Here is a 144179-nt window from a genome sequence, read left to right on the forward strand (position 1 = left end):
TCACGGCCGATACAATAGCAAGAGCCTCTTTGTCAAGTTGGCTATAGTTCCGTTCAGCCTTCGATAATGTCCGCGAAAAGTACGCAATGGGAGCTTCATGCCCGTTTGGTAACACGTGACTCAAAATGGCTCCAACCCCAAATGGTGATGCGTCACATGTAATATTTAATGGCAAAGTCTCGTTGTACTGCATTAGAACAGCATCGGATGTTAATAAGTCTTTCACTTTTTGAAAAGAGCGTTCTTCTCGATGTCCCCAGACCCAGGTGGCTTTCTTGTCGAGAAGTCTATGTAGGGGCTCAGCTACGGTCACCTTCTGGGACAAGAAGATGTTGTAAAAGTTAATGAGTCCCAGGAAAGCCTGGAGATCAGTCTTATTTTTAGGTCTTGGGGCGTTCTTGATTGCCCTGAGTTTGTTTTCGGTAGGGTGAATACCTTGTTTATCGAGGAGGTATCCGAGAAACTCTACCCTTTCAGTGCATAGTTGACATTTATTTTTTTTAACCTTGAGACCGGCGTCCTTAAATCTATGTAAAACCAATCTGAGACACCTTTCAAGCTCTTCTCTATTTGGGGCAGCAATTAATACGCCATCGAAGTACGGTACAACCCTTTTTATTCCCTGTAAAAGTCTCTCCATTAGACTCTGAAATATCCCGGGGGCTACACTTACTCCGAACTGGAGTCTGTTGCATTTAAAGGCACCTCGGTGTGTAACGATAGTCTGTGCCTCTACAGTTTCCGCAACAACAGGTAGTTGTTGATACGCTTGCGCTAAGTCCAACTTTGCGAAGATCTTCCCGCCGCCCAGGGAGTGGAGAAGATGTTGAACCACCGGCACCGGATAAGCGCTCTGTTGGAGTGCGTGGTTCAGGGTGGCGCGGTAGTCTCCACAAATTCTAATCGACCCATCCGGTTTGATGGGGGTTACGATTGGAGTTTCCCAACGGGCATGGTCAATAGGCTCCAACACCCCTTGGGCTATTAACTTATCAAGTTGCTCGTCAATCTTGGGTTTAAGGGCGAACGGCACCCGACGAGGCTTAAGGCGGATAGGGGCTACTTCTGGATTGAGGCTAAAGGATATAGGGGTCCCCTTGTACTTGCCTAAGTTGTCCGAAAACACGTCGTGGAATTCCTGGACGATGCTCTCTTCCCAATCGTCGCTTCTGGCCCGGTGAATGCCGGCCACCTCGATCCCGAGTGGACCGAACCATTGTAGGCCTAGTAAACTGGGCCAGTCACCATCGACGACAGTTAATGGGAGTGACACGGCACGATTTTTAAAAGATACTTGGACTTGACTCACTCCGACGACTGGGATCATGTTCCTTTGGTAATCTCTGAGGATGATTTTCTGTGTCCTGAGGTCTTGACGACGGATGGCAGGGATCAGCTGTTTAAGGGTCTTCCAGGAAACCATCGGGAGGGACGATCCAGAGTCGACTTCCATCAGGCACGGTTGGTTCTCGATGGCAACTTTCACTCGGATCTTTTGTTTGTCTAATGACGAAGCGTGGCCGATAATAATAGTCTGGTGTGCCTCTTCTCGTCTTGCTGGAAGAGCAGATGTTTTGCTGCTGTAGGCATGGTTGTTCCATTGGTTATTCAAACGATCCCGATTTGCAGGGAGGTTCCCTGTGGTTTGGCGGAGGTTGTTCTCCTTTCTGTTCGTGTTGGATTCCCTCTTACTTCTGCAGACCCGTGCGATGTGGCCTCTCTTCCCACAGGAACAGCAGATTGCGTCGAGGAATTTGCAACCGGATCGCGGGTGGTTTCCCCCACAACCCGCACATGGGCGCTGAAATTTTAGAGTTTGTTGATCTCGTTCGGCCTGAAGTCTGTTAACCTCTTCATCATCACTCTCGGACTGGGACTCGAGGTCCTTATGGTGCGCTGTTGCTGAGTGTCTTTCTCGTTGAGGCGAGGCTTCACGGGCGAATTGACGGAGCGGTGCGTTGATGGGCGCATTCGAGCGGCTGACTTCTTGGTTGCCTCTGCTGCAGTAGCGTCTGCAATGGCATCTGCAAGACCAATGTCCCCCTTTGCCATGATCTTGCTCTGTACTGTGTGGTCATCTAATCCCAGAACTATGCGGTCTCGCATAGCTTCTTCTAGGTCTGAAAAACCACAGAGGCCTCCCAGGTTTCTAAGGTCAGCGATGAAGTCTGCAATACTTTCACCCTTCCGCTGATCCCGTTGATAAAATTCGTGTCTCCGGACCAACGTTGGTACAGCGGGGGCATAGTGAGCTCGTAGGATAGGTTCGAGGTTGTCCCAATCCATTGATTTCACCTCAGCCAGTTTTCGCGAGCGCTTTCGCCATCTTAAAAACGGCCGGTCCACAATGGGTCAAGAACACCGCCCGCTTCTTTGCGGGTGTAGCATCTTTCAAATTGTTGGTTTCTAGAAACATTTGAAACCGATCCATATATGACTCCCAGTCTTCCTTTTCCGGGTCAAAAGGAGCGGGTGGTATAGCGCCACCTGACATCCTGCCGATGTAGATGCGCTCTCAGCCACGTGCTTCAGTTGGTGCTCTGTAGGGTTTAGTCAGCTCTATTGTCTCCGTATCCCACCCTCGTCGCCAGTGTTATGTTTGAGGCATGGGTTTAATGAACGGAGACCAGACTGTAAACCGTGAACTTCAGCTCTTTATTCACAAGCATAACAGAGACAAAAAAACCCCGGCTAGCAGTCACTCTTTTATAGAGTAAGCTGCTATCCGGATAACCAATGGATAGCGTTATAGCGTTTGAATCTTGGCGCGGCCCGCCAACAGCCAATCAGATTGCTCGGAATGAACCAATCATAACTTGCCATTATATGGGCCAATAGGAAGTGCAGGATTACGATCCTGCTATGTAAATGAATCTTTATTAAACACATTTCTTTAGTTCATAACACTTTCCAGTTATCTTAGCCAGTTAATTATTGGAAAGCCTTTTCGCCTGCATGATGCCACACGCTTCCACCAACCATTCTGGATGGCAAATATAAATATCACTGCCTGAAACGTTCCATCCCCATGATTCTGGAGAGATGGAAACTTCTGGATACATCCTTCTCTACTTTTTTTATAGAGACATTTGAATAAAATTTATTTTATCAATAATTAATAGGTATCCTGAGCGTTCTGATACCATTTTCTTCATTGGCTCCTTAAAGAATAATAGGTTGTAGTCACAGTGCACATAACTAGATTCTTCACAATAGCACAGTAGCATTCATCAAAACCTGATGAATAATTCCATTATAGCTATTTTACACAATTAATGCACTAAGTCTTTTGATATTATCACCTTGTTGCATTTTAATATCTACTGACTACAGGCCTTAACAATTTAAGGAGTAATATTAAAATGAAGTATTGCAGGGTAATTCTGCTGACTGCCAGGGGTTTGATCCTCACTGGCTCAAGGTTGACTCAGCCTTCCATCCTTCCAGGTGGTAAATTGAGGGCCCAAATTGTTGGGGGCAATATTCAGACTCTGTAAATTTCTTAGAGAGGGCTGTAAAGTACTATGAAGTCTAAATGCTATAAGTCTAAATGCTACTGCTATTATATTATAGCTTATGCTGTGTTCTTGTTTACATGCAATTAGATAGACAGCTAGATAGCTAGATAGCTAGATAGCTAGATAGCTAGATAGCTAGATAGCTAGATAGCTAGATAGCTAGATAGCTAGATAGCTAGATAGATAGATAGATAGATAGATAGATAGATAGATAGATAGATAGATAGATAGATAGATAGATTAGAACTATGCTGCCTTCGGCCTAACCTAAGTGTAGTAGATAAAATTATCCATTATAATATCCTACCCATCAATGACTACTTCAGTTTCTACCTCAACAATACCCGAGCACATAATAGGTACAAACTCAGGGTAAACCACACAAAACTAGATTGTAGGAAATACGACTTCAGCAACAGAATGGTCAATGCCTGGAATACTCTACCTGACTCTGTGGTTTCTTCCACTAACTACAAAGACTTTAACGTCAGACTGTCTTTTGTTTACCTCACCCTATTCATAAGAGGTCTGTAAGGGACATGCATAAACACACCAACATGCCTATGGTCCTTGTCTTAATGTTTCCTTTTATTATTTGTATATATTTCATGTATTAATAATCATGTTTATACTTACACATATATATTCTTAAGTTTTCGCGGGTATTTATATGTATGGTATTCAGCTTTGTTCGGTTATTTTCCCATGTCATTATAGTTGTGCTTTTAAAGTTGTAGCAACGTTTCAGCAGAATCTCATCTGCCATCATCAGGCTTCTGTATTGTGTTCGTCTGTGAGTCAGACTTTCACAGCCGTTTCTGTTTTAAATTTGGTGCTAGCCTACTGCTGTGCCAGAATGGTTTTTTCTTCATCCTGATTGGTTGGGAGTCTTGGTCTGTGTTTATTGGTCTTGAAGTTTGCTGTGTTCTGCTTGATTGGTGTTTCTAATATCTTCTGTCTGATTTGTGGCTTTTTTTTGTCTTGATTGGCTGGCAACATTGTGTTTCCTGTATTGGAGGCTTTTAGTGTGACTTGGCTCCGAGTAAACAGATGGCTATTATTTATTAGGAAGCTAGGTTTCATCTGAGTGCCTGGTTGGGTTGTGTTTGAGTTGGAGGTATCAGCGGGGGGTCTGTTTGTACCCAGGTGTTTGCCTGGCTTGTGGTATGGTGATTTTTTTGTTTGTGAGTGCAGGCTTCCAAATGATTGATAGTCTGGTGGAATCATCTCTTCTTTCAATCATTTGGAAGCCTGCACTCACAAACAAAAAAAATCTCCACACCACTAGCCAGGCAAACACCTGGGCACAAACAGATCCCCCCGATACCTCCAGCTCAAACACACCCCAACCAGGCACCCAGATGAAACCTAGCTCCTAATAAATAATAGCCGTCCATTTACTCGGAGCCAAGCTGCACTAAAGGCCTCCAATAAAGGAACACAATGTTGCCAGCCAATCAAGACACAAAAAGAGCCTCAAAACAGACAGAAGATATTAGAAACACTAATCAAGCAGAACACAGCAAACTCCAAGACCAATAAACACAGACCAAGACTCCCAACCAATCAGGATGAAGAAAACCATTCTGGCACAGCAATAGGCTAGCCCCAAATTTAAAACTGAAACCACTGTAAAGTCTGACACAGATGAACACAATACAGAAGCCTGATGATGGCAGATGAGATTCTGCCAAACGTTGCTACAACTTTAAAAGCACAACTACAATGACGTGGGAAAATACCCGAACATTCATCATCTTCAGGCTTAGTGTCTTCGGCTTTGTGCTTCTCGGAGTAATGTGAGCTTGCAGCTGCTTCTTCCACATTACTCCGAGAAGCACAAAGCAAAGACAATATATATATATATATATATATATATATATATATATATATATATATATATATATATATATATATATATATATATATTCAAATGCATGCTTGACTAAATAAATAATGGATAGATAGATAGAAAGCCAAATTATAATTTTAACATAGATTTATTAATTATTATTTTATTCTAGAATTTTTAATTCTTTGAATATTTTTAATTGGACTGATCTTTGACTGTAATAAACACTTGATTTGACTTGACTTGATGTGTGCAGCTGTCAAACACTCAACCACTGTTATGACATTGAAATGAACACAATCAAGAATCAAGCTTTGCAGTTGTGCACAAAAGTTGTCGATATTCACAGAAGCTACAAATTTATAAATGAATCAGAGGTGGTATTCAGCAGGTTGTGAGCAGTTCTGGAGAACCAGTAGCGGATATTTTGAGTAGTTCAGAGAACCGGCAAATCCACCTCTGACTGGAGATTTTACAGTATCCTTTTCCTGCTATGCCCACAAAGTCACGCCCGCAGAACCTGTAGTAAAAAAATATGAATCCCACCACTGACATGAATGCAGTTATCTTCTTTGTCTATATCTCATATGTAGGCAAGATAAAATGAAGGATTAGATCTGTATCTTTATGGAGAAATAGCAGAATGAAAATTTCTCACCAAAGCAGTCAGTGAGTCTAGACAGCTATGCATTTTGTTGTTGTTTTTCCTCCCCTCTCTTTGCAGCAGGTTCATTGCCTCAAGGTTTGTTATTGGCTCGGTTAAGTAAATTCCAAGCTTTTGGACCTCTGTATCTGTGCCATAATGCCAAAAATGAAACTTAATTACTGAGAACCATGATCTGAATAGGAAAAGAAAACAACAGTAGGAAAACAGCCTGTAGTTATACTCATGACCTGCAGATTCACTGTTAATGTCCCTTCTTTGCATATTTAGTCCCTAAAGATTTTATCTACTGCAAGCTTCTTTACAGGCCTCAAAGAAACATGGCCTTTTCCTGTCAAATTTCCAATGCTGTATTATGCATTGGAACAAAGGGGTTCAAAATCATGCATTGGTGTGGATGTATGTGTGTATGAACCAGTTTGCTTACTCTTTTATGACAGAATACATATGGCCATGTTCAGAAAGCACAAAGTTATTGCTTTTCTGTTTGTGCTGAAACAAATGAATGAATTACATTTGTTAGTTTAGTTAGTTGCCACTTGAAGTTAACTCCTGGTGGTGGTATGGTTATATTCATGTTCCTTATTTTGCTTGTCTTAATGTTAAGAAAAATCTTCCAAGGACATTGGCCAAGGCGCTTCACAGACTGGATGTGAGAATTGCTTAAGTATAAAGTACTATGACTAGGATGAAGCAAGAAACAATTTAGGTACCAGATCAGGTTGAGACTAGATTAGTAATTTTAGTACAATTAAGATGAAGTTATTTATTCCTCCTTTGGGTTAATTTCTACATTTCTTTTTCTTGACTTTGGTGTTGTCTTTCTCCAGCTTGCTCAGTGACAGAATGAAAAATTAACATTGCTACATTGAGAAACTCCAGTTCTCAATATTATTCTCATACCAAGACAAGTAAAGATTGAAGTGTAGAAAGTTAGCATCCACCCCTCTCCTACAAGAATGAAATATTTTGAGAAATATTAAAAAGGCAGAATATTATATTTCCCTGGATGAGAACCTTTTTAGAAGGAGAAAGCATCCCCCACCTTTCTTGATAGCCCTCAGCAGATGTCAGCACTTATTGAAAGAAGCTGAGTATCTAGGTAGTTCTATGCATAGGTAAAATACTGCAGGCAAATACTGCAGGCAGAAATCCATTCAAGACAGGATATTTTGAAACAAAGGCAGAGTGATAGGATTAGTCTTCACTCAAGATTCAAACCAGGACAAAGCCATTAAGCCATAATAGGAATTGCCCAATACCCTTTCAGAACACAAGCACCTTCATTGCATCATCTCAGTTGCACCACCCTCAGCAAACTTCAACCAAACCTAGCTCAGACAAACTCCTAGGATTTGTACATGGTCCCATGGGAATCTGACAACATCCAATAGAATAGATGTTCTTGCACAGGAACAGGAAATTCAAATACAAAGCCCACAAGAAGAATACATTTAGCCAGATTTCTCCAGAATGTAGAATTGAATACAAACTGTCATTCTGACAGAAAAATTCACCAATAATTTACAACTCAAATGGAACTTCTACTAAGTCCCCTATATGTCTCTATAACCAGATATTTAGGGGAGGTGGGGACTGGAATTGTGAAAAATGAAGGGCCTTACAACAGTGCTACTTGGTATATTCCACATTTTCCACTATGCACCAAATATAGTCTTATTTGTCATACTCCACTTAATATCAAGGATGCAGCTATAGAGGTGGTCAATAGTATTAAGTATCTGGGAGTGCAGATAACTAGCAATCTGAATTGGTCTCTCCAAATGTCATCCTTAGTGAAGTGTGCAAACCAGTGTCCGCATTTCCTGCCTCGGATGAGGAGAGCACATCTTTCTCCTTCTGTCCTGGCCACTTTTTACAGATGCACAATTGAGAGCGTTTTAACAAAACTGTTTGGTTTGGTGGCTGCAGTGCCTCAGAAGATCCATACAGAGAGTAGTAAGGACAGCTGAGAAAATTATAGGGTGCTTGCTTTGTGTTATTCAGAATGCTGTTTATAAGTAGTATGTGCTTAGAACTTAAAGCATTGTTGGAGACCCCACATGCTCACTTTATAGTCTGTTTCTGTTGTTCCCCTCTGGAAGGAGATTTCGAAGTATTTCTAGCAGGACTATCAGATTCTATAACAGCCTTTTCACTATGCCATCCATCCAATAAACTTGCAAGATTTGTTTCTCTCACCATGTACATGTATACATCAAATTAGACTGTGTTGTTCCACTGTCACATAACAATTTAGTACTTATTTATTGTGTCATGTTTATGTAGTGTATGTGGTGACCCTCTGAAAGCTGTATGCAACAAAATTTCATTTTAAATGTATGTCGATTAGTATATATTCAAAGCGACAAGAAAGTTATTCTAAGTTCTAAGTCTGTCTACTTCAGGTAATTAGCAAAAACTGAAATATTTTGCAGATGATTATCATCAAAGATATCAATGTAAATAAATTCTACAAGATTTCATTATGTTTATTTCATTATAACTATGTTTTGTTGTATTCCACTATTTTTTTTACTCTGATCTCTTTTTATGTGGCAATAGTGAGCAAAGTCATACAATTTCTTTAGCTCAATGCACAAAATTACCTTATGCTTGATGAACAATTTGCAAAACTAATACGATCGCTTATTTAGTTTTTCTCACTTTTCTCTACCTGATATTCAGCAAAATCATTGGTATCTAACTGATGGTTGATGTTTCCCATCTGTATTTATGAAAAATCCCGTAAAACTGCCTTAGGCAATCAGCTAAATAGTTGTGTCTGATGAACGGCATAAGCTGGTCTTATTATCTTCAACACCATGGGTGGTGAAAAATATGACCAGCACCATCAGTTCAAAGGTAGATTTCATCAGTTGCACTCAGTTTATCAGTTAAGCACAGCTTCACCAAACAGTGAGATAAATATTCCATATCCTACTATCACTATGAAAACATTTAAATTAGACTCTGTTCTTATTGCTTAAAGAATTAATGGCAGCAACTTGTCCACTTATTTCTTTAACCCGAGATGAATAGTCCCTTCATACCTTCGCTTCTTGGTCACTGAAAGACAAATACTTACAGAAATACTTTGTGTGCAATTTGGATCTGAAATTCTTTCTTTGCTTTTTTTTAGATGTGATTTTCCAAGATCAATCCATTTCAAATGGTAAGATTATCATCACCGTTTTTTTTCAAATTATCAAGGTTAAAGGAGACGTGAAGTTTAACTCCTATAAATAAAGTGGGAAGGATCTGTGCAAATGTGTAAAGCAGAAACTGCCTCATAGACTAACAGGACTATTATCTTCACGAGCATCATTAGCATCAGCAACATCTGAAATCTGAAAATACCTGGCATTAGTGAAAATTGAATGTTATATTTGAAATAAATATCCAATAGATAACAATCATTGGTGGACTATGGCAATGCTCTCTAGATGAGGCTACCTTTAAAGACCACCCAGAAGCAGCAATTGTTCCAAAAGATATGAACAGTTATGGGTGGAACATTTTGCAAGGGGCTCTGGCTTCCTGTAGGCTTCCAGATACAATTCAATGTGCTGGTTATTATTCATGTATTAAATTTACATGGCCACCCAAATCAGATACAATGACTCCAAGTAGCTTACAAAATTAAAAATTCACATTAATCAATAAACTCTCCATTACTACAAAGCCCTACAAAGCATGGTAAAATATATTGTGAGACCACCAGACGGATTATTTTTGCCCATTCCATACGCTCTTCCAGGATGAGCCACATGTTGTAGGTCTCCTTTTTGAGACAGTGTCTTCTGATAGAAACTAGGAGGCATGCCTCTTCTGTGGCAAACCTACCCTTTGATCTTCCCACCAACATTTGGATGCTGGGATCCTGCCAGCTTTAACAATCTGTATAATTTTTCCCCAGGAATTGGACAGAACTGTGATGACCCAGGGTGGGAATACAAAATAAACACAGTCACAAAAACCCGGTGAAGCACCTTTTATTCCTTCACTTTGCTTCCAAACTCCAAATATCCTTGACAGAAGATAAAAAAAACCTCCCACACAAACAGTTACAAGAAGGAGGGAAAAAACAACACAAACCAGGCAAGATATGGGCTGGAGGATGTCCACAGATAACAGAACACACATTGGGAAGGATGCCAAACTCAGAGAGGAACCATAAACTAGAGATATTTCCATGCTTTGTTTCCAGTGTTCGCCCGAATGCATGTCCGTCCTCTTATTCAGTTGTCACAGGTGCAGCCCATGAAGAGGATCAAGGTCCTCTCCTCCCAAGTAGATCACGTCTCTCCCTTATCCTCTCCTCCCTGGGGATGGGCCTGGGTCCTCCTCTGACTGCCCAGCTGGCCTCTGCCCTTCCCCAGTCTCCTCCACAACCTCCTGAGCCACACTACCAATCCCTGTCGGCTGTTCCTCTTCTCCCTCAGAGTCAGTCTCCACCAGGGGCATGACAAGAACAATAGATGCACCTGCCTTCTGGAAGGTAGGTTGTATGTTTGCTGTAGCCTGGGTGCATCTTGTTTGATAGTTGTGGGTTTCATTTCTTTTGATGTTAAGTTTTTTTTTTAACTTGTATTCATTGTTTTCTGTTTGGTTTTTGCTTGATGTACTGTGTCTGGACACAGTGTTTTAAGATAATGTTTCATTTTATAGAAAATATGCTCTATTTTTCCTGAAAGCCTAGATTTCTGTGGATTTAGCCCAACATTTGCTATATATCTCTGTAATAATTTTCGATTGCACTTTATTTTCAATAATCAGTTTTGCAAATTCATCTAACAATGTTGAGATGGAGATAACTGAAAATACATCTGTGTATTTTTTGTGACTATTGATGACTATAGCCTTATGGAAACAGGTTTTCCTGCAATGCAAATATTTATGTACATACATACCCATTCCTGAATAATGCACAGTTGCTTAAAACTCTGCTTTCAACCCCCAAATTTACAATTTTTTTTAATGCTTTTCCTTATCAATGTATTTTGGTACTATAATATTTCTTACAATTGTGGAGGGGAAATCACAAAACCAAAAAAAAAAAAAAAACCCACCAATTGCTGGTTGACCATATTGTCAACACTACACTTAGAGTTTTACAGAGTTCCTACTGTTACCAAGAGAAAACAGATATTTTAGTTGCATTGTTTGATGTTAGCCTTTTTCATATAAGGGATAAAAAATTGAATAAGCATGAATCAAAAGAATATTTAACTGTTCTGCTTAGGCTGAAGGATGTATTAGAGAGGAGAAGGAAGCCAGTCTTAAGCAATGGACCAGATGTTGTTTGATTATAACCACAAAGGCTTTACTTTACTATCAGAACCAAGTAGCAAAACATATGAACCAATTAATCCAGAAACTGAATTGCCTAGTCCACTGGATGGTATCAAATCTATTACAACTGACAGTCTCCCTGCCAGCCATGGCCCAAGACCCTGGGTTGTTGATTACCAGCTACAATCATGATTCTCCAGCAACAAATACCTGTCTCCTTATTTGAGAAATACAATTAGAATCCAAGGAGATTTAGTGCTTCCTTCATTCAGTATGGTCTCCTTGAGATAAATTTACTATCCCCATCAACATATCTAGAATTTATAATTAGCCTAAGGATTGAGGAAGCTATAAAATGGATAGCTTTTCTTCTGATTCAAATCGCCTGGATTTGGAGAATCAAATACCGTAAGTGTTATGGCATGCTTGAAAGGTTTTAGGATCCAGTTAACAAGTTCTGTATCAACCATGAAAAATCCATTGGCTATAACAGGGTATGTGTGCAATGTAAGAGTGGGCTATTTCAACTATTAGTTCACAATATGACCTGGGAAAAAAGGAGGCTTAATTTAGCTAGGGGCTTTCAGATAAAAAATGGGTTGAGTCATTAGTCTAAATATACCAAATAAGATGAATTAAGGTCTACTTAGATAGCAATGAAGGGATCAATGAATTATTATGGGCAGGATACAGAAGGGAAAACAAGATGTTCTCTTTAATTATCCCCCTACCCTCCTCTGCATTAAATACTTCACAAGTTGAACTCATGCAGCTGGAAATCAGCAGAGTGCAAATGTCTGTCTACAAAAGGTTAGAGTATCACACAGAAAGCCCATGTCTCTATTGTGGAGACACCATGGCTCCTTCACACAGGAGTGTCCTATTAAAATCCCTCTTTGAAAGCCTGTACAAGCCTCTACAAAGTGAAGGCTTTTAGAAAAGGGAAGCAATTCTCAAGCAGATGCTCTAACTACTCCATATCACTTCTTCACTTGGGGAAGTGAAGCAATCCCTGTTTCCAAAGGCTCAGAATCTGCAACAATCAAAAATTCACTGTATTCTAAACATGTGAAACTTTGAATTAACTTTTAGTTAATTTCTGCTACCCTATAGATTTAGGCTTGAACTAGAAAAAGTCTGTCAAACTCCAATGGGCCGGATACATCACACTGGCCACATCCACACCAAGTTTAGTGAAGGTGGCAGGAAAGTCCTGATACATCACATGACACCACTGTGACAATGTGAGTTTGACACCCCTGCACTAGAAGATAGCCTCTCAAGAAGTTTTTATGTATTTCATGCTGCCATTATCACTTTGCCAAGTTTCAGGCTAGTAGGCCTTCTGGTCTGTTGCATCTTCTCCCTATGGAGGCCTTGAAGGATAGTATCTTTGGGGTTTTTAACTGACCGACTATGTGTTACTGAGTCCTGGTGGAACAGTGGTTAGAAGGTGAATTCTGCCCACAACCAGGAGTTCAAACCTGACCAGCCCAAGGTTGACTCAGCCTTCCATCCTTCCAAGAATGGTGGAGGCAATATGTTGACATTGTAAGCCACTCAGAGTGCTATAAAGTACTCTGGAGCGGTAGATAAGTCTAAGTGCTATTGCTATCAACGGTTAGATGCAATTCTGGTGGTAATGGATTTGTTTTCTAATATAGCACACTTCATTTCTTATCATGGTCTCCCTTACACATTAAATATCTTGCTCTTCATTCAATAGATATTCTGTAATCACAATTTGTCAGATCAGTTGACTTCTGACTATAATCCACAATTCACAACAATTTTTTGAAAATTCTATTTCAGTTATTATATATGAAGCTTTGCCTGTCCTTTGTTGTCATCCAATTGAAATGCCTCATTTATTACAATGTGAATTATAAGTAAGATGATAGGTCTTGCCTTTTACCCATGTGTTCACCTATAATAATTTCGCTTGGGCCTCCACTTATTTTGCGACTATTTTAAGTAACTTACTATAACCAGCTATGCTTGCTGCAAAAACCTCCCTTCTCCCCCCTCTTTCAGATGCCTCTCATTTTCACTAGGAACTTCAGGCAACTCAGTGCCTCTTCAAAGATCAACTAGATCATGCTGAGGCATAACGGTTATCATTAGGAAGGCTCCTCCAATTACTGCTGGAGATCTCATCTGGCTTTCTATTTGTTATCTCTCTTCTATATGACCTTCTAAGAAGTTTGCTGTGTTTCTTGAACTCTTCCCTGTGACAGCACTGATCAATTCTGTGACATTTTAGCTGAAGTCTCTGGCAACATTAAAAAATGTGCCCTATTTTTCAACATTTCCTCCTGGTCCTAGAACCTCCTTGCCCCTTGTACACCTTTACACCCAACATCTCAATAAGGATGGGGGGGGGGGGGTGATAATTCAAAATACACAGTGTTTTAGAATCATGAGATAGAAGAGGACTCTTGGAAGATCTACATGGTTTTGAAACATGTTTGGAGATAAAAATTAACATACACATACTACAACTTCTTCAGTATACCCTCACATACCTAGATGCTCACAGTTCTGCTTCTGAGTGAAGGAGGACAATTGCATGTCTAATAAAATACAAAGACTTTCCACTCAATGCAAAGAAAAATTTCAAAATGGGCATGGTTCCTGATCATGTAGAGAAGGAAAATTACCTCTTCAATTGCCCTTAGGTGGGAGGGGGAAGAATAAAAACTTCTGAAATGGAGGCAATTCCTTATGGAAAAAAAATCAGTGTCTGTAGAAAAACAAAAAAGTAATGCCGATGAAAACAGCATGGTGGTATTATTATGCAACCTTTTCTTGGCCTGTTACAATCCCAACATGGGCAGACTTTGCTCCATTTCAATGCTGCTTTCTTCATTTTGAGGAAAGCAGGGAGATTCTGTGGGTACTGCTAGAAAATGGATATGGAAACAGTCTTTAGGACAAGAGGAGCCAAGTAGAATTTTGAAATGGAGTAAATGCATGATGAAGCTGAAATGAGATGGAAGCGGGCAAGACAAACCCCAAAAACAGACAGAAGGAAAGAAAGAGGTTTCAAGACTTAGAAATGGAGTTTTGAAGACTCTTTCTTCTATTCTTAGAAATAGAAGAAAAATGAAGAATGAGATAGGCTGAAGTGGATGAAGTTTCCATGCTAGAGATGGACAAAATGTCTATGAATGTACAGAAACCACTGGTTTGCGCCAAATGCCTGTAATTTGGAAGGATGAAGTAACTGTAATTTGAATTTTCTTCCTGTCAGCTGTGGGATAAGTTACTGGTACTCTAGCCAATGACATGATGGTTTGGGAAATATGGAATGTGACATAGCAAAAATTTCCCACACCAGAAATGGCTAAAACAAAGTAGAAAATGAGCCTCTTAGTAAGGCCTCTAATTTAAAAAATATCTATCAGGGAATATTTTGTCAGAATTACTTTCATCTTCACATAGTTGTAAGGTTAGGATAAATGAATGAGATTAAAATACATATGCAAATATTAGATTTTTAACTTGAAGTTCAAATATTTTTATCAGCAAAATAATAATTAACATAACTTCTATTCACCGATAGTGACCAGAGTTACTGTATTTTCAAAAAATAAACCCAAAGCCCTTATTTTTGTTTCATTTCTATTAAAGTTTTTGTCCTCTTGCTACTCCCTTCCGCCTCCTCATGCAGAAATGCATATGACTGATATAAGGAAATATTTTCAGGATATATATCCAAAAGGTCCCACCCTTGTCATCTGCTTATTTTGGTTATTTTCATCTTTTTTTTCTTTACTGGTTCAAGTTCAGCTTTAAATATAAACTGCTAACTTGGATTCAGAAAGAATACATTCTAATATAATTTGGTTGCTTTGCCAATGTGGATACTCTATATCAGGGGTGGGCAAACTTTTTGGCTCGGGGGCCTCATTGACTTAAAATTTGACAGACGGGCCGCCACCTGGTGTCGAAATGCCTGTCATTACAAGTCAAAATCAAATGAATGCAATCATTCAATCATTCACATCAAACCTTAATTCTGTACCAATCTTCGGCGGGCCGGATTAAAAAGACCAACGGGCCGGATGTGGCCCGCGGGCCGTAGTTTGCCCACCCCTGCTCTATATACATCATCATTTGAAATGCCATTGACAGATTTATATTCTGTGTCGAGTGATTCCAAATTCTGATAGTTCTAGAACTTCATAGAATAGAATAGAATAGAATAGAATAGAATAGAATAGAATAGAATAGAATAGAATAGAATATTTATTGGCCAAGTGTGATTGGACACACAAGGAATTTGTCTTGGTATAAATACTCTCAGTATACATAAAGAAAAGGTACATTCATTAAGAATCAAGAATCATAACGTACAACACTTAATGATAGTCATAGGGTACAATCAACAATCAAATCATACTAGGAAACAGTCAAGTGGGAGGGGATGGGTGATAAGGAGTGGTGAGAAGATTAACAGTAATAGTAGCGTACACTTTGTAAATAGTTGAACAGTGTTAAGGGAATTATTTGTTTAGTAGAGTGATAGCTTTTGGGAAAAAACTGTTCTTGTGTCTAGTTGTTCTGGTGTGCAGTGCTCTATAGTGTCATTTTGAGGGAAGGAGTTGAAACAGTTTATGTCTGGGATGTGAGGGATCTGTAAATATTTTCACAGCCCTCTTTTTGACTCGTGCAGTATACAGGTCCTCAATTGAAGGCAGGTGGGTAGTAATTGTTACGAACTAAGTTAACGCGTTCATTAACAACCCTAATAGTTTTACTTCAACAGCAGGCTCGTAATCCTGCACTTCTGATTGGCCCACGAATAGTGAGTCGTGATTGGTCGTTTCTGGCTGATCTGATTGGCTGACAGGGGGTCGACTCTGATTGGACGTTTTTAGAGCGGTAAACTCAAATCATTGGTTGTTTATAAAAGAGCTGCTGCTGCCCAAGTATTTTGCTCTGTTCTGAAGTCACTAATAAAGAGTTGAAGTCACAGATCGATGCCTCGTCTCCGTTCCTTGTGCCCATGCTCAGGACATAACACTGGCGACGAGGGTGGGATGCGGAGACGATAGAGCTGACTGAGCACGCATCGAGTATTACAGAGCACGTGGCTGAAAGCGCAAGCAACAAACGGCTGGATGGCCAGCGGCGCCATACCACCCACTCCATTTGACCCGGCAAACAAAGACTGGGACTCGTATATGGACCGGTTCCAGATGTTCCTGGAGACCAACAGTCTGAAAGATGCTACACCTGGCAAGAAACGAGCGGTATTCCTGACCCATTGCGGGCCCGCCGTTTTTAAAATGGCTAAGGCGCTTGCAAAACCTGCGGAGGTGAAGACAATGGATTGGGATACCCGCGCCAATCCTCCGGGCCCATTATGCACCCGCGGTGCCAACACTTATCCGAAGACACGAATTTTACCAGAGGGACCAACGGAAAAACGAGAGCGTTGGAGACTTCATCGCGGACCTCCGAAACCTGGGAGGCCTCTGTGGTTTTGCAAACCTCGAGGAAGCCATGAGAGACCGAATAGTTCTGGGATTAGATGACCACACGGCGCAGAGCAAGATCATGGCAAAAGGAGACATCAGCCTCACAGATGTCATCGCTGACGCTACTGCAGCAGAAGCAACCAGGAAGTCAGCCGCTCGAATGCGCCGAGCGAACACACCGCATCGCCAACTCGACAGGGACAGTACGCCTTCCTCTGAGAGGCACACTACTACCGCCCATCATGAAGACCTCGAATCCTCGTCAGAAAGCGAGGAGGAGGAGGTCAACCGACTCCGGTCCGAACGCGACCAACGAGACCAACGGAACCAAAGACCGCCGCGCCAATGCGCTGGTTGCGGGGCAAACCACCCGTGATCAGACTGCAAATTCCTCGACGCACTCTGCCGTTCCTGTGGGAAGAGAGGCCACATCGCAAAGGTCTGCAGAAGCAAGCGAGGGTCCAGTCCAATCAGGAGGGAGAATAATCTCCTCCAAGCTACAGGCAACCCACCGGCAAATCGGGACCGCCTGAACCACCAATGGGACAACCACTACTACAGAAATCGAGCACCTGCCACTTCAACTAGACGAGAAGAGGCACACCAAACCATCATTATCGGCCATGCTTCGTCCCTGGATGCAAAGAAGATCTCAGTAAGGGTCGCTATTGAGAATCGACCTTGCGTGATGGAAGTCGACTCGGGGTCGTCCCTATCGATGGTTTCCTGGAAAACCCTCAAACAGCTGATCCCTGCCATCCATCGTCAGGACCTCAGCACTCAAAAAATCATACTAAAGGACTACCAAGGAAACAGAATTCCAGTTGTCGGCTCCAGCCACGTCCGAGTATCCTTCAAAGACCACACTACATCGCTACCTCTGACCGTCGTCGATTGTGACCGGCCCAGTTTGCTAAGGTTACAGTGGTTCGCCCCACTCGGAATTGAACTAGCTGGCATCCACCAAACCGGAAGCAATGACTGGGAGGAGGCCCTTGTCCAGGAATTCCAGGACATTTTCACAGAGAAGCTAGGCAAGTACAAGGGGACCCCTATATCATTTAATCTCAGCCCCGATGTAGCTCCCATTCGCCTTAAGCCTCGTCGGGTGCCCTTTGCACTCAAGCCAAAGATTGACGAGCAACTGGTCAAATTAATAGCCCAGGGTGTGTTGGAACCGATTGACCACGCCCGATGGGAGACCCCAATAGTAACACCCATAAAGCCAGATGGATCGTTAAGAATTTGAGGGGATTACCGGGCCACCCTAAATCATGCGCTTCAGCAGAGCACTTACCCGGTACCTGTGGTTCAACACCTTCTTCACTCCCTGGGTGGTGGAAAAATATTTGCGAAATTGGACCTAGCTCAGGCATACCAACAGCTACCCGTAGATGCGAAGACTGCAGAAGCCCAGACTATAGTCACTCACAGAGGTGCCTTTAAGTGCAATAGACTCCAATTCGGAGTAAGCGTGGCACCGGGCATCTTTCAAAGTCTGATGGAGAGACTATTACAAGGCATAAAAGGGGTCGTGCCCTATTTTGATGACGTCTTAATAGCTACTACCCCTACTAGAGAAGTATTAGAAAAACGACTCAGAATGGTTCTCCAAAAATTTAAAGACGCTGGCCTGAAAGTAAAAAAAGACAAGTGTCAACTTTGTACAGAGAGGGTGGAGTTCCTTGGATACCTTCTTGACAGACAGGGAATCCACCCCACCGAAAAAAAATTAACTGCAATCAAAAACGCACCAAGACCTAGAAATAAGACAGACCTCCAAGCCTTCCTGGGACTCATTAACTTTTATAACATCTTCTTGCCCCAGAAGGCGACTGTAGCTGAGCCCCTACACAGGCTACTCGACAAGAAGGCTTCCTGGGTCTGGGAACATCGGGAAGAATGAGCATTCCAACAAGTAAAAGACCTCTTAACCTCAGATGCTGTATTAATGCAGTATAACGAGACTTTGCCTTTAACTGTCACCTGCGACGCCTCACCGTTTGGAGTGGGAGCCATCTTGAGCCACGTCCTGCCAAACGGCAATGAGGCACCTATTGTGTTTTTCTCAAGGACCTTATCAAAGACTGAAAGAAACTATAGCCAACTCGATAAAGAGGCTCTCGCTATTGTGTCTGCCATTAAGCATTTCCATGAGTATGTATATGGAAGACCATTTACTATAATTACCGATCACAAACCATTGCTTGGCATTTTAGCGGGAGACAAACCAACTCCCCACATTTTATCGCCAAGAATGACACGTTGGTCAGAGTTTCTAGCCGCATACGATTATCAACTGCAACACCGCCCGGGGAAAGCCATTCCCCACGCTGACGCTTTGAGTCGTTCCCCGCTACCTGAACCCATTGACGATCCAGCTCCAACCCTAACTGCACTCCAAATTGAGACTCTTCCCTCACCACCGCTGACTGCACGAGACATCGCCACAGAAACAAAACGGGATCCTGTATTGGCACGAGTCCTCAGCTGGGTAGAACGAGGTTGGCCTGACAATGAGTTCAATGACACCTTTGCGCCTTTCAAACATCGGCAAACAGAACTATTCTCTCAAAAGAGCTGCATTTTGTGGGGAGACAGAGTCGTCATCCCAGAGAAGCTACAACATAAAGTTTTAAAACTATTGCACGATGGTCATCCAGGCATCATGCGAATGAAGGCACTGGCAAGAAGCTACGTGTGGTGGCCAGGTATAGATAAGCAGATAGAAGCCTGGGTGGCCACATGTAGCAAGTGCTAGGAAATTCGCGCTGCCCTACCAAAAGCAACTCCAACTGAGTGGGAAGCACCTCGCGGTCACTGGTCCCGCATCCACATCGATTTTGCGGGACCCACAAAAGGGCACACTTTTCTTATAACAGTGGATGCCTATTCCAATTGGCTCGAGGTCCACAAAATGAAGAGCACCACTACAGAAGCAGTCATTAAAAAATTGAATAAATTATTTGCTACGCACGGATTGCCGGACGTTTTAGTCTCAGATAACGGCCCCCAGTTCATTGCCCTGGCATTTGAACAGTATCTAGCAGACAGGGGCATCCGCCACGCTTTAACATCGCAGGCTCACCCTGCGACCAACGGTAGGGCTGAGCGAATGGTTCAATTCGTGAAAAAGACCTTACACAAAATGGAACATGGGGACATTGACGACAAGATAACCAGAATGCTTCTCCTCCAGCACATCACCCCACACAGCACCACAAACAGAACTCTGGCCAAACTCCTGATGGGCTGGAAACTTTGCTCACACCTTGATCGCCTACACCCTACCTACACGCCAGAAAAGCCTTTGGGATCCAGCAGCAAGTGTCGTGCGTTCAAGGTAGGCAACTTAGTATTTGCAAAAAACTTCTCAGGCGACCCACTATGGGTCCCTGCTACCATAACTCAACTCACTGGGCCCAGATCCTACCGATTGCAAACCGATGATGGAAAATTATGGAAGCGCCACATAGACCAGCTTCGCTCCAGACTGGCACCTACGTCCATCTCGTCCCCTGAATCTCCAACTGGGGGGGGGAAGGGACACCGAGGAGGCCGAAGAAGAAAGAGCAGACGACCTAACATTTGGAACTCAGCAGCCTACACAAACAACCATGGGACTCACCTCCAGAAGAAGAACCGAACCGGGTGATTGCCTCACCAAGTAGCAGCACCACGATGCAAGTGAATCCAAGGAACCCCGATGACAGCATTGGCGAGAGCGGTGAGGACAGCCCCGAGCCACACAATGGAGCAGCGGGACCGTCTTCGCCATCCAGCCCAGCAAGCAGCCCACCGGAATCAGAGAAACCGGTGGAACAGCGCAGGTCAAACAGACAGGTGAAGCGACCTGCTTACTTGCGAGAATACGTCACCACACCCCTAAGACGGAACCTAGGGGGGAGGGGTGTTACGAACTAAGTTAACGTGTTCATTAACAACCCTAATAGTTTTACTTCAACAGCAGGCTCGTAATCCAGCACTTCTGATTGGCCCGCGAATAGCGAGTCGTGATTGGTCGTTTCTGGCTGATCTGATTGGCTGACAGCGGGTCGACTCTGATTGGATGTTTTTAGAGCGGTAAACTCAAATCATTGGTTGTTTTGACAGCAGCCAGCTCTATAAAAGAGCTGCTGCTGCCCAAGTATTTTGCTCTTTCTGAAGTCACTAATAAAGAGTTGAAGTCACAGATCGATGCCTCGTCTCCGTTCCTTGTGCCCATGCTCAGAACATAACAGTAATTGTTTTTTCTGCAGTCCTAATTATCCTCTGAAGTCTGTGTCTGTCCTGTTGGGTTGCAGAACCAAACCAGACAGTTATAGAGGTGCATCTCTTCAACGAAATTTCTCTGTGGGAACCAGGGGATTATTCATTCTATCGGTTACCAGTGTGCATAGTATGGAAACTAGGAATGTTTTACACATATAGTTGAATGAACTAATTGCCTTTAACGTTTCTGCAGTGATTGACTTCCTCATCTTACAAAACCCTTGAGAACACTAAAAAAGAAAAGAAACCTTGCGGCACATTTGATTTTATTTTTAATTAAACCTTTTCAGTTTTAAAATGTTTGCTTTTGTAATGGCATTATTTAATTTACTTCTATGTTATTGCAGTTTTCTTGGCCAATAAGTTACAAATGCAGTTAAATCTCTTCAGCTGGCTTTATGTTGGCTGATTAAGAGGGACCAACAGAGTTAATATATTTTGTTTGCTGAGACTCAACATGTCTCTTGCACCTCCATAAATTTCTGTTTAAAAAGGCAGCACAATTACCCTGGAGAAGTTTAAACTGAAAGCACTTTACTTTTAAGATAACAAGCTTACAGTTTACAAAAGTTGATGTCTTTTTAAATGAGGTGCTTTTGAAAAGTATCATGGGATATTCATTTCCTGATCCTGCCTTTCTGTCACCAAACAGGCAATTAGGCTGCTTTCTCCCACCACCATTCCTGATCCTGCCTTTCTGCCACCAAGATGGCGGCGTGTTCACATGCAGTGGCCCCGAGCTCCCGGTATTAGTGTGTGGTGTTTGGAATGATGTGTGTATCAATGTGTGTGCACAGTGTAGAGCAAGGAGCAAAATTTGCCTACACACAGGTAGAGCTGCTAAATATCGGGCTCGCAAGTCAATCCAGGATTACCAGCTATTTTCAGCAGTCCCACAACATACTGAACTGCATAGCGAAGCTTCCAGGATCTCCATGGATTATTGTCGGGTCGGGGAAGTGCTGACAAAAGTGAAAGCAAAAGAAGCGGAAACAAAAGCACGGCTGTAGAGCTGGTCTGTTGGCTCAGCTCTGAAAGCAGCCCCATAGACCAGAACTGCCAAGTGTCTTTTTGAGCAATGCCAGATCCCTCATCTACAAAATTGATGAATTAGAGCTGCACATGGCAGCTAGCAGGCTTCTCCGCGAAAGCTGTGTGATGACCAAGCTACACCTAGCAATATCTAATGCAGCATTTATCTCTCTGATAGAAATGGCGACTCCAGTAAGAGCAAGGGAGGACGACTCTGTATCTATATACCCAGTGACTGGTGTGTTAACAGTAGAGTAGTTTATACATATTGCTCTCCAGATGTGGAACTGATGACAGACCCATCTAGGCCATTTTGTCTGCCTAGAGAAATCACTGTGATAATTATTATAGCTGTTTATATTCCACCTGATGCTAATGTCAACGCGGCACTTTCTAAACTATGAAGTCATCTCCAGGCAGCAGCATACTCACCCAGAGGGTGCTGTTGTCATGGCTGGGGACTTCAATCAAGCCTGTTTAAAGACAGTTCTCCCTAAGTTTTTGCAGTATGTGCAATTTTCCACCAGACAGAAGAACACTTTAGATTGTGTGTACTCTAATCTGAAACAGGCATATAGAGTAATCCCCCTCCCTCACCTGGGTATATCCGACCATCTTTCATTTCTGTCATGCTTGAAGTATGTCCCTCTTAGGAAAAGAACTCAGCCAGTCATGAAAATGGTTAAAATCTGTCCAGAGGGTGCTCTCAGTCAGCTGCAGGCCCGTTTTGAAACCACTGAGTGGAATGTATTTCAACATCAAGACATGCATGAATACACTGATGCCATACTCTCTTACATCAAAGTGTGCACTGACAGTGTAACAATGGACAAGTGCATCAGAGTCTATGGGAATTGTAAACCCTGGATGACTGCCGAGATACGGACACTTCTGAGAGAACGGGATTCTACCTTTAAGACAGGGGACAGGGATATAGAAAGAGAGGCCAGGGCAAGAAGAGGCATTAAGATGGCAAAACAACAATATAAATATAAGGTGGAGAACCACCTAGCAGATAATAACCTTAAGCAAGTGTGGCTTAAGCAAGTGCAACACGAGGAACACGGTCAATGCTGACGCCTCATTGGTAGAGGAGTTGAACATCTTATTTGCCTGCTACAAGTTGAAAAGACCAGACCCCATAGCCTCTGCTTGCCAGCCTTCTGATTCCCAGCCACTCACCTTATATGAACATCAAGTGAGAGCTGCACTGAAGGCTGTGAATCTCAGTAAAGCTGCAGGTCCAGATGAGGTGCTGGAGATAGTGGTAAAGACTTGTGCCAATCAATTAGCAGGGGTCCTGACAAAGATCTTTAACATCTCCCTGCAAACAACCTGAAAAACAGCCACTGTTGTCCCAGTCCCCAAGAAAACTGCCTAAATGACTACAGACCTATTGTTTTAACATCAATAGTGATGAAATGCTTTGAAAGACTGGTTCTCCAACACCTTAGGACATGCCTCCACCAGTCTTGGACAAACATCAGTTTATCTACAGGGGGAACAGGTCGACAGATGACGCCATAGCTACTGCCTTACATTCTGTAGCGAGCCATCTGGAGAAACCCGGAAACTATGCCAGGATGCGTTTCACTGACTACAGCTCAGCCTTCAATACTATCCTGCTGAGCATCCTTATCAAAAAGCTGACAGACTTGGATTTTCCCTCTTCCATCTGCAACTGGATCAAAGACTTTCTGAGGGACCGACCACAAACAGTGAGGGCTGGTTCTGTCACATCCACCTCCCTGAAGCTTAGCTCCCCACAGGGCTGTGTGCTCAGTCCCTACCTGTACTGTATACACATAATTGTGTATTGTCTGACCCATCCACTGTGATTATTAAGTTCGCAGATGATACTACCGTATTGGGTCTCACTACAGATGGAGACAAAACAGCATACTGGGGTGGGGAGGTTCAAAAATTATCCTCATGGTGCTTAGAAAACAGCCTGCGCCTAAACACCAGCAAGACAAATGAGATGGTGTTAGACTTCCAGAAGAAGAGAGAGGAACTCATCCCACTTTACATCAAGGGGGGCTGTGCTGAGACAGTTTCCTCCTTTAAATTCCCAGGAGTCTACCTCAGTGAAGATCTTACCTGGAAAATCAACACAACCCAGGTGGCCAGAAAAGTCCAACAGAGACTCCATTTCCTTAGAGTCTTGCAAAAGAATAAAATGGAACAATGACTGATGACCTCCTTTTACTGGTCCACAATAGAAAGCATCCTCACATATTGCATTACGATGTGGTATGCTGGCTTGGGCAGCCACAGATAAAAAGACATTACAGAGGGTGGTGAGCACAGCACAAAATATCATGGGCTTTTCCCTGATACCACTAGATGACATTGTTAGGACTTGCTGCCTTAGAAGAGTGAAGAAAATTCTCAGGGATGACTCACATCCCGGTCAGCACTTATTTACTTTCCTTCCATTGGGTAGGAGATATAGAAGCATAGCCAGCCACACCAACAGGCTGAAGAATAGTTTCTACCCGTGGGCTGTCAGACTTCTGAATGGAAAATAACTTCATGTCAACATAGTATGACAGACTTGCGGAGCTGGCACATTGTGCAACAAGATCACATAGTGTAACAAGATTGGGACTGGGTTAGGGACTTCTGTCCTCACTGTGAGTTGTGTTGGGGGTGTGTGTGCACGAAGGTAGGCTCAGCCAATCTCAATGTACACATGTTGTACTCTGAAATAAAGGTAATAATAATAATTTCCTGAACAGAATAGCTAATTGAAAATGGCCATATAATTATAGCTGGAATATCTGCTGCTCTGGTGATCTGGCTTTCAACATCTGACATCATTGTTTTTATATGAATTGACAACATAAAGTTACACTCATCAATTTGTAGCTCATATCTATTCAGCCTTTTAAAAAGAAGACGCAATAACCTATACTAATACAAAAGACTGGTCTTTGAATAACTTAAGTATCTTGGCATACCTCAGTTCCTACTCCAAAGCATTCCAATCATATTGCTTCATCCAAAAAGATCAGTAACTGGTTTATGAGGAGGCCAGTTAATCATCATAGAGACACTAACAAGAGGGTGTGGACCTATTGTGAATCCAAGGCGTTAGCCAAGAAGCAAAGAAATACTTGAAGCATATCCAATAAAACTGGAAAAGATCATCAGCATGAAAAGTTTCTGATTTGAATAGTATGTCATCCTGGAAAGCTAAGTTTTATATTTATATATAACTCCTACAACAGATGCATATTCTCAGTTGAAATTTCGTGTTTTAAAACTTTCTTACCATCATTTTATGCAGTATGGACATGCATGTGTTCAAAACTGGCAAAAATATAGGCAAGCGATCCTGATTATTCTACTGCATGTGAGCAAATAGTATATATGAAGAAGAGAATTTTGGAAGAGCCACAAAATTGTGTATGTGTGATCTGCTACTTTTTTTTCTAGACATTACATGTATGGATTCCAATGCAAATTATGAGACACTTATTCAGATGGCGTATTTGACATTTGGTGCTATTTTATTTCCAAGAAACAATAAGAAACACATATTTTAAGCCAATTGAGCATATTAAAATGTATATTTTCCCCCTGATTTAACATTATGGATTAATGAGAACATTTTGAATCACATTTAAATTATCCACAGATTTTATGGCAACTTATTTTTGATAGGGTTTTGATTAAAGGCATAATGTAAAAGTCAGAGGTTTTTTCTTCTATTTCTCACACCATAATTTATCTTTTTGGCTTCCTTTGACTTCTTCTCTCTTCTAAGATTATAGATTTTTATTATAATCATAATTCTCATAACAGATAAGACTCTCTCCAGTATATCTTTATTAATCCTAGTTAGGATAACGTTTTGCAAGCAGACAAGGAAAGAGTTTTATAAAAAGAGATAGAAGACAGTTGCAGCCCAGCCCAGCAGGGACAGAGATGGAGACACAGTAGGAAATGATTAACAAAGGACTCTTAAGTTAAAAGTTACCTTATAAGTGAATGTTATAATAATATACATTACTTAACATTTCTTCATCCTTCTTTGAACAGGTAAGTGCTTCTGTTAACATTTCTCTCTTCATCCATTATGTAAATCTCTCTTTGTAATTTTCAAATTATTTTATATAGGCCAAATGAATAAAATTTGAGTCTTCAAGTAGCTCTTGGAATCAAAGGGTGGCAGATATTAGAATTTAACTGCATTGTCTACAAAAGCAAAGCCTAATCGAACCTCGAGACTTTTTGTCAGCTCCATAGACCATAAAAACCTTTAAACCAATATTCTACAACCTTTTAGTCTAAACATTTTTGTGAGCTCATATTCAATGAGTAGATACAACAAACTGTATCAGTTACAGTCTAAACCAGGGGTGGGATTCAAATTTTTAACAACTGGTTCTGTGGGCGTGGCTTAGTTGGTGGACATGGCTTGGTCATGTTATTGGCTGGGTGTGGCCAATCAATATCACTCACATCGAGGCACGCATCTCCTTGCCTGGCCTCTCATGACTGTGGGGATGCTGCAACAGTCATAAGTGTGAAAAATGGTCATAAGTCACTTTTTTCAATGCCATTGTAACTTTGAATGATCACTTCACACAGCAAAGGAGGGGGGGGAAAGTCCAGAGACATTCCTGAGACAGGAAGTCTAGTCCTGCCAAGAATGTAATAAGGGTTAACAGAGAGGCAGTTTCTGCAGGCAACACCAGAATGTTTCCTTCCTGCCTTCCTTACAGGATTAGGCCAGTAATTTCTTCTAACAATCGGTTCTCCGAACTGCTTAGAATGTTAACAACTGGTTCTAGGTGCGAACTGGTAGAATCCCACCCCTGGTCTAAACCTGTGTATTAATCAATATACACTATTTCTTGTAACATAGTCACCCCAAATATATAATCTATTGCACAAATTTTCTGAATGTATATAAAGTAACAGTGGATAGCAATGGATTTAACCTTGATAGAGTCCACTTGGATGATCAGTGATATTCTGATATATTTTTTTAAAAAAAATCACATTCTATCAATTAATTAATTTACCATAATTAGAATTCACCAAATTCCAAAGTGACTAGGGAACTTACACTACAAATAATTGATCTAATTTATAACAATCATAGAAAATCCTCACACTATCGATACTTGTCAGATGTTAGAGTATGTGTAGATTCTTCAAATATTATATATGTTACATAAATCACCTGAATAATTGTAGATATAAAGTGGCAAATACTGATGTAAATAAAATAAGGTTTAAGTATTAGTATTTTATACTATTCTGAGATAAGCACTAGAATGTCAGTTGTTGACATTATTCACATTATATTTTATATCTTTTCAACTCTGTTTTTTTAACAGATGGAAACATTTTTGGGGGGATAAACAGATGACAGGGATACAAGATAGAGCTTATGAGGTACACCAATTGTAGCTATGAAGGTGCTTTCAGATACTAGACTCAGTTATCTGAGGGGACTTACCTTCTTCTATAATAATTTGTCCATCTGATCAGATTCAGTAGAATTAATTTCCTCTAAGTCCTAAACTTAAATGATTGTTTACATTTACATTTTTTTTACATTTACATTTTATTTGATTTGTCAATCGCTTACAAGATACAGGTATAAGAATAAATATAGTTTTGAATGCATGAGATAGATACTTATAAGAAAAATAAAAAACAATAGGACATGGACAGTAGGCACGATTTGTGCACTTATGCACCAATGCGCTTATTGTCATCTGATAGGACTTCAGAAATAGGAATTTTACTGGCCTCTTATACTAGAATTCCCAGTATATGCAAATCTTGTTTACTCTTTCTTCTAGGCTTCCAAAAGCAGTCAAGTTCTGGTTATTTTCTCTGGGACAAGAGGAGGTAATTTTGTGATTTCTAGTTGAAGTCCAGCAGCACATGACTGTGTAGTTTCTAGTTTATAATGTTTATTTGTTTTTGTTTCTATGGAGGGATAATTCATTATTCTGTGGAGGCTGTATTTTATTATTTGATGAGTGTAATGATTTTAATTGTTAGACATCCAACGTTTTCAGAAATGGGCAGTGTACAAATAGCTAAAATAAAACTAAATAAAGAAAAATAATAACCAATTTCATATACCGTTTTCTGCATGAACAAGTTCATTTATCCCCCCTGTTATTCTTCCTCCATTGACTAATAACAAATTAACAAAGACATTTAGGAATACAGTGAATCATGTAATTACAGAATTGAAAGAGACCCTTGGAGATTTGTAGTCCCAATTGGTTGCTGATGCAAGAAATTTGCTACTGCAGGTTTATCAATAGGTGATTATCAGCTTTTGTTTAAGAACTTCTAATGAAAGAGAATCTCCACCTTTTGCAACGGTCTAACTCTACAGTAAATAAATAAAAGTAGTTTGATTGCATAATAGAAACACTATGTTAATTAAATAATTCCAGGAAGTATGAAACCTGTTTGATCTAGACTAATCATGTTAGGCATAACATGCTCTAATCTGCACCACAAGCAAAGATTGTAGATACTGTTACATGTTAATACCTAAACTAATCTCTTTTTATTGAAGGATAATATTCCTGGGGATTTTACTTAATTCATTACTTAGTTCATTAATTTATTCTGTCTTCTCTAGGGCATAGCAATAAATGTAATTGACTCCCATCCTCTCATTCCAATGGGAACTATTAAATATTAAATGGGATGGGTTTTGCAACTGAAGTTATTTCCATTTTGGAACTATGTCAAAACAAACTAATCATTAAAGAATTGAATACCAAAAACAGCAACTGCTGAAGGGGATCCAAATGGTATTACTACCGAGAATCCTATTTCAGTAATAGATCAGGACAAATCCTTACTTGACTTTTAAGTCAGGCAGATTTCATAATTTTGGAATTGTAATCAATTTGTTAACTTCCTATGTTCTAGAGTTTAGCCAATCAGTGAAGATTAGCATTTGCCTCCTAGTATCTCCAAATGATAATTATACCTAAGAATTATGTGTGTTGAATATACTGTATCTAAAGGAGACTGGGCTGGAGGAATTAAATGTAACAATATGGAAGTTCCTGGATGAATGTACTGAACTGAGAATGCTTTCATACCAATTTTTTTTTTTAAAGCCCTGATCTCTCTATCAACATTACTAGAGATGAGAGCTGATTTATTTCCAGTGCAATTGAATCTTGGTTCAAATTAATTTAGGATTGTTTGTTTGTTTTCTGAGATTGTAGCTCCTTTTCCCTACTAGAGGGTCTTATCTCGTATCTGCTAACTTGAACACTTTGCAACTCCTTTTCAGTAACCTGAAGATGTATGGGTAAAATTCCAAGTATTTTAATTTTAATTGGCTAGAGAGAAGTTCCCTGAAGATGGGTCCAGCACAAGTACAAAACTCGGAATACGGGGGACTTCCGGTTTGTCGGCTTCGCGAGCGGCAGGGATTTGCGAAGCTGCGCGATCCCTGCCGCGCTAGCCGTTTTGGGGCTCCGACCCAGCCGGGTGCGGAGCTAGGCTGCCCTGCAGGGGCAGCTGAAGGTAGGGGATCCGGAGAAGGGTTTGGGGTGCTGCAGACCCCCTCCTGGCCGGCAGAACCCCCTTTTCCCAGGACGGTGCAGCGGCGGAACCGTAATGGCCGCCACAAAGAAGCTGGCAGCCGGGTAAGAATGCGCAGGAGGAAGTGGAGAAAGTGATTGAGAGGAGAAAGTTTTTCTTGGCTCCTAGGACTCTAAGACATATTTAATAAAATTCCTGAAAAGTATGACTTTCTGAATAATACCTGCCAGAAGAGGAAAAAAGCGGCTGCTTGAAGGTGCTGAAAGGATAGCTTTCCCTCTTTTCCTACGGAATAAATAACTGGATATTAAGAAACCTATTTTTAGGTGGAAATTGGTTTTAAGCGATGAGTGGGAAGAGAGAGGATTAAAAGAAAATATTTGTATGCTAAGATTTGTTGGAGCAGATGCCTTAAGGATTTGAAGACTAGAATATATTGTAACAAGACTTTAAACAGATTTGGACTTTCTTTCTCTTTGATTGATATCACCCCAGAAGGAGAAAGTGAGAACTCTGCCTTGGTTTGGACTGATTGATAACTTTGGGACTGTTTTATCTTTTTATTTTCTTTTGAATATTCTGGTTGTTGTAAGAAGAAAGAAGGAGAAAAGAAAAGAAAAGATTTATAATGGCTCTTTCTGTTGAGGAACTAAGAAATGGTGTGGAAGAAGCTTTCCTTTTCTTAGAAATGGCGCTTACTAATTATCAACAAAAATTACAACAGATGAAGACAGCAGAGGAACAAGAAAGAAAGGAAGGAGCCATCTTTAATGAATCTCAGAATTTGATCCAGAAAAAAGAAGAGAGAAAGAAAAGAAAAGAAGAGAAAAGAAGAAAACTAAAGGATTTAAGGACTTAAGATCTAAAAAAAACATTTAAGAAAGGGAAAAATAAAGTGCAAAACCAATATGATGATTGTAAACAAAGGGGAAAAGAAATACGACAGAGAAGGGAAGCCGGTAAGGCAGAGGCTAGAAGAAGGGGGGTAGAAAGGTTTGTTGGGAAAAGAAAGAAAGGGAAAAGGTGGAGAAAAGCTACAACGTTTTGAAATTAAATGGAAAAAAGGAATTTTTTTATGGATAATGGATAAAGTATAATTTTTTTTTTTTTAAAAAAAAGATTTTGCAAGGTACATAAGATGAGATGGTAGTATTGCAATGGTTTAAGAGTTGATAAGAGATTAAAATGTTAAAATGTTTAAAAATGATTGGTTTTAAAACTTAATAATAGGAGGGGTTTAGAATATTGTTTTAATTAAAGAGTTTAATAAAATTATGGTATTGATGTTATTATGAAATTTTTATTATAGTATTTCTTTTTAATATTTGGATTTATTCTCTAATTATGCACTTAATTGTGTTGGATGTATTAGTTAGATAGAATGTACCAAGCAAAATCTGATTGGGTATTAGATATTATTTTAAAGATTAATTTGATTAACTTAGGGGGAGATAGAAAGGCATCATACTCTGATTAATGATTTCAGGAGAAACTGATTTTCTTTTTTTTCATAAGGGATGAGACAAAGGGATGATAAAAAATGGACAAAAGATACAAATATAATGATTTAAACTAAGATGATTAATTAAGGTAGAATTAAGAAGCGTGAAATATGTGGAGAAGTTAATATAGAAGGCTTAGAATGGTAAATAAAATAAGTAATGATATGTAAGATGAGCATGAATATAATTGAAGTCCATGAAGAGAGAGACACCTGGGTCCAAGTTACTTTCCAAAAGATATTTTTTTATGTTTTGTGTGTTGTGTGTATATGTCTTTTTGGGGGGAGAATTGGTAAAAACTTGTAGAAATATAGAATGAGAATAATGGTAACTAAGTCAGAAAGAAACAGATGAAATAATAATAATGATATTGAATAAGAGTAAAGAGAAGTAAAGAGAAATTGAATAAGAGGTTTTGGTATATTATATGGAAATGGTTTAAAACAGAATCATAATTTATCTGACTTGTTAAATTTACAAGGGAAAAAGGTTTAAACATGTAATGAATAATGATAATTTGTGTGTTTTAAAAATTAATAAAACTTGTTTTAAAAAAAAAAAAAAAACTCGGAATACGATATCTCTGATCCTGGTGACCAATCAAGATTGGACCTGCAACATTATCTTGAGACACATATATTTGCCTTCTTTCATATTTTAATTGTGTCTCTCTTTTTAGGAGCAGACAGCCTAACTACTAATTTTCTCCATCCACCCCTTGTTCAGTGAAATCAAGACTAAAAGGATTTTTGTTCCTTTGGGATTGCAGCAATTCAAATTTAGCTCTTGTTCTTAATATTTCAAAGCATTATAAATAAAAATAATCATGGGTCATCTTCAATTTACTTGTCAGGATTTGGGGAATGAAACCAGTAAAAATATCAAATCGTTTGCATTTTCAGAGTTTACAAAGAAGAGCAAAAAGAGACATTCTTAGGATGTGAATTTTCTAACTTAATACTGTAGACCCATAAAAATCTGGCTTTGATCTTTTTTGCAGGGCAGAAGCAAATTACAAGTTCCATAGTCCTTGCTATAGTTGGAACAAGAATTTTGTCATTAATCAATGTGATAGCAAACTGTAATTTCATGTGACCACATCACTTAATACAACAATTCCAGAAATCCCATTGCTGTCATTAAGTGAGAATCATGGGTTGTTAAACAAGGACCTCCTTGCAATTTCCTGTTGGCTTCCAGCAACCAAAGACAGTATGGGAGCTGGCAGGAAATTGTAATTCCCACGCAGCTCACAAGAAGTGAGTGATTGATAAACAAGGACTATTTTCTGAACGTAAGACAAATTTGAAAAGACTGAAAGAGGTACTGCTTGTTTACATTGTAGTAGACCTTTAATGGAACAATAGTTGAAAATTGCAAAGAACCAACCATAAATATGGAATTTTGAGCCCTATTACTTGTTGGCAGAATATTATTAATTGGTTATCTTAATTATCAAGAAAATACTATCTCTTGAACTTGCTTTGAATTTACAGCCTTTAAGAAGTACAGCAGATAAATGTAGGATTTTTGTAGTAAAATGTGCCTTAAAATTTGGAATACTAACAATAGTACTTGGAAAAGTGGTTTATATTAAATGAGTAAAATAAATACCTGGTTTCTTGGTAACTTGAGAGATCAAAATTGAATAAAAGTATGCAATATTCTAAAAGCTGTAAAAAGACAGTAATTTTATTTTAGAATATATGTCTTATAGTACATTCCTGTTTTGTTTAGTTTTAATGCATGGGCATTCTTTAAAGCAAGTTCCAATCCAGTAATAGCCATTCTAACCCAATGATCTAGTATGACTGTAAAGATCAAATAATGCCAAGACTAGTAATAGATCATCTTCATTCACTGATATAATGCACATGTTAAAAATGAGCACCATGTGTTGACCAAACATTATATTCAAGTCTTAACCTCATTTATTTACAACACCAATTTCTGTTCAAACATGAGAACAGAACTCTGCCTTTCTTGTTTTCATGGTTGAGTTGTGTAGCATACAAACATTTCAAACTTTTGATAATTGAATTGAATTAGAAGGATCTCTTCACAAATGCTCAACAAGACTGCTTATGTAAAGAAATTGGCACTATTTTACATAAATACACAGAAAAATATTTTAAGTAATATTTTAAAATACCATGTTATAAATATTCTGTAGATTTTCATAGTGTTAAACTGGGTTACAACTAACAAATCACCACATTGTTTTTGTCTAGAAATGTATTTAACCATGCTGCATTTTAGTGGTTAGCTAACCCCCATGGTATCTTCAAGATTTTCCCAGAGATAACAGATTTAATTTCATTGGCCATATGACTCATAAACAAATCAGATAAAGGAACTATTTAATTTTTACCATAATTGAATTAAACTAGGAAATGTGTTGACCAATATATCATGAAAATATATTATCATTTATTTTTTAAAAAACACCATTTGGTTTAAAATATTTGCAAGAAAATCTTACCTGAACGCAATAGAAACATGTTTATTTATTCATTTAAAAATATTTATAGATTATCCAGATGCAAAAGAATTCTAGGCAAGGTAAATGAATGTCAAAAGCAAAAAATAAACATTGCAATTCATTAAAGTAATGAATACATTATTGAATACCTCACAGGCAATCAATAAATAAATCTGTGCCAAATATATGTTTTAACCATCATGCTAAACGCCTATCCAGAGGGGATTATCTATACTTCAGGAAGAAGATTATATTATAGAATGGCAGCTGCTTCTGAATAGACCTATTACTTACCCCACACCTCCTGGCCCCAAAATATAAAAATATACATTCTTGTCACAGGCAGTTGATTACAATTTATACAGTATGTGCAGCAGAGACATCACCCTGCCAACAAAAGTGTGTATAATCAAGGCTATGGTTTTCCTCGTTGCAATGTATGGTTGTGAAAATTGGACCATAAGGAAGGCTAAGCCCCAAAGAATTGAGGCCTTTGAACTATGGTGCTGGAGAAGGCTCCTGAGAGTCCTTTGGCCACCTAATGAGAAGAAAGGACTCACTGGAGAAGAGCCTAATGCTGGTAATGATTGAGGGCAAAAGAAGGAGACGGCAGAGAATGAGGTGGCTGGATGGAGTCACAGAAGCAGTCAGTGTGAGCTTAAATGGACTCTGGGGGATGGTAGAGGACAGGAAGGCAATGTCTATAGGGTCACGATGGGTCAGACACAACTTCATGCCTAATAACAATAACAGAATATGCATTCTGTTATTCTTAGCTTAATATCTTTTATTTGTTTATTTATTTATTTATTATATTTTTATGCTTCTTTTATTCTTTTTATGAATATCTCAAAAAAGCCAACATATCTAATGCTCCTTCCTCTTCCTATGTGCTCCATAATAACCATGTGAGGTAAGCTGGGCTGAGTGAGTGATTGACCCAAAGTCAGTCTTCTATTATATTTGCTCTTATACCTATAAATTCTTGCAAATTCACATATTTTGTGTGGGACACATATCAGATATTATCTGTCTTATTGAACTATAGAGAGCAACAGACAGAAGTATTCTACTGCTAATGCAAAAGGATAAGAAACAATGGGGAAAGATTCAAAAAGTTAATTGGTACTAGAACAAATAAGGGAATGGCAAGAATTTGAGAGGAGCAAATGGACGGGATGGGTGAATCTACATTATAATAGGATAACTGGGAAATCAAATGTATACTAGACAATAAAAAGCCTGATAAATCATTCATCTGCTTGTGTCTACAGTAGCATTCTTCAACCTTGGCATGTTTAAGATGTGTGGATTTCAACTCTCAGAATTCACCTACCAGCCAACTACACTGGAATTAGAATTCTTATGTAGTATGTTTTTCACATCTGGTTGGAGACAGACAATTTTCAACCAGAATGGGAAACTGTCTCCTTCAACATATGAATAAACAACCACATCATACCTAGATGGTGAAAGATCTTCATTTGTTCAGAAGTGCAGTTTATTAAATTTGAAGCTCATAGATTCTATACCCTACAGCAGTGATAGTGAACCTTTTTGTTGTGGTGTGCTGAAAGCACGCGTATGCTGGCACTCAAAATGCAATGCGCCCCCATGCATTTTGGCACTTCCGGTATTTCCGGAAGGCACATTTTTGGCCTCGTGAGGCTGCAAAGGCTTCCTCGAGCCTCAAGAAGGGTGAAAATGGTCTCCCCCAGGCTCCAGAGGCCCTCTGGAGGCTGAAAACAGGCACTTCCGTTATATCCGGAAGGCCTGTTTTTTGGCCTCCCAAGGCTGCAGAGGCTTCTCTCAAACCTCCGGGAGGGAGAAAATGCCCTCAAACAGGCCAAAAATCAGCTGGGAGGCACACGCATGTGCACTGCAGGTAAAGGGTGGGGGGGTTGCACATGCATGCACAGAGGGGAGGTGCATTGCATTGCATGGTCTTAGGGTCATGTCATCACCTTTTGCGACCTTTTGACAAGTAAAATCAGAGAAAGCACATGCATGCTTTCTTGAGGCTTGAGGGAAGATTCTGCAGCCTTGGGAGGCTGAAAACAGGCCCATTTTGGCACTTCCGGTATTTCCAGAAGACCTGTTTTTCGGCCTCCCAAGGCTTTCCTCGAGCCTCTGGGAGGGCAAAAACAGCCTCAAATGGGCCGAAAATCAGTTGGGAGGCATGCACATGCGCAGTGCTGGTAAGTTTGGCTGGGGCTCGCGTGCCCGCATTAATGGCTCTGCATGCTACCTATGGCATGCGTGCCATAGGTTCGCCATCACAGCCGTAAAGCCCCTAAAAGTTTATAGATAAAGAAGAATGATTTAACATTTGCCTTTTGGGGGGGGGTATGTGGAAAGAAACATTACAATTATAGGTAGTCCTTGACCTACAGCCCCTTTTTTAGTGACCATTTGAAATTACAGCAACACTGAAAAAGTGGGTTGTGATATTTTTCACACCCATGTGACACTTTTCACATTTACAGCATCACCATAGTCATGTGATCAAAATTCAGATGCTCGGCAACTGGCTCATATTTATGACAGTTGCATGGTCTTGGGGTCATGTCATCACCTTTTGCGACCTTTTGACAAGTAAAGTCAGAGAAAGCCTGATTCACTTAACAGCCATGTTACTAATTTAACAACTGTAGTGATTCCCTTAACAACTATGGCAAGAAAAGTTGCAAAATGGGATAAAACTCACTTAGCTACAGAAATGTGGCCATAAGTCAAGGACTGTAACTTGTAATTATTATATTGTATTATATTGCATTGCATTACATTAATATTATTAGGCTATATCCATGATGGCGAACCTATGGCACACGTGCCACAGGTGCCATGCAGAGCAATTTGTGCCAGCACACGAGCTGCAGGCAAACTTACCTCACTGTGCATGTGCGCGCCTCACAGCTGATTTTCGGCCAGTTTGAGGCCTTTTTCAGCCTCCCAAAGGCTTGAGGAAGGCTTCTGCAGGCTTCTACAAGCTTCGTAAGCTGAAATCTAGTCCCATTTCATCACTACCAGTTTTTTCAGAAAAACAGGAAGTGACGAAACAGGGCTAGATTTCGGCCTACAAAGCTTGTAGAAGCCTGCAGAAGCCTTCCTCAAGCCTTTGGTAGGCCGAAAAAAGCTGCAAACCAGCCGAAAATCAGCTGTGAGTCGCAGTGCAGGTAAGTGGGCAGTGGGGTGGGGTGAGGGGAGGAGATTGCACGTGCATGCGTAGGGGACATGGGGGAGGTGCATTGCCTTCTGGGTGATGGCATGCAAGTGAGAGAGTGCAAGCGCACACGCAATTTTTGGCACAGGAACCAAAAAAGGTTAGCCACCACTGGGCTATATCCTAATAGTAGGGACTTCAGAAATTGATACTTGCACACTTTAAAGAACGACAATTCCTTTTAAACCATAGGAACAGTCCTTCAATACACCAGTGGACTACTGTTCTGAAATACTTAAACAATGAGTAGAAAACCTGATTGCCTTTTTCTAAATTTCTGTCTAGCTTCATGACAACAGTCTTGCATTTAGAATATGGAGTTTTGCTATCGTTACCTCTTGCTAGAAAAGTTGCAGTAATGAAATTGTTATCATACAGGTGTTAACCGCACACAGATCCTGTCCCCCCCCCTCCAAAAAAAGTGACATCGTTCCTCAAAAAGAAAAGGCAAAAATATATATAAAAGAGAGAAAAGTACTTCTGGGTAGGTGTTCAGAGAAGGCAACTTATTAAACATGCACAATCCCTATTAAAGCACAATTGCCTGCATGTAGAGCATACATTCTTACTAGTTAAACATTGTTAACAAGCCTAGAGTGAGCACATGCAGAGCTAGGAGATATATCCAACTGAGTAGATCAGTTTATATATTTTAATCCTTCTTAAAGCACGTTTATCTTCTGAAAGACTCATTCATTCTTTCTTCTTTCAAATGATTTAGTAACCAAAGACCCTACACACCACTATGCTTAAAAGGGAACTCTCATTTTTATTTCTAACAAGTTCTTCAGCAGATTGGAACATTATTTAAATATAATTTGCATTTGAACTTAACCATTTTGATAATGAACACATCTGGGATAAAATTTCAAACCTTAAGAAGTAGGAAAGCCACGATCTTCATGGCTAGAAAGAAGCATTTGTATGCCTTCTTATAAACTGCAGCCCTAAAAGGTCTATTAATCATTTATTTTATTTTATTTATTTATTTATTTGATTTGCCAATTGTTTACAAGATAGTAAGTATAAGTGTATACATAGTTGTGGATACATGAAATGGGTACATATAAGAAAAATAAAAGAATAAGAGAAACAATAGGACAGGGACGGTAGGCACGTTGGTGCGCTTATGCACGCCCCCTACAGACCTCTTAGGAAAGGGGTGAGGTCAATAGTAGACAGTCTAAGGTTGAAGTTTTTTGGGGTTTGGGGAAGAGACTACAGAGTCGGGTAGAGTATTCCAGACATTGACCACTCTATTGCTGAAGTCGTATTTCCTGCAATCAAGTTTGGTGCGGTTTACTTTGAGTTTGTATCTATTGTGTGCTCTTGTGTTGTTATGGTTGAAGCTGAAGTATTCATTGACGGGTAGGACATTGCAATGTATGATTTTATATACCATGCTTAAGTCAGACCGAAGACGGCGTAATTCAAGGTTTTCTAGTTCAAGAATTTCAAGTCTGGTGGTATAAGGTATTCTATAACGAGTAGAAGAGTGGAGAACTCTTCTTGTGAAATATTTCTGGACTTTCTCAATTGTGCTAATATCAGATACGTAATGAGGGTTCCAGACTGATGAACTGTATTCGAGTATTGGTCTAGCAAATGTTTTGTATGCTCTGGTTAGTAGTGTGATATTACCAGAGAAAAAGCTACGTAGGATTAGGTTAACAACTCTTAATGCCTTTTTGGCTATGTAGTTGCAGTGGGCTCTAGCACTTAGATCATTAGAGGTGAGTATTCCAAGGTCCTTTACAGAGCTTGAGTCATCAACAAGTTCTTGACTATTCAGCTTGTATTTTATTTTCTGATTTTTTTGCCAATATGTAAGACAGAGCATTTATTTGTTGAGATTTGAAGTTGCCATTTGTTTGACCATTCAGATACATAGTCAAGATCTTTTTGTAGGGTAGCAGTATTGTCTGTGGTATTGAACAGCTTTACATCATCAGCGAAGAGGACGCAATTGCTCTTAATATGATCACAGAGGTCGTTTATGTAGAGTATGAAGAGAGTTGGTCCTAGAACACTGCCCTGAGGGACACCACTATTGACAGGTACTGGATTTGATAGGACGCCCGATTTTGACCATTTGTTGTCTGTTTGACAGGAATGCTTCTATCCAGTTATTCAGTTGTCCAGAGATACCATAGGATTTTATTTTTAGGAGTAGTTTGTCGTGTACCACTGAATCAAAGGCTTTACAGAAGTCTATGTAGATTGCGTCTATTGCTTTGCCCTGGTCGAGTTGTGTCGTCCATATGTTTTTGCAGTGTAAGACTTGCAGATTACAGGATAGGTTTTTTTTGAAACCAAATTGTTTATTGGAGAGTAGGTTGTTTGTCTCTAAGTGGAGCATGATGGATTGGTTAATAATTGATTCCATGACTTTACAGGTGACGCAGCATAAGGAGATTGGCCTGTAATTTTCAACTAGGCTTGGGTCTCCCTTTTGAAGATGGGGATGACTGTGGCTTGTGACCATAGGTTAGGCAAGGAGCTGGTCCTGAAAGATTTTTCAAAGATTATGCTTAGAGGTTTGGCTATGGCAGTGGATAGCTTTCTTAAGAAGTAGGCACATATTCCATCCGGTCCAATAGATAGAGATGGTTTTAGGTTGCGTAGTGCTTTTTCAACATTGTCTTCTGTGAAATCGATATGTATTAGATCATTGTTGTTATCTGTGGTACGGCTAGGAAATACTGGGCATGATCCATTGCTGTTTACAAATACTGAGCCAAAGAATGTGTTAAAGATGTTGGCTTTTATGGTGTCATCGTTGCAGTCTTTACCATCAGGTCCTATCAAGGGAGGGATGGACCTTGAGTCTTTTAGTTTGTTGTTTACAAAATTGTAAAAAGCACGGGTGGAATTGGTGCTTAGAAGGTTTTCCTCTTGTTTAATGTGATAATTGGTGCATTCAGTCTTTATCTGGTGGCATAAATTTTTGTATCGGTTTTTGAAATTGGCAACGTGACCAGATTTGTTTTTCCGCCAGAGTGATCTCTTTTTGGATTGAAGTTTCCTTATTGATATGGGTAATCTGCTATTTTGTTTTGTTTTGGGAGTTGTTGTTGGAACATATAGTTTGATGACTCTTTTGACTTCAAGTAAAAATATGTTGTAATGGTCTTCAACAGTATTGCATCCAGTGAATAGAGATTGCCAATCAAGGGATGAGAGATCGTTGTCTATAAGATCATAGTTGCCTTTTTTGAAGTTACACTTGGGGATTACATCATTGTGGTGATTTTTGTGTGGACGTATGTTGAGACAAAAGTCAATCATATTGTGGTCACTACTGGAAAAGGGTTCTTTAGTTTGTATTCCGTAAATTAAATTCAAACTGTTGCAGAAGATGAGACCGAGGCAGTTGTTTAGTCTAGTGTTGTTGGTAACTAGTTGTTCCAGTCCCAGATTTGTAGTAGCATTATAGAAGGTTGTGTGTATGATTTCAGTTGTACAGTCATTTAGGGTCCAGTCAATATGAGGTAGATTGAAATCACCAAGAAGGCAGGATGCAGCCCATGTTAGTAATGTATTTAGCTTGTTTACATGTTCGATGTCATAATCAGGTGCTCTGTAACATAGTAAGAATCGAATTGTGATATTTAAGGATAGTTCACAGATGATGGTTTCAGGAAGAGCAAGCTCCTGGGTAACTTGGATATTTTTTAGATGTAAGGATTTTTTATAGAATATAGCAACACCACCTCCTCGACGATTTTCACGATCTGATCGGTAAACATGATAGTCTCTTGCTGTGGTAATGGAGTCAGGGAGAGATGCATTGAGCCATGTTTCACAGACAAATATAATGTCGAAGTTAGCCATATTTAGGAGGATGAGAAATTCAGGTATTTTATTCACGAGGCTTCTTGCATTGAGTAGTTTGCATTTAAGGCCGGCAGTAGTTGGAATTGAGGTAGTTGGGGGCGTGCGTGCCTAGTCTTGTGTGATAGTGGATCGGTTGAGGTAGGGTTGTGGTTGAGGGTAAAAGCTGAGTATTGGGTTGCGTGGCTTACTTTTGATACAGTCAGCATGGTAGTCAATGTACAGGTCCTTCTCTCCATTGTCTAGACGGTTTTTGAGTTCGATGCGGAGTACACGGGAGCGGGCACGTTGCTGTATGGTTAGGTCAGGGCGGCAACGGAGGTTCTTATGGTTGGTGTTGGTTTTGGCGAGTGAGTTTATAGTATAAATGAATTTACGTTTGCTTGATTCATTTTTGCAAATGACCCTGCACAAGCGTGGGGCCACAGAGCCGTCTCTATTTTTGAGCTCTCGGTCGATGCGGAAATGTCAAGTATTTCATCAGCGGAGATGGTTGATGTTTGATAATCTCTGATGATGTTTCGGACAGTTGTGATGTCATCATTGACATTGATGTCTTCTAGACCAAATAAGATGGCGTTTGGACGTTTCCGTTCACGCTCAACGGCTTCTCTGATGAGGATTGGGATATCAATATTTGTCTGGGTTGTGTTTATTTGTGGATTGGGTTTTGGATTGGATTGTGGTTGTTGGGTAGAGATGTGGTTTGTAGCTATTGGATGTTCAGGTTTTTTGCGTTGTGTCTTTTTTTTTCAAGGTTGGATATTCTTTCTTTTACGGCGTCCAGGGATGCTACTATGGTGTTGAGGGATGTTTTAATGGTTTCGATGGTAGGGGATGTTTCAATGGATTCAAGGTATCAACTCTTTCAGACAGATCCAGTTTGGGTATGCATGATTTGCAGAAATATGGAAACTCATTGGATGATTTTAGGTATTGAATCATTTGCTCAGGTAATCCCAAGCAGTCATGATGAGCGTATTCTTTACACAGAGAACATTTGATGGAGTTTTCATTATCGTTTAGATTTTTGTAGCATTTAAGGCATGTGCAGGAGTCTTGTGGTTCATTGGTGGGGATTATCTTCTCTTTAGGTTGTGGATAGGCGACGATTTTCTTTTAGGCATGGTAGGGTTGTTAAAAATAGTACGTTGATTGAATTAATTAAAGGAACAATTTTGGGTAATCTATATAGCCAATATTATATCAAACAATCAATTGCAGTAATCTCTCAAGTCAGATAATATTCCTGAGCAACAATCAGCCTGATCAATTAATTACTCTAATTACTAATCAATTAATTACACTAATCATTAATCACACTGTTGATTTAAATTCACTAAATCAATGATTTTGCTATTCAATTAAATTACGTGAATTTTGATCTTTTAAACTAGTTAGTAATCACACTATTTGCACTAAACAGTCTAATCACACTAATCAATTAAAAACAATAAATCAATTAAACCATTAATAAAATATTTTATAGAAATTGATTATCTAATCGTTGATATAGGTGATGAGGTAGAAAAGTTGTAAGTTTTGAGGTAATGAGGTAGTATTAAGAGTCTGCAAGGAACGGGTTAATTGTTTTACTAGTAGCTGTATGAGAGGAATTTATCGCTCTTTGAATATCAGATCGCTATTACTCCGTAAACAGGAAGTTGTAACACAATGCTCCAAGGGTTTTTATCCGAGTGAAGGAAAGATTGAACAGCTCACAGGAAACCAAAAGAGGGAAGAGGGAAATGGGGCCGCCCGTTTATCTCTAATTACTTTAGTCCAGGCTTCTTCAGCTTTCACGTGGGCTGATATTGTTTTGAAAGGCCAGCAATCCGCCAAACGTTTACTCTAAACTAGTTCTATTCGAGTCCAAGTCCCGAGAGCGCGAAGCAAGAGGCCCCGTCGGGCTATCTAGGCGAAGTTCGCCTGATGCCGCTGTTTCTCTCACCGTCTTCCTGCCCCGCCGATCACGGGCGCCGCCATCTTCCCATCTTTGTATGGATACAATGTAACCTTCATCTCTTGTCGGGTGCGAGGACTCGGCGGGAAGACGCCGGACTCCCCGGTCCAGAGCATTCGCGCCCGCCGCCGGGCTGCTTCGGGTGGCCGAGAGGGGCAAGAGCCCGCCGCGGCCGTTCCGCTCCCCGGAGCTGGTCGGGCGCCGAAGACTGGAGCGCGTCGGCCGGGCGGCTGCCTAATCTTCAGGCGAGATTCAAATATTTATGTTTTTGCGGTGATCTCTCCCGCGCTTGGAAAGCGGGATCGCCGTCCGGCTCTGGCTTGGCTTAGCCGCTTCTTGAAGCCGGAGTGTGGAAGGAAAACCAGCCTCGGGTTTTTGGTTTTTTTCCCCCTTCACCCCGGTCTTTTTTTCCCCCTTCACCCACTTCCTTCAAGCACTGATGACTTCGCCCGGCGGGAATCCCATGTCAGCTAATTTCATGTAGCCTGTCTGAAGAAAGAGTTACAGCAGCAGAATATTCCTATTTTTCCAGCTTAGACTTTTTCTGTCCTGTTTCCGAATTTATTTTGAAGGAGAAAAAGATGTTTCCATGGACTGGTGGCCAGTTGCAATATTTAGAATGGGTGACAGAGACCAAGAAGTAAACTAGAAAAGGGAGGACCTGGTGTACAATTTGTGGTCCTCAGGATGTTGTTGAATGATTTCCCTCAGCATCCCACATTATTGTGGAGCATCACAAATTGTGTACTTATCGCCTATATCAGGTGTTAAACTCGATTTCATTGAGGGCGTTTCAGGGTTGTGATTGACCTTGGAGTGCTGGGGATGGGCGTGCCCAGCTCAATGTCACTCATCAAGGCTCTGTTTTGGCTGTAATGACCTCCTGCAAGCACCTGCCATTGAAAACAGAGCTGGGAAGGCCATGCGTGGCTGGCCCAGGCTCTATTTTCTCTGGCAGAGGGCTGCAGGAGGCTGTTGCAGCTGAAAATGGACCTGGGAGGGCTGTGTATAGTCTCCCCGAGCTTTATTTTTGTTGGCAGAAGGCTGCAGGAAGCTGTCACGGCTGAAAACGGAGCCTGGGTGGGCTGCACATGGCTCTCCTGAGCTCCATTTTCACTAGCAGGGGCACTGTGGGTCAGTTCTTCGCTGTTTCCAGGGCTGGCCCGTGGGCCAGATCTGTCCCCCAGGCCTTGAGTTTGACACCCATGTCCTACATGATGCCATGACAAAGTAAAGAAGGATGGTAGTAGTGAATTACCTGAAATATCGGCATTTCTGCTTGTGGAATAGAAATAATAGTTGAGGTTTGCTTTCAAAGGCACCATTAGGTATCAAGGACTGGATGACAGATTCCTTTTATTTGAAAATAAAAGATCTGAGATTAAAAAAAAAACTATTGATGGAGAGAGTTTACAAGCCACTTTGCTATAACCTATTTGTAAGCCACCTATCATTATGCATACCACTTTGAGCCTTTCTTGTTGTTAATAAGCAGTTTAGAAATATACCAAAAAAGTAAGCAACAATTTCATTTTTTTGAATTTTTATCAACAGCATTATAGAGATGCTTTGGCATTTGCCAATTTGCCTACTGAGATAGAGCAAAGCAAAGCATCCTTAATTTTATAAGAAGTAATAAGTGTTAATATTAAAGTAATAAGATTCATTATAAACTCAAACTCTTTACTTAGAATTTTGCCTGCAAACTGAAAAAAGAAAGAAAGCAATTAAAAATGGAAGTGGTAGGGCAATGGTGGCTAATCTTTTTGGGCTCCTGTGCCGAAAATTGCACACATGCTTGCACGTGCTCGCTCACATACCAACATCCAGAAGGCAATGCATGTGGGGGGCAAGCCCCCACGCACGACCTTCCCATCTGCATGTCTCAGTGCATGTGTGCGCGATCCCCCCACGAGTGTTGTGGTTCATCAACAGCAAATGCAGACAGCAGAGGTCTCAGAGAGTGAGCCTGCGTGTGATGCAGGGATGGGCCAGGATCATCAGGGAGTGGAATGCTGCCTTTGGAGATTGTGGAGGCTGGCAGCAGTGATGAAGAGGTCCCCGAGGAGCCTGTGCCCAGGGCGTGTGCACACAGGGCTGCTTGAAGGAAAGAGCAGCTGCAGCAGCATGGGCGACTCAGGAGTAAGGCTGCAAGGTAATGGCCCCCTCCCTTAAGAGATAAAAGCCAGCTGAGAAACCAAAGTTCTTTGCAGGAAGCAAAGAAGTTTTTGCACTCAAGCCTTGTGGACTTTCGGAGTATCTTGGTTAGTGTTTGGAAACTCTTTGTGTTTGAAATATTTCTTAGTAACTTTATCTAGTGTTCTTGGCAGCCTTCCACAACCTTGGCAAGGTTCGTTCTTATCAGAGACAATTAGTTTGCAACAGCTTTTTAACTGTGAAGGAATGGAATTCATAAAGAATCCTTAAAAGGTTTTGCTGTTATCACTGTTTCGTGTTTGTTTCCTTGGAACAAGATTTGGGTCAGAACAGTGAGCACTGTGCATCTCTGCACATGCGCACATGTCTCCCATGCACTCCCACATCCACGCATGTGCACCAAATATCTGACAATCAGCTGTTGGATGGGCAGCATGCGCGCATGCTCAATGGGGGCTCTTCCAGGCAACCTTTTGCGTGCCGGAAGAAGTGGCACTGCGTACCACTTCTGGCATGCATGCCATAGATTCTCCATCACAGAAGATAAAGGGACTTGGAAAGTAACCTAAGTTTTGTTAAGACAAATTGGTCATCGTGGCTATTTATGAAAGTCCCCACAACTTGCTATCACAATTTCAGATGTTCTACATCACCCAGGAAAAGTTATTTATTCTTGTGCTATAAATTTTTATAAGTAGATTTTTGTGAATAACTTCTTCCACTGCCCTATTGCCATACATACATTTTTCCCCAGATGATGGTAAACAAACTTCTGCATGCTTCAAATGCCTTGAGGCCAATTCAGCCGGCCTCCTTCCTTTCTTAATGTCCAAATGAATTTTTATCTCACATCCACCTTTGAAGAATGTAGTTATCTGTGTTGAAGTCCTGAGTAAGCAGAAAACTGTAAGGGTGTATAATTTCTTACCATCCAGCCAAGCTATACAAGGTTGCCAAGTTCAGTACTGTAATGAAGGAAATTAGGAAAATAATTAAGCTATGAAGAAGGAAGAAATAACATGGAAATTGCTTATCACATACCAAACAAAAAATCTGTATATCCACTGGAGAGGAGTAGTTTTCTATCTCTTACGAAGAGCTCAGCCCCATGTAGTATTGCTTGATGCTCAGGTTCAAGGAGAGATAAATAGCAAATAAGTAATTTAGCCCAAATACTATTCAGGTTTCCCAACTTAGTGCTCTTTAGATGTGCTTCAAATCTTGGGATTCCTTGGTTGGGAATCATCTAATGGCATGTTTTCTAATTAACAAATGTTATTAAAAGTCAGTACAGGTCACAAAAAATTATGGTGTCCAATTCCTTCGTTTTATGTTTTGTTATCTAAGATTAACGTGGCTCTTTTCCTATGAAGTCTACTGATCTGGAAATGCACACCTTAATACTTGGGAGAGATGGAATTTTCTTTTTTTTCCCCTTGTGTAATAGTGTTAGCATGACAAATTGGGTAAGAGACGCTATCCTTCAATAGGCACATATTATCAGAATAACAGAAGAGTTGAGGAGTTCTGGTTTGCAGCGCTTCGGGGCAGGCTGGAATCCGCGATCGTGCGCGGTTTTTGCCTGCGCTTGCCGCTGGAGTGCCCTGAGCCATCTGGCTTCAGGGCTAAGCCACCTCCGTAGAACCTCCGTAGCATCTGGCAGGGTCGAGAGGATTGCACCTCTCCTCCCTAGCCGGCTAAACCCCCCTTTCCGAAGGCGGTATGAGCGGTGGTCAGAAATGGCCGCCACAAAGAAGCGCTCAGCCGGGAAAGAAAGTGCAGGAGGAAGTCAGGAAGTGAAAGTTTTTTGGCTGACCGGGGCAAAGTAACAACGAAGATACCCTGGAACTTAAAATTTGCAAAAGATACATCGTTCCCAGAGACTTACAAGCGGTGAATGAAAGTTAAAAGGGAAAGTTCCTTTTTTTCACTCTCCTTCCTAACGTTGACAGCGAACAGTAAGAAATCAGAAAAACCCGCTTTGGATTAATAGGTAACTAAACTGGATAACTAAATGTCAAAGGGATAATAAGGATTTCTGAACATTTAAAAAAAATTTTTTTGCTGTAAGTGGGAAGGGGAGGGGAAAAGAATTGGAGCAGGATTTGGAAGTAAGGAGGAGATTGCCCAGAAGTTTAAAGAATCATTAAATACTAACAAGACTTCTAAAAGATACATTTTAACTGGAATTTCTGTAACTAAACTGTAACCCCAGAAAGAGAAAGTGAAGAAAGAAGAAAGTGCTAAAAGAAATAGCTTATTTGGACTGTTTGGTGACTTTGGGACTTTTGGAAATTATCTTTGAAGGACTAAAAACACTTGGGTGGTTGTTTTGAAAAAAAATTCTCCTTTTTTACAATGGCATCACTTGTGGATGAACTGAAAATTAAATTCAAAAAATACAAAGAAGAGGAACAAGAAGGGAAGGGCTCTTTTGGCTCTCTTTTTCAATTCTTAGAAATGGCAATTTGCACTTATGAGAAACTGACTGCGCAACAAGATGATTGGGATAAAGAAGAAGCCATCTTTGATGAACAAGTAACTTTACTTGGGGAAGAAAGGGAAAAGGAGGAAAAGAAAAGGGAGACTTTAAGATTTAAAAATACAACAACCAAAAAAGAGAAAAATAAGATGAAAAGTGGATATAATGTTAGAAAACAACAGAAAGGGGGAATACAGAAGAGGGAAAGGGATGTGGAGAGACAAGGGGGTAAAAAGGGCAGGGAGAAGAAGAAGCCAGGGAGGAAGGAAGGGATGAGAAGCTTCAATGGTGTGGAGCAAGATGTAAAGAAACAAGATTCATTTAGAGATAATGGGTAAAAACTTAATTGAGGGGATTCTGCAAAGGTACATAAGATTGTATTGTTATATTTGTACTTAGAAATAATGTTAGAAAATTGGAAACAACATGTGATTAAAAAGTGGGATAAAATATTCAGTGTAACTTAGTGAAATTTTTGTGAATAAAAGGAAGGCAATGAAATAAATGAGAAAATTGAAGTAGGAAGGAATGGGAACATTTTAATGATACAATGTTTTTAAAATATAAGTGATGTGAAGTGGGGGGGAAATAATTATGGAAAGTTTATAAGTGTTCCCATAAAAGCATGATATTCAATTGAAAAGTAATGTGTAAAATGTTTAAGATTCAAATGAATATTAATATTAATGATAGATTTGAATTGCTATGGATTGTTGTTTTAAATATATTACATATTTATATATTTTTTTCTTTAAAATATAATGTGTAACTTTAGAATGTACTAAGCAGAATCCAAATGGAAGTTATGTACTATACTAAGTGTTATAAATTTAGAGGAAAGAGATAAAGGTGTCATACTCCAATTAGTGTACAGGAGAAATTTTGTTTAAAGAGAAAAGATAAATAGATAGCTGGAAACAGAACAGACAAAGAATAATAAGCATAATGATCTGAACTGAGATGAGATAAATAAAATAAATCTAAGTAAGTTAAAAGACGGGAGAAGCTATACAGAGAATGTAAAATGGTAATAAGATATGGAATGATATATAAAATGAATATGAATTTGAATTTGTGTCTGTATGAAGAGATGTAACCCGGGACTAAGCAGTTTCAGAAAAGATGTTTTATGTTTTTTATGTTTTATGTTTTGATTGTTTGTGTATTGTCTTTGAAAATCAATAAAATTTGTTGTTTTTTTTTTAAAAAAAAAGAATAACAGAAGAGTTGGAAGCGATCTTGAGGTTTTCTAGTCCAACCTCCTGCTCAAGCAGGAAACCCTATACTATTTTTGACTATTTTTGACAAATGGTCATCCAATCTCTTTTTTAAAGTCTCCAGTGTTGGGGTACCCACAACTTCTGGAAGCAAGATATTCCACTGTTTTCACTGTCAGGAAATTTCTCCTTAGTTCTAGGTTCTTTTCTCCTTGATTAGTTTTCATCAGAAGTGGGATTCAGCGGGTTCTGACCAGTTCTGGAGAACCGGTAGCGGAAATTTTGAGTGGTTCGGAGAACTGGCAAATACCACCTCTGACTGGAGATTTTACAGTCTCCTTCCCCTGCCACGGCCACCAAGCCATGCCCACAGAACCGGTAGTAACAAAATTTGAATCCCACCACTGGTTTTCATTCATTGCTTCTTGCCCTGCCTTCAGATGCTTTGAACAGGTGGACTCCCTCTTCTTTGTGGCAGCCCCTTAAATACTGGAACTGCTATCATGTCACCCCCTAGTGTCATGATGGTGAACCTATGGCACGCGTGCCAGAAGAGCACATGAGCCCTCGCCCAGAGCAGGTGTACTGCATATGCTGCAGCCCGCTCAACAGCTGATTGTTGGGTATCTGGTGCACATGTGCAGGGGGAGGGGCAGGGAAGATGCACATGGTTGAGCAGAGATGCATGGCATGCACATGCACGAGGTGTGCAGTGTACACATGCACAGTGATGCACAGCACACACAGGGGGTCATGCACACATGTGCAGAGACGTGCAGCATGGGGGGTTCATAAGCACATGTGCAGAGACAGCAACATGTGAGGGGGTCTTGCATGCATGCGCAGGGGGCTTGGGGGGGGGGGGAGCCCAAAAAGGTTAGCTGCCACTGCCCTAGTCCTTCTTTTCATTAAACTAGATACACCCAGTTCTTCTCTGCACTCTTTCTCAACATGCAACAAAAATGTTTATATCATGGCAACAAAACATGATCCAAATTTCACTTATGATAATATTTCCTGGTAAGCTATGTTCCCCACTCACATACAAATACCCATTGTGTCTCAGGGGCTCAAGCAATTTCTTGTGGTTTTATTTTATTCTGAAGATGACAGTGGCTTCTGGAAAGTAAGAAATATGTTAGAAGTTTATAATCCACAGTGCTACATTTAAATAAAATATATTTGCAGTATAATAGAGGACCTCCATACTTATGGGAAACCAAGGTGGAATAGTGGTCAAGATGTTAGGTTAGTACTGAAATACCCAGGCTCTCATCGACTGTAGCCATTGAAGCTGCCTTGGTGATTTTGAACCAGTTATACTCCTGCAAACGGATCGACCTCATAGGGTTGTTTTGTGGAAAATAGAAAGAAGGAACATTATGTGCACTGCCTTGAGCTCCTTACTGAAAAGTACAAATGTAATACACAAATAAACAGAGATCTCTTTGTAAATAGCTTCCTTTAGCTCCCAGCCAACATATTCAATATTGAACGAAATAGTGTTTTTATTTCCTTAGAACTCCCAATAAATTCCTACTACCTCCTTACTTAACAGGACTTAAGAATCCATACTAAAGGGAAAGAGTATGTGTAGTATAAATATCTAGACCCTTCTTATGTGACTACTTGAATACAGGTATGTCACCCTGCAGAGATTTCAAAGAACCACATTCCAAATAAACAAGCCTAGGATCATTTAAAACTAAAGTTTATTATACTTTTACCAATGACCCAGTTTAATAATCTTTAACATTTATCAGTACCATTATAAATGTCTTTTATTTAAATTTTGCTTGCTTTTATTATACTTGTTTTAGAACTGGAAGAATAAGGAAACAATTTTTTATTCCTTAAGTATTATGGTTTGATTTTTGTAGCCATTGGCAAAAACATAATTGAAATCTGTGTGATGGTGTTGGGGCTTCGTATAACATAGTTCATGCTGTTATTCTGTATAAATCTGTCTTGAAACAAATTTCCTCTTCTGGCAGCTGAACTGTTTACTCCTCCCTCAGGAGAGAAAATGTCTTTCCTTGGCCTCCAGGTCGGATCTTTGCCAGGTTAATAGATGTGTTTAAATTGTGATAAATAAAAAAAAACTACTTGAAGAATTTTAACTCAGGGAATTATATCCTGAGGGAATTTTGACTGAGAAAACTATGCTCTTTTGTATCAAGATATAGAGATCTTGAATATGATTAGAACACTGTGATTTAATCCAAAAGGATGTGGTAATTCAGCAAGTATTCAGTAGGGAATTGTGTTTGGATCCCAAATAGAAATAAAAGGCCAATGCCCTTTATTTCAAAACATTAAAAAAAAACGTGGATTAGATCATGGAAAGATTTAGATTGATGAGATTACATATTGAAGCAATATAACAACAACAACAATAAATAGCCAAGATATCACAGTGGAGTTTGGATTGGACAAATGTGCCACGCTCACTGTCAAACAAAGAAAAATAATGAAAACTGAAAGAATCAAAATGCTCCATGAAAATAACATTAAGAGTCTGGATGAAGATGATTACTACAAATACCTGGTATTCTTCAAGATGACAACATCAAGAATACTATTAAGTTAAGTCAAGAAAAAGATTAGAGGTGACTACACCAAGAGAGACCTTAAAGTCCAAACTCAATGGAGAAAATACCATCAAGGAAATCAACACCTGGGCAATTCAGTCATTAGATACACAGCAGGAATAGTGGACTGGACTCATGCAGAACTAAAAGTAATGGATAGGAAGACCAGAAAAATAATGACAATGAATCATGTTCTTCAGCCTCGTAGTGATATTGACAGACTCTACCTACCAAGGCAAATATGTGGGTGTGGCATGTTGCAAGTACATCAGATGGTTGAAGAAAATAATATCTGAAGGACAATGAAGAATATGCACTAAAGTTAGTATGCCATGAAGGTTTACTGACTACTGGAGAAACCAAACTGGCTTACAAGAAACACCAAATGAAGAACAGAATGGAAGCATGGAAAGACAAAGCACTACATAGCCAGTACATTAAAAGAATAGCAGGGAAAGAAGATAATAACAAGACTTAGCACTTCCTAAGATCAGGAAAGTTAAAGAAAGAGACTGAGGGACTAATTCTAATTGCACAAGACCAAGCTTTAAGGATAAATGCATACAAAGTCAGAACTGAGAAGACAGCAACAGATAGTAAATGTCATCTATGCAAAGAAACTGAAGAAACAATGGGCCATCTGGTAAGCTGCTGCAAGAAGATCGCACAGATGACTACAAGCAGCAGCATGACAATATAGCAACAACCGTGCTTTGGAAGATCTGCAAGAAATATCATTTGCCTGCAAGCAAGAACTGGTGGGATCATAAAATAGAGAAAGTCATAGAAAATGAAAAAGTTAAATTCTTCTGGGACTTCAGAATCCAGACAGACAGGCACCTGCCACATAACACTACAGACTTAGTAGTAGTCAATAAGAAAGACAAAAAAAAAATTGGATAGTGGATGTGGTCATGCCTGGAGACAGCAGAATAAAAGAGAAAGAACGAGAGAAGACAACAAAATACAAAGACTTACAAATAGAAATAGAACGATTGTGGCAAGGCAAGCAAAATTGATACCAATAGTAATAGGCTCCTTGGGTGCAATTCCAAAACAACTGGAGCATCAACTTGAACACTATTGGCCTTGCCATATTCTCCATCAATAAATTGCAGAAGGCAACTTTATACGGAACAGTTTCCATCCTGCGACAATGTCTGTAACATCATCAAATATCCAGATTTGCCTTTCCCAGTTCCTCGATAAGGATTTGATAGACAAAAATTGTGAAACCAAGTCTCAACATCTGAGTGACTGTGCGATGATCAGTAATAACAACAACAATATATAATATATAAATATATGAAAATTTCCACCATACAGTGATTGTGGCCCAGCCACTCTCTCTTAGTGTGACTCATCTCTCACAAGGTTGTCGTCATGGGAAAAATAGAAGGAGGAAGGTATGTTAGATATGTTTGCTGCCTTGAGTTATTTGTAAAATAATAAAGATGTGATGCAAACAAACAAACAAATAAATAATCAAACTGTCTCAGAGATCAGTCCAATACACATTTGGATATGGCTGTTTTAAAAGCCTGGAAACAGAATAAGAGCTAGTTATATACACTGCTCAAAAAAATTAAGGGAACACAAAAATAAGACAACCTAGATCTGAATGAATGAAATATTCTTATTAAATACTTTGTTCATTACATAGTTGAATGTGCTGACAACAAAATCACACAAAAATTATCAATGGAAATCAAATGTAGCAACCCATGGAGTCCTGGATTTGGAGTTACACTCAAAATTAAAGTGGAAAAAAACACTACAGGCTGATCCAACTTTGATGTAATATCCTGAAGACAAGTCAAAATGAGGCTCAGTAGTGTGTGTGGCCTCCACCTGCCTGTATGACCTCCCTACAATGCCTGGGCATGCTCCTGATGAGGTGGTGGATGGTCTCCTGGAGGGATCTCCTCCCACACCTGGACTAAAGCATCCCCCAACTCCTGGACAGTCTGTGGTGCAACATGACGTTGGTGGATGGAGCAAGACATGATGTCCCAGATGTGCTCAATTGGATTCAGGTCTGGGGAACGGGTGGGCCAGTCCATAGCATCAATGCCTTCATCTTGCAGGAACTCCTGACATACTCCAGCCACATGAGGTCTAGCATTGTCTTGCATTAGGAGGAACCCAGGGCCAACCGCACCAGCATATGGTCTCACAAGGGGTCTGAGGATCTCATCTCGGTACCTAATGGCAGTCAGGCTACCTCTGGCGAGAATATGGAGGGCTGTGTGGCCCCCTAAAGAAATGCCATCCCATACCATTACTGACCCACTGCCAAACCGGTCATGCCGGAGGATGTTGCAGGCAGCAGAACATTCTCCACGGTGTCTCCAGACCCTGTCACATCTGTCACATGTGCTCAGTGTGAACCTGCTTTCATCTGTGTAGAGCACAGGGTGCCAGTGGTGAATTTGCCAATCTTGGTGTTCTCTGGAAAATGCCAAACGTCCTGCACGGTGTTGGGCTGTAAGCACAACCTCCACCTGTGGACGTTGGGCCTCATACCACCCTCATGGAGTCTGTTTCTGACTGTTTGAGCAGCAACATGCACATTTGTGGCCCACTGGATGTCATTTTGCAGGGCTCTGGCAGTGCTCCTCCTGTCCCTCTTTGCACAAAGGCAGAGGTAGCAGTCCTGATGCTGGGTTGTTGCCCTCCTACAGCCTCCTCCATGTCTCCTGATGTACTGGCCTGTCTCCTGGTAGCGCCTCCATGCTCTGGACACTACGCTGACAGACACAGCAAACCTTCTTGCCACAGCTCGCATTGATGTGCCATCCTGGATGAGCTGCACTACCTGAGCCACTTGTGTGGGCTGTAGACTCCGTCTCATGCTACCACTAGAGTGAAAGCACCGCCAGCATTCAAAAGTGACCAAACCATCAGCCAGAAAGCATAGGAATTGAGACGCAGTCTGTGGTCACCACCTGCAGAACCACTCCTTTATTGGGGATGTCTTGCTAACTGCCTATGCTTTCTACCCGTTGTCTATTCCATTTGCACAACAGCATGTGAAATTGATTGTCAGTGTTGTCAGTGTTGCTACCTAAGTGGACAGTTTGATTTCACAGAAATGTGATTGACTTGGAGTTACATTGTGTTGTATAAGTGTTCCCTTTATTTTTTTGAGCAGTGTAGTTAAAAGTAAACAGCCTGATATTAGACCTGTCCATTATTAAAACATAAGACAAATAGAAACCAGGCTTTCTGACCAAAGCTAGTACCTAGTTCATTACATTATTTTGGCAGCAGAAAATGGCATATAGATATTGATTCTTGTATTTGAAACATGGAGGCACTTTTTTTTAACAATAAACCTACTTATCTTGAGACCTTGGAAATTTATTCTTCAAAGACCTTTTTCTTTTGCACTGCCATCCTGGGGAATACTTATACTGAGATGTTAAAAATAATAATAATAACCTTGACTTCTCTTAATTGCACATTTGGAAAAAGCAGAGATAAATCTATAGCATATAGAAAGTGTGCAAAATAGTATATAAATTCAGGGATAGATGAGAGTAGAATATGTACTTGTTTGTATCTATGTTAACTCTAATTTGCATAGCTTTATATTTAGCGCACCCTATATAGTATGGCAGTAAATCTACAACCAATGCAGGGATTCTATTTTAGATTTAAAAATTATTTTCATTTCTTTCTTTTATATGAGATTGAAATATTTTTAAAAGAGGTACTACTATTTATATTCACCACCACTAATTCCCATGTATTACTATTAAAGTTGTTGGCCATTCCTTAGATACTGCTGTTTGCTCAGCTGGAAATGGTGGATAACATAAATTGATTCCTTCTAGATTGATTTCAAACCTAAAATCCAGCAGTGTCTGTCTTGTTTACACTTGCCATCATGCTGCATTGTTCAGAGATGCCTTGTTTTAATGATCCAATGCATTAGTATAGATGCTTCAATTAAATTACTATACTAACCAATTATAATTTTCTCTGGACGCTTTTAAACTTTTAAATAGGATTTTGAGAACTTCTATTCTTATACGTAACCATTAAAAAATAAAAATACTTGTGATTCTGGTTTATAAAAAGAATACTTGAAGGAGTGTTCATAAATGTGGGTTTGAATATAAAAATGTTTCAACAATAATAAAATAATTAAAATATTCTCTATATTAAAAACACAAATATACTTCCTTGTTTAAATCGCTCTCGCTCTCTCCCCTTTCTCTCCCTGCTTGATTTCCTTCCCGTTCCTGTCTCTCTGCCTGCCTGCCTCCCTCCCAACCAGTTTGGTCTAGTGCAGGGGTGTCAAACTCAGGTTGTCATGGCGGCATTACATGACATATCGGGACTTTCCCCCCACTTTGCTAAACCAGGCTTGGGCATGGCCAGCACGTGATGCATCCGGCCCGTGGGCTGTGAATTTAACAGTCCTGCTCTTATTAAAGCACTGGGCCACAAACCAGGAGACTGTGAATTCTAGCCCTACTTTAGGAATAATAGTCAGTTGGGTGACTTTGGGCCAGTCATCCTCTTTCAGCCTATCACCCACTGCACATGTCTGTGTGAGGAAATGAGAGGAGGAAGGAGTATTAGAAATGTGTACCATCTTTAGTTATTTAGAAAAAATAATAAATGTTGGATATAAATAAGCATAATAAAAGTGGGATATAAACAAACAAACACATTTGGAAGGAAGCATGGATATAATTTATGTTATAAATAAGTTTTCAATTTGGTCCGCTAAAGTAGTGGGAAACAGCGCGACAGCTGATTGGCTGCCACATCTGACAACGTGCTATATAAATTGTGCTGTCAGACGCGATCAGCTGTCGCCTCTCAGCCGCAATGTCAGCGCGCGGTTTGACTTTTTAAAACTCTGTTAGCTTAAAATAAAAGGGTTATCCTGAATTCTCTGGTTATCTCGGTTATTCCCAACGTAAATTAACAATTTAAGAAACACCAGAAATTATTTCCCAGTATTTTTCTGCTTTGATTTGTACAATATGGGAAGCTTTCATTGTGCATTGGTAGTCTAATTACAGTTCAACTATAGAGACAATTTTCGGTCTTAGAAATATCCATAGGATAATTTATCTCCATTTTAGGTACCCCTTGAAGTATACCTTTATAGGGAAAAAAATTACACTTTTTACATAGTTCTTATAAGTGAAAAGCTATTTTCTAAAGCTCCTACAGGCCAGACAAAGAATAATGAATGGAAACTGAACAAGGAGAGATTTAACCTGGAAACAAGGAGAAACTTTCTGACAGTGAGAACAATCAACCAATGGAACAGCTTGCCCTCAGAAGTTGCGGGAGCGCCATCAGTTGAGACTTTCAAGAAGAGACTGGACTGCCATTTGTCAGAAATGGTGTAGGGTCTCCCGCTTGGGCCGGGGGTGGACTAGATGACCTACAAGGTCCTTTCCAATTCTGACTATCTAATCTGTAAAATCCTTTATTCATTCCTTATAGAATTTTGTACAACTGCAAAGAATGTGTGTCATACAGTTTTTCAGAACACTGGAATTAAGTGTAAAGCACTCATGAGCTTTTAATGCTATATACTTGTAGAAGAGACATAAGAAAATAGTCTGTGGGATCCTATATTCACATTTGAAAGGTTTTTTTTTTTTTTTACTTTCAGGCCTGGTCAGGCTTCATGACTGGTATATTTCAAGAATGCTGCATTCAAGCACTGTGCTTTATATTCTTCCTATGCTATTTATCTTGCTTTCCCCAGTTATAGTGCATTTATTCTCATGCAGGCAGGAGCATGACAAGAGAGGAGAGAAGATGTCAAAAGGAGATTCTGCCAAACTGGGTATAAGAATGCTCTCATTTTTCCCTTTGTATTATAGTTTAAAGTAAAAGCACTGAAAGATTAGCATTCCAATACAAATGCAGTCATTCATTATTCTTGGTGCCAGCGGTGTTAGCATGGTATGGCAAAAGGAAAAAAAAGGGGGGGAAAGTTAAAATGGCAGCTGTGAAGATGTGATTGAAGCTCCACCATTTTTTATAAGCTGTATTTCTCTGCTCTGAGAAAAGACTGCTCTCTGGACTACATCTACCATTCTGATAGCTTCTATATATCTCTTTGCCCAGACCTGATAGCTCCTAAAGCTATTGTTTATGGTCATCTGAAGTATGAAAGTAAGGTCTATGCATTCAATTCCCATTAAATGGTTTGAGCCCCATAGAACAGCACATTTTAGGAATCTTCAAAAGGATTAAACCTGACATATGGTGCCTCCTGGTGGACAAGTTAACTAAAAATACAATGCAGGAGATACATGGCATAAAAATAGAAAAATCCTTTCCCCTCCTTTTCCCCTCTCCCTCACCTTCCCTCCTTGATTGTTCTTTTAAAAAATAGGTATTCTGTGATTCAAGCGTGTATATTTTCTGTCTCAAAATGATAAGAAAATATGTCACTGGTGTGGAATGTAGTCTGGATTCCCAGGAGGAGGGACTGCATTCCAGTTTGCAAAGATGCAGCAAAGCATACAAAATTTAGTCGGGAAGAAGAGAATAAAAACATATCCTCCCTGGGGATTTCTCTGGTGGAACAGTAGTTAAAGTGCAGAACTGCATTCTGCTCACAGCCTGGAGTTTGATCCTGATAAAGCTAAGGTTGACCCACCTTCCATCCTTCCTAAATTGATAAAATGAGGACCCAGATTGTTGGGGACTCTATAGTGACTCTGTAAACCACCCAGAGAGTGCCGAAAAGCAGTGTGGGGTGGCATATAAATCTAAGTATGCTATTGCTGCATCTGTAATGATGTAATTCATTATTTTTGGCAAGATTTTTGTCTATAGGAATAATAAAGGAAACCACTTAGATGTAAGTTCACATATCTTTTTTGGGGAACCTGAGAGTCACTAATTTACAGCAATACCAATCTGGAATTGTATAATAATAGTAAAATAATAATTTTAAGAGAGTGATATGCAGTCAGTCTGGATTGATCCCTGATGACTGCATGAGCAAATGCTGGCCAAATTGACCTATCTTTAGAAAAAAACACTGTAATTTTTCCAAGGACATGCCGACAATCCCCTTGATTCCATCCATCATATCCATTGTTTTCCTCTTCTGTTGCCCACAGTATTGCCAACCATAATAATTATTTCCAGTCCATTATCCATTCAGCCACACCTTCCAAGTTTATGAAGCTTTTTTGCTGATTGTTAGCTTTATTGCTAATTGTTACCTTTATAGAGGTTTTACTTGCTGATTGTTTACCTTTATTGTTACCTTTATTATTACCTTTATCTTCTTGCTCTATTTCTTATCGATGTGGTTATTTTTAGTAATTATCCCTAAATTCATTATTCAGTCATACCTCTTTTTAATTCTCACAGCTGTTTAACAATCCAGCTTTCACAGCCATATATTATAAATTCTACTATTTAAGTATGTTGATCTTTGTTTCCATTCTTTACGATAACAGAATGACGGAATAACAGAGTTGGAAGGGATCTTGGAGATCTTCTAGCCCAGGGGTCCCCAACCACGGTCCGCGGACGGTACCGGTCCGTGGAACAAGTCCTACCGGTCTGCTTGAGCATGCGCCGCATCTTTTTGATGAAAAAGTGCTTCCGGTGAGCTTTTCCGGTAGAAAGCTCACCGGAAGCACTTTTCATCAAAAAAGATGGCGGCGCCAGAGCTTGGTGAGCTTTTCCGGTAGAAAGCCATTTCTACCTGGAAAAGCTCATCGAGCGTTGAGCGCCGCCATCTTTTGATGAAAAAGTGCTTCCGGTGAGCTTTCTACCCGGAAAAGCTCACCGGAAGCACTTTTTCATCAAAAAGATGGCGGCGCCCAGCTGATGTCGGTACCGGGCTGCGCCATAAAAAAGGTTGGAGATACCGGGCCACGGCGTAAAAAAGGTTGGGGATCACTGTTCTAGCCCAACCCTCTGCTCAAGAAGGAAACCCCAGAGGTGGTATTCAGCAGGTTCTGACCAGTTCTGGAGAACCGGTAGTGGAAATTTGGAGCAGTTTGAAGAACCGGCAAATACCACCTCTGACTGGAGATTTTACAGTATCCTTCCCCTGCCACTCCCACCAAGCCATGCCCACAGAACTGGTAGTAAAAAAAATTGAATCCCACCACTGGGGAACCCTATACCATTTCAAACAAATGTCTGTCCATTCTCTTCTTAAAAGTCTCCAGTGTTGGAGCACCCATAATTTCTGGAGACAAATTATTCCACTGATAAATTCATCTCACTATCAGGAAATTTCTCATTAGTTCTAGGTTTTGTGTAAGTTGACACTGCTTCTAGCACATTGTCTGTATTTATCTATTTTTGACTCCAAGAAAATGAAGCTACCTTTGGTTTGGTCTTAAAGTTCATTAAGAATATAGATTGAACTAAAGGGGCAAGATGTATCCTTATCTTGTTCCTCTCCCTTTTGAACCATTTTGTTTCTCAGTCCTTACAATCATTTTTTGCACATTGTCAAGTATTCACACAAAAAAAGATCAGGTGATGTAACATAATTGTTAGCCTTAATTTTTCACAATTCTGGAAAATCTACAGCATTATTGACTTTGCACCTCCTCAACACCAGAGGAAAAGGAAGAGGAAGAGGAGGAGGAGGAGAAGGAGGAGGAGGAGGAAGAGGAGGAGGAGGAGGAGGAGAGGAGGAGGAGGAAGGAGGAGGAGGAGGAGGGAGGGGAGGAGGAGGAGGAAGAAGAAGGAGAAGAAGGAGAAGGAGAAGAAGAAGGGGGAGGAGGAGGTGGAGGAGGAGGAGGAGGAGGAGGAGGAGGAGGAGGAGGAGGAGGAAAGAATATTGACTGAGCAGTCAGGGAAGGATGGATGAATTTCTTTGTTGCATTCTCTTGCTCTCTCCATCTTGTTTATTAGCTAAACTGACCTTTTGTCTCTCTGGCTTTTCAAAAAGTTGCATATTAATTCAGCATTATGTTCACCATGTAGAATTCTCTTTTCTTTATAATTTATTTGTTAATTTAAAACATTTATTTATTTATTTATTTATTTATTTATTTATTTATTTATTTATTTATTTAATAAATTTTATTGTGTTTTTAAGACAAACATAGACAAACAAAACATAAAAACATCAAGCCATCTTCCATATATATACATACAGTGTGTCGGTTGGTTTACAAATTGTTTTGTGCTTCCATTTCGTAGTCTTCAATTACAATTACATTGTATATATTGTCGTATTTTCAATCAAATATTAAATACATTAATATCATTGTTAATCAATCATGTGACGATACTTTTATTCATTCATGTTATTTCGAAATAATCAATATTTTACTTAATTTGTTTTATGACAGTTCATAGTATCATCTCAAATCTATCCTACAATCATTTTGTAGATATAATAAGAAAAGCATACTTCTTTATATATTTATTATTTTCTAAGAATCTACATATTTCATTACCATGTTTTATTGTCTAACTATTGATAGAATAGATCCCAAATATTATAAAATTGTTTATCATCCTGTTCTCTGATTTCAAATGTCAATCTACTCATTTCAGCAAATTCCAATATATTCTTAATTATTTCCTCCTGTGATGGTATTTTCTCATTTTTCCAGTTTTTGGCAAATACAATCCTAGCCGCTGTTAATACATTTACAATCAGATATTCCAATTCTTTACTATATATTTCAGGTAAGATTCCCAATAAAAATATCTCTGGTTTCAAGTCTATATCCTTTTTTGGCATTTTTTTCCAACCACGTGTGGATTTTAGTCCAATATTTTTTAGCATCTGCACAAGTCCACCACATATGGTAATATGAGCCAGGTATCTGATGACATTTCCAACATTTATCCGATTTATTCTTAAACATTCTCACAATTCTCGTTGGGGGTAGATGCCACCTGTAAAACATCTTATATAAATTTTCTTTATATGCTGTTGACATTGTCATTTTATAATTTTGAGACCACAATTTTTGCCATTTCTCTAGATCAACCCCATATCCAAAATTCTTCCCCAAGCAATCATAGTTTCTTTAACTTGTTCTTCTTTTAGTTTAAATTCTAATAAATATCCATACAATTTTTAATCACCTTTTCATCAGTACCTGTCAAAATCTTATCTAAATCCGTCAGTTTATCATAGAAACCTTCTGTTTTAGAATCTTTGTCATACCTTGAATGTATTTGCGCATATGAAAACCAATTCATCTTTATACCTTGTTCCTCTAATTTTTGCATAGATTTAAGTTCACCCTTTTCATTCAATATTTCACCATATCGAACTGTTTGTTCCTTTTTATATATTATAGGATAAGAAAAAGCTTCAATAGTCGATAGCCAGACTGGAATTTTCAAATAACATTGCCTTTTAGTCTTCTCCCAGTTTAACCACAGAGACTCCCGTATATAATGTCTTCCAAAATACCCCTTTGTTTTAGTTCCTTTATACCAGGGGTCCCCAACCACCGGTCCCCGGACCGGTACCGGTCCGTGGAACAATTTCTACCGGGCCGCTGGTTTGCTGGGTGCCGCCATCTTGTTTTGATGAAAAAGTGCTTCCGGTGAGCTTTTCCGGTAGAAAGCGGCGTTTGGGTGCTGAAAGAATCTCGCGCCTTAGTTTCATCGAGGGGTGTGTGGCTTCGAACAAACTAAGGCGCGAGGATTCTTTCAGCACGCATGGCAGGTGAGCCGAGCAACCGTCCCAAGCCGTCGCGAAGCCCATCGACACAGGTACAAAGGAGGAGTTGAAGGTGGCGGAGAGAAGCGGGGACGGCTGGCTGGCCGGGTCGCTCGGCTCGCCTTGCCATGCGTGCTGATGCCGGTACCGGGCCGCGGATAATTTTGTGATGCCGGTACCGGGCCGCGGATAATTTTGTGATGCCGGTACCAGGCCGCGGATGATTTTGTGATGCCGGTACCGGGCCACGGCACAAAAAAGGTTGGGGGCCACTGCTTTATACCATAAAAAAGCATGCCACCCCAACAACAGATCATGTCAACAATCTAGTATTTCTTAATGTTATCCATTCCTTGACCCACATCAAATTTGTAGCTTGGTAATACAACTCCCAATTAGGCAAACCAAATCCTCCTCTTATTCTAGCATCTTGCAAAAGTTTTAACTTTATTCTCGCTTTCTTACCTTGCCATATATATTTCAACACAGTTTTATTTAAATCTTCAAAATAATCTTTTCCAAGCCTAACTGGAATTGTTTGGAACAAATATAAAATTCTAGGTAATATATTCATCTTGATTGTTGATATTCTCCCTATTAATGACAGTTGTAAATTTTCCCATTTCGCCAAATCTAGCGCTATCTGCTGCTTAAGTTTAACATAGTTATTCTCTTTTAGTGTACTACATCTTGCTGTCAAATGTATCCCCAAGTACTTGATCTTATTCGTGACCTGGATTTTCAATATATCCGCCAGTTCTTCCTTTTGTCTTGATAGCATATTCTTTGTCAAAATCTTTGTTTTGTCTTTATTTATTTTCAGACCAGCCACCTTTCCATATACCTCTATCTTTTCTATCAGTTTTGATGCTGTTTGTAGTGGGTCTTCTAAAATGAAAACCAGATCATCTGCGAATGCTCCCAACTTAAATTCTTCCTTTTTAATTTCATCCCTTTTATATCCTTTTCTTCTCTAATATTTCTGTTTAACATTTCCAAGGTTAACACAAACAACAAAGGTGATAGCGGGCACCCTTGTCTTGTTCCTTTTCTAATATCAATAGAGTCTGTCAGTTCTCCCTCTATCATTACCTTTGCCGTTTGGTTATGATATACAGCTTCTATTGCCTTCTGTTCATCTAAAAATATCAAAGCCATTTGTTTTTCAGGGTGTGCCTCATAGTATTCCAAAGTATTCAAGATTACTCTCATATTATCTTTAATTTGTCTCTTTGGCAGAAAGCCATTTTGATCAGGGTGGATAAAATTGTTTAGGTATTTTTAAAGTCTTTCTGCCAATATTGAAGCAAAAATTTTATAATCTGCATTTAGTAAGGAAATGGGTCTATAGTTCTTGATTTATAATGGATCAGCCTCCTCTTTTGGGACAAGTGTAATATAAGCTTCTGACCATGATTTGGGTATCTTCTTCTTTAACATAACTTCATTCATAACTTCTAGCAATGGAAGGTTCAATGATTCTTGTAGTGTTTTATAAAATTCTGCCGGAAGTCCATCTGGGCCTGGTGCCTTTCCATTGTTTTGCTTCTTAAGTGCTTCAGTTAACTCCATCATCGTTATATTGCTTTCTAACATTGTTTCAAACTCTTTAGGTATCTGGGGTAGATTAGCATTCTGTAAGTATTGTTAAATTCTATCCCCGTCAATATTCTCTTGTGTGTATAGTTTCCCATAATAGTCTCATATAATTTCCTTCTTCTCTTTACTTTCATAGCAAACTTGGCCTTGATCATCTATTAATTGCAATATTTTCTTTGATTCTTTCTCCTTTCTCAATTTATATGCTAACCATCGACCTGGTTTATTTGCATCTTCAAAATAGTTCTGTTTCACACCTCTGATTTTCTGTGCTAGTTCTTCTTTTTCCATTTGTCCCATTTTTTGTTTAATTATATCCATTTTTAACTTAATGTCCTTTTTCTGTGGCATTTTCTGTAGCTCTTTTTCAAGTCCTTTATACTCATCCTCTAATGTCTTAGAGCTAGTCTTTTCATGGTATTTCCTTTCCTTGTATAGTCTATTATCAAGCCTCTGGCATATGCCTTCATTGTATCCCATACATTCTGCATTGATGTGTCTTCTTTTTTATTTTCTCTAAAGAAAAAAGCCAGTTCTTTCTCCCTCCTCTGAATTAAGTCTTTTTCCTTTAATATAGTATTATTTAACATCCATCTAGATCTTCTTCTTTGTCCTTTCCATTTAATTGTCATTGGATTGTGATCTGCCCAAGTACTTGTTTCAATATTCATTTCTTGGATATTAGCTGACAATTCTGTTGACATCCATATCATATCTATTCTGGACCATGATAAATGTCTGTTTGAATAGAAGGTGTATTGTTTAGTCTTAGCATTTCTTTCTCTCCATGTATCTTTTAAGTTTATTTCATCTATCATTTTAAAAAAAGATTTAGGGAGAGTCTTTCTGTTTCGCTTTGTTGTTTTCTGTGCTGTATAGTCCAATTTATTGTCTACAATTCCATTAAAGTCTCCCATCATAACTATATTAGCATAGTCCAGTTCAATTATTTTCATATGTAGTTTTCTATAAAATTCTTCTTGATTGTCATTCGGGGCATAGATTACAATCAGGAGTGTTTTCATTTCGCTGAGATAATATCTTTAATGTATAACACCACTCCTCTTTTCTTGCGTTGTGTCAAAGAAGTAAATATTTTCCCTAATTTTGGCTGTATCAACAGTTGTTCATGTTGCTTTTTAATATGCACTTCTTGTTTATATCACTGTCCATCTTACACCAAATTCTGGGAGGTTCCTAATCAGTAATTTAAACAACGTAACACATTAAAACTATTTAAATAATAAAGATTATAAAATAAATATAAAACCCATATTAATAGCTATTAAAACAATAAATAATATCTTATAAACAAAAATTTGCTTGCATCAGAGGTTGGTATTTGAATACCTTGCCTCTTCCTTCTTCAGTATATATGTAGTATAAACTAATATCTTAAAATACTTAGCAACTGGGGTTTTTTTTTAGCAATGAAATTGTCAACAGTTCAGTGGGTATTTTATTTGCCTTTGATGCTTTCCTATTTGACAGCAAATCTATTGCCTACTTACCTTACTTACTAATGGAAGCAGTTCCTGAACATGTAAATGCCCTCCTTACAAATGTTTCTCTCATTCCATAATTCTGGTTGTAAATTCTGGTTGTAAAGGATTTCAGTCCAGTTCTCCCACCTTCCTTAACTTCAATTGCCTCTGTTAGACTTTACTGTTGATATTCATTACTTTTCATGAACTCGCCCACAAATCATCTTGACACTTGCTTCAGTCTTCTGCATTTTTTTCTTGAAGGTTTCATATAATTGATCTTATAATGACCGTGCTTATTATAGAATATGTTTAAGTGTATCATCTCAGATTAGTTTCAGGCACAAGATCTTTCCTTAGTGGCTTTTCTCTTCTCTTATGGTGAGTTTATAAATGTTCACTCCAGGGGTACTCTTTATAATACCAGTACATCTACCCAGATGTAGATTTTGTACACCTTTGATGTAAACCTGCTGAGAATCCTAAAAGCCCGTCTTTTGTCAGTATGTTAACTATTGCTTTCTTTGTGGAAAAAAAATACAATGGGATTGTTCTCAACTTTCTCTTTATAGAAGCTTTTGTTCCTTAAATATTTAGATGTTTGCTGCCTAACCTATTCTCCTGGGGTGTAGATATTTGCCCTTTACTTTACAATAAAAACAAGTACGACCTTTTGACATGCAAACTGTTCAGAACATGATGAAAGTGTATTAAGAAGTGTGAAGAAAGCTTCATATTTCTATCCTGAGGCTGTGACTTCTGCATTGTCAAAATGTTATGTGATCTTTTCCTCCTGTAAGCAGTTTGATGGTCATTTTGGGCTCTGAGGAAAAGCATGAATCCCTAGCCCAACAGTCTCCATTTAAAGTACCAAGTTCTATCCCATTGCAAATATTCCTATGCTGTTTAGAAATAGTATATAGAAAAAAGAACGTCAGTAGTGGTTGGAAAGATATTTTATTTTGAACATCTGGGCATTTAGAACAGGATCACTTTAGGTCTTGCATGCCCCAAAAAAGAAAACTTGCATTATGGTGCTACAATTGTTAGAATGACAACATCAAGAAGTAGCAGAAGCTGCTGTGCCCCACTTGCTTGAAAAAATCTTTACCATCAAACTTTATATTTTCCCCCTCTTTCATAATTTGTGGAGGTTATCCCTTGAAATACATTTTGAACCGTTCAGACTGTGGAACTAAAATGAAGAGTCTTTTCAAGTATCCAGAGATATCGCCTTTTATTGGAACAAGCAAACTTTCACCTTATTTTCTTCCTAAGTAATATATGGAAGTGAGATTCTAGGGAACCAAAATGAGACTATTCGCTCAAGAAGATGGGCACTGAGGTTTCTTGGTTGGTTTTCGTCTTGCTGAAGCTGTTTTGTGTGGATGCTATCATTAAACAAAGTAGAATTGATTGGCTACAGTAACTCAAGGCTAGGTTCATGCTAGGCAGAAGAAATTTATAATATTATAAAAGTCAAAATCCTGAAATGTCACTTCATTGCTCTGAGACCAAAAATCTATTCACTGTGTTAAGTAGATTGTATGGCAAGCAAACCGATAAGCAGAGTTCCTTCTTAGCTTTAGATGAAAGCCATGACGAGACTAATCCCTGCCATTAAGAGTTACTCTATCACTTCCTTTTTTGTAATAATAAAGTCTCTGCACTGCAATTTATTAAGCTTTTATAAAATAGAGGCTTCATATTCACCCAGTGTTATTATTGCTGTCCGGTTCCTTTGTAACAGTTGTCCTTTTCTGCATTTTTAAAAAAATAAGGTATATAAGAGAGTTTGGATGATGTGTCTCATTTTTAAGACAAAGCAAAATGCATCTATAATTTCTGCTGATCTTGTAAAGTTAATTGGAACTAGATCTGATCAATACTTGGATGAAAGTTCATTAAAATATCCTAGAACTGTGTAAGCTGCACTGGGACATTAAAAAAAGGCCCAGTAGAAGCTAATGAAAAAAAAAATTTTTTACCTATAAAACTACATACGTCAATCAAATGTTATGAATAAAGACTTGAACTCTATATAAAACATCAAGAAACAAACATGAAATAAATTAAATTATTAAAAAGCGAGATGGATAACTACTATAATTGTCTTCTGACATGGAAACAATCTATCAGAACTTAATTATTCTTGCAGTTTTCTTATATTTGTCCTGAGTAAATTTGTAATCATTTTGAGATTTTTAAGGATTTATCAGCTAATAAGAAAGTATATTGTCTTCTATTGTATAGCTATATACAAAAAAAAAACCAAACCTAGCATCACTGATAAAATAACCAACTCAGCAGAGCGAGTGATGTTCTTCCATACAGGGACAGATCTGGCCCTAGGAGAAAAGGTTACCATCCTTCTACAAACAATGATGGCAAAATATTGGCCAGAATAAATGCTCCTCTGTAAAGAACAGGGAAGATATATAAATAATTTGGAACGGGGAAAAAAAAGTCTGCTTTAAAGGTTGATGCTATAGTGGTGATATATTCTGTCCAAAATTCATAGTTGGTCTCTCATTCTCAACTATTATTTTTCCTGAAATATATGGTTGGCTATTGTCATTAACTCACAAATAAAGAATAAAGAAATTATTTTTAAAATGTTTATCTAATAACATGTAAATTGTTGTCCCACATCAATGATAAGTGGAACCTATATGAAAGCTACTTCTTAGACTCGTTACTTAAGTTCCTCAAGGTCAAACGGTTTCAGGCAAAAATAATTAATTTAATTATTTAAAAAGTTCTTACAATATATTTTTCTGGATATATTACAATATATATACAATATATTACAATATATTTTCTGGATATACATGATATATTCGTGTGTTCATGAAATCATCAGGAACTAAGGTCAAGTCAAAGGAGTTAAAATTCAGGAATTAAAATGGTTAGGGAGTCAATCAGTAAGAGGCCTGGGCCAGAGAGACTGCATAATCTTTCATCAATGACACCGTTTTATTGAAAGCCTGCAAGTCTTCTTGAATCCATTGCTCAGGATGTCACTTGATCAAACTATTATTATCACAGAGCAAGTTCATTCCAGAGAAGTATACTAGAGCTTGCTGGAAATTGACCTCTTAACTAGGCCACTGTGGCACAATGGGTAGAATGCAGTATTGCAGGCTAATTCTGTTGACTGCCGGGAGTTCAATCCTGACTGGCTCAGGGTTAACTCAGCCTTCCATCCTTCTGATGTCAGTAAAACAAGGATCCAGATTGTTGAGGGCAATATGCTGACTCTGTGAATCACTTAGAGAGGGCTGTAAAGTACTGTGAAGCGGTACCTAAGCCGAACTGTTATTGAATAAGAATAAAAATATTATAGAAGTAAAAAAAAATCCTATAATATTCTCAGAGTCACGGAAAAAGAGATTTCACCTTTAGATGAAATAAGATCTATTAGGTTTTTCCATAATTCCCAAGATTGTGATACCTTCTCAGAACAAGAACAGAAATTATTATTATTATTATTATTATTATTATTATTATTATTATTATTATTATTATTATTATTATTATTAATTATTATTATTATTATTATTATACACAAAAATGACAGTATACACAGCAGACGAGATAACCATGCTGGGTTTCATATCACAAATCACTAGCCGAACACTTCCCAAGTGTTTAGGACTAGGTGATGTATCGGTGGATTATGCGAGCAGATCCCAATAAGGTGGCCTTCTGCAGCTGATCAATGGTGATCTTGTCAGCACCAATTGATTTTAAGTGCTTGCCTAGGTCTTTAGGCACAGCACCCAGTGTACCAAGTACCACTGGAACCACTTGCACTGGTTTTCTCTGCAGTTCGATTCTCAAGTCCTGATATCTGGTGACTTTTTCAAGTTGTTTCTCATCAATTCTGCTGTCACCAGGTATGGCAATGTCAATGATCCACACCATCCTCTGCTACCCCCCCCCCCCACAGGGTGCCACCTTGACATGGTGGGGGGCTTAACTGTTCCAATGAAGCTGAGAGCTGTGCTGGTGGTAGTGCAACTTACCAGCAGGTCCAACCATGTCAGATAGGTCTAGGCCGAGGAACAGAACTGAGTGCACCCAACAACCCATGCAATGAATCATGGTGAAACACAGCCGAACGAAGCCTATACTGGCTCGTTTGTTGCCCGGGTTAACAAGGACCATGTCAGGTATTGGAGAACCTGGGCATCCGTCAACAAGTGGGCTACAGGCCATGGGTCCCATAGCTGAGCAACCAGGGCATGGGCCTGCAGGATTACTGGAAGCTGAACAACCTCAGAAGCGGCAGAAGTATATCATGTCAGAGAACCGCACTATAATGAAATGGTACTACAAAGCAGAACCAGAAAAACGAGGCTACCAAAAAAGGATGTACAAATTATTATTATTATTACTATTATTATTATTACTATTATTATTATTATTATTATTATTATTATTATTATTATTATTATTATTATTATTATTATTATTTCTATCTTGTCAACAATGCAATACATCCTCCTAGAACAAATCTGACTGCTTAGTAAACATTATACGGGTAGTCCTCAATTTACAACAGTTCCTTTATTGACTGTTTGAAGTTACAAGGGCACTGAAAAAAGTGACTGTTTTTCACACTTACAACTATTGCAGCATTCTCAAAGTCCTTGATCAAAATGCAAATGTTTAGCAACTGACTCATATTTATGACAGTTGCAGTAACCTGCAGTCCTGCGGTCACCTTTTGTGACTTTCTGACAAGCAAAGTCACTGGGGATTCACTTAACAACTGTGTTACTAATGTAACAATTGCAGTGATTCACTTAAAAACTGGCAAGAAAATGGAGCAAAATTCACTTAACAGCGGTCTCACTATCAACAGAAATTTTGGACTCAGTTGTGGTCATAAGTCAAGAATTACCTGTAAGTAAAAGGAAGAAAACTCTGTTGGTCCTAAGAACAGCCTAAATCAGTGGTGGCTAACTTTTTTTGGCTCTTGTGCCAAAAATTGTGCTCGCACTTGCACGTGTGTGCTTGCGTGCCAGCACACAGAAGGCTCCCCACATTCTCTGTGCATGCGCACATAACCCCCCACGTGCTGTGTGTCTCTGCACATGTGCACACAACCCCCACATGTGCATGCGTTTCTGCACATGCGTGCATGACCCCCATGTGCCATGCACCTCTGTGCATTTATGCACAACCCTACAACACACACTGTGCGCCTCTGTGCATGTGCACGCCTCTCGCACACCCACCCCACATCCCGCGAATGCACGCCAGATACCCGACAATCAGCTGGCGGGCAAGTGGCACATGCGGATGTGCATGCACAGTGGGGCTCTTTCGGGCAACCTCTCGCATGCCGGCAGAAATTCCCCTGTGTGCCACTTCTGGCACACATGCCATAGGTTCGCCATCACAGGCCTAAATTAACTTAAGCTTTTCAGTCTCCAATAACTTACTAGAAACTATGCATTAGGCCATAAAGAGAAATAAAATGATGTGCAAAACAAGTATTTGCTATTCATTCAGATAAGCACAAAGTCATAAATATCTCTTCCATGACAACTAGACCTTAAAATAGCCTCTATTGTCAACAATACAATTGTAAATCTGATTTTATAGCATGGGGATAAATTTTCAAAAGTTGTCATAGTTGTAAATTGTTCCCAACAGCGATAATTTCTAAAATGTGCATACAACGTATTTAAAACAAAGTTAGGAAAAGCACCCAAAATACAGGTTTTGAATCCCCCCCCCCCACAATCCTTAATAATGGCACCCTTGGGGTCATGCAACCATGAATGGGAAGCTTAGAATGGAATTGCTAGACAGCATTTGAGTTGCTTTTTCTCTTTCTGTCAGTTGGTGGATTCTCTACATTCAGCAAACTTTAGCCCATTCTGTTCAGTTTTCAACTAGTTATTCAACTGACACAAAGACATAAAAAATCCTAAGCTACTTCACATAATTTGTTTGCAATGTTTCATGGGTTGAAAAGAACAAAAAATGTCCATTAGCAATGTGGAGATTTTTAAAGAAATGCAGGCATGTAATTTTCCCCCCCAAGAATTCAAAATTTTGGGCAGATAGACATTCAACTTCTTTCTGCTCAAAAGCCACCCTCTTTGCCCTGAGATCTTTCTTCAATAATTAGACTTTTAGCATCCTCATTCTGACACAAAAAGGCTTTCTGTATCCTTCATAAACTGTTATATCAGCACAGTAACAGATTATGTGGGACAAGTCATCAGGTAATCATAGTTTATGAATATAATCCTATGGAAAGGAAGAAGAAAGTTTCAGAGCTAAGGCTAATAAGAACTCGGAACCTTTTTGTTTTGTTGTGGTGGTGCCTCCTGTGGAATACAGGGTACTTGTTATTCATTGTTTTCCATTGTTTTTGCTATTTTAATATGTTTTAATATCTTAACTGTAATGTATTTTTTTAATTGTAAGCCACCCAGATTCATTAATTGAGATAGTTGACTATAGAAATTGATTGATTGAATAAATGAATATAAAGCATTTGGCAAAAATCAGTGAAACGGTTGGCTACAATCTGAAAGGAAGAAACGGAAAAACTGAGCTTGAATTCTAAAATAGAAAACGCTTTTTTTTTTAAAAAAAAAAGTCTTATTCCCCATTAAATTTTTTTTATAAAAAGTCATGCTATACCCACTTTGAATCATTTCCTATCCACCAAGGCTCTCAGTTGTCATAAAATTACATATTTTATATACAGTTATTACATATGCTCTGCAATAACTTACAGACCCACAAGATGACAATAAAGAGAGATGTGAAGTTCTAAATAGTCTAATGGTTGTCTGAAGTTTTGGTATCCAGATACAGTAGTTCTATTTTACATTCAAATCTTACCACCACAGCATTTAGGTGAATCTACTTACAGGTCTATACTACAGGAAATTAATTGATACAACAATATCAGGGAACAATACATTTTTTAATAAAGCCTTGTGGTTTTTTACAAATTGTCATATTTAAAAATCTCAGTGACTGGCATTTATTGTCTTTCTAGAATTTAAAACACTAATCTTTTTTCCTCTCTTCAAGCCTTTGCAAATCACAATTGGAAAATACTGAGTTTAATATGGAGATATTTAAAGGATTATAATTTCAAAAGTGTTTACCATAATTATTGAAAGGGAAACAGAACAAAATACATAATTTAGATTATGTGTTATGATGAGATGTATGTTTCCTACTGATATAATGAAAGATTCAAGGCAAAATAGATTTTATGTATGACAGCTGTTCAGATTCATAAAGCTATTAAGGAAGGGTTAAAAACTTAAAATCCGGATATTTAGTTCTGTATGATTAATGTTAAGTATAAGTCTGTTCCCTTAAATTTCCTGCCCAATAACAGGAAATCTTTGAATAACTGATTTTCTCCTTGTTTACACCTGGAAACTTGAAAGGAGGATCAAGTCATAGCCTCAAAGCGTTAGCTAAAAAGATTTATAAAAAACTGAATTATACATATCTTCCCATCCCAAGATATAGTAAAATATAATAATACAGTACAGAAGAATAAGATATTCCAGGCTTATTTGCATAATTCTTCATTACTTTATGCAAGCCACTGTAAACATTTCACATTTGAATCACTAAAAACTAGGTTGTTAGCAAATGCAAGTTATTTTAAGTGTGCTCAAGGGCACTTTTGAATTTTTTTTAACTTTCCTTCCTTGACTTAGATTTTGCTGCTTCTCCCTCAGAAATTGATATGCAGGGTTTCAGAAGCTGTTGAAAATTTTATGACATTTCTACTTGAAAGTCATAAATAGTAACTGCATAGGTTTCCTAACATACCTTGGAGTAAAGGCCATAAATGCTGCAGTATACTTATAAATCTTATGAAACTAAATTTATTGTGTCAGATTATTTCATTATTTGCAACAATAGAGAGAACAGTTAATTACTGTTATGTAATAAAATTAGACTAATATACTTTAGCATAGTTTTATATAATCATAAGATTTATTTATTTCCTTCCTTACAAATAACTCAAGGCAGTGAACATATCCAACTCATCTTCCTCCTCCTTTCCCACAACAACCCTGTGAGTTGGGGTGGGCTGAGAGAGAATGACAGGCTAAAGTCACCCATCTGGCTTAAATGGCTACGGCATGACTTGAACTCATGGTCTCCTGCTTCCTAGCTTAATGCCTCAAGTACTAGACCAAACTGGCTCTTTATTTATGTTCTTTATAGTTGTCTGTCCTAGTTATTTATAGTATTTAGAATGAGGGTGTTATGAACTAACAAAAAACCATTTAATAAAACTTATTAACATTATGTTAAGCAGGCTTGAAATCCTGCACTTTGGATTGGCCCACGAATAGCGAACTGGGATTGGTCATCACGGAGCAACCTGATTGGCTATTAGTTAACATCTTTTAATTGGGCAAAAGTTAAGCATGTGGACACAGGTCATTGGTTAACAGGTCAGTAGCTAGCTCTATAAAAGGGCTACTGCTGTCCAAGAGTTTGCTCTCTCTTGTTCTGATTCTTAATAAAGAGTTGAAGTTCACTAAGTCACTGACTCATCTCAATTACTTGCACCCATGCCCAGAATATAACACTGGCGACGAAGGTGGGATACAAGAGACAATAGAGCTGATTGAACACTAAAGAGCGCCAAGCAGAGCACGTGGCTGAACACGCACCAACGAAGGCAACATGGCCAGCGGTGCTATACCACCCGCTCCATTCGACCCGGCAAACGAAGACTGGGACTCATATATGGATCGGTTCCAAATGTTTTTGGAGACCAATAACTTAAAGGACGTGACAACCAGCAAGAAACGAGCAATATTCCTGACCCATTGCGGGCCGGCCGTGTTTAAAATGGCAAAATCACTCGCAAAACTGGCTGAAGTAAAATCAATGGACTGGGACACCCTCGCTCCCCTCCTAAAGGCCCACTATGCACCTGCAGTACCCACATTTGTTCGAAGACATGAATTTTACCAGAGGGACCAACGGAAAAGCGAAAGTCTCGCAGACTACATCGCTGATCTCCGGAATTTGGGAGGCCTCTGTGGGTTTTCCAACCTCGAAGAAGCTTTGTGAGACCGCATAGTTCTGGGATTAGATGACCAGACGGTGCAAAGCAAGATCATGGCCAAAGGGGACATCGATCTTGCCGATGCCATTGCAGACGCTACTGCAGCAGAAGCAACCAGGAAGTCGGCTGCTCAAATGCGCCGCAACAATTCACCGCTCCGTCAACTCGCAAATGACACCTCGCCTCGCCCGAGAGGCACTCAACAACGGCGCATCATGAAGACCTGGAATCCCCATCAGAAAGTGATGAGGAAGAGGTCAACCAACTCCGGTCCGAATGAGACCAACAAACCCAACGATTCCCGCGACAATGCGCGGGTTGTGGGGCAAACCACCCACGATCCGAGTGCAAATTCCTCGACGCACTCTGCCGTTCCTGTGGAAAAAGAGGCCACATTGCAAAGGTCTGCAGAAGCAAGTGAGGGTCCAGTCCCAAGCGCAGGAAGAATAATTGCAGCCAGTCTTCAGGATTCGAAACCGCGAATCGGAACCACCCGAACCACCAATGGAACAACCACTCCTACAGAAATAAAGCACCTGCCTCTTCCTCGAGACGGGAAGAAGCACACCAAACCATTACCATCGGCCACGCTACATCCTTAGATGCAAGGAAGATCCGAGTGAAGGTCGCCATCGAGAACCAACCTTGCGTGATGGAAGTCGACTCGGGTCGTCCCTCTCAATGGTTTCCTGGAAAACTCTCAAGCAACTAATCCCGCCATCCGTCGACAGGACCTCAGCCCCCAGAGGATCATACTCAAGGACTACCAGGGCAACAGAATCCCGGTCATCGGTTCCAGCCAAGTCCAAGTCTCATTCAAGAACCGTATCGCATCACTACCACTGACTGTCGTCGATCGTGATCGGCCTAGCTTATTGGGCCTACAATGGTTCGCCCCGCTCGGGATCATGGTAGCTGGCGTCCATCGAGCTGAGAGCAACGACTGGGAGGAGTCGCTCGTCCAAGAATTCCAGGACGTTTTCTCAGACGGACTAGGCAAGTACAAGGGGACCCCAATATCGTTTAACCTCAACCCTGAAGTAGCTCCCATTCGCCTTAAGCCTCGTCGGGTACCTTTTGCACTAAAACCAAAGATCGACGAGCAACTCGATAAACTAATAGCCCAGGGCGTTTTAGAACCAACCGACCACGCCCGTTGGGAAACCCCAATTGTAACCCCCATCAAACCAGATGGATCGTTAAGAATTTGTGGGGATTATCGGGCCACTTTGAACCACGCACTTCAGCAAAGTGCTTACCCAGTACCGGTGGTTCAACACCTTCTCCACTCCCTGGGTGGTGGGAAGATATTCGCTAAATTGGATTTGGCACAAGCGTACCAACAGTTGCCCATTGATGCGGAAACTGCGGAAGCACAAACTATCGTTACGCATGAAGGCGCTCGCACGAAGCTACGCATGGTGGCCAGGCATTGATAAACAGATTGCAGCCTGGGTAACCACATGCCAGAAGTGCCAGGACGTTAGCAACGCCCCACCTAAAGCGACGCCAACCGAATGGGAAACCCCTCGAGGTCCGTGGTCCCGTATCCACATTGATTTTGCGGGACCCACCAAAGGACACACATTTTTATTAACAGTTGACGCCTATTCAAACTGGCTGGAAATCCAAAAGATGAAGACAACCACTACAGACTCAGTCATTAATAAACTGAATAAATTATTCGCAACGCATGGGTTACCAGACGTTTTAGTTTCTGATAACGGGCCCCAGTTCACGGCCCTAGCTTTCGAACAGTATCTAGCGGACCGGGGCATCCGCCACGCACTCACCTCGCCAGCGCACCCTGCGGCTAACGGAAGGGCGGAGCGAATGGTACAGTTCGTCAAGAAAACCCTACGACGACAAGCTCAACCGAATACTCCTGCTCCAACACATCACCCCACACAGCATCACGAATAAGACGCCTGCCGAATGGCATCACGAATAAGACGCCTGCTAATGGGGCGGAGACTTCGCTCTCACCTTGACCGCCTCCATCCCTCTTATTCACCAGAAAAACCCTGTGGATCCAGTGGGAAGCGCCGCGAATTCAAGGTAGGCGACTTGGTGTTTGCTAAAAACTTTTCCGGAGACCCACTATGGGTCCCTGCAACTATTACCCAACCCACCGGCCCCAGATCCTACCGCCTACAGACTAATGACGGGAGATTTTGGAAACGCCACATAGATCAACTCCGATCCAGAATGGCACCCACCTCCCGTGACTTCCATAATTCACAAACTAAGGGGGGAGGAGATATCGAGGAGGCCGAAAACGGGCTAGATGATGACATAATCACGGGGACCCAGCAACCTAACAAACGAATCGCGCAACCTGAAGAAGAATCAGGGAACGGGGTGTTATCTCCGCCCAGAAATAGCACGAGGAAGGCAAGTCCACGGGACCCGGAAGCAAGCCTAGGAGACTGGGATAACAACAATGAGAGCCGCGCCGAGTCCCCCCGCGCAGAAACAGAACTAGCCGCACCAGAAACCCTTAATAGCGTTCCACCGGAATCGGACTGCAGACAAAAACCGGTGGAACTGCGAAAATCAAACAGGCAGGTGAAACGAATATGTTACCGCACCCCTCAAACGGAACCTAGGGGGGTGGGGTGTTATGAACTAACAAAAAACCATTTAATAAAACTTATTAACATTATGTTAAGCAGGCTTGAAATCCTGCACTTTGGATTGGCCCACGAATAGCGAACTGGGATTGGTCATCACGGAGCAACCTGATTGGCTATTAGTTAACATCTTTTCATTGGGCAAAAGTTAAGCATGTGGACACAGGTCATTGGTTAACAGGTCAATAGCTAGCTCTATAAAAGGGTTACTGCTGTCCAAGAGTTTGCTCTCTCTTGTTCTGATTCTTAATAAAGAGTTGAAGTTCACTAAGTCACTGACTCGTCTCAATTACTTGCACCCATGCCCAGAATATAACAGAGGGGTCCTTGGTGTTCTCTGAGCTTGTTGTTTTCTTGCAGAAGTTTCATTATCCAAACTAGGTAACATCATCAATACTAGTAAGAAGTGCTATTTGCTATCAGTTTATATTCTGGTGGCTTGCCTATCAATGTTGATGGAAGTGATCTTAGAGATTCTTTGATTGGGATGTTTGGTGTTGGCTTCTTTGGCAGATTCTTGATTGGGGTGTTGTTACAAGCAAACGTAAATTCATTTACACTATAAATTCACTCGCCAAAACCAACACCAACCATAAGAACCTCCATTGTCGCCCTGACCTAACCATACAGCAATGTGCCCATTCCCGTGTACTCCGCACTGAACTCAAAAAACGTCCAGACAATGGAGAGAAGGACCTGTACATTGACTACCATGCTGACTGTATCAAAAGTAAGTCACACAACCCGCAACTCAGCTTTAACCTTCAACCACAACCCTATCTCAACCAATCCACCATCACCCAAGACTAGGCACGCACTCCCCTAACTACCTCAATTCCAACTACTGCTGGCCTTAAATGCAAGCTACTCAATGCAAGAAGCCTTGCGAATAAAATACCTGAATTTTTCCTCTTACTAAATATGGCTAAATTCGACATCATATTTGTCTGTGAAACATGGCTCAACGCATCTCTCTCTGACTCCATTACCACAGTAAGAGACTATCATGTTTACCGATCAGATCGTGAAATTCATAAAGGAGGTGGTGTTGCTATCTTCTATAAAAAGTTCTTACATCTAAAAAACATCCAAGTTACCCAGGAGCTTGCTCTTCCTGAGACCATCATCTGTGAACTATCCTTAAATATCACATTTCGATTCTTACTATGTTACAGAGCACCTGATTATGACATTGAACATGTAAACAAGCTAAATACACTACTAACATGGGCAGCATCCTGCCCACACGCTTTTATCTTTCTTGGTGATTTCAATCTCATATTGACTGGACCCTAAATGAATGTACAACTGAACCCATACACGCAACCTTCTACAATGCTGTTACAAATCTGGGACTGGAACAACTAGTAACCAACAACACTAGACTAAACAACTGCCTCGATCTCATCTTCTGCAATAGTTTGAATTTAATTTACGGAATACAAACTAAAGAACCCTTTTCCAGCAGTGACCACAATATGATTGACTTTTGTCTCAACATACGCCCACACAAAAATAATCACAATGACGTAATCCCCAATTATAACTTCAAAAAAGGCAACTATGATCTTATAGACAATGATCTCTCATCCCTTGATTGGCAATCTCTATTCACTGGATGCAATACTGTTGCATTAAACAACCATTACAACATATTTTTACTTGAAGTCAAAAGAGTCATCAAACTATATGTACCAACAACAACTCCCAAAACAAAACAAAAACAGATTACCCATAACAATAAGGAAACTTCAATCCAAAAAGAGATCACTCTGGCGGAAAAACAAATCTGGTCACGTTGCCAATTTCAAAAGCCGATACAAAAATTTATGCCACCAGATAAAGACTGAATGCACCTATTATCACATTAAACAAGAGGGAAACTTTCTATGCACCAATTCCACCCACGCTTTTTACAATTTTGTAAACAACAAACTAAAAGACTCAAGGTCCATCCCACCCCTGATAGGACCTAATGGTAAAGACTGCAATGACGACACCATTAAAGCCAACATCTTTAACACATTCTTCGGCTCAGTATTTGTAATCAGCAATGGATCATGCCCAGTATTTCCTAGCTGAACCACAGACAACTACAATGATCTAATACATATCGATTTTACAGAAGACAATGTTGAAAAAGCACTACGCAATCTAAAACCATCTCTATCTATTGGACTGGATGGAATATGTGCCTACTTCTTTAAAAAGCTATCTACTGCCATAGCCGAACATCTAAGCATAATCTTTGAAAAATCTTTCAGGACCAGCTCCTTGCCTAACCTATGGTCACAAGCCACGGTCATCCCCATCTTCAAAAAGGGAGACCCCAGTCTAGTTGAAAATTACAGACCAATCTCCTTATGCTGCGTCACCTGTAAAGTCATGGAATCAATTATTAACCAATCCATTATCCTCCACTTAGGGACAAACAACCTACTCTCCAATAAACAATTTGGTTTCAGGAAAAAACTATCCTGTAATCTGCAAGTCTTACACTGCAAAAACATATGGACTACACAACTCAATCAGGGCAAAGCAATAGACACAATCTACATAGACTTCTGTAAAGCCTTTGATTCAGTGGTACATGACAAACTACTCCTAAAACTAAAACCTTATGGTATCTCTGGACAACTGCATAACTGGATAGAAGCATTCCTGTCAAACAGACAACAAATGGTCAAAATTGGGAATGTCTTATCAAATTCTGTACCTATCAACAGTGGTGTCCCCAAGGCAGTGTTCTAGGACCAACTCTCTTCATACGCTACATAAATGACCTCTATGATCATATTAAGAGCAACTGCGTTCTTTTCGCTGATGATGTAAAGCTTTTCAATACCACAGACAATACTGCTACCCTTCAAAAAGATCTTGACTATGTATCAGAATGGTCAAACAAATGGCAACTTCAAATCTCAACAAATAAATGCTCTGTCTTACATATTGGCAAAAAAAATATATATCAGAAAATAAAATACAAGCTGAATAGTCAAGATCTTGTTGATGATCCAAGCTCTGTAAAGGATCTTGGAATACTCATCTCTAATGATCTAAGTGCTAGAGCCCACTGTAACTACATAGCCAAAAAGGCATTAAGAGTTGTTAACCTAATCCTACGTAGCTTTTTCTCTGGTAATATCACGCTACTAACTAGAGTATACAAAACATTTGCTAGACCAATACTCGAATACAGCTCATCAGTCTGGAACAACATTGCGTATCTGATATTAGCACATTTGAGAAAGTCCAGAAATATTTCACAAGAAGAGTTCTCCACTTCTCTACTCGTTGTAGAATACCTTATGCCACCAGACTTGAAATTCTAGACCTAGAAAACCTTGAATTACGCCGTCTTCGATCTGATTTAAGCATGGTATATAAAATCATACATTGCAATGTCCTACCTGTCAATGAATACTTCAGCTTCAACCATAACAACACAAGAGCACACAATAGATACAAACTCAAGGTTAACCGCACCAAACTTGATTGCAGGAAATACGACTTCAGCAACAGAGTGGTCAATGTCTGGAATACTCTACCTGACTCTGTGGTTTCTTCCCCAAAGCTCAAAAACTTTAACCTTAGACTGTCTACTATTGACCTCACCCCTTTCCTAAGAGGTCTGTAGGGGGCATGCATAAGCGCACCAACATGCCTACCGTCCCTGTCCTATTGTTTCTTTTATTTTTCTTATATGTACCCATTTCATGTACTCATAACTGTGTATATACTTATACTTATTATCTTGTAAGCAATTGACAAATCAAATAAATAAATAAAAATAAATAAATAATCTTATAGAATTAATTGTAATCTTATATAATTATTTTGGATTTAATACCTCACTTCTGTAGTTCTACCTTAATAATTTCATCTCTATCTTATTTTATTCTATCAATATGTCTTTTCATTTTTGTTTTAGAATAATTGTTATGTTACTTGTTCAGTGCTGATTTATGACCTCCTTTTAAAATATATTTAGGGGAAATTTAGGGAGAGAACCCTAAATTTGGATTAGGGTTCTTTCAAATGTGCTAGCCTTGTATTTAAAGACAGAAACTGGACAAATATTTTGGAAATGATCACGTAGATATTATGCAGATAAAAGCCCATCCTAAACCAAAGTGACTATGGAAAGCAATATCCTCAATTAGCTGGGAGTGGTGGACCTTTGACAGTTCAAAGTGATCAATAGGGCCTGGGTATATCACAGTCCTGGATCAGATCATCAATTGTCTTGTCCATAAAGCATGGTAGATCATATCTATAGTAAAAAAAAAAATACGTTGAAAAGAAAAAGGCACTCCTTTAGATCTGGAAGACATAAAGTGGACTTTCAGCTGCCTTTCCTCTTGGGCTATAGTTAAGGCAATGGTACATGAGGTTATGGTAGATAAAAACAGTTCCTGGGGCTAATTTTGCCAGGATTAGGATGGACTCCTTAGGGACTGTTCAAAGGACATACACTTTGTGAACAACTGCAGTTTATTAAAAAAAAACCCAACCAACCAATACACTGATTTAAATGTTCAATACATGCAATACATTTGTATCCACATTATTTTCTGTTCCACTTAAAAGCACAGAAGTCGGACTGGGGGCCACTACTATCATCTTACCTCTTTGTTACTTCTGCTATAAACCTTCAGTTGCCTATACATTTAGAAACAACTAAATAGTTTTGCATGGTAATATTTCCAAACTGTATGAAGTGAAATCTAAAACATTTATTAGTCAGTGGTGAGGTTTGATTCACTAGGGATGTTAGAAAATCAAAATGGGAAAAAACATGCAATGGACTATTATGAGATGGAGTATATGTTTACTGCACTTTTGTTTATGATGCTTATATACCATGTATAATTGGCGATCTAGCCTGGAGGTGATGGGATGTTCACACACACACACACACACACACACCGTTTCTTTTCTCATTCAGCTCAGGGTGTACAGTTGATTGGAATTCATTATGTTATGGATCTTTATTGCAATGGATGGCTCATCACTCAAAATTCCTGAAGATGCAAACTGTCACCTAACTGAGCTTTAACTGATAGCCAAATAAATGTTTATACCTGTTCTGTCTCGCCTTTCCTCTTTCCCAAAAGATGAAAGAGTACAAACTCACACAAACACAGGCAGGCAAGCTGGCTCGGACTTCACAGAGTTAATTCTTTGGAACTGATAATATTCTTGGCATTCCAACACGTCCTGCCTGCCAAGTCCGAACTGATAGTAAATAAAATTTTACTCACAGAAAATCACAAGGCAGTCCACAAAGAAAATCTGAAGTAAGGTTAAACTTTGTCCCGTACAAAGTTTCAGGAGAAAACACACCCACTTTTATCCCCTGTGGGGTGTGTCTCAATGACTCAGCTCACTCTCTGACCCTCCCACGCCTCCTACGCTGCTGCTCACATTTCTACGATGCTGCTTAGGATCGAGCCAACACTCTTCTTCTTTACTCCCTGTCAGGGGCTGCTCCGATATGCCTTCCTCCTGATTAATCTCAGGCTGTTCCTCTCGGTTGTCTGATGGAACCTGAGGCATTATCAGGGAGGAAGGTCCTAGGGAGGAAGGCATTCCCAGAGAGGAAGGTCCTGGGGAGGAAGGCTTTCCCAGTTCCTCCTCCTCATCTTCCAGGTCCTCTTCCTCTGACAGCATAGGCTTGGGAATCGGGGCCACAACATATACCCATCCATAGAAATATTTTCCCTAAATCATTTAGATTCTTTTAAAATAATAAATAGAGAAGATGGAACCAATCCCATTGCTTTTAGGGCTAACCCAAGCCATCATTTCTTCCTTGATAACAAAATGGTCCCTCTAACAATTCCAGGTTTAGCTGCCTAGATGGGCAGTTGAATTTTTCTTTGACCCTTGCAACTATATCATACCTGAAGATAGTTTCAATGATGTAACCTTCTTCTCCAGTATTTCATTATTGCCTTCCAAGATCTATTGGTTGAAGCAACCACTTTGCTATGTTTAATGAGGGCAAATCCTCATTGTTCTAATTCCCAACTTCAACTGCTTCATCTTTTCTAGAGAACCTAAGCCTATAGAACCTGTATAATACATACAGTATTGCAAAGAGTGAGTCCACATCAAAATACTTTGTGTGCATACTGCCTCAGCAGGCAAATATGTAGACTTTGGCAATCAGAACAATATATAAGCACAGTTTGGACACGTTTGCATCAAGTGTTCATTTGATAATGGTTTGAGTTCTAAGGAATCTTTAAGGATTGATTTCATTCCTTTCACCACTTTGAATCTTGGTGTCAATAATTTTGTAATAATTGCTGAACTAATATCTTTTGCAATTCTAAAGTGCAAGAGTATACTTTTTTGTGAGCCTTTTCCAAGCAGTTAGGCTAAACTAAGTCCATCTGCTTGGTGAGAGATGCAGATTTCTGCATAATCAGGTCCTGCATAGCCTCATTTTCAAATGTGAAACATAAATATCTGCCTTGGAGGACAAAATAAAGGTGCTGAATGTTCTGAACTTGATAGGAAATGTGTTTTGCGTTCTCAGACTCTTACTCAACAAAATAAACATCTAGCTAATGTAGCTCACTCTTTCCAGGTGGTCTAAAGCATTGCAATTAGCCAAAAAAAGCACCCTCTTTTTCCTTTTAATATAAAGCTGACACTGAGAAAATACATTCAGTTGTGACCTCATATAAAACTCAAGGTGTATTTGCTCAGATTTAGATCAGATGTCACTAAAAGTGTTTTGGCTGCCATAATTTGTGAAAAATTGTAGATCTAAGGAGACTTCTTTATGTCCAATTGGATTATTTGTCCATCTCACTCAATTTTGCCTATTTTAAGCATCATCTCTCCAACATACAATATAAGGGCCATAGCTCATTAGGAGAGTACATGCTTTGCATACAGAAAATCCCAGGCTATTAACATTTATCTCTAAGCATGTCTGAGAACATATACCACTTACAATCTTAGGTTTCTGCTATAAGTAATGAATCAATGGACCAATCTTTCAGTCAGTACAATTAATACCTTTATATTTTCAATGTCTTATAGAACATTTGATTAACTAAAGATACTAGGGATCAATTTAGGACCATCTTTTTACAACATGTATGCTAGGTTACACTCCTTTCATTCATGTTATAGTCCTGCCATCCCCATGCCACTAACTGAGAATAGAAAAGTAGAATAAAGGGATGCCTGAACTGTCAAAAATATTGTGGAAATGGATTGCCTAGCCTTTACTGTCTTCACCACATTTAAAATAAGATTTAAGAGTTTATTTATTATTTCAATTTATATGGCCACCCATATAACTCATGTGACTCATCTAAAACTCATGACTCTCAGTGGTTAACAATATTAAAGAATATATAGAAGCATCAAAAAAGCAAAAAACAACAACCTATCATTCACAATTAAAATAATCAGAAAGTCAGCCCTTCTCCTCTCCCATCCAATTCCCAAGGCCATGTATTTAAAGCCTTAGGAAAGGTTGCAATGGCATGTAAAGGCATGTGAGAAAGACCTTGGGTGATGGGGATGATCAGATAAGAGAAGGTGTAGCCTGCAGCTGGATAGTGGGCAGAACAGGAGGGTCAGAAGAAACCCTTGCTAGCTTCTCAGACTATAAAGAAGATTGTGGGAGATTTATACTCCCAGACTTGCAAGATTCTATCAGTGTAACTTTACTAAACAGAAGAATTAGCTTATCTTGATGTGTCTACTATCTGGTATACCTGGTAAAACAGGAAAGGGCTGATAGGGTCAAGGCCAATCTGAGCTCCAGATGAATGATGTTTCAAAGGGCAAGTGCCACAACAAAAGAGGCTCTCTTCCTAGACTCTGCCAGATGGCACTCCTTAACAGGCTGATCCCAGAGCATACCTCTCCTTCCAGACCTAACATTTAGGTATAATAGAAGAGATGGAGTTTCAAATAATAGTAGAAACTTCCATAACTGGAAGCAAGACATAATATGAAAAGTGGTTGTCTAGATTTTTGTAGCCCAGATTTAATAACCCTATTGAGTCTGAAAATCATGATACATGGGACAGTAACACACTATTTAGGGAAACAGCAGCTTTACTATTCCATCAAAATGGTACTTCAACTCAGTCTAGGACTGTTTTAATAAGTGGAAAATTATCTGCACCTGGAGCAGTAACACAATATATAGGAAAAGAGCTGAACAGCTGAAAATGCTGATGAGATAATGGGATGCTGATTATTCTGTTTACTGACAGCCTCCATTAAAAACACGCTCTGTATGCCTGCATTTGAAAGTGCTGCACTGCATAATCCAGCCAAATTTGCAATGTTCACAGAGGACATTCCTATGGCTCCTTCCCTTGCCTTATTTAAATGAGCCTTTAAAATCCTGCTCTGCCTCCAGTCCTGGATTAAATTAGGGGATGGATCCCTTGCGGGATGTTCTTTTTTTATTCATTTAAAGAGGTTATTAGATTCCCCCCCACACACAATTTTTGATGATATATTCTCTGTTTTAATTGTATTCTTTTTTTTATTGTTGTTTTGTAAGATATCCAGATTGGAACATTTATATATTTTATAAATAAATATACAAACTTTCCCGAACCTAATGCCTATAAATATGTAGGGTTTATATTTTCCAGAAAACCTTGCCATTATTATTATTATTATTATTATTATTATTATTATTATTATTATTATTATTATTATTATTATTATTATTATTATTATTATTATTATTATTATTATTATTATTATTATTATTATTATTTATCATCATCATCATCATCTCAAAATTCAGGGAGATATAATCCAAGCACTTTTGGAGGATGCCAGTTTGAGGAAGGCTGGTACATATTTCAGATGCACATAACTGTAATTTCATAAAAATTTACCATAGCAGCAGACCTTTCTACAATCAATAACATATTCAGTAAAAAGTGAACATCTGTAGTTCTATAATTATTTGAATTTTAATGAACAAGATCAATTATATTTTTTCAGCACTATTCAACACTATTCTCTCCCTCTCCCTCCCCCGCCCTCCCCAAGCAGGCTGTATTTCTGAAAAGTAGATGTGAGACTGTACTTTTCCAACAGCCAGGTAATATTTGTGTGGATGTTTCAGAGAGGGAGGGAGGGAGGAAAAAAATTGCAGGCTTGTCCTAAGAACTAGGAGGATGACAAATTGAGGCAATGCATAAGTCAAAAGAAAGAAATTATTTGCAATAACTTTGTTGCTTAAATCTTTTACATAATGTCAATTGTATAATTACTATTTGTTAATTCTATGCTTTAACACTTTCACTGTTATCTTTTTTTATTGTTATTCATTAAGCTCCTCTTATATTTTAATTATTCTTAACGTTTTCTGTGTGTCTTATTTTCACTCCTGTTATTTGGTTTATTCCAGAGGTCTCAAACTTTTGCAAGCTACAGAATCAGCTAAATAATAAATAAAATTCAGAATCTCTTATCAAAAAGCAAAGTGATGAGTATTTATGGGTACACATTCCCTGAGTGCTTTGAAATGCCACTTTAAAGGGTCTACCCTTTCCACTTATATGAGAAAATTAGTTTTGTGTATCTGTGTCTGTGTGTCACAAAACCACCTAGGGTTCCACAGAACACAGTTTATTGTATTTCACCTATTAACTTATTCCCTAATCCCTACTGGTCTTTTTGTTATTATTCTCCCAATCTGGTTCTAAGCCTTACTCCTTCCTGTCCCTATTAAATTCCATGGTGAGATTTAAATTCACTACTAAGTTTGTGAACAGTTGTGGGCAGTGGTGGGATTCATTTTTTTTTTTTTACTACTGGTTCTGTGGGTGTGGTTTGGTGGGTATGGCAGGGGAAGGATACTGTAAAATCTCCAGTCAGAGGTGGTATTTGCTGGTTCCCCGAACTACTCAAAATTTCTGCTACCGGTTCTCCAGAACTGGTCAGAACCTGCTGAATACCACCTCTGATTGTGGGGAATTTCTTCGACCTTAGACTCCTTTTTGTTGTTGGACAACCTCTTGGCTGAAGGCCCCTCTCCTTTTGTCTATCAGGTGTAGCTATTCAGCCTATGTGTTATGGTAAATTAAGGTGAGGAGGGCAGGGTGAAAATCAAAAAAACAAACAGATCATTTCAGAAACTCACAACTTCTCTTTTCTCCACATCATTGCCATCACTGCTATTTTCCACATCATCTTCACTGCTACTGACTCTGGTTGTCATTCTGCATCAGGGTACCATTAGGGGCTATTTTCACCAGATAACTGGCCTCTCTTTCTGGGAATCTTGAATTTTTGGGGAGTTTCCTGGATGATTTCAGTATTGTACTCTTAGACCCTTCCCCATTCCATTTTCATCCTAACAAACTGCAAATTTCTGGTGTCTGATAAACAACAAAAGACCCCAACAATCCCATGTCTCTATTTAAAATGCAATGGCTTATAAAAGATAACAGATAATCAGAGTTGGAAGGGACCTTGTAGCTCATCTAATCCAACCCCCTTCCCATCCAGGAGAAGCTACATCATTTCTGACAGATGGCACTCCAGTCTCTTTTTGAAAGTTTCCAGTGATGAAGCTCCCACAACTTGGGAACTTCTGTTCCATTGCTTGATTGTTCTCACTGTCAGAAAATTTCTCCTATTTCCAGGTTAAATCTCTCCTTGTTCATTTTCCATCCATTATTCCTTGTCTGGCCTTCGGGTGCTTTAGAAAATAGCTTGATCCCCTCCTCTCTGTGGGCAACCCCTCAAATATTTGAACCCTGCTATCCTGTCTCTCCTGGGCCTTCTCTTCACTAGACTAGCCATACCCAGTTCCTTTAAACGGTCTTCACAATCATCCTGGTTGCTCCACCTCTTTTTTTTAAATCAAAGGTGAGAATTGAACACAAAATCATCAAGGTTATATGCACCTTCCAACCTTCTCTTGAACCTTTCCAAAAATTGCTGCTGAACTGCAATGTTTTATGTGCTAAAACTTTTCATGTAATAAAAATATTATTTACTTGTTAAACTATATTTCTTTCTTTCTTTAATCCATCCTTAAGGCACATAATTGAAGTGCATAAAAACATCTGATCATTTTTTTTAAAGAATCATTTAAAAAAGGAATCTTCAAATGCTAGATACAATTGAACATCATGTACAGTATGAAATACAATAGCAAAATATTGGTTGACAACCATTAAATGGAATTAGATATTAATCCATATCAAATTCTAGGTTCAGTTTCATTAAATATCAAATCACAAAAACAGAATATTCAATAAATATTCAAATAAATATTTCTTCCATAGAGTGTGACATCCTAACAGAAATTTGAAAGTTTCAACTCTAAAATAAAACTAAATTTCCATGCTCCAATTTACTGCAAGTTATTTGTACAGCAAATCAGAGCAAATTTCTGTCTTCTGCTATAACTGTTCTTGACTATCAATCATAACGATAGAATTATAACTTATTATTTTAAGCAGCACTTCCTTTCATAGAAATTTTGATTAAGCAGTGCTTCTCCAAATTTCCATCATTCTCCAAAAATTAGGTGGGGGGGCAAACATAATATGTCTTTCTATCTCTCTGTATGAAAACTTTAGATGTTAATATGTATATGAATATATGTATATATTTCTATTTAAATGCAAACTGCCTAAGATAATTAGAAAACTAAAACAGAATCTGTTTCTATTACATTATGCCAAGAACAGGATCTATTAATATATAGATAAAAAAAGCTTTGTATCCTTCAGTCTTTACACATCTGAATCCTATTAAGCTCAATTTATCAACCTACTGCTAAATTTGGCATATATGTGCAGAGAGCATACGTGCTCATAAAAATAGTCTCTAATGAAGCACAGATGAAAATAAAATGATTGCATAGATTCTGAATTACATTTTGGCAAAGTATTCATTATCAACATTGATTAACTAAATAAATAAGATTTAGTCTAAAAACTTTAGTCCAAGTTTCTGTATGTCCTGGTCTGAATACTGACTATCTTATGCCTATTGTTCATAATCCAAGTCTCAATGTTCAACCTCCAAAACCATGCCATAACTCTTAGCCAAGAGTAACATTTTGGCTCAGTTCTTTGCACAAATCTCAGTGGGAGGTCAGCATTAAAAGTGCATGATGAATTTAACTTAATATATAATGTCAAACCAGTAAAAATGTATTATTTTGTGGCCTTATTAAGCAGTGAATGTATCTTATGCCAGTCATATGTATCATGTAAATTTAATTTTTGATCTTTAAGAGTTGCTTCAAGTGAAAGGAAGAAGGCATTCTTTCATAGCAATTGCAGATGGAAGTCAATTATTTCATACACTATATTTAAGTTTGGCTTTGGAGGAAATTGCAGGAATGAATGTAGGATTAAATTTGTTTTTCTAAAGCTTGGAGGTTAGTTGTAATTGTAGGTTAAATTTTAGCCTAATAAAATGCCCTTATCTGAAAAATGTTTTTCCAATAAAGTTTACTATTTTATTATAAGTCACAAAGCAATCATGCATGAGTATACCATCCCTTTATCTGGTTGGTTTGTTCTAATTCACTGCACAACGCAATATGTGATACTGTATGTAGGAGGAAAGTCCAGTTCTTGACATTCTTCTCCTGTTTTCACATTACACAGCTACTCACCCATGTAAATTGACACAAAAACATATCATAGAAGGGAAAGGATGATTATGTTAATTGCTTATTGTAGCTCACCATATGGGTATCCCAAAGAATCACTCCTGCACTACTGAAAACATGTTAGATCAGATCAGTCAAAATAAAATTAAACTACTTCTGGGTTTCTTTTATATTCTCCGTAATTCTGTTGGGCAAATGGTCAACATCATTTTATTATCTGTCTCCTAAAAATTTTAAACTGTATACCTATGATATTTTTTTCTGTTAAGAGTATACCGATCCATTACAATTATTTTTCTAAATTCTAACTAAAATTATTCTAACTACAATTATTTTTCTAATTTCTAACTAAAAAAATACCCAGTCCTGTGGTTAGTTTTGAAGTATGGGGGTCCACAATGCCTACTTTCATAGGAGTTTTCTTATTACCCTGGAACAGGGAAGTCAAACTGGATTTCTTCAAGGGCTGGAAAGCATTGTAGTTCTCCACAGACTGGCAGGGTGTGAGAGGGATGATGGATGCCTTCTGAAGCACTCTGCCAGCCAAAACGGAGCATGGGGGGGGGGGCAGCTCATTTTTGAGCTGGCAAAGTGCCGCACAGCTCATTCTTGACTGGCAAAGCGCCGCAGGAGGCCATCTAGGTGAAAATGGGCCACACGGGGGCTGTGCAAGCCCCCTGCACCTCCTTTTGCCTGCCAGAGGCACCACAGGCCAGTTCTTTGCTATTTCCAGGCCAGCCCTGTGGGCCAGATTTAAACACCTGGCAGTTCAGATCTGGTCCACGGGCCTTGACTTTGACACCCCTGCCCTAGAAAATCTCCAATGCCTAAGGAACCATAAGAGTAGTTTTAGTTTGCAATAAAATATCCTTTCTCATCTCTGTCCCCAGATAGAGGTAGTCCGCAACCATTTGTTTAGCCACTCAAATTACAACGGCAGTGAAAAAAATGACTTACAACTGGTCCCTGCACTTACAACTGTTGCTGTCACATGATCAAAATTTGGATGTTTGACAACCAGCATGTATTTATAATGATTGCAATTTCCTAAGATCATGTGATCATCTTTTATGATCTTCCCATCCAGCTTCCAACAAGCTAAGTCAATGGGAGAAACTAGATTCACTTAACAACCACATGGTCATGACTTAACAACTGTTCTAAAATTGGATGCCACTCATTTAACAAACACTTTGTTTAGTAACAGAAATTCTGGTCCTAATTGTGGTTGAAGTATTACCATTGTGGTTGAAGTATTATCTTTGAAAAAGTGAACAGGTGGAAATGACTGATAATGTCATATTCTCTGCTAATAAGAACAGTAAACAACTTAGAATCTTCCTCAGTAAGCAGGTTCTATTTCAAAGTGTTGTCATTAATATACAAATCTCTAAAAAAAGTTGTGATCATGGCACCATGAAATACATATTTAACTAAAGTAGCTTTTCACAGAATTTCCCATACTGTAGTTAATGTTGGCTTATTTAACATATCCTTTCAAAATATTTTTTTTCCTATATTCTCCAGCCATGATAGATTCTCATCCATTATAATAGTGCTTCATGGGTGCCAAACTCAAGGCCCATTGAGTGCTTAGATCTGGCTCTTGGGGCTGCCCTGAAAACAGAAGGACCAGCCCACAGTGCCTCTGCAATTTTCACTGGCAGAGGGTTGCAGGAGGCCATTGCAGTCAAAAATGAAGATCAGGAGCCTGTTTTCTCTGGCAGAGCACTTAGGCCACCATAGGTGCCCCTAACACAAGTGACATTAAGCTGACCAGACCCACCCTGGCCATGACTATCCTGGCCCTCTGAGGTGAAACACAACTCTGCTGCAGCCCTTAATGAAATCAAATTTGACTTCCCTGTACTAATTGTATTTTACAATTTTTATAATGAGATATAGTATGCAATTATTAACTGTGGATTCAAGATACCTTGCTACCATGGTGATAATACCAAGATTTATATGGCCATTATGTGCCTAAATAAAACCGCTATTAACGTTTTGTTCTAGTATCTGGAAACTATCAGGGTCTAGATGAGACAAAATCAGGGGTGGGATTTTACCGGTTCTGTCTGGTTCTACAGAACCCCTTGTTAACTTTCTAAGCAGTTCGGAGAACCGGTAGTTAGAAGCAATCTCCTTTTGTTTTTTTCCACTCTTATTACATTATTGCCAGTATGCCTAGACTTCCTGTCTCCGGAGCTTCTGAGGCTTGCCTTTCTTAAAGAAGAAGGGTTGTTTTAAGATTTTTACACTGCTGTTGGGAGAAAATACTTCCCTGGACAATCAGCATTTTGAAGAAATAATTGAATAATGAAGCAAAGCTTTTAGTGACAGGGAACCAAGATGAGTGACATTCAGCAAGGCTTCTTGGCTAGCTAGAAAGATTGACATTCAAATGTGAGTTTACATACCCTTTCTGAGTTTTGGTCTAAAACTGGTTTTTGGCGAAGGTTAATTCTGTGCTTGGTAAAATTTAATCCTGTGTTTATTGATGGGATAATTTTCCCTATTCAGCTTCAACAAGCAACAGTTACTGTTGTGATTTAATTATTTGTATTGTGTTTGAGTTTTTTCTTGCCTCATGGTTTCTTTTTCTATCTGGGGAGGGGGGCCTTCCTTCACTGCTTTAATACTATCTGGCACTGTCCTTTTGGGGTATACTTCCAAGAGGCAGGATGCAAGCTTGGCACTGATTTTTTTTTACTGCCTTTCTGGGGGGCATGTGGCCGTTCCTTAAATCTGGGTGATTTTCTTAGGATATCTTGTGAGGTGAGTGAGATCAGCTGGTATCTTTAAGTGGTGCAAATGGATCTAAGGATTGCTTTTCCTGGGTGTGCTTTTTCTGGAGCGCTTAAATGATCTCTCTGCTAAAGGGTTTCACTTTATGAGCAAGAGATGGCTCCTTGATAGTTATCATTGTATTTTAACTATTTTAATTCCTCAAGGTGCTCTGGCACCCTGCCTGATTTGTAACTCTGGCTTGCAGGTATTTTTAATCTAATGATTGGTATTTAGGGCAGCTTTTTGCAAGCAAAGAAGCTTTTTGTATTTTTGTACAGGTAATCCTTGACTTACAACAGTTCATTTAGTGACCATTCAAAGTTATAATGGCACTGAAAAAGGTGACTTATGACCATTTTTCACACTTACGACTGTTGCAGCATCCCCACTGTCATGAGACACCAGGCGAGGAGAAGCGCCCCTTGACATGAGTGATGTCGAGTTGGCCATGCCCGCCCAATCACATGACCACCAAGGCACACCACCAACTAAGCCATGCCCACAGAACCAGTTGTTAAAAAAATTGAATCCCACCCCTGGACAAAATGGACTGAAATTTAATTCTAACAAGATGGAGTTGCTGTTTCTTCATCATAGGAATAGGGTTCTATTGAGGAAATGGCACTGACCCTGAAAAAATAGGTCCACAACTATGAAGCCTTCCTTGACTCACAGACACTGCTAGATGGGCAGATGGAATCTATGGTAAGAAAGGTCTTTGACTACTTCTGGCTAGAAATAAATATTTCTGGCTAAACACTTATTATGGTCCTTCTTGAGTGGGAGAATTCAGCTACAGTGACTCAGGTGCTTATCAACATATTATTAGACTTCACGAGTGTGAATTAAATGGATCTCTTGATGAACACAACTAAAAAGTACAGTTGATCCAAGATGCAGCTAATTGCACCGGATATATTACACCTACTTTTCATGCCCTTCAGGAATTATCTATAATTATCTATAATATTTGTTTTGGTAGTACTATTTGAAAACCTTCATGGTTTTGCATGGTCTTCAAAACTGTCTATTCCAATTATTCAGCATTCTGACATTTTATTTTCACTTATTTATCTAAAAAAATTAACATATGTATCACATGCTTACTTTCTAGGGATTATGACTCATTTAATTATAGGAACTTGCTAATGAGTAGAATTGCATAGGAGTATATTCCATTGTTGATTATTAAATTGCATTTATATGCAAAACTATTCTAAAATTAAATACAAGAAAAATATTTGAGGGGCTTCTTCTGGACAGAAGAATGCTGCTTAAACATATTAGAGAATTGTACATTGTGCTCTCTTAGGCAGATGAGCATTGCAATAATGAAATCTTATTTTTTTTTTTCTGATGTTGGGTTTTAACAAATAATTTAATAATTATGGTCAAATTATGGTCAAATTGTGCTTGTTTTTTGTGCACTTCACAACTAGATTTGTTTAACGTATGGTATAAAAACCAGCATGCTGGATTCTAAAAATCCAAAGCCCATTCTTCCCTCCACACTCATTCGCCCACTGAAAAAAAAATACAGTTATCTCAGGATAAATAATTGCATCAACTTTTTCATTCTGGTATTACTAATGATAAGCAAGATGAGCTAAACCAGCAATTTCACAGTATCTGCAGGCTACATTGTTTGCTTTGTCACCTAAAAATATTGATCTTTAGTTATAATTGCTGGCATACATTTATTTTCAAGTTACACTGTAGAGTCCCAAAGTAAATACTGTAGACAATGATTACTTCTTCTTTTAATCAGGAAAGATTGCTGTAATAATATTATTTTTGTATGGCAAATTCTTTCCAACCATGTTGATATTGGATAGCTATTTCAGAGATGATTTTTACACACACACACACACACACACACGTACATAAACACACACACAACTGAATTGGTCTATTTCATTTCTATTTTTCATAAGAAACATTTAGCCTTCAAGTCTCCAGACAGTTGCCTCAATAACCTCTGTAAATGAGAAGTAACATAAAAATACTTGAAATAAATATATTGCTGATAGAGAATTTGCTTTATGGTTTTACATCAGAATATTTATCAAAGAAAACTATTTTGAATGTTTACTTGTTATTATCCCATTTTAAAGACATATGCAATGAGTTAGTGCTCTTGGAAAATAGCTAGATAACCTAATATTACCCCCAGCCTTATGATGTTATACTTATCCTGGTCTTTTGAAGTACAAATTGTAGCCAAGCCCAACCACAATACCATATAAATATTGTAGGATGGCAAAATTAATCAGGACCATTTACAGTTATACCAACAGTTGTTTGTATTATGATAGGAAGGGAGAATTTTATTAAGATTTATAGATGTTTCTGCAGGATATGCCTAACAGCTATTGTTACTGTCTGGCTGTTTGTAATGTTTTTACTCATTAGGTTTTTTTATGTTGCAAAAACTTTTAAAGAAACCTAATATTACAAAGTTTCCCTTTCATTGTTGTAGAGGAAAGTATATGGTTATAATCCTGGAAAGTGCTGTCCTTGACAATTCAAAAATGAATTAAATTAAAAGAACAATTTTATAATTTCTAAGATGCATAAAGTAACAATGCTAACACACCTGCTCCATTCTGGATTGCATTCTGGAATGCCATCCTGGCATTCAACCCACTACCTATTGTTTTGGGGACACAACAAACATTACATTTCCACATAAAGAAAAGTCTTATCTCTTAAAGGCTGTCTGCAGCATGTAACTATCATTTGAAAGCATCATGCAGATATGAAAGTAACCAATAGAATGTGTGATGAGAAATTAGAATGAATTTCTTGTTGGTTTTGCCGCATAGACTACTATATGTGCAGTTGCAAGTTTAGTCATGTGTTGCATTTCTTTTTCTTTCAAAGGTAGTTTTGTCTTATCTGATGCCAAAACTCTTCTATGCAGCTTTGAACACAGAAGCACGAGTGAGAGAAAGTCAGTTGGAAATTTGTGCCTGTCTACATCTACATTTGACATTTCTCCACTGATAAGGTAAAGCTAAATATTGACTTTTGGTGAAGTTCAGATTAGCTGTCTGGTCTATAGCATTGATCGTAACTCATTATCATTTGCCATTTAAGACCTTAGAGCTTTTCTGCCAAAAATGAGAAACAAAGGAATGGCATGAAGAAAATTAACAGGCAGTAAAGATATCCCTTTTCTGGGGAAAGCTGTACTTATTGTCGATCTTTGATGTAATTTCTTCTCTGCATTCCAATAAAGTAATTCATATTTACTTTTGATTTTCTTTTGCCAAAAAAAACCATTTTTCTTCCACATGTCTGTAAATGCAAACATTAGAAGGAGTAAGCAATGTTAAACATTTATTTTTTCTCTGTATTAAGACCATACATTTGACAAAGATACTTGTTTTGTCCTCTTGTGTATCCTGTGCCTTTCTCACTTTCTTACTGCCAGTGTTTGGCTTCTAGCTTATTCATTTGTGTTGTTTGTCTTCAGTGGTCTCAGTTCAATTTGCTATGATAGTCCAAATGCAATGCGTAATAAATTTCCCATTCTTTATAAGAAGGATAAAGAAAAAAGAACAGAAAAAGAACAGAGCAAGATTATGTCCTTCAAATGACTTTCATAAAGGCTTTCAGAAGTGTTTTAATGAATTTTGAAAAATCTGCTTTGAAGTTTCATTGATTGTCATGAAAAATACACAAATGATATCCAAACAAGCACTTTGTCATCTTCCTGTTTATATTATTAGAACAAACTGTGACAGATTTAGGAAAACCAGCATTCTCCCTGATCACATGTATTTATTTCTAACTTGCTTCTTTCTCTGGATAAAGATCATACATTTGACAAAGATACTTGTCCTCCTGTGTATTCTGTGCCTTTCTCACTTATTCCCTTCCCTGCTAGTGTTTGGCTTCTAACTTATTCAATTGTTTTTATTTATTTTGTTTGTTTGTTTATTTATTTATTTGCTTCTTGCTACACATTTTGTTAAAGGCGACTCTAGGTGGCTTACAATCATTCAATAAAATGCATATAAAATATTAAAACAATAAAAAGGGATCTTAAATTTAAAAATGTTAAAATTAAATTGAGCAAGGCGGAAAGGAAGGGAACAAAGTTTGCATGGTGAAGAGATGGAGATGTTATCAAATCCATTAGCCACATGCAGAACAGTGGTGGTATTCTACCAGTTCGGCCCAGTTCTGCCGAGCGAGTAGCAGCCATTAGCAGTGGAGACTGAACCAGTTCTCACCACCGCTCTGTTGTTGGGCCCACCCACCCGCCTGGATTTCCATACTCACCTTTATCCTCTGAATTAGAAGTGCAGCTGCTTTGCGTGGCACAGGAGAGTGCTGTACTGCAGCTGCTGAAGCAACCGGGAGGGTGCAGGCTTGCAGGAGGTGAGTTAGAACGCCTCCAAACCTGCACAAATGCCTCTGCAACTGTGCAAAGTGCACATTTGGCATGCGTGCGCACACAAAGTGTATGCATGCATGCAAAGCGCGCCCACCAAACCACGCCCACTGAACCGGTGGTAAAAATATTTGAATCCCACCACTGATCCAGAATGCTACTTCCATTGGGGCCCCAGGCCAGTTGGCACAGCTATGTCTTCAAGCCCTTTCAGAAGGCCAAAAGGGTGGGTGTTATCTCATTTTAGGGAACATGATATTGCAGAGGGTAGGAGCCACACATGGAAGAGTCCAGCTTTTCTTCTGGAATGTGCTAATGAGTCATTGGTAATGGGTATTTTTATTGAAGAAATATATACATAATAGTTTACATAATGTTAGTTTTATGTGATCTTCATTAAGATATGATACAGCAAGCCCTTTCCTTGAAATAAATATTAGCATAATTTAGATATGTTCCTCACGTATCTTAAACATTCCTAAATCTCCTTAATGCTATTGGGAATTATGAGTATAGGTAAGATAATGGAATAGAACAAGGGGTGGGATTCTACCAGTTCGCACCTATTCTCTAGAACCAGTTGTTAACATTCTAAGCAGTTCGGAGAACCGGTTGTTAGAAGAAATTACTGGCCTAAACCTGTAAGGAAGGCAGGAAGGAAACATTCTGGTGTTGCTTACAGAAACTGCCTCTCTGGTTAACACTTATTACATTCTTGGCAGGACTAGACTTCCTGTCTCAGGAACTTCTCTGGAGTTTTCCCCCCCTCCTTTGCTGGTACTTTGCTTGTGTGGAGTGACCAAAGTTACAATGGCACTAAAAAAAGTGACTTATGACCCTTTTTCACACTTACAACTGTTGCAGCATCCCCACAGTCATGAGAGGCCAGGCGAGGAGATGCATGCCTTGATGTGAGTGATATTGAGTTGGCCACACCCAGCCAATAACATGACCAAGCCATATCCATCTAGTCACATGACCATCAAGCCACACCTACCACCTAAGCCACGCCCACAGAACTGGTTGCTGAAAATTTGAATCCCACCTCTGAACTAAGGAGACCCAAGTTCCCAAGTTCAAATGAACCATGAAAAGTCACTCGATAACTTTCGCCAAATAATTGTCTCTCATCCTAACATAAATTACAGGATTGCTGTTATGACAATTAAAACAGACCACACGTTTTCTGAACAGTTTTTATCCCAGTGCTATAATTGCACTTAACAGTGAACTTAAGGAACACCAACAATGAGCTGTTGGACAGTATTGTTGGACAGTGTCACAATAAAATATATGACACATTATTTATATCAATCTGGGATAGGGCTTTTTTTCTCTTTTTCATTTTTTATTTACTTGCTTTTGTCAGGGTTCCAAGTAACACCCCCAGTGGAATCAAAACTCCAAAGCAGGCATATTCCTTAAAGTATAGATTTATTAGGCATGTCAATATTGGCACATCTGGAGAAAACCCGACTCTTGGGTTTCCCTTTGTTAAAAGTAATGTTTTCCTTTCCCTGCCCATGCAGTCCATCATATGGTCCAATCAGGTTACAGTTCAGGGGTCACTTGATCTTAGAGTCCACTTCCATGCACCAGGTGGATAAGTCCTTGGCTATCAGAGGAAAGAATTTTATTTTGGCTACTATCCCCAGCTATCTCTACCTCCCCCTTCCCATTCCCACAGCTTGACTCATCTCTGCTGAGGCAGCTCTGGAGGTACCAGGAGAAAATGGCTTTTTTGTTTCATATTTTGGATTCCTTTAAAATACGAAATAAAATATACTATAAATATGTGCACAATTCTGCATCTAGATGCAGTACTGCATGATATTCATTAGGAAGATAGTTCTGTGGAGGTTATCGTGTATTTTGATTAATTAATTCTGATAGGCTAGTTATATAAACAGGAAATGGAATATGTTTGCTCCCAGTGGATGTGGCATAATGGATTACATTTAATTCTAGAATTTTGATGGGATTCATTCTTGGGGGAAAAAGAAACCCCAGTATACATTCAAGCTGGGCTATTTTACTAAGTCTATGCACACACATTTCCCAACTCTACCTAAAACCGTAAGATAGTAATCAAGACTGTATTATTATATAAAATGATTAAAGCATCAATTTCTTTTCTTTCAACAAATTTTAATAGCTTTGTGCATGCTACATCTGCTTGAATGCTTCGTGGCATTCAGAGAATGATTGTCTCTTTTGTTCTGTAAACTGAATTTGTCAATTCAGAGTCATCATGCACAAGAATCAATTCATCACAATTGCTCCCTCATATCTTGCCACATGATTATTCTTTTTTCTTCAAGTTCAGCACCATATCAACCCCTATTTGTTATCTTACATATTTATTCCTTAGTTCTATTATGCATACCTGGTTACATATCACATGTAACTTTTGCTTCACAATGCACTGGATCCCTCAATTTATGCCCTTTTCTCCCCCCCCAGCTGCTTCTTTATATTTGTGCCACCTTTTATGTTGCAGATGGCTATGACAGGAGGCCAGTACAAAGGTCCAGACTATCTGAATACCAGGCTGAATTTTAAACTTGTGGTTTGACTGTGTTCCTATAGAAACACATTTCAGCTCCTCAAAAATATGACAAGGTTCCTATTATATGAAACCCTGGTAGGAGTCCTTTAGGAATCTTATGTAATTGTTCTTTGGAGGAACTTTCTATTTTTCATTCTTACCAAGTCCCATTTAAAAAAAAAAATACATTTTCTAAATTGTATTAAAATTAAGTATCATCATTGTTTCAAATATAAGCAGCCTTTTAAATCCTTAATCTAAACTCCATATTGTATGAATCCTCACATATTTTAAAATAGAAGAATTTATTCTTATTTTATCCCATTCTACATAGCTGGAAAAGAGAGGTAGTAAATATTAATAGGATTTTCACATGAAATAATTAGAAGACAAAACCTCGTCCAAATGTGCTAGAATTGTGATGATATTTTAAATCTATGAAATCAGATTTTATTTTGAAACTCTTCTTTCGGTATGAAATTTATTATATTTGTGGATTGCTGAAAAGTTAGCACTTGCCATACAGGTAGGAAAAAATGGGCAATTGCTGTATTTTACTGATTCTGGGTGCAGTGGAGAATACTTTTCCATTTTAGTATTATTGACTATCACTGCGAGCATTTTCTCTATAGAGAATGTGGGACAGCTGTTTTGATGTATATTGTCTACTCCTAATACAAATAATAAGGTTTCAAGTAATGCTAATAATAATCAAACATGTCAGTAGAGATTCTCAGTCATCCATGTCACGGTTGTCCCAGAAGTGCTTTTTTCGGAACTGAATGTCAGATCTGAAGAAGCTTCTTGGATGAGAAGCGAAATGTCTTCAAAAGAAAAAGCAGGAAAGTCCAGTTGCCTCCCAAAAAAGCACTTTTGGGACAATCAAACATATGCTAGACAAAACAGAACTTTTATTTAAGCGAGTGTTTTTCTAACTACACCTATTTCTATGTTCCTCTTCCATCTCTGCATCACTGTGCTGAATAGTTTCTTACATATGATATCATCAAACCAAATATTTGTTAGAAAGATCAGAAATTATATTCAACACAAAGAAAGGTGTAGAAATTATATATTTCAATTACAATAATCTATATGTGCCTCCCAATTTCCTTTTTAACTTTATGTGAGAGGGGGCTATCTGGACATGTTTTCAAATTAATTTCTTAGCCCCATCCCCCAGTTCTCCAATTATTTGATCACTACCTTGCTAGTATATCTTCAACCTGTCTTTCAAAGCCATTCTGTATATCCTCCTCAATTATAAAATGGAATTAAAATGAGTTAGAGAAATCATCTGCTGTCATGTCTTCATTATGACTCAACAATAAATACCAACCTTCTTCACTATTATCCAGGGGTGGGATTCAATTTTTTTAACAACCGGTTCTGTAGGCATGGCTTAGTTGGTGGACGTGGCTTGGTGGTCATGTTATTGGCTGGGTGTGGCCAACTCAATATCACTCACATCGAGACAAGCATCTCCTCGCTTGGCCTCTCATGACTGTGGGAAGAATGCTGCAACAGTCATAAGTGTGAAAAATGGTCATAAGTCACTTTTTTCAGTGCCATTGTAACTTTGGTCACTCCACACAAGCAAAGTACCAGCAAAGGAGGGGGAAAAACTCCAGAGAAGTTCCTGAGGCAGGAAGTCTAGTCCTGCCAAGAATGTAATAAGAGTTAATGGAGAAGCAGTTTCTGTAAGCAACACCAGAATCTTTCCTTCCTGCCTTCCTTACAGGATTAGGCCAGTAATTTCTTCAAACAACCGGTTCTCCAAACTGCTTAGAATGTTAACAACTGGTTCTAGTGAACAGGTGCGAACTGGTAGAATCCCACCCCTGCTATTATCTATTATACAAGTTATACTATTATTTAATAGCAAAACTCATCAATTTTGTCCAAGAATTGTAGGACTTTCAGAATAATTTTATTGTCACTTTAAATGTACACTAATTGGCATACATTAAAATGAAACTTTGTTACATGCAGCTCTCAAAGGATCACCACCTCCAATATACATTATATAAACATGACAAAATAAATAAATACAAAATTATGCATATACCCACATATCCACATATATTCTGTGACACAGAGGAACAATGCAGTCTAGTTCGGGTGTATGCACATATATAGCAAGAAAAATGAACCTTGCAAGTTTACAAGATGGATGGCATAGGAAACAAAGCTGTTAATGAATCTGATAGTCCTGTTAGAAATACTTTGAAATTTCCTTCCAGAAGGAAGCAACAGAAACAGATTATAAAGTGGATGTGTTAGATCTGGGAGAGTGGGCGCAAGAACGGAGACGAGGCATCGAATAGTGACTCCAACTCTTTATTAGTGACTTCAGAACAGAGCGAAATACTCAGACAGCAGCAGCTCCTTGTATAGAGCTGGCTGCTGTCAAAACATCCAATGATTTGAGTTTGCCGCGCGTGGGGCGTCCAATCGCGATGACCCGTTAACTAGCCAATCGGATTAGTCTAAAACGACCAATCACGATCGGCTATTCACAGACCAATCAAAAGTGCAGGATTACAAGCCTGCCGTGGAAGGAAAAGCAATTAGAGTTTCAGGCTTACGAGCCTGCTAGTTCGGAACACCCCTCCCCTCTAGGTTCCGTCTCAAGGGTGGGGTGATGTATTCTCGCAGGTAGGCAGGCTGTCGCACCTGTCTACCTGACTTGCGTTGCTCCACCAGTCTTTGTCCGGACTCTGGTTCCGGTGGGCTGTTTGCTGTGTCCAGCTGTAAAGGCGACCTGACTTCTACGCTGGGTGACCCGGGGGTGCCACCAATACTCCCTTCAAGGCTGTCATCTGGATCCTCTGGGCTGGCTGATCCCGCCTTGCTGTTTCTCGGAGAGATGACTATCTGCCACGGCTCCTCTTCAATTGGTGAATATTCTGGGTTTTGTTGTACAGACTGCGGGGTTTCGTGTACTGAACCAGGTGTTAGTTCATTTTCAACCCCCTCGATTCCCCCCCCCCCTGGTTTGGAGTTCAGGGTGTGTGAAGGGGGTAGGTGTCATCCTTGAGCGTAGTTGGTCAATGTGGCGTTTCCACAACCTCCCATCTGTGGTTTCTAATCAGTAGGAACGGGGGCCCGTAAGTTGTGTTATTTTAGCAGGGACCCACAATGGGTCACCGGTAAAGTTTTTTGCGAATACCAGGTCGCCTACCTTAAATGTGCGACATTTGCTGCTGGAACCCAGGGGCTTTTCTGGCGTGTAGGCAGGGTGCAGACGGTCGAGATGTGATCTAAGTCTCCTGCCCATCAGGAGTTCAGCTGGGCTTTTGTTTGTGGTGCTGTTTGGAGTAATATGTTGGAGGAGAAGCATCCTGGTGACTTTGTCGTGGATGTTTCCTTGCTCCATTTTGTGTAATGTTTTCTTTGTGAACTGGACCATTCGTTCAGCCCTACCATTGGCCGCAGGGTGAGCCAGCGATGTTAAGGCGTGGCGTATCCCTCGGTCTGCTAGGTACTGTTCGAACGCCAAAGCGGTAAATTGTGGGCCGTTGTCTGAAACCAAGACATCTGGTAAGCCGTGTGTTGCAAACAGTCTATTCAATTTTTTTACAACTGCTTCTGTGGTGGTGTTCTTCATTTTGTTGACCTCGAGCCAGTTTGAATAGGCATCTACTGTTATTAGAAAGGTATGTCCTTTGGTAGGTCCCGCAAAATCGATGTGGATGCGGGACCATGGGCCCTGGGCATTTCCCATTCCGTTGGTGGTGCTTTTGGTGGAGCGAACGTGTTTCCTGGCATTTGTTACAGGTGGCTACCCAGGTTTCAATTTGACCGTCCATACCTGGCCACCAGGCGTAGCTTCTTGCTAGTGCCTTCATTCGTACGATGCCCGGGTGTCCATCATGCAGTAGTTTCAAGACTTTCGTAGCCTTTCTGGGATGATGACTCTGTCTCCCCACAACACGCACCCTTTTTGGGAGAAAAGTTCTGTCTGTCTGTTTTTGAAGGGTTTAAATGTATCATTGGGTTCGATTTCAGGCCAACCTCTTTCCACCCAGCTGAGGACCCGCGCCAAACAAGGGTCCTTCCTTGTTTCTGATGCAATGTCTTGCGCAGTTAGTGGTGGTGAAGTAAGTGTCTCAATTTGTAGTGTGGATAGGGTTGGAGCTGGATCGTCTAGGAATTCAGGTAATGGTGAGCGGCTTAAAGCGTCAGCATGGGGAATGGCTTTCCCCAGTCGATGTCTTAATTGGTAATCGTATGCGGCTAGAAATTCCGACCAGCGTGTCATTCTTGGCGATAGGATGTGGGGAGTTGATTTATCCCCTGCCAAAATGCCAAGCAATGGTTTGTGATCGGTGATTATAGAAAAGGATCTTCCATATACGTACTCGTGAAATCGTTTGATTGCAGATACAATAGCGAGGGCCTCTTTATCTAATTGGCTATAGTTTCTCTCAGTTTTAGATAAAGTTCTTGAAAAAAAATGCAATAGGCGCCTCCGTACCGTTTGGTAGGACGTGGCTCAGGATAGCTCCTACTCCAAACGGTGAGGCGCCGCAGGTTACAGTTAATGATAGCGTCTCATTATATTGTATCAATACAGCATCTGATGTTAAGAGGTCTTTTACTTGCTGGAAAGCCCGCTCTTCTCAATGTCTCCAGAACCAGGAAGCCTTCTTGTCGAGGAGCCTATGCAGGGGTTCAGCAACAGTCGCCTTCTGGGGTAGGAAGATGTTATAAAAGTTAATGAGTCCCAGGAAGGCTTGGAGATCTGTCTTGTTCCTTGGTCTTGGGGCGTTTTTTATTGCAGCCAATTTTTTTTCAGTAGGGTGAATTCCTTGTTTGTCAAGAAGGTAACCAAGAAGTTCAACCCTCTCAGTGCATAGTTGACACTTTTCCTTCTTGACCTTTAGGCCTGTGTCTTTGAATTTTTGAAGGACCATTCTTAGGCATTTTTCTAGTTGACTTCTTGTGGGGGCGGCTATCAAGACATCATCGAAGTAGGGTACAACCCCTTTTATACCCTGCAGCAACCTTTCCATCAAACTTTGAAAGATGCCAGGTGCTACGCTCACTCCGAACTGGAGTCTGTTACATTTGAACGCACCTCTGTGTGTGACTATGGTTTGGGCTTCTGCGGTCTCTGCATCTACGGGTAGCTGCTGGTATGCTTGGGCTAAATCAAGCTTTGCGAATACCTTTCCGCCCCGAGTGAGTGAAGAAGGTGTTGGACCACGGGCACGGGGTAGGCGCTCTGCTGTAGTGCGTGGTTCAGGGTGGCCTTGTAATCCCCACAGATTCTCAAAGATCCGTCTGGTTTTATGGGGGTTACAATTGGGGTCTCCCATCGGGCATGGTCGATGGGTTCTAATACGCCCTGGGCTATTAACTTGTCCAATTGTTCATCAATCTTTGGTTTGAGCGCAAAGGGCACTCGACGAGGCTTAAGGCGAATGGGCGCTACATCAGGGCAGAGATTAAACGATATAGGGGACCCCTTGTACTTGCCTAATTGCTCGGTGAAGACTTCTTGGAAGTCCCGGATGAGGGCCGCCTCCCAGTCATCGCTTACGGTCTGGTTGATGCCTGCCAGCTCGATTCCTAGCGGCGCGAACCACTGCAAACCCAATAAACTGGGTCGGTCTTTGTCAACGACGGTGAAAGGTAGGGTTGCGGTGTGGTCTTTAAATGAGACTTGGACGTGACTGGAACCAGTGACTGGAATCCGATTTCCCTGGTAGTCCTTTAATATAACTTTCTGAGTGCTGAGATCCTGGCGGCGGATGTCAGGGATCAGCTGCTTGAGGGTTTTCCAGGAGACCATTGATAGGGAAGACCCGGAGTTGACTTCCATAACACATGGTCGTTTTTCAATGGTGACCCTTACCCGGATTTTCCTCGAATCAAGGGATAAGCCGTGGCCAATGGTGATGGTCCGGTGCGCCTCTTCTCGTCTGGTAGAAGTGGCTAGTGCTCGATTTCTGTTGTGGGTGTTCCATTGGTTGCTTGGGCAGTCCCGGTTTAACGGTGGGGTGCCTGTTGTCTGCCGGAAACTATTCTCTCTTCTGTTTGGGCTGGATCCTTGCTGGCTCCTGCAGACTTTTGCAATGTGGCCCCTCTTCCCACAGGAACGACAGAGGGCATCTAGGAACTTGCAGTCTGACCGCGGGTGGTTTCCCCCGCATCCAGCACATTGATACGGGGGCTTACGACCCCGCTGGCCTCGCTGATCGTGCTCCGATCTGAGTCTATTGACTTCCTCTTCCTCACTTTCTGATGAGGATTCAAGGTCTTCATGGTGGGTGGCCGTTGTGTGTCTCTCTGAGGGAAGAGCAGCGTCGCTGGCAAGTTGGCGATTGGTTCCATTTGCTCGGTGCATTCGGGCTGCTGACTTCCTGGTTGCTTCTGCTGCAGTAGCATTGGCTATGACATCTGTGAGGGTGATGTCCCCCTTTGCCATAATCTTGCTTTGGGTGGTGAGGTCTCTTAAACCCAGAACGACCCGATCTCTCATGGCTTCTTCCAGATTTGCGAAACCACAGAGTCCACCCAAATTCCTGAGGTTCGCTATGAAGTCCCCAACGCTTTCGCTTTCCTGTTGGTCCCTCTGGTAAAACTCGTGTCTCCTGATGAGGGTTGGCACCGCTGGGGCATAATGGGCCCTGAGGATGGGAGCAAGGGTATCCCAGTCCATTGTTTTGACTTCTGCCGGTTTGGTGAGTGCTTTTGCCATCTTGAAAACGGCGGGTCCACAATGCGTTAGGAACACAGCTCGTTTCTTGCCAGGCGTAGCATCCTTCAGGTTATTGGTTTCCAGGAACATTTGAAACCTGTCCATGTATGAGTCCCAGTCTTCGTTGGCTGGATCAAATGGAGCGGGTGGTATGGCGCCGCTGGTCATCTTGCCGCTATCGGTGTGCCCTCAGCCACGTGCTCTGTTAGTGTTCCACGAGTGCTCAGTCAGCTCTATCGTCTCCGCATCCCACCTTCGTCGCCAGTGTTAGATCTGGGAGAGTGGGCGCAAGAACGGAGATGAGGCATCGAATAGTGACTCCAACTCTTTATTAGTGACTTCAGAACAGAGCGAAATACTCAGACAGCAGCAGCTCCTTTTATAGAGCTGGCTGCTGTCAAAACATCCAATGATTTGAGTTTGCCGCGTTTGGGGCGCCCAATCGCGGCGACCATTAACTAGCCAATCGGATTAGTCTAAAACGACCAATCACGATCGGCTATTCACAGACCAATCAAAAGTGCAGGATTACAAGCCTGCCGTGGAAGGAAAAGCAATTAGAGTTTCAGGCTTACGAGCCTGCTAGTTCGGAACAGGATGTGTGGGTCTCTAACAATGCTTTGAACTCTAAGCACATAGCACTTATAAGCAGTATTCTGAATAACAGGAAGCGAGATTCCTGTAATCTTCTCGGCTATCTTTATCAGTCTCTGTATGGACTTTCTATCTTAGCCACTGCTGTCACCAAACCAAACAGTGAGGCAGTTTGTTAAAATGCTCTCAGTTATGCCTTTGTAAAAAATGGCAAGGACAGAAGGAGAACGATATGCTCATCCAATACAGGAAATGCAGGCGCTGGTTTGCACGCTTCACTAAGGATGATGTGTAGAGAGACCAATTCAGATTGTTAGTTATCTGCACCCCCAGATACTTAATACTGTTGACCACCTCTACAGCTGCATTCTTGATACTGAGTCGAGTATGACTATGCCGCTCTTTCTAAAATCTTTGGATGCCAGATGTTGTTTCTGAGAGACTCCACAGCAATCACAATAAAGAAGCACATGCCAAACTATCTTTCCAGAGTCATAGATTCTGGAAGAATAGGGATTTTGTTATATTTGATAGTTAGGAGAGCAGAAGGTAAAACATTATGCTTAGTTCTGGAGAATTCTTTCCTTAAACTGAAAGGCATTAAGGTGATAGTTCTGTAATTTTCTACAATGTATTTCTTTTTAATTAGGATGTTTCAACATAGGAAAAGTATACAAATAAAAAGAAGATAGAAAGTTAAGAAAAAGGAAACAGATAAATAAAATAGGAAAAATTATATAGTAGTTGCATCCTTTACCCATTTTCTTATTGAGAGTTGCCATCTTTTTCCCCCATCTTCTTTTACCCTTTCAATTTCCCAAAATCTAGAAATCATTAATGTATTTCTTTCAACCAAAAACGCATATCAGGTTTCCAGTTTTTTGGGACGGGGGGAGAGAAAAGTCTTTACTGTTTTTCCTTGACCAAACTGTTTAGCTTTGCCATGTTCAGCTCATTTTATAATCCAATCTTCAATCTAACCTGTGATTATTTCATTACTTTTCCATCTTTGTGGATATAATAATCTTGCCACAGTACTTTTCCACAATGACAATGAGGTATTTTCTTTCTGCCATGATTATTTGAGCTAGTTTCCAGGATGAAAGCTAGTTCCATTCCGGAAGCTAGTTTAAAATCTATTCTAGGATGGAAGCTAGTTCCATCCTGCTATAAATTTTATCCTTTGCCTCATGTAGCAAAAGATCCTGGAGTTTGTCTAAATTATTGGGCTACTTATAAATATATGAGATAGGAGCAGATATCCCAAAGTTACAATTCTTTTATTTATCTTCCTACAAGTTCAAAGCAACTGAGTGATTGCTATACTTCTTGAATACAGGTCATTCAGCAAGTCAGTTTACTTCTATATCATAAAATAAAAAGAGTCTAGGGAATAGATAGCTGTTGACAACATAGGCAGTGATACAAAGAAAGATAAAAATTAAAAAGCATTTTTCTCTTTCATATATTGTCAATATTTTTTTTACTTCCTAAAGGGAGCTAGGACTGTTTTAGTATTTGAAATTAATTCCTTTTGAGAAAATGAAAAGCTGTTAAATTTAATTAGAATGAAACCATTTTTTTTTATTCCACAAATCTTTCTACCTTTGTGGGAATAACTCTGACTCCAGTATTGAGTAATGATTAATCTAAGACCTTATACATACATGTCTGCCTAAAGGTCACCTAGATAAAACAAGGAAATTAAAAGTAAACACCAGAAACAATCAAGCAGCTCAGACAATTGTAAATAATTCTGTGTATTATGTTTAATTATTGTAATCCACAATGTGAATGCTTACTATGTGTAAAATTCTCAATAAAAAGGGAGCACTAGAAATTGCTCTAGACTCCCATCCCGAGTTCACTCGCTTGTGTCTCATCCTTTCCATGGGAGTCCACCACATACCTTGAAGTCTGGCAAAAAAGAAGAATTGCAATAATTCGAATACATCTTTAAAAGCAATGCAGTAGACAAGGATTCTTCTTCTTGGCCAAGAAAAATTGTATTTTGGCTGATAAAATCAGAAAACCTATGAAAGAAAACTAGTAAATTTGGTATTAGGGAATAAAATTAATTTAAATAAAATGGTACAAAGAAAAAAAGAAATGCAAAAGAAGACTATATTATGTAGTAAGAAATAAAGACTGTGTGGTCCAAATGATATTTTTTTGTATTTGACTGTACTATTTTTTTTTAAAAAAGATAGTGTTCCCAGTGCTCTTTACAGATAATTAAAATTAGTTTGAAACAAATATTAATTTCTAACTGATTTTAATTTCCAAAGCCTTTATAGGATAACTATTTTTTACATTCTTTTTAAGAGAACTGTGAACAATCTTGACTTCATAAATATAAGCTAGCTCTTGTTTTCTTTGCTGTTCTATTTCTTTTTAATATCTTTCAGATTGTGAAAATAAATGCTTTTTCCTAGAATTTTTGGATATTTCAAATATTACTTTGTATATTAGCATACTAAAAATATTACAATATCTCTTAAAATGATTGGAATAGAAACTTAATTGAACCACCAAGGAAGAGTATTTCTAATTCTAAAGCCATAACCAGAAAGACCCTGCTATAGGATATTAATTTCATGGTTAAAAAACAAAAAAATCAGATTACTACCGTGTTTCTCACAAAATAAGACCGGGCCTTACTTTTTTTTGACCCCTGAAAAAACGGCTAGGCCGTCTTTTGGGGGGTGACTTAATTCCCCCCCTTTGCATCCTTTGGGTGGGCAGCGACGGCTTGGATGTTGACCTCGGTGTTGGTGGGGCACTTTGTATCGGGAGACCTTCCGCCACCGTTGCTTTCCCTTCTCCCCGTGCTGCTGTGGTATTTAGAGCAACGCTGCGGCATTTGGCACAGCCATGTGCAGCCAGCCAGGGCTCCTCCCTGCAACTGGCTTCAGGTGCTCCTGTAGCCACCTTCCCTTCACCTTCGAAGGCAAAGCCAATTCTTTTAAAAATGATGCCCTACTACCGGTACGACAAAGCCTCCCCTGCCGAAGAGAGCAGCCCAACCCCACATGGGGAGGCGCATCTCCTGGGGCCACAGCGCAGGATCGGCCCACCCCAGGAGAAGCGCCCAGCCACCATCCCTGCCTGGCGCCGGGCAGAGCATGAAGAGCTTCACCTGGGGCCCCCAGCACAGCTGAGAGGCGGGCCCTCCTGCCCGGCGCCAGAGCTCTCGCCAAGGCAGTGAGCGCCTCCCCACTGGGTCCTCCGCTCATCCCACCAGGGCTGCGCCAGAGTTGTGTGGGCTGGGCAAACGCTGGCAGCACGGGGAGAAGGGAAAGCAACGGTGGCGGAAGGTCTCCCGATACGAAGTGCCCAACCAACGCTGAAGTCAACGCAGGCAGCACCATATCCGGGTATGCAACAAAAGTACTTCCTAACGGCAAGGCCTCCCCTGCCATTCCCCCCCATTTCGCATGTTTAATATAGGCCTTAATTTGGGGGAAGGGGCTTAATTTGATTTTATGCCTATAAAACATGCTGGGACTTCCTATTGGGGGAGGCCGTATTGTTGGAGAAACACGGTATCTAAAAATTCATTAGGAAAAATAGGACTACTTGATGGCAGCTTCTGTCCCTCTTTCCTACCGTCTTGCCAACATCCAATTTTTCCAGTTCATCCAGTTATGAAAAAATTAAACCAACACCATCTAAGTTATAGCCAATGCCCCTAATATGGATTGTATCACATAATTATGCCATGTAACATACAGTCATATATTTGTTTCTTTCATGTAAATAAATCAGTGAAAACCAACCCTGTGATCTGAACTAGTAATCTGCTCTTTTTCAGAATGGTCCATTATAGTAATTTTATATTCTGACACAAAACAATGCAGTAAAAATCTGTTAGGGTACCCTTATAATTATAGATTCCAATTCTTCTAGGAAGTCAGCTGCCTTTCAAATAAAGGAAGCATACAATCAGAAGTAAAATGACATAATGAGAATCTTCTGGAGAATTTCCCTTTCAGTACATTCACTCAAGACTATAGTAAAAGAAAGAATTATTTTCGGAGTAACAAACCAAACATACAGGGTATAATCCATCAAGTCTTGAAAGGCTCTAATTTTGTGGCTGCTTTCTGTATCTATTGCAATGCCTTTACTATTACTGGTTTCTTTCATAGAATAAAGTTTATAGAGGGGTTTAGGAATGTGTTCTATTCCTGATAATAATTTTAAAATGCTACTCATTTCAGTGTGCAGGGTTTTTATGCCAAGTTTAAAAGGAAAACCCATCAAGCAAGCTCTTGGAATTGGATCAATTAAACCATGGGATTGAATAAAATGATTGAAAACAGACTGTCTGCCTGGGAGATCTCTGGTTCAATGCAAGTAAGACAGTTGTGCTTCATATTCTGAAAAACAATCTTTGCAAGCTAGTGTTCTTCAGATAATTTTGACTTCCATTACTGTAAGTATAGAATAAAATGGTTTATAAATTTTTAGACCTTTCGTGTTATTTTCTTTATGAAGAGAAATATCCAATGAGCAATTTATTCCCATCCTATTCATCCATTCATTTGGCTTATATTCACTTTTCCTCTGGGAACTCTAGTCAGTGATGTAAGAAGGTTTTCCTTCATCTTACCCTTACAGCAACTCTTTGAAGAAAGGTGGACTCAGCTCCATAGTCCAATGGGGCTAAAAACTAGTCTCATTAATCTCAGTCCAACACTTCAATCTTTGAGAAATATATAGTATTTGGCAGTGATGGAGAAACATTTTCTCCTTTTTGACAACACATGAAGGCTTTATAGGACTACAAATATGATTTAAATGATTGGGTTGAATCCAATTTTAGTAATAGTTAAAATTGATATCAATAGGTTTTTAATTAATCATGAATAAAGGCCCATTAAATTTAACTAACTGATCCTAAGAGCAACTAAGCCAAATTTCTGTTGTGAGCTAATCAGTTACATAGGTTCTATGAGAAAGAGCACTGATCTGAATTAATATGAGTTTGCAGGGTACCAGCAAGTATTGAATTTTGTACGGGTATCACATTGAATATGTGTTGGGATTGTATTCCAGATTTCTCAGGCAGATGAAATAGGATGAAAATTATGTTATCATAAACAATATCACTATCAAAATAAGGTTTATCAAAATGTTAGGATTTTATAGCAATGGATATGGATAAACATCATGGGTTTCTTCTGTAAATTTCCTCCTACACTTTGACTAGTGGAAATTACATTTTTCACACAGCTGAAATATGATTGAAGTAATGTGATATGTGTGTGTTTGTGTGTGTGTGTATGTGAGGGAGTGGGGAGAGAGATTGTTAACATGATAATATCAGGAAGACATGCCATTTTTTTCAACTCAACATTATTTCTTCTATAGAATAGGAGAGAAGCCTATTATCAGGGGAAAACATTTTTTAAATAATTCACATTACAGTATAGTTCCAACATCATGGCCAGGTCAACAAATTCACTGCTGCTTATTGATTTTATTCAGTAACAAGGCAGGAAAGGCCATATTTCAAGGAACTGTTTGCAGGTTGGCTCTTTCTGTGTGATAGAATCTATTTATGAGGATCCTTGGGGGGAAAAATTAAGATTGCACAGATTTTCTCTCAGCTCAAGCGAAGCAAAATATCAAGTAGATATCTTTATAGCCTTACACGTCATGTAACTAGCAATGTTGCCTGCCATGAAAATAGTCTTGGGGGTGGGAGTGATAGAAGGAAAAATAATTTAGTATTGATTCAATGGAGTTTTTCATCTGATTCAGTGACCTGTTCAACAATTTGTCATTGGAAATTGAAGATAGAAAACTCTACAACACAGAAAATGTAGTGATAGTTAAATGACAAAGCCTTGTTTTTATACACATTTTTTTTCTCGCATCTATATCCCGCTTAATGAGAAAAACTTTCTAATTTGATAAAATCTGAGTTTATCAATATATTTAAACAGAGATTTTCAAATCTGGGTAAAACTGTAATTTTATGAGGGGGGGTGTTGGCTCTCTCAAAAATTAGGGCAGGGCTTAAAGGATTCCCTTCTTCTATACCATCAATCCCTGTTGCAGAATAGAAAAATACAAAGTCACTAGATATGATCATATAAGATGCCAATGCTGGTTAACAAGCTCTGTGACCATATAAATTTATTAAAATAAATAAATCAGCTGACCAGCTAATAAATAAATATCTTGAATAGCCACTTAATAGAGCAACATCTAGCAGACATTTTGACCTAGGAGGAAAGGTGGAGGAGCCAGAAAGCATGTCTTGACCTTGTCTCTAAAAAAGAATCTGTATGTTCAGAGAAAGAATGTATGGCTGAAATTGTAAGCTGCCACAAATATGGAAGGATTCGGAAGCATACAAATTGAATTACTATTATATTGAATTTGATTTATCTCTCCTCAGTAGGGTAGTAGAATGCTTCACTGAATGCTTCATTCTCTCAAGGTATATGTACCTAACATTTCTGCCAATCCCAGTGAGTTGAATAGAGCTCCACAGGTAAGAATTTAGAAGATTTAAAAGATTAATATTATATTTTGCAACCTATCTGGCAATCAGAATCCACTATTTTGAAAGAAAAACTGATTTTTTTATACCATTTCCTCTGTCTTTTGACTCAAGTTGTTTTCCCACTCAAACATCTTGCCTCTTTAGGGGAAGAAATCTCTATAAAATTTCCTTTACTAGAGCTGAAGAAGCTTCTTGGCTGAGAAGTGAAACGTCTTCAAATAAAAAGAAAAACCAGAAAGTCAATTTGCCTCTTGAAAAAGCACCTTTGGGTTTCCTTTACTAGGTTCTCACAATTAGATAGTACAATACACTGGGTTTGTTAGAGGTTAATTTTGACTTACCCAGTCTCCAATTATCTGACCTCAGCAGCAAAATTAAAAATAATGAAAACCCTACTCTGTAAAACAAGTAACCAAACAAACCAGTATTATAGCCATTGAATATATATCCAGGGGCAATTTTCACATTTCCATTAGCAAAGCTGTGGCCTTATTTTCCCATTCTTGTTAAATTCTTAACTTGGTGCCTTATGTCTCCATTCCAGGGTGGGGGAAGAGAAAACTATAATCTGAACAATCTGATGTTTCTAAAAAAGATTATCATAATAAAATCAGTTATTTTTCTGAATTGAGTAGCTACTGCAGCTGTTTTAATATGATTAGGTCTACATTTATTTGTCTTTTTCACTTTATATGAACAAAAGTCATTATATGATGCCACCTCATGGATGAAAAGAGAAAAAATAGTTCTCCGCATTCTTCACTGATTTTTAACCCAGGAATCTCAATGCTGGCATATGTTATTGGAAATAAAAAATATGAATTAAATTGTACTCACATACATGAACACACACAAATCTTAATTTGAGAATATACACTATAATTTGGAATGCATTATTGATTGATAAATGGATCTTGGGGGATAATGTATATAATAAAATACATCTGAAAATGTAGGATATTTTATTTTTATTTTTACATTTTTTAGAACTGTCCTTATGAGCCTCATTCTGAAGTATAATATATAACTACAATGTCTCACAAAATTCGGTTTGATTATTGTTATTTTTTTATCCACTCTACTGTTGGAAGAAATGTTCATCTGGGTTCAGTTTCAAATGGGGAGAAAGACACTGGAAACATGGAGACTGCTTGGAAGGATAATTTAATGGTGAACAGGATCAAATGGGTTTGAAGTTCTGATTAGCTGACCACATGGAGTGGATATGTGTGTGTGTGTGTGTGTGTGTGTGTGTGTGTGTGGTATTCAACTTTGTTCGGGTATTTTCCCACGTCATTATAGTTGTGCTTTTAAAGTTGTAGCAACGTTTCAGCAGAATCTCATCTGCCATCATCAGGCTTCTGTATTCTGTATAGACGAACACTATACAGAAGCCTCATTCCAAGCTTTCTTCTATTTTAGAAAGAATGTGTAATGGCTGTTTTGAAGACTCCATATAAAACATCTTTGTGGATTTTCACTTATTTATAAAATCTCAAATGAATAGCTATTTATTGTGACTGATGTTATCCAAGTTCCATCTGGAAGAACTGGAAATCATGACTGCTTGAAGTTATTCATCAAAAAGTCAGAACTGTTAAGAATACAGAAGTATTGTTGGAAAGGAAAAGAAAGAATATTTCCACTAATTGTTAGCTCACTTTGTGCTAGCAATTATAAAAAAAATGTCTAATCTAGTAGTAGTATAATCTATATACTACTAAAACTCTCAAGTTTGTTCATTTTGTAATCGTCAATTTGATGAAATTGAGAGGCATAGGACAACTATTATTGAATCAAGATAATTCAAATGGGGTTAACTACAAAATGCTGAGACCAAAGGCTAGTAGAACATACATATTTCCACATTTGGAACATATGACATGATTTTTGGAAATAAATCTGGAAAATATATACATATTTAATTATATAGTTATTTGGCTGCTTCAGTGAATTTAGAAACAATCCTAGTTGTGTTTTAATGCATTGATGGATGCCAAACACTAAATCACAAAAGTGAAAGAAAATAAAAATGTAACTATAATAAAGCTTGAAAAATTATCTATGTCTTGACCACATCCTTAAAAATAGTTATTAGTTAAAAAATAAATCCCTTATTCATAGCCTCAAGTTCTCTTTTCTCTCTCTTTCTCTTCTATTTCACTCGACCGGCCCATAAAATTCAATAAAAGAACACAGAGTATCTTTTTTTTTAAACAATTTCTTTTTTTTAACAATTTTCTATGGTAGCTGGAAATAAAGGTAAAAAATACATATTCCTTTTCTCGATTGAAAGAACAATTTTAAAATATTATTCTAAACATATTAGTTTCACTTAAATTGATGTTTTTGCAGTTCGTAAAGGTAACAAAACAGGTAACAAAAATATAGACAGAAATATACATAGAAAATATTAACATTACCTATATTGCTCAACAAATATTTGACAAGGTGTGAGTTGCAGCAGTTTGGTAATATTAACAAAGAAGGCCCTGAGATTTAGTTCACATTCCAGATATTCTGGAAATCAATTCTGACTGATCACAGTACATAAACTGGTAAGCAAAACATCTGGAAAACTGGTTTGAGGTTTAAGAAAGGTTGGCTAGGCTATCTGTTCATTTTAACAGATAATAGATAATCAAAGTTGGAAGGGACCTTATAGGTCATCTAGTCCAACCCCCTGCCCAAGCGGAAGACCCTACACCATTCCTGACAAATGGCAATCCAATCTCCTCTTGAAAGTCTCAAGTGATGGTGCCCCTACAACTTCTGAGGGCAAGCTGTTCCATTGATTGATTGTTCTCACTGTCAGAAAGTTTCTCCTTATTTCCAAATTAAATCTCTCCTTGTTCAGTTTCCATCCATTATTCCTTATCTGGCCTTCGGGTGCCTTGGAAAATAGATTGACCCCTTCCTCTCTGTGGCAGCCCCTCAAATATTGGAAGACTGCTATCATGTCTCCCCTGGCCCTTCTCTTCACTAGACTAGCCATGCCCAGTTCCTGTAACCATTCTTCATATGCTGTAGTCTCCAGTCCCCTAATCATCCTGGTTGCTCTTCTCTGTACTTTTTCTAGAGTCTCAACATCTTTTTTGTGGTGACCAAAACTGGATGCAGTACTCGAGGTGTGGTCTTACTAAGGCTTTATAGAGATATTAGTACCTCACTTGATCTTGACTGTATCCCTGTGTTAATGCAAGTTAGAATTGCATTGGCTTTTTTGGCTGCTGCTGCACACTGCTGGCTCATATTTATCTGGTTGTCCACTAAGACTCACAGTTACTAGGATCCCTCTCACAGTTACTAAACACAGTTATTTTGACTATGCACCTTTCTTGCAGATGACATCTTTATCTCTCATATTAAGGCAGTTCCTCCCACTCTCTTCCATAGTTGTTGTCACACTGTCTCTTTTCTCAGTATCTTATACTTATGCATCTTTAACATTAAGTTGTGTGCAATATATGAAGCTTCCTAACATATTTACTTATGACATTCTGTGTTATAAAATGGAAACTATAACACAGTTGTAGTTAACACAGAATATTCTATTTTATAAAATATTATATTGTAGAACTAGGACTAAGTAGGGCCATTTATGGCCCAGCAGCTAAACAGTACTGCCTGGAAGTTAGGTTATTCCCCAAATGAAAGGGATGGTCCTACAGCGTTGTCAGGCAGGAAACTCCCAATGCTCCAGCTTTTAATTTATGGCACGTTTATTTCATCTATATGAGACTATAGTAAGTGAGAAAAATACAATAATTATAAGTAAAAGTGAACATCATCTAGGAAACTCATAAAATATGTAAATAAGGTACAATAGTTATGCAATAAAAGACTGATTTGGAATAATCTTTGTTCCATTTCCACTTTATTCCACATAATACATCATGAAAGCAATTCAAAGTAAACATATTTTGGCCTGGTTACTAGAATCAAATGTCCTCTTGTTTGCTCTGCTTTCTCCTGATATTTTCTCTTTACTGACACAGTGCCACTTATTCATACAACACTGAATGTGTTATAATATGCAGGTTGTCCTTGACATACAACCACAATTGGGCTCAAATTTTCTGTTATTAGTAAGACATGTTTGCTTCATCTTACCACCTTTCTTACCAATTACTGCAGTTGATAAGTTAGTAACCTGGTTGTTAAGTGAATCTGGCTTCCCCATTGACTTTGCTTGTCAGAAGGTTGCAAAAAGTGGTCACATGACCCTGGGATGCTGCAACGGTCATAAATATGAAGCAATTGCCAAGCATCTGAATTTTGATCAAAACGATCGTGGGGATGCTGCAAAGGTTGTAACTGTGAAAAACAGTCATAAGTCATTTTTTCCCATAATGTTGTAACTTCAATTTGAAGTTGTAACTTTGAATGGTCGCTAAATGAATTATTTGTATTGCCCTATAACAGATTAATAGGGTTAGATCATCTAATCCAACCCCCGCCGAAGCAGGAGACCCTACCCCAGCATGAGTCGCAGTGGCTCAGTGCTTAGAACGCAGTACTTAGGCTACTTCTGCTGACTACCTGCTGTCTGCAATTTGTCAGATCGAATCCCACCAGGCTCAAGGTTGACTCAGCCTTCCATCCTTCCGAGGTGGGTAAAATGAGGACCCAGATTGTTGGGGGGCAATAAGCTGACTCTGTAAACGGCTGTAAAGCACTATGAAGTGATATATAAGTTTAAATGATATTGCTATTGCTATTTCTGACAGAGGGCAGTCCAGTCTCTTCTTGAAAGTCTCCAGTGATGAAGCTCCCACAACTTCCGAGGGCAAGCTGTTCCATTGGTTGATTGTTCTCACTGTCAGAAAATTTCTCCTTATTCCCAGTTTGAGTCTCTCCTTGTTCAATTTCCATCCATTATTCTTTGCTTCAGGTGCTTTGGAGAATAGGTTGATTCCCTCTTCTTTGTGGCAGCCTGTCAAATAGTGGAACACAGCTATCATGTCTTCCATGGTCTTCACTAGATTAGCCATGCCCAGATCCTGCAACCATATGTTTTAGCTTCTAGTCCCATAATCATCTTGGTTGCTCTTATCTGCACTCTTTCTAGAGTCTCAACATCTTTCTTCTAATGTGGCAAACAAAGCTGGATGCAGTATTTCAAGTATGGTCTTATCAAGGCATTATAGAGTGATATTCACATATTCTTCATTCTATCCCTCTGTTAATGCAACCTAGAACTGCATGGGCTTCTTTTGGCAGCTTAGCACACTGTATTAGTAACTACAGTTAGTCCTCAACTTACAATCACAATTGAGCCCAAAATGTATGTTGCTAAGTGAAACATTTGTTAAGTGAGTTTGCCCCATTTTACAACTTTTCTTGCCAGAGTTGTTAAGTGAATCATTACTCACACAGTTAAGTGAATATGGATTCCTCATTGATTTTGCTTGTACGAAGGTAACAAAAACTAATCCCATAATCCTGGGACACTGCAACCATCATAAATATGAACCACTTGCCAAGCAACTGGATTTTGATCATGTGATCATGGGAGTGATGCATGTAAGTGTGAAAAACAGTCATAAGTCACATTTTTCAGTGCTGTTGTAACTTTGAATGATCTCTAAATGAACTGTTGTAATGGAACAACTACTTATATTCTAGTATAACTATGGTTCAAATGTATTTCAAATAGTTCAGATATGATTCAAATATAACTAAAGAAAAAAAGTGCTTACACTATTCATTGAAGGATCACAATATACAATGGCATGCTTAATCAGTTGTTCACCAGCTTGATTCATCTTTATCAAATTTCTAATTTTTCATGGAAGATGTATTTTGTTTTAACAAAGTGGGGATATGTATTGTGTGTGTAGTACACTTATTTCCTCTCAGCATTAAACAGCAGCAAAAAAAACAAACAAACACCACTTGTTGTACTGCTGGTGATTCTCCAGAAACTTTGGGATAAAGGAATGGGACAGTGGATACTCTTTTCCTTGGGTGAAGGTTATATAGAACTCCATATGGTTTTGTATTTTTGTGTTGTTGTTGTTTTTCTTTTGTTCAATTATGTCGAGTTTTCAGAAACTGGAAAAGTCCTTGCAATTTTCTCAGCAAACCTTTTCAAAAGTGATCTGCAGTTGCCACCTTCATAGATCTTAAAAAAAACTGACTGGCCCAAGGTCATCCAGCCAGCTTCATGCTCAAAATGGGAGCAGAATTCACATGTTTTATCCTGACATTTTAATCACTACACCAAATTGGCTCTCAAAAACCTTTTTTCCTGAATTGGGGCGGAGCTGGCATCGTGACGATACGGCATGCGATCTTGTAGGTCTGAGATCGCTGCCGATATCTTTGCTCCTGGATGGTCCAAACGGATCTAAACCGTCCCGAAGAGATGGTGAATGTAAAGAGCGCATCCTGTTGATCCCAGGGACACTGCAAAGTCCCTGGTAGATCCAGGAAAAGCTCTTTTTGCCATTGGCAAAGAGGCAACCATTAAAGCTGCTGAAGTTGGGACAGCTCCAAAATGAAAGAGAACGAAAAGAGAAAGTGTGCCGGTTTGGTGAGAATTTTTTCTTTACTTTAACATTTGAAAGGACACCCTAAGGAAAAGAAAGAATCTGTAAAAGTTTTGACAGAAGTGATTAAGCGGCTATTTTAAACAGGAAGTCAAAGTAATTTTTTTTTCTCATTGCTGGATTTTCTACACATGATTTTATATTTTGAAACTGGACTGGGTTTTTTTTCCACCTATCCTTTCTCTCATTTTTGACTTTATAATATTATAGGCTAGAGACTCCCTTCTAGTCATCTTTTTAAATATCTTTTCCCCTTTTTAATTAATTTTTATTATATCTTGTTTGGAAAAGGAGGGGGAAAGTGAAAGCAGAAGAAACTTTATAACACTGCCAATTAGAGGCTTGGAAATATTATATATCTTTTTTTTTTCTTGACCAGACAAAGCTGAGAAAGAACTGAGACTTCTTTTCAAGGACATTGTTTGATAAAATAGAGGGAAGAGCATGGGAGAGTATTATTGCAGGTGCTGTTCTGGGTTTCTATCAATAGCTGGAATCTGGTGTTGAAGTTTATAGAAAAAAAAGGTGATAAGACTCTGGAGAAGAGAGTTACAAATTTTAACAAAAGCCTTGGATAACCGAACAAGGTGCAGTGTGCTCTTTTTCCTTTTTTTAAAGCTGGGCTATTTCTTATTTTAACAAACCCCCTCCTTACTAGCTTACTTTTTGTAATAGCTATTTGGATTTTTGGCCTTTTAACTTGTTTTTGTTTTTGAAGTCTAATTTTTACATTTGAATTTTATTTTAAAGGAAAAGCTTTAGTATTAATGATTTCCTTCCTTTTCTTTTTCTTTTTAAGGGAGTAGTCTCTTTTCTTTTTCCTCTCTCCCTCCCTTGTATTTTTTTTCTATTTACCTTCCATATTGGGTTTTTTTCTTTTTTTGTGGCTTTCTTTTTTTTCTTATGCATTCTTTTATACCAGAGACTTTTTAATTGGATTAAGGTGTTGAAGAACCTGAAGAACTTTTCTTTTCTCTTCTTTAGTTTTTTATTTTCTACTTTTCAGCCTTTTCCAGGATTTAACATTTTTTTTCTTTTTTGTGTGTGTTTATGGTCTTTTCTTCCATTTTTGAGTTTTTACTGCTATCTAACCAATCGATTGGATTAAGGTATACAAGAACCTGAAGAAATTTTATTATTATTATTATTATTGTTGTTGTTGTTGTTGTTGTTGTTGTTGTTGTTGTTATTTGGCTTCTTTTTCCCCATTATTTTTACTTGGAATTACAATTGGTTATTTCACAAGTGGATTAAGGTCTAGAAGAACCTGAAGATTTTGAATTGTCCAAAATGAGTAGGAAACTAACAGCCCCTGGTTCCTCAACCTCTACTTCTTCCTCTTCACCATCTGGAGGACAACATTCAATACAGACGATGTTACAGCAAGAAAAAGAACAAGAAAAAGTGACGCTGCAGATGATTATGCAAGGAATTAAAAATATACAAATAAGAACAGAGAATATTGAAAAGAGAACAGAGAACATTGAACAAAGAACAGGAAAAACTGATGAAAAGGTGGAGAACATTCAACAAATGATGATGAAGTATGATGAGAGATTCCAAAAAATTGAAGAAGAAAATAAACAAAGAGATAAGAAGATTGGAGATATTGATAGCAGATTAACTGTGGTTGAACAAGATAAAAGTGGGATGTTGAGATGGGAGATGGACAGATCAGAATTTTATCTCAGATTCCAAAACATAGAGGAAGAAAAGGGACAAAACCTAGCTGAGACAATGATAGAAATTTTGGCTGAAGCTTTGGAAATAACTAAAGAGAAGATGATGGATGGAATAGATGAGGTTTATCGAGTCTTCACAAGATATATAATGAGAAATAGCTTACCAAGAGAAGTTCACATCAGATTTACAAAGAAAGCCATTAAAACGCAAATATTGCAAGTGGCAAGAGAGAAAACATTGAAATATAAAGGCAAGGAGATTGTGGTCCTGAAACGAGTACCCAGAAGAGTGAGAGAGATGAGAAGAGAATACCGATTTCTGACTAAAATTCTACTTTAAAAAGAGGTGAATTATAGATGGCTGATTCCAGAAGGTTTAATGTTCACATGGCAAGAACAGAGACATAAAGTTGACTCAATTGAGAAAGCTGAATTATTTTACACAGAATATTTTGGAGGGAAAGAGAAGGAGGCAGAAAAAGAAATGTCACTAACTGAATTCCAAGACGACCACCAAATAGCGACTGAAAAAGAAGAAGGTGCAGTAGGCGGAAATGTGGAAGTCAAAGAACAATGTGAACCAAGATCTATGAGAGCTGCTAAACCTAACTACAAAATATAACCATGGAAGAGAAAAAACTGATTACAATTAACATAAATGGACTTAACACAGCTGTTAAAAGAAGGAAAATTTTCCATAAATTAGAGAAATTAAAATTTGATATAATCTGCCTACAAGAAGTACATATTAAAAAGCAACATGAACAATTGCTGATACAGCCAAAATTAGGGAAAATATTTACTTCTTTGACACAATGCAAGAAAAGAGGAGTGGTTTTATACATTAAAGATATTATCCCAGCAAAATTGATCTATACCGATGACAATGGAAGATTACTAATGGTGGAAATAATGGACAATAATATGAAAACATTCCTGATTGCAATCTATGCCCCGAATGACAATCAAGAAGAATTTTATAAAAAATTACATATGAAAATAATAGAACTGGACTATGCTAATATAGTTATGATGGGAGACTTTAATGGAATTGTAGATAATAAATTGGACTATGCAGCACAGAAAACAACAAAGCAAAACAGAAAGACTCTCCCTAAATCTTTTTTTAAAATGATAGATGAAATAAATTTAAAAGATACATGGAGAGAAAGAAATGCTAAGATTAAACAATATACCTTCTATTCAAATAAACATTTATCATGGTCCAGAATAGATATGATGGATGTCAATAGAATTGTTAGCTAATATTCAAGAAATAAATATTGAAACAAGTACTTGGGCAGATCACAATCCAATGACAATTAAATGGAAAGGAACAAAGAAGAAGATCTAGATGGATGTTAAATAATACTATATAAAAGGAAAAAGACTTCACACAGTGGATGGAGAAAGAACTGGCTTTTTTCTTTAGAGAAAACAAAAAAGAAGATACATCAATGCAGAACGTATGGGATACAATGAAGGCATATGCCAGAGGGTTGATAATAGACTATACAAGGAAAAGAAATACCATGAAAAGACTAGCTCTAAGGGATTAGAGGATGGGTATAAAGGACTTGAAAAAGAACTATAGAAAATGCCACAGAAAAAGGACATTAAGTTAAAAATGGATATAATTAAACATAAAATGGGACTAATAGAAAAAGAACTAGCACAGAAAATCAGAGGTGCGAAACAAAACTACTTTGAAGATTTAAATAAACCAGGTAGATGGTTAGCATATAAATTGAGAAAGGAGAAAGAATCAAGGAAAATATTGCAATTAATAGATGACCAAGGCCAAGTCTGCTATGGTAGTAAAGAGAAGGAAATTATACAAGACTATTATGGGAAACTATACACACAAGAAAATATTGATGAGGAAAGAGTTAAACAGTACTTACAGAATGCTAATCTACCCCAGATACCTAAAGAGTTTGAAGCAATGTTAGAAAGCAATATAACGATGATGGAGTTAACTGAAGCACTTAAGAAGCAAAACAATGGAAAGGCACCAGGCCCAGATGGACTTCCGGCAGAATTTTATAAAACACTACAAGAATCGTTGAACCTTCCATTGCTAGAAGTTATGAATGAAGTTATGTTAAAGAAGAAGATACCCAAATCATGGTCAGAAGCTTATATTACACTTGTCCCAAAAGAGGACGCCAATCCATTACAAATCAAGAACTATAGACCTATTTCCTTACTAAACGCAGATTATAAAATTTTTGCTTCAATATTGGCAGAAAGACTTAAAAAATACTTAAACAATTTTATCCATCTTGATCAAAATGGATTTCTGCCAAAGAGAAAATATCATCACAGGAGGAAATCATTAAGAAAATATTGGAATGTGCTGAAATGAGTAGATTGACATTTGAAATCAGAGAACAAGATGATAAACAATTTTATAAAATTTGGGATCTATTCTATCAATCGTTAGACAATAAAACATGGTAATGAAATATGTAGATTCTTAGAAAAGAATAAATATATAAAGATGTATTCTTTTCTTATTATATCTACAAAATGATTGTAGGATAGATTTGAGATGATACTATGAACTGTCATAAAACAAATTAAGTAAAATATGGATTATTTCAAAAGAACATGAATGAATAAAAGTATAGTCAAATGATTGATTAACAATGATATTAATGTATTTAATATTTGACTGAAAATATGAGAATATATACAATGTAATTGTAATTGAAGACTACGAAATGGAAGCACAAAACAATTTATAAACCAACCGACACACTGTATGTATATATATGGAAGATGGCTTGATGTTTTTATGTTTTGTTTGTCTATGTTTGTCTTAAAAACCAATAAAAATTTATTTAAAAAAAAACTTTTTTTCCTAGTATTTCCCAATCAACCCAGTGTTGATAAATTGAGTGTGCCAATAATTGACCAATCTGACTTTGTAGCCTGAGAGACAATGAGTAGCCCAAAGTCACTCAGCTTAGGCAAGACTAGAACTCATGGGTCTCCTGGTTTCTAACCTGGTGGCTTAACCACTAGACCAAACTGACTCTCTAGTTTTGTATAGATCAGCATTATATTATAGTGTAGAATTAAGCAAATATTTATTTTAATCACTATTGTATTGTAATATAATTTGTTCTATCTTGTCCTTGTCCTAATCTACCTTTGTAGATTAGAGTGATCTTCTCATCTTTGATTTAATTAACCTTAAGAAACTGACACTTAACATTGGCGTTATTGTCATGTGATATAAACCAAGATTTCGTAGCCTTGATAGTCTTACTCTTGGCAGGAATTTTCAACCTTGAACTTAGACAGTCTCATTCTTGTCAGATTCTTGTCACATTTAAATTATCCTAATGGTTCTTAATAAAACCTGGTAAGATGAGACCATTGAAAAGTAAGAGGTCTCCAATCACAACATGCTTAAGAACTGATTTATTTTTCTATAAGTGCTCAACTTCAATCTGCAAGTCCCAATATTTCATATTTTTCCCCAAATATTTTTCCTCAATCCTTGTATTACCTGGAAGAGCAATATCAATGAATTACTAGACACCCTTCTTTTCAATAGCTTTTACATCAGGCATGCTGTGAAGAAGATGCCCATCTGTTTGAATCTTAAAGTAACACCTTAACTTGCTCATTTTCCAAAATCTTCTCAACATAATGGTCTCGGTAATTTTACTACATTTGAATCAAAACCTCTGACAGCTTTCAATGAATAATTTTGATACCTCAGTCATGATGATGCTTATAGGCAGTTTGTGAGATTTTACTGAAGCCACTGAACAAATGGTCCTTGCTTTCATCCCTTTCACTACAAAGACAATAATTAGATACTTCATTGTAATAATATTTATCATTAAATAATAATAAATTATTACTATTGTTATTGTTAAAGGTGCACTGTAAATATTGTACAGTGGAATAATCTTGGATTCATTTTTTAAAACAATATATCCTGCCAATATACTCCAGTATTATAACTGATTTAATATGAAAAAAATGCTTTGAAAAATTACTAAAATGGCAAAAAGAAAATCAGCTTTAATTTGTAAGGAGATAGTTGAGTTACAAAATAAGCATTAAAATGTTTTGGTTTGTTTTTTGGGTAAAAGTTTTATTGATTTTAACAACAAACAAAAACACATAAAACATAACATAAGACATAACATAAAAACATCATCATTCTTCATAAATTTGCGGATAGTGTATCGGTTGGTTTACCACTCCTTTTTATGCATCCATTTCATAGTCATCATAATAATTATATTACATAATAACTCATATTATCAATCAATAATTATATATCCTAATATCATTATTAAACAATCCTTTGACTATAATTTTACTAATTTATGCTTAAATGAGATAACTATAATTTAATTAATTTATTTTATAACAATTCATAAAATCATACCAAGTCTATCTTAATAAAATATTCTAAAAATATTATCAAAACCAAGAAAAAGTGTATATTCATTATTTCCTAAATTTCTAAATATTCTATTATATTGTATTATTTAACCATTGATAAAAAAGATCCCAAACTTCATAAAATTGTTTATCTTCTTGTTCTCTAATTTCAAATGTCAATCTACTCATTTCAGCACATTCCAATATTTTCTTAATAATTTCTTCCTCTGCTGGTATTTTCTCACTCTTCCAATTTTTAGCAAATACAATCCTAGCTGCTGTTAATACATTTACAATCAAATACTTCAAATTTTTATTATATGTATCAGGTAAGATTCCCAATAAAAAAATCTCTGGTTTCAAATCTATATGTTTCTTTGTCATTTTTTCCAACCATATGTGAATTCTAGTCCAATATTTTCTAGCGTCCTCACAAGTCCACCACATATGGTAATATGAGCCAGGTATCTGATGACATTTCCAGCACTTTTCAGATTTATTCTTGAACATTCTTGCTATTCTTGTCGGGGGGAAATGCCACCTGTAAAACATCTTATACAAATTTTCTTTATATGCTGTTGACATTGTCATTTTATACTTTTGAGACCACAATTTTTGCCATTTCTCTAAATCAATCCCATATCCAAAATTCATCCCCCAAGCAATCATCGTTTCTTTAACTTGTTCTTCCTCTAATTTAATTTCCAACAAATAACTATATAATTTCACTTTTTCATCAGTACCTGTCAAAATCCTATCTAGGTCAGTCAGTTTATCATAAAATCCCTCTGTTTTAGAATATTTAAGATACCTTGAGTGTATTTGCGCATATGAAAACCAATTCATCTTTATACCTTGTTCTTCTAGGTTTTGCATTGTTTTAAGTTCACCCTTTTCATCCAATATTTCCCCATATCTAACTGTTTGTTCCTTCTTATATGTTATAGGATAAGAAAAAGCTTCAATAGTTGATAACCAAACTGGGATTTTCAAATAACATTGTCTCTTAATTTTCTCCCAGGTCAACCATAAAGACTCCCGTATATAATGCCTTCTAAAATAGCCCTGTGATTTAGTTCCCTTATACCACAGAAAAGGCGGAGCTTGTCGCCGCGATACAGCTGCAATCTCGGGGCTCCGAGATCGCAGCTGATATCCTCGCCCCTGGTCGGTCCTAACGGACCTAAACCGTCCCATAGGGACGGTGATAGTAAGGGGCGCATTCTGTAGATCCCAGGGACATTGCAAGTCCCTGGTTGATCCAGAAGAAGTTCTTTTGCCATCGGCAGAGAGGCAGCCATCAAGCTGCTGAAGCTGGGACAGCTCCGGAAGGACGAGATTGAAAGAGAAGTGAATTGGCTGGTGAGGATTTTTTTTTTTTTACTTGGGACTTAAGGACACCCTAGAATGAGAAGAAACCTGTAAAATTCTTGACCAAATTTGGCTTAGCGGCGATCTCTTTTAAAGAATGTCAAAGTGAGGCTTGGCTTTTATTTTTACTTTTTTTTTTCTTCACTGAACTTCTATTGCGACTTAGTTAATCAGACTGGTTTTTTCTTTTGTATTTACTTGTTCACTTCTCTCCTTTTTGACTGCTTATATTTTCTAAAATAGAGGCCCCCTTTAGTATATATATATATATATATATATATATATATATATATATATATATATATATATATATATATATATATATATATATATATTTGTTTTCTATATATATATATTCTTATATATATATATATATATATATATATATATATATATATATATATATATATATATATATATATATATATATATATATATTCTTTTAGGCTTTTTAGGGAAAGAAGGGGAGTGGTTTTGAGAAATTTTGCAACACTGCAAATTTCATTTGAAGTTGAGAGCTGGGAAAGAAAATTATTTTCAAGGCCATTGGAAATGATAAGATAGAGGGAAGAGCACTGGAGGATGTTTATACAGGTGCTCTTTGGGACTTCTATTATCAATTGAATATTTGAAGCTTGGCTTTGAAATTTGTGTAGAAGCCAAATAAGATCCTTGGATAAATAAAAGGCAGTGTGTGCTTTTTTTAAATCTTCTATTAATTGTTCTATTCCCCCCCCCCCAACCCCACAGTATTTTGTAATATTGGTGTACGTATTTTTTATTCTTTTCTATTTCATTTTTATTTTTATTTTTTTTTAAAAGGGGAAGACTCAGAATATTTGTTTTTTTTTTTTCCATTGGGATGTTTGCCTATTTATTTCTACTTGTGACTTATTTTTATGGCTATTTTTCATTTTTTGAGGTCTTTCAATTGGATTAAGGTGGGAAGAACCTGAAGAATTCTTTTTTTTTTTCCTTTTTCTTTGTTTATTATTTTTTAATATTGTTGGGTTTTATTTTGTCTTTTCTTCTCTTTATTTTTAATTTTTATTTTTTATTTACAATTGAGTATTTCACAACTGGATTAAGGTCTTGAAGAACCTGAACAATTTTCCTTTTTTTAACTTTGGGCTTTTTACTTTTTACTGGCTTTTTTTTTTCCTCTCTTTTTTTGTGTTTTCCTTTTTCCTAATTGGATTACAATTGGTTACCTTATTAATTGGATTAAAGGAACCGGAAGACTCTGAGCTACGGAAATGAGTAAGAACATTCTACCTTCGGGCATTTCAACTTCTGCTCCTGTTTCCCCATCATCTGGAGGACGACTTCTAACAATGGCGAAGCAAGATAAAGCACAAGATAAAGCGAAGCAAGATAAAGCACAACCATTTAACGATGGTTATGCAAGGAATACAAGAACTTAAAATGAGCATCGAACAAAGAATGGAGAGTATTGACCAAAGAATTGGGAAGATCAATGAAAAATTTGAAAATGTTCAACAAATGATGGTGAATCATGATGAGAGAATCCAAAAAATAGAAGAGAAAGACAAGCAAAGAGATGACACAATTGGAAATATTGATAGTAGATTAACAACGGTTGAACAAGAAAAAAGTGGGATGTTGAAGTGGGAGATGGACAGATCAGAATTTTATCTTAGATTCCAAAATATCGAGGAAGAAAAAGGACAAAACTTGGCTGCAGTAATGATTGAAATTTTGGCTGGAGCCTTGGAAATAACAGAGGAAAAGATGATGGATGGAGGAGATGAGATATACCGGGTTTTCACAAGATATGCGATGAGGAACCAATTACCAAGAGAGGTCCATGTTAGATTCACCAAAAAACTATTAAAACCCAAATATTACAAGCTGCAAGAGAGAAGGTGTTGAAATATAAAGACAAAGAGATTGTGGTCTTAAAACAAGTACCTAGAAAAGTGAGAGAGATCAGAAGAGAATATTGATTTTTGACCAAAATCCTACTGAAAAAAGAGGTGAACTACAGATGGCTGATTCCAGAAGGATTAATGTTTACATGGCAAGAACAGAGACATAGAATTGATTCAATTGAGAAAGCAGAAACATTTTACAAGGAATTTTTCGAAAGAAGAGAAATGGAGATAGAAAAAGAGAACATTTTAACTGAATTTGAAGAGGACCAAATGGGAATGGGAAAAGAAGAAGGCGCAATAGGTGGACAAGTGGAGACCAAAGAACAACGTGAAGTAAGATCCACGAGAGCTGTTAGACCTAAATATAAAGCATAACCATGGAGGAAAAAAAACTGATTTCTATGAATATAAATGGACTGAATTCAGCTACCAAAAGAAGAAAAACTTTCCACAAATTAGAGAAGTTAAAATTTGATATAATTTGCTTACAAGAAGTACACATTAAAAAACAATACGAACAATTACTGGCACGACCAAAATTAGGGAAAATATTTACCTCTCTGACTCACTGTAAGAAAAGAGGAGTGGTTTTGTACATTAAAGAAACCATTCCAGCAAAATTGATTTATACTGATGAAGATGGAAGAGTATTAATGGTTGAAATAGTTGATAATAATATAAAAACACTCCTGATTGCAATTTATGTCCCGAATGATAAACAAGAAGAATTTTACAAAAAATTACATATGAAAATAATTGGACTGGACTATGCTAATATACTTATGATGGGAGATTTCAATGGAATTGTAGACAATAAACTGGACTATACAGCAAAAGCAACACGACAAAATAGGAAGACTCTCCCTAAATCTTTTTTTAAAATGACAGATGAATTAAATTTAAAAGATATATGGAGAGAAAGAAATGCTAAAATTCAACAATATACTTTTTATTCAAATAGACATTTATCATGGTCCAGAATAGATATGATTTGGACATCAACCGAATTATTATCCAATATTCAAGAAATAAATATTGAAACAAGTACATGGGCAGACCATAATCCAATGACAATTAAATGGAAAGGACAAAAAAGAAGATCTAGATGGACATTAAACAATACTATTTTAAAGGAAAAAGACTTCACACAATGGATGGAAAAAGAATTGGCCTTCTTCTTTAGTGAAAATTTAAAAAGATACTTCAATACAGAATGTTTGGGATACAATGAAGGCATATAGAGGATTAATAATAGACTATACAAAGAAAAAGAACATTAGGAAGAGGCAAACCATCAAAGCTCTAGAAGATGACTACAAAAACTGGAAAAGAATTACAGAAAATGCCACAGAAAAAGATATTAAACTTAAAATGGACCTAACTAAACATAAAATGGGTCAGGTAGAGAAAGAAGAACTGGCACAAAAAATTAGAAGTGCTAAACAGAACTATTTTGAAGATGCAAATAGGCCAGGTAGATGGTTAGCATATAAAGTGAGAAAGGAGAAAGAATCAAGGAAAATACTACAGTTAATAGATGATCAAGGCCAAATGTGTTATGGTAATAAGGAGAAAAAGGCAATTATCCGAGACTTTTATGGACAATTATATAAACAGGAGGATCTTGATGAGGAAAAAATTAAACAGTATTTACAAAATACTAACCTACCTAAGATACCTGAAGAGACTGAAAAAATGTTAGAAAGTACTATAACAATGATGGAATTAACTGAAGCATTCAACAGACAGAATAATGGAAAAGCACCAGGTCCAGATAGGCTCCTGGCAGAATTTTATAAAACACTACAAGAATCGTTGAGCATTCCACTGCTAGAAGTCATGAATGAAGTTATGTTAAATAAGAAAATACCTAAAACATGGTCAAAAGCTTATATTACACTTATTCCAAAAGAAGGGGCCGACCTATTACAAATTAAGAACTATAGACCTATTTCTTTATTGAATGCGGACTATAAAATCTTTGCGTCAATTTTGGCAGAAAGGCTTAAAAAATACTTAAATAGTTTTATTCATCCTGATCAGAATGGATTCTTACCAAAGAGACAAATTAAAGATAACATGAGGGTAATTTTGGACACTTTGGAATACTTTGAGGCGCACCCTAAAAAACAAATGGCTTTGATATTCCTAGATGCCCAAAAGGCATTTGATAATGTGAACTGGAGATTTATGTTACTATTACTGGAACAGATGGGCTTTGCTAGAAAGTTTATTCAAGCAATAGAAGCCATATATTATAAGCAAACGGCAAAAGTAATGATAGAAGGAGAATTTACAGACTCTATTAATATAAGAAAAGGCACAAGACAAGGATGTCCATTATCACCTTTGTTATTTGTATTGACTCTGGAAGTGTTGAATAAAAATATTAGAGAGGATCAAAATATAAAAGGAATGAAAGTTAAAAAGGAGGAATTTAAATTGCAAGCTTTTGCGGACGACTTGGTTTTTATCCTGGAAGATCCTCTAGAGACAGCTCTAAAACTACTGGAAAAGATAGAGACGTACGGTGAGATGGCCAGTTTGAAAATAAATAAAGATAAAACAAAAATTCTGACAAAGAACATGTTATTAAGACAAAGAGAAGAACTGGCAGATCTATTGAAAATTCAAGTTACGAACAAGGTTAAATATTTGGGGATACATTTGACGCCAAGATGTACTACATTGAAAAGAGAATAACTATATTAAACTTAAACAGCAGATAGCATCTGATTTGAAGAAATGGGAAAACTTACAACTGTCATTGATAGGTAGAATTTCAACAATCAAGATGAATATTTTACCCAGAATTTTATATTTGTTTCAAACAATACCAATTAGGCTTGGCAAAGATTATTTTGAAGAATTAAATAAAATTGTGTTGAAGTATATATGGCAAGGTAAGAAAGCGAGAATAAAATTAAAACTTTTACAAGATGCTAGAATGAGAGGGGGATTTGGCCTTCCTAATTGGGAGTTGTACTACCAAGCTGCAAATTTAACGTGGGCCAAAGAATGGATAACATTAAGAAAGACTAGATTGCTGACATTAGAAGGACATGATTTACTACTGGGCTAGCATTAAAATGTTTTAAGGCATTTGTAAAATGCTTATTTTGTTAGGGTGATATATTTAGTTCTAGCTGAAATGTATTAGTAATATGTCAGTTTTGCACAAATAGTAATTTCTGCATGTCACATTTATTAGTACTACAGTACTTTATACAGGTTTTTTTCAAATAAAGTATGACTTATAATCAAAATACACTGCTCAAAAAAATAAAGGGAACACAAAAATAAGACATCCTAGATCTGAATGAATGAAATATTATTATTAAATACTTTGTTCATTACATAGTTGAATGTGCTCAAACCAAACTCACACAAAAATTATCAATGGAAATCAAATTTAGCAACCCATGGAGGTCTGTATTTGGAGTTACACTCAAAATTAAAGTGGAAAAAAACACTACAGGTTGATCCAACTGTTCCATATTAGCAGGCTTGTAGACCTGCATTCCTATTGGTCCGGAAGAGCCGGGCCGTGATTGGACGTTGTAAAGCACTCTTGATTGGCTCGTATGGGGTTTGCCGCGATTGGACAAAACCAAGCGCGGCAAGCTCAAAACCTGTCATTGGCTGCCTAGCCGCGGCCAGCTCTATAAAAAGAGCTGCCGCGGCTAGGGCTGTTGTCTCAGAATCTATTGGCTAAATAAAGAGCTGTTGTTCACTACTCGAGCCTCGTCTTTCTATGGGACCCACCGACCATACATAACACTGGCGACGAGGATGGGATTCTGAGACAACAAGGCTGGTCAGCACGTGGCAAACAGCGCAGAGACGACCAGCGAAATGGCCAACAGCGCCGCGCCACCCGCACCATTCAATCCAGCCAGCGAGGACTGGGAGTCCTACATTGATCGTTTCCAAATGTTTTTGGAATCCAACAACTTAAAAGACGCTACCGGCAGCAAAAAGCGAGCAGTCTTTTTAACGCACTGTGGGCCCGCCGTTTTTAAAATGGCCAAGGCACTAGCAAAGCCAGCAGATGTCAAGACAATGGATTGGGACAACCTAGCTCCCATCCTCCGAAACCACTATGCTCCGGCTGTACCGACTCTTATCCGAAGGCATGATTTCTATCAGCGAGATCAGCACGAGGGTGAGAGCATCGGTGAGTTCGTAGCTGACCTGAGGGACCTAGGGGGCTTGTGCGGATTCGCTAACTTGGACGAGGCCATGCGTGACCGGGTCGTCCTCGGCCTAAAAGACCCAGCATTCCAAAGCAGGTTGATGGCCAAGGGTGACATCTCCCTCACCGATGCCATAGCCGAAGCCACCGCAGCCAAAGCTACCCGTAAATCAGCTGCGCGAATGCGACGTTCAATGGAACTGATTGCCAATCAACCAGCGACGCGACTACCACACCAGAAAAACTCGCAGCCTCCACCCACCACGGCGACATCGAATCCCCTTCTGACAGTGAAGAAGAAGAAATTCACAGACTTCAGTCAGAACGTGATCGGCGAGACCGGCAAGGTCGTAAGTCGGGGTAACAATGTGCTGGCTGTGGAGGAAATCACCCGCATTCCGAATGCAAGTTCCTGGATGCTATTTGCCGTTTTTGCGAGAAGCGAGGGCATATCGCAAAAGTATGCCGCAATAAGAGAAATTTCAGCCCCCGGCATCGGGGAAACAGCCCGAGAAGACAAGATGGCACCCCAAGATGGCATCCTTGACAAACAGGGAATTCACCCTACCGACAAAAAATTAAAAACCATCAAAGAAGCCCCCAGGCTGAAAAATAAAACAGACCTCCAAGCATTCCTTGGACTCATTAATTTCTATAATATTTTCCTACCCCAGAAAGCGACTGTCGTGGAGCCCTTGCATAGACTCCTGGATAAAAAGGCATCCTGGATATGGGGACGGCAAGAGGAACATGCGTTTCAACAAATAAAAAACCTTTTGACTTCAGACGCAGTCCTCATTCAGTATAACGAAACCCTACCGCTGACTGTTACATGCGACGCATCTCCTTTCGGTGTTGGGGCAATCCTAAGCCACACCTTGCCAAATGGCACAGAGGCTCCCGTTGCATTTTTTTCCAGAATCCTGTCCAAGCCGGAGAGGAACTACAGCCAGTTGGACAAAGAAGCCCTCACCATCGTCTCCACAGTAAAAAGATTCCATGAATACATTTATGGTAGGACATTTTCAATTATTACGGACCACAAACCCCTACTGGGCATTTTGGCTGGTAACAAACCCACTCCACACATCCTGTCACCTAGAATGACAAGATGGTCTGAATTTCTTGCCGCTTATAATTACCAATTAATTCATAGACCTGGCAAAGCTATCTCACATGCCGATGCTTTAAGCAGATCCCCCCTACCAGACGTAGATGACCCAGCACCCACATTATCAATTTTACAAATAGAAACAGTATCCACGCTACCATTGACCACGCAAGACATTGCCCGCAAAACAAGAAGGGACAAACGCTTGGCGCGAGTTCTCAGCTGGGTGGAGAGGGGTTGGCCAGAAAGTGAGAAAAATGAACTCTTTAAACCGTTTAAAAACCTACAAACTGAACTTTTTTCACAAAGGGGGTGTATCCTATGGGGAGACCGGGTGGTAATACCGGAAACGTTACAGAAAACAGTTTTAAATATGCTGCACGACGGGCACCCAGGCATTGTACACATGAAAGCCTTGGCCAGGAGCTATGTTTGGTGGCCTGGCATGGACAAGCAAATTGAAACCTGGGTCGCCGCATGCAGCAGATGCCAAGAGACTCGCTCGGCTCCCCCAAAAGCTCCCCCGTTAGAATGGGAGACCCCCAGAGGCCCTTGGTCACGCATCCATATTGACTTCGCAGGGCCAACCAAAGGGCATACCTTTTTGATCATTGTTGAGACTTACTCGAATTGGCTCGAAGTGAGCAAAATGAAAACAACCACCACAGAAGCTGTCATCAAGAAATTAAAAAAACTTTTCGCCACGCATGGTCTGCCAGACGTGATAGTATCTGACAATGGACCCCAGTTTACCGCAGTGGCCTTCGAGCAATACTTGGCAGACCGTGGCATCCGACACGCATTAACATCGCCCGCTCACCCGGCGGCGAATGGAAGAGCTGAATGCATGGTTCAATTTACAAAAAAAACTCTCCAAAGGATTGAACATGGCAACATCCACGAAAAAATCACCAAAATGCTTCTAATACAACACATCACGCCCAACACCACTACCAACAAAACCCCAGCAGAATTGCTCATGGGCAGAAGACTCCGGTCACCCCTAGATCATCTGCACCCTGCTTACACTCCAGAGAAACCACCTGGCTCCACTAGCAAACACCGCGCCTTCAACGTAGGAGACACTGTTTTCGCAAAAAACTTTACCGGGGACCCGCTATGACCCAAATCACTGGCCCTCGTTCCTACCGGCTCGAGACCACCGATGGTAGGTGTTGGAAACATCATATTGACCAGCTAAGGTCCAGGCTGGCCACCCTTCCCCTCACAGACTCTAACCAAGAAATCAGAGGGGGGGGGGGAACCCCAAGCTTAGAAAAAGAACCGGTATCTGCGCAAACAGAACACCCCCCACACACATTAAATAAAAATCAAACATTAAACCAACAATACTTACCAGCTAACAGGGAACCGTGGCAGACGGGTGCTTCGCCTGGAAGCAGCAGCCGGACAAGCTCTACCAGCCCAGAGAACCCAGGCAGGAGCAACAGAGCGAACGACTCGACCGACCCGGATTCACCAGGTGGGAGTCGCAGCTATAGGCCCGGCTCACCCTTCCAGGCAGTTCCATCGAGGAGCTTGAGAGCGATGCGGAGCCCGTCCGAACCTGACGCGAACAGAGACATTATGAATCGCGCAAGTCAAGTAGGCAGGTCCGAAGACCCGCCTACTTACGTGACTACGTTACCCCGCCCCTTGGACGAAACCAAGAGGGAAGGGGTGTTCCGTATTAGCAGGCTTGTAGACCTGCATTCCTATTGGTCCGGAAAAGCCGGGCCGTGACTGGACGTTGTAAAGCACTCTTGATTGGCTCATATGGGGTCAAAACCAAGCGCGGCAAGCTCAAAAACCTGTCATTGGCTGCCTAGCCACGGCCAGCTCTATAAAAAGAGCTGCCGCGGCTAGGGCTGTTGTCTCAGAATCTATTGGCTAAATAAAGAGCTGTTGTTCACTACTCGAACCTCGTCTTTCTATGGGACCCACCGACCATACATAACACCAACTTTGATGTAATGTCCTTAAAACAAGTCAAAATGAGGCTCAGTAGTGTGTGTGGCCTCCACCTGCCTGTATGACCTCCCTACAATGCCTGGGCATGCTCCTGATGAGGTGGCGGATGGTCTCCTGAAGGATCTCCTCCCACACCTGGACTAAAGCATCCCCCAACTCCTGGACAGTCTGTGGTGCAACGTAGCATTGGTGGATGGAGCTAGAGATGATGTCCCAGATGTGCTCAATTGGATTCAGGTCTGGGGAATGGGAGGGCCAGTCCATAGCATCAATGCCTTCGTCTTGCAGGAACTGCTGACACACTCCAGCCACATGAGGTCTAGCATTGTCTTACATTAGGAGGAACCCAGGGCCAACCACACCAGCATATGGTTTCACAAGGGATCTGAGGATCTCATCTCGGTACCTAATGGCAGTCAGGCTACTTCTGGCGAGCATGGAGGGCTATGCAGCCCCACACCATTACTGACCCACTGCCAAACCGGTCATGTTGGAGGATGTTGCAGGCAGCAGAAAGTTCTCCACGGCGTCTCCAGACACTGTCAGTCTGTCACATGTGCTCAGTGTGAACCTGCTTTCATCTGTGAAGAGCACAGGGCGCCAGTGGCGAATTTGCCAATCTTGGTGTTCTCTGGCAAATGCCAAACGTCCTGCACGGTGTTGGGCTGTAAGCACAACCCCCACCTGTGGATGTCGGGCCCTCATACCACCCTCATGGAGTCTGTTTCTGACCGTTTGAGCAGCCACATGCACATTTGTGGCCCGCTGGAGGTCATTTTGCAGGGCTCAGGCAGTGCTCCTCCTGTCCCTCCTTGCACAAAGGTGGAGGTAGTGGTCCTGATGCTGATCCTACGGCCTCCTCCACGTCTCCTGATGTACTGGCCTGTCTCCTGGTAGTGCCTCCATGCTCTGGACACTATGCTGACAGACACAGCAAACCTTCTTGCCACAGCTCGCATTGATGTGCATCTTGGATGAGGAACTGAGAAGTGGTCTGTAGTCACCACCTGCAGAACCACTCCTTTATTGGGGATGTTTTGCTAACTGCCTATGCTTTCCACCTGTTGTCTATTCCATTTGCACAACAGCATGTGAAATTGATTGTCAATCAGTGTTGCTACCTAAGTGGACAGTTTGATTTCACAGAAGTGTGATTGTCTTGGAGTTACATTGTGTTGTTTAAGTGTTCCCTTTATTTTTTTGAGCAGTGTATTTTTGCATTAAAGGTAAAGATTTGTTCCCTTCAACTCTTTTCCCATTGGAATTTTGTTCTTTCCAAGTGATTTTTTGAAGCACACAGCCCCCTAGATAAGATCCATCACATGAGAGGCAAAATAACTCAGTTGAAATGTTCTCCAGGGAACCAAAAATATAATGTCATCACAATGCAGATTTATTACTCAACTCAGCATTTACAGATTTCTGTCAGCAAAGATATATTACAGAAACAGCTGGAATAAACAATTGTGAGTGGAATATCAGTAGCACAAAGATGACAACATGGTACATCCTACATTGTCCATCTAATGCTATTTTCTATTAATTTTGAAGTTTTACCCCATGCTCTAGACTTAACCAAACAAACATCTATGCATGAATAGATCAACTGTCTTCCAATCCCCTCCCCTTGCAATAGTGTCAATATGACTAATTGTATCCCATAATGTAGGAGAATTAGAAATTTCTATCTTTTAATATTATAGGTAGAAATGTTAATGTCTTTGTTAAAGACTAAGCCAAAATAAAACAATCTTTCAATCGGCAAGATAGGAGGGCTATGTTAGTCTATGTGACAAAAAATAAATAAAAGAAATGTGATACTACAGAATCTCACACAATAGTTTAGTGTGAAAATAAGAATGCACAATGAAATAATAATGTTAAACGCATAAGTGTTTCCAATTTTTCCAAAGTTCAACTGAACAGGAATATCTTTTTATGAGCTTCCCATATCAAATTGATGAATTCCCTGTCACTCAACAATTTAAATCAACTATAGTCAGGAACCCAGGATCAAAAAGTGTGTATGTGTTTTAATTTAATTTCTTCCTCCAAGATTAGTGAATCTTCAGCTTTTAACTGGAAATTATTGCATTTTTAAGATGAACATTTGGTCCAACAGAAACAAGCCAAGAAAAATAATAATCTGGTTAACCTTCCAAAGGAAAAATTGCACATTTCTTCTAACTATGTCTCATGGATTCTGAAAGCCCTAACATTCAAAGCAAAGGTTCCTAAGAAGACAGAAATTGCACCTATGTGGAATGCTTTCAATTGTCCAGGTTTATTTTAACTGATGCCATATTCTCTATAACCAATCCACCTATTTTTTTCCTATCCTATTTATCCTGATTAAATTCTCAAAACAAGTATATCAATTCAGAGAATCTGTTTCAGTTCTAAACCAGTAATGCCTCAGACCATGTTTGTAAATAGGATGGTAAAGAAATTCGTACATATAAATATGGGGTAGTAATTTTGATGCAAAATTAATTTCTTACAGAATTTTAAGGAAATACCATGTTTTGTCTTAATTAACAAAGAAATAAGCTCTTGATTTACTTGTGATTCCAAACATTTTGATATTTTGTTTAAAGTACTTAAAGCAAATACAATAATCTCTTTGAAAACAATAATGGTTTGTTCTGTAATGCTTAGATTTAAAGTATCAATCACATAGCGATCAGATTAGAGAATATGATATTCAATATCTTCACATGTAATGAATGCAAGCACTGAGTGAATGGAAAAAAATTATTGGTCTGGTACTAAAACAAATCCCTAAAAAATCTAAAGGAAAAAGGTGAAAAATAGACAATACATTATATTGTATTTGAACTGTATTTTACATTATTTTGACAAAGTGGTTTGACAAATTCAGATCACATTACATTCAATTTAAAATCATTGTTCAAACTTGGTATTTGTTGAGGTATTCCCTGTTAGGGGAATGAGTGCACTCAGGGAAACGTAGTGAGAGTAGTGAGAAATAACACACAACCAGAATACAGATACACTGAATAGTAAAATGTAGGTTTTACTACCTGTAAACGGGTAAACAAAGTCCAACAAACAGTCTAAATCATACACAGTTAAAGCAGGTAGTATTCAATACAATCAATCTAGGGATAATCCAAAAACGAAGTCCAGTATCATAAATAAAGTTCAGGAAACGGAGTTTGCTAACAGTTTGCAAGACTCACAGCAATCCAAGCAGAACGATGATCAGGCAAAAGGCAATAGGGAAATGCAAGAAGAGAACAAACCAGGTTTCTGGTTCCATCTTATGGCCGTCGGAGGAACCTCAGCCAATTACAATTACAGCACTCTCTTAAAGATACAACAGCATTAAATAACTATCCTGGTTTATATATTGCCAACCCAACTGTTAGGTGACTATCATTCCTAACAGTATTCCTTGATCTTTTAGGTAAAGTATTATATCACATGACCTAAAATGGACACCTAACATCAAAAACGTCATCAAAAAAGCACAACAAAGAATGTTCTTTCTGCACCAACTCAGAAAGCTCAAACTGCCCAAGGAGCTGCTGATGTAGTTCTACAGAGGAATTTTTGAGTCTGTCATCTGCACCTCTATAATTGTTGGGTTTGGTTCTGCATCCCAACAGGACAGACACAGACTTCAGAGTATAATTAGGACTACAGAAAAAATAATTACTACCAACCTCCCTTCCATTGAGGATCTGTATACTGCAGGAGTAAAAAAGAGGGCTGTTGAAAATATTTACAGAACCCTCACATCTCCAACATAAATAGAGCACTGCACACCAGAACAACTAGACACAAGGACAGTTTTTCCCCGAATGCCATCACTCTGCTAAACAAATAATTCTCTCATCACTGTCCAACTATTTACAAAGTCGGCACTACTATTGCTATTAATCTTCTCATCACTCCTTAGCACCCATCCTCTCCCACTTGTGACTATATGACTGTAACTTTGTCGCTTGTATCCTTACGATTTATATTGACTGTTTCATAGTATGATTTGATTGCTTATTGTACCTTATGACTATTATTAAGGTTGTACCATATGATTCTTGACTCTTGGTGAATGTTTCTTTTCTTTTATGTATACTGAGAGCATTTGCACCAAGACAAATTCCTTGTGTGTCCAATCACACTTGGCCAATAAAGAATTCTATTCTATTCTATTCTATTCTATTCTATTCTATTCTATTCTATTCTATTCTATTCTATTCTATTCTATTCTATTTTAATGCAAAGTGAGTTACATCATATTGGAAAGAGATCCAGAATAGACAGGAGCTTTTAATCAAATGAATGACATAAGATTAACAGGAGAGTGACAGTAGGAGGAGAGGAAGCACTGTTCTTCAACTCTTATTTAATTGATGTGGCTTTCTTCATGCCTGAAGACTGAGGTTGTTTTTCCCATGGTATAACTCAGACAACTTTAACTAATAGCAACTGAAATAAAATAAATAAAATAAATCATATTAGATCAGACAAGAGAACAGTAATGTTAACTAAATATTATATTAATCAACCAAATACCAATGGGATTTTCTATGAATATAAATTCATTATACTATTCATTTTCAAAAACAGGAGTATCATTGAATTAGAATAGTAAACAATGAAATCAAAGCAAAATAAAACTTTAAAAAATCTTCATGTTCTCTTATGACGATGGAGCTACAGAAAACAATCTTCACAGCTATGGGTCAAAGATCACTAAGAATTCATACAATGCCATTGGCTGAAAAAAAGGCAGATGGTGCTATTCAATCTAAGGCTACCAATTGTGCTCCTAATTCATCAAAACAATGGCCAACTAACACCTTGACCAAAAACATCCAGATGTGTTCTTAATTGCTCTAGATAAACCTGTCTTCCAGCATCAAAGATTGATTTCACAGTAATTTATATCTCTTGGTAAAAGCATAACAGACAATTTTTCACAGAGTAAATTTTGTCAGCTTTGTGACCTCCACATGTGTTGGATTTTCCTCAGATGTTCTGATTTCCCAGTTTGGCTGGAGCAGAGTAGTACAAATAGTTTGGAACTTGGTTATTTGCATCTGATTCCATTTCTTTATTCTTTTACTTTAAAACAAAAACTTTCTAAAACATGTTGGAAAACATTTTATAACCTGTCTAAAAATTAATTTAAAAGCAAAGAAGTAGCTTTAAAATACTCAACAATTATAAGATAACCCTCAGTTAATAATAGTAATTAGGACCAGAAAATATGTTGCTCAGTCATAAAATGCAACACCATGTGACTGCCTTAATTAGTTTTGCATTCCTAGTTTCCATCCTTAGGTAATCCTGAGTGGTCATTAGAAACAATATCAGGTAATTATTTTAGAGAGCTTCTGCTGGCTTCCACATTGACTTTACTTGTGGGAAGCCACAATGAAGGTCAGAAATGATGTTCCTATTACTGAGATATTGTGATCCCCATTGTGGGATATTGTAATAGCAAGCTGGCTGCCAAGCACCCAAATTGTGATCACATAACTGTGGGGACACTATGACAGCTGCAACTATGAGGACCCATTGTAAATTTCCTCATTCAGAGGCATTGTAACTTTGAACAATTGATGAATGAGTGTCACTGAATGAGGACTATCTCTAATAATTACAAAGCAGTAGAAACTAAAACAGCAGAAATAAAAATAATTACTGGAGTTTATTGCAATATAATGTGGTGTACTGTACATAAAATTATTATGATGCCTGGGAGAATAATAACTTCTTTGCCAATGTCCCATAAAATAACAATAAGCAGTAAATATTTGTGTGCAGGAAGATCATGTGAGAACTAAGGCCATCATCAGGAAGTTATGTGCCATATTTTAAGTGTAGGAAGATATTCCAATCTAAATCACATATATTTCTATGCTCTTGTATTTCAGTAGCAAATTAAATTCTTTAACAAAATCTTCACAAAGTTAATTCATTTTGATTTTTTAAATAAATAAAATGGATACTGTTCTGATAAATACCCTTGTCCTGTGGACTTTTCTTATAAATCAGATTGCCAACTGAATTCTAGGATCAAGCACTGAAACCTGCAATTAACATATATGTATAATTATATAACTATTGATGTAGGTATTTTCTCTTTGTGCACCTTAAAATAAAAGTTCAGTTAATAATTTATTTATCAACTTTATTTGCTGCTCATCTCACAATGCAGGCAATTTTGGTTTAATATCCAAAGTATAAAATAATTATTGCCAATAAACAGGAAAATTGTATGAGAATTATAAGAAAGTTAAACATTACATGCAAAAAATCAGCATTGTTAATTATAAAAGAATCATAGAAGGTGCAATTGAAAGGGTAATACAAGTCATATTGTCCATTCTATTATAATTACAGGACAATTAAATAATTTATCCATGATACAAAAGCAATCCAGCTGATTAGAGTTGGAGAACTCAACTTCCATACCTAGATAATTTCACTTTATACAACTTAGTATTTTTTTTCTTTTTTTTTTCTTTAGATTTAAACAAAATCTAAGTACGTTATTGTTATTTTTGGTCCTATTTCTGGAAAACTCTCTTCTCCCATTAAACAACTTTATTGTCTTCCTCTGAATCCTAACTTGTCAATTGCAATGGGACAACATGTCACAGTCAATTCACTGATGTTAACTCACTACAGCCAACTCGTCACGGCCATCTTGGACAACTTGCCCTGGGACAATCAACTATTCAATTTAATTATTTAAAATTATTTTAATTTTTGTCATTCATATTCCATTTTATTTCCTCATTTTGCATCTTTCTTTAATTATTCCATTCCACCACTTCTTTGATATTAGTGTAACTCTTGTCCCATTGCGAGATGTCCCAGACCACTTGTCAATACACCTCTGGAAATGTTATTCCCAGTATTGCACAGGACATGTGATTATTACCAGTGGTGAGTAGAGAGGAATAATGACTACATGTGTTTTAATGTGTTGCTTCTTTTGAAGCAGCTCAGAACTAAGGCAGCCTTCTATCCTCTGTCTCATGGGCTGGTCCATGTTTAGCTTGTCAATGAGGACAACCACTTTTCAAAGGTATTCTCAAACCAATCAAGCATAGACTGTGCAGAAATCCTTGAAATTTAATAATATTGTGTACAATTCAAATTATGTTTTATAATTTATGTGAGTTATAAAATTTCAACCAAAACAATACAAGATCACTAAATAGATACAAACTAAAGATAAACCACACCAAACTTGATTGCAGAAAATACGACTTCAGCAGCAGAGTAGTCAATGTCTGGAATACTCTACCTGACTCTGTGGTTTCTTCCCCATACCCCAAAATCTTCAACATGAGGTCTACTATTGACCTCACCCCTTTCCTAAGAGGTCTGTAGGGGGCGTGCATAAGTGCACCAAAATATGCCTACCGTCCCTGTCCTGTTGTTTCTTTTTTTTTCTTATTCGTATCCATTTCATGTATTTATAACCATGTTTATACTTATACCTGTTATCTAATAATTATTTGACAAAATAAATAAATAAATAAATAAATAAATAAATAAATAAATAAATAAATAAATAAATATTGTTGCTAAGTATTTTAGTTTGTCATTCCTGATGTTTTGCTTGCTTTAATGACTGCTTAATCATCATCACTTCCATCATTTCTTCCAGATTAATGCATTGGGGTAGGTTGTTAAGACTGAGAAATAGTCATTACTGTACCCTCTTTCATTGCTGAAGATAGTCTCAATCCCAAGTCTCCCTGCTCCTATTCCAGCTCCTTCACATCTTACACTGACTTTAAACATTTAAATGCCAGTCAGATTTTCAAAAAGCTTGTCATGCTATAGCTATGGGAAACCTAGACAGTATGTTAAAAGGACATCACCTTGTCGATAAAGGTCCATACAGTCAAAGCAATGGTTTTCCCAGTAATAATGCGTGGCTGAAAGCTAGACCATAATTTTGTGAGTGAAAAATTTTAATCAAAAGAAATTATTTTGCATTGTTTTTTCCATTTCTTTTTATATATAAAAGCAAATTTTAGAAAATTGTAATAAAAATAAAACATCAGCTTTGTGAAGTTGTTCACAACAATAACTTTTTCTGGCAACTAAAGTATATTAGTTACAAGGACCGCAGCCAAAGAATTTGATCTTTTAGTTTTTTCCCTGCCCAGCCCAAAATGAGAAAATTCAGTTGGAAAAAATTCC

This window comes from Notechis scutatus, chromosome Z, assembly GCF_049901735.1.
Source record: "Notechis scutatus isolate UNSWTSFEM ecotype Mainland chromosome Z, rNotScu1.2, whole genome shotgun sequence".
In the NCBI taxonomy this organism is placed as follows: Eukaryota; Metazoa; Chordata; class Lepidosauria; order Squamata; family Elapidae; genus Notechis; species Notechis scutatus.